The sequence below is a fragment of the Leucoraja erinacea genome, chromosome 7 (assembly GCF_028641065.1).
Source record: "Leucoraja erinacea ecotype New England chromosome 7, Leri_hhj_1, whole genome shotgun sequence".
In the NCBI taxonomy this organism is placed as follows: Eukaryota; Metazoa; Chordata; class Chondrichthyes; order Rajiformes; family Rajidae; genus Leucoraja; species Leucoraja erinaceus.
The window spans coordinates 33,521,689-33,640,470 of record NC_073383.1 but is presented as its reverse complement, the minus strand read 5'-3'; the positions used below and the strand labels follow the sequence as shown (position 1 = coordinate 33,640,470).

General features: G+C 43.5%; 3 protein-coding genes across 5 annotated transcripts; 1 reads left to right on the top strand and 2 right to left on the bottom strand.

Annotated features, from left to right (window-relative positions):
- The first annotated feature begins 481 nt into the window (after positions 1–481).
- On the top strand, positions 482–21,329 carry rpe (ribulose-5-phosphate-3-epimerase). Of its 2 annotated transcripts, none has more exons than XM_055638187.1 (7): positions 482–638; positions 3,779–3,858; positions 7,200–7,339; positions 11,689–11,823; positions 12,609–12,695; positions 16,359–16,520; positions 21,138–21,329. In XM_055638187.1, exons 1-6 carry the CDS (start codon positions 517–519, stop codon positions 16,479–16,481), a joined length of 687 nt encoding a protein of 228 aa, XP_055494162.1. In that variant the 5' UTR covers positions 482–516; the 3' UTR covers positions 16,482–16,520; positions 21,138–21,329. The 2 variants fall into 2 exon arrangements, with proteins under 2 accessions (XP_055494162.1, XP_055494161.1); XM_055638186.1 differs by having other exon boundaries at positions 21,135–21,329.
- An 8,267-nt stretch (positions 21,330–29,596) lies between these two features.
- Positions 29,597–74,208, bottom strand: acadl (acyl-CoA dehydrogenase long chain). Its single transcript, XM_055638184.1, is given in 12 exon segments — positions 29,597–32,370; positions 33,363–33,449; positions 35,731–35,804; positions 35,806–35,859; positions 37,827–37,940; positions 39,697–39,798; positions 50,242–50,406; positions 54,150–54,216; positions 55,596–55,760; positions 61,316–61,453; positions 61,880–62,056; positions 73,576–74,208. Coding segments are annotated over 12 exon segments (1,284 nt in total). The 5' UTR covers positions 73,626–74,208; the 3' UTR covers positions 29,597–32,279.
- Positions 74,209–80,639: 6,431 nt separating this feature from the next.
- LOC129698855 (myosin light chain 3, skeletal muscle isoform-like) lies at positions 80,640–103,117 on the bottom strand. Of its 2 annotated transcripts, none has more exons than XM_055638181.1 (7): positions 102,923–103,117; positions 90,703–90,730; positions 87,432–87,575; positions 87,124–87,297; positions 83,588–83,665; positions 83,442–83,484; positions 80,640–80,923 (listed from the first exon to the last, which is right to left on the bottom strand). In XM_055638181.1, exons 1-6 carry the CDS (start codon positions 103,043–103,045, stop codon positions 83,456–83,458), a joined length of 576 nt encoding a protein of 191 aa, XP_055494156.1. In that variant the 5' UTR covers positions 103,046–103,117; the 3' UTR covers positions 80,640–80,923; positions 83,442–83,455. The 2 variants fall into 2 exon arrangements, with proteins under 2 accessions (XP_055494156.1, XP_055494158.1); XM_055638183.1 differs by lacking the exons at positions 90,703–90,730; positions 102,923–103,117 and adding exons at positions 90,852–90,876; positions 90,969–91,101.
- Positions 103,118–118,782: the final 15,665 nt, after the last annotated feature.

The window sequence follows — 118,782 nt, the reverse complement described above, 5'->3', positions numbered from 1 at the left end:
GTTCTCTTAATTTTTAAGAAAGTTATGGGCTTTTGACTGTCCTCGATAACAGCTTTTGTGTTAAGTCAATGGAAAAGCAATAGAGAACAAGATACTAATTTCCAAGAATGGCCATAACTTTTTTTAATACTGAAGGTATGAAAGTGAATTAGGTGTCAAATTAAACTTCTTTTTATGCTTTATCTGATGGGATAAATTGCAGACTTGATTTTTAGAATCTCAAAATGTTGTAACATTGCCACTAAATCTAACTGGTTGGTCTGGTCTCCACCCTATATCATTTGCATGGTCCGATCCTCCAGTATCTGCTGCAGTAATAGATTCTGGCAGCGGTGGCTCGCAATTAACCCAAAGCTTCCCAAAGATAGACAAAGTGCTGGAATAACGCAGCGGGTCAGACATGTTTCGGGTCTGGGTTGGGTGAAGAGCTGGAGGCGAGACAAGACCTGCAGCTGCTGCCCACAGCGCATGCGCGCGCCGCAGGGCAGGCCGGGAGTTGTAGTTCCCGTGGTCGCGATGGCGAACTGCTGCCGCATCGGGCCGTCTATCCTCAACAGCGACCTGTCGCGCCTGGGCGCCGAGTGCCGCCGCATGCTGGCGTGTGGAGCCGATTACCTGCATTTGGATGTGATGGACGGGTAAGGGGAGGCGTGCCACGGCACTGGGGCAGCGGTGAACCGGGGCCTGTGGCGAAGAGACGGCAAACATGGTGTGGTCTGGGGTGGGGGTGGAGGGGGTGAAGATGGGGGGGGGGGGGTGTCAAATACCAGGGGAACGACTCGAGCATTGGGACCGAGGATGGGGACTGGGTCGGGGTTAAAGGACGGGTTGGCATTCTTCTTCCATCCAAGTCTGTCTTGTGATTTGTGCTTCTCTTTCCTTCTAGTTTTTGCCCCTTGGGTATTGTTCATTTCAAGAATTCAAAAACGCCCCCATTCCTCACCTTGTGTTCCTGTCCTTTCCAGTTACTTTCCAAACTTAATATATATTCTCAAGAGTTACAGCCTTAGCACAGATCCCTGTGGCACCCCACTGGATATCGGTTGTCAACCTGAAATTGACCTCATTTCTTTTACCTGCTTCCTGCGGGTGAGCCAGTCCACTATACTTGCCAATGCATCACCTACAACAATGTTAAGGCCCTGTCCCACTTTCCCGAATTACTCACAAATTCTCCAGAGTTTTCCCCTTGATTCAAACTTGTAGAATGTCCGTAGGAGTCTGTAGATATTTCGTAGCGGCTCGTATTGCCAGCCATAGGTACTCGGGGCATCAGGTAAGTCGGGACGTTTTTTTCAGCATGTTGAAAAATGTCCACGAGTAAAAAAAAATAGCCCGACTACCCACGGCTGGTTTCTCCGAGTTTGAATCAAGGGGAAAACCCGGGAGAATTTGGGAGTAACTCGGGAAAGTGGGACAGAGGATTTACATAATATCTGGTGTGCCATGGTGAGAAGGAATGGGCGACATTTCCGTCATGTTCTCCTCTGTCAGAGTGAGGCCCAATGCAAATTAGAGGAATGGCACCTCATATTTTGCTGGGGCAGCTTACAATCCAGCGGGTATGCATAACGACTTCTCTAACTTCAAGTAACCCTTGCTTTCCCTCTCCCCCAGCCTAGTTCTCCAACCAGTCTGACTGTCCCCTTGATTACATTTTTATCTTTGTGTGCTTCGTTGTCACCTTCCCCCAGCTAACAACGATCTATTCTACATTTTCCTTGATTTCCATCCCCTTTGATGTCTCGTTTTCACACCTTATACTTTAAATCTGTGTCTCCCACTCCCCTGATTCAGTTTGAAGAACGAAAAGGTCACCAAACATCACCTCAATCCAAAACGTCACCCATTTCTTCTATCCAGAGATGCTGCTGTTACCCATGCTCCACAAATTCGCATTGCCCTTGATTGCCATCTCTGGGCCAACAAGCGTGCCCCCACTCCCACTCCCCTTCTTGGATCTCTTCCTTGAATCCTTCTTACCTAGGCACTTCTTTCTTCCTTTCCTGTAGTAATCCCATATCAATTCCCTTAATATCCAAATGTTTATTTGATGTTTGAGCTGCCACAGGCCTCTGGAGAAAAAAAACTTTGTGTGCCTTGAATCATTGATCCCCCGCTCTTGAGACTGACTCCAGGTTCATGCCACCTACATTGTTATCCGAATCATTAATATACATAATAAACAAGGGATCCAGCACTGATCCTAGCGGCACAACACTGGTGACAGGCTTCCACTAACACCATCTACCTCCGATCAGCAAACCATTTTTGTATCCAATTTCCTCACTCACCCTGGATCCCTTGTGTCCTCGCCTTCTAGATCCACGAGCTATAGATTATTTACAAGTAACATGTGTTGACAGATATATACTTGCAATCCCAGTAAACCTGTGTTATGTGGTGATGGAATACCACACCGTTTTGGACCTTATTCTTGCAGTGAATGATCTATAGCCACTCGGAACCCTGTGATACAATGACAAGTCAATTTTATTTCTATAGCACATTTAGGACCTCAAGAAAAATCAATTTTGCAGTGAATTGATATTTTGTGGCTGGAGGGAAATTTACACTGGCTTCCATTCAGGGTTAGCATTAAGATTATTCTTCTTTTACCTGACAGACCCTGAACTTGGGTATAAGGAATGCAAATTTGATTGTTGTACAAGATTCAACACTTTTGTAGGAAGGAACTGCAGATGCTGGTTTCAATCAAAGAGTGACACAACATGCTGGAGTAACTCAGCGGGACAGGCAGCATCTGTGGGTCTCTTTTAGAAGGAATGGGTTTCTTCTTTCCAGACATGCTGCCTGTCCCACTGAGTTACTCCAGCATTTTGTGTCTATCTTCAAGATACAACACTTGTCAGGAGAAGAAAATTAAGCAGGATCATTGCAGACTTCATGAGAACAGAGACAACTGATAAAATGTGAACATGCAAGGCAGAAGTCAAGTCAAGTCAATTTTATTTCTATAGCACATTTAAAAACAACTCTTGTTGACCAAAGTGCTTTACATCAGTGCAAGTACTAACGTGCTACATACAGTGGTACATATATCTACCAATACATGCATAAATACATACATACAGCGCTCCCTCAGAGGACTTCAAGAAACGCTTGTGAGTGGAAATAAGTTTTAAGTCTAGACTTAAAGAAGTTGGTGGATTAATGTTGTGAATAAGTGTGTTAATAAGTGTGAAATTTTGGAGATACGGCATGAAGGGTCAATAATACAATTTTGGGGGGATGTTGTAAGTATAGAGGAAGGTGCGATGAACATTTGCCAACAGTTAACAGTAAGCTTTTACAATTCATTAGTAAGGTCTCAGTTGTTGTATTTTATTGCATTTTGGTTTTGTTGAATTCTGAATATTTCATTCCAAGTATATCAGGACGTAGGATGAAGAGATTTATTGAAATATTTAAGTTATGAGTGACCACAAACGCTTAAGGGGAGAGGTACATTTTTGGAGCGAGTATCAGATTGCTCAGAAAACGAGCTTTTGTGGATACATTTGTGGAATGAATTGGCAAAAAGATGGCAGCAAAAATGGGATTCTTGTAACCTCCACCATAAAAAAAGGAAGATAGGAAGTTTAATGCATTGTCTGAAAGGCAGTGGATAGGGATTTGTGAAAGGGATCATGCTTTTGGAGATCTGAATTGCAGAGTTGGGTTGAATTTTGATTCTGAATGGCTTCCATGTTAGTTGTAATGATTGCAGGTAATGTCATGATTCAAACATCTGAAGACTTTGTCCTCTCTCCTTCAGCCATTTTGTGCCTAACATCACCTTTGGTCATCCTGTGGTGGAATGTCTTCGGAAAGATCTTGGACAAGAGCCCTTCTTTGGTAAGATTTGCAACATCAGTGTCTTGTGCAACAAACAATTTGTTGGAGGAGATCAGAGGCCGAGTAGCACCTTCATCAGGGTTTTGACCCAAAATGTGGACCATTATTTTATATCCACAGATGTTGCTGAGTTCCTCCAGCAGATTGTTTGTCGCTCCAGCACCTGCAGTCTCTAGTGTCTCAATACAGATGTTGTAGTTGTGTACATGAAATTATTGAAATGGGGGCACAGATAAATGTGGATAATCAGCATTTACATTGCAAGCAGTAGATGTTGGAGCGTGGTTTGCATGCTGGCACCAGCCGATTTACTTGCATCTATTATAAACCATCGTATGATTTAATTTGCTTGGATAGCATTCAAAACAATTTTTTGCTGTATATCAATACATTTAACAATAATAAACCAAACAAAACCACTCTTAATCGCTCATGTTATATGTTGCAACCCTGTTTGTGTTGTGTTGTATGTGCTTGTATGCAGTCGCCTGGATTTTATCCTACTATTGAACATGAAACTAATATCTGAGCTGTGACATGCAGGACGCTGAGACCTGTATATTTTCTCTTTCTCACAAGGATTGATTTTACCTCTATCTTACGCATTTCCCCCATTCACAATTTATCCAGGTTTGGGTTAATCAGTATTTATAATGCAACTCCTTGGAAACATCAAATTAACCAGCATCTTCAGTTCTTTGTTTCTACAGCAGTAACGCTAAATATATTCTTCCACTGTAAACCATGAATTCAAAGAAATTATTTGATCTTTGGCAGTCATGTTCAAGCCTATGTTTGAAAACATCAACAATGACAATCTCTTAAATTCTAATGTCTTCGAATAAATGAAAAAGTAACAATAAAGCTCGAGATGCATGTTGCCTTTCATTCCAAGCATTATCAAATGCTTTAAGGAAGTAACTATATGAGGAAGATCAGTGGAACAGCTCATCTAAATATTGGGAATGGCTAAGACCTCATCTTGGGCTCTGTCACTCACAATTTCTCAGCTAATAACTCCATCCTCACGAGCAACAGTGGTCAAAATGGACCCAGACCATTTGCAACCTTGGTGTGATGGTTCGATGCCAGTCAGCCTGCTTCCCTTACCCCAGCCTGTGGGGCAGAAGTTCTAATGTGTGTTGAGACTTCTAGACTTGACAGTTCCAGTGCACTCCTGGTTCTCAAGTTCTATATTCTATAAACTTGAAGTTTAACAGAACTTTATTGCCAGTCTGCAACTTGCACCATGCTCCGTCGACTCATCAACCCACTGACCAACATCGTCCTAGTTAATGTCTCAATTGAAAAAAAAATCATCTTTCCCAGACAAGCTCTGATTTCAAGCACCTTTACCTTGTAATTTGCTCCAACCAGGTGAAAATCCCAGATACCCACAGTTTTGGCTTCTTGACTATTCCTGAATTTAATGGCTGCAACATTGGCAGCTGAGCTTCTGCTATCTAGATTCTAAGCTCTAAAGTTCTCTGTTGGGTGTGTTCTGCCTTTGAGACACTTTTTGGAATCTACTTCTTTGAGATTCAGGTTTTGGTAATCATCTTGTAAACCTTGCATTAGTTTGGTATGCTCCTGTGAAGTATTTGCAATCTACACATAACTAAAGCTCTGATCTTGTGCTCTTCTGGTTTGCTCGTTTTTTCTATTTGCGCAAAAACGGTACGTGATAGCGCTAGAATTTTCACCAGCTCACTTGCCATTCTCCTGTGCTGCGAGTGCACCAAGTTTCATTCTGATTGGTGGTATAATGTAAAAGTTAGCGATGTTTAAAAATCGTAAAAACTGTGCATGCGCAGATCGATTACTCCTGCCAGTTAGCACCGCGCGCGCGGACCGCTCTTCTGTCACTCCCCGGGACCGTCCGTCCCTTCTTGCGCCATCGCATCTTGACTGGAGCTGAGGGATGCTATTGGTGGTCGGCGGAGGTCTCCAACCGGACACAATTTTCGGAAGGACCAGAAATGGCCCCTTCCCCTCTGGTCCCCCTCGCTAGCTCCTGCCCCCCTCTCCCCCGTGATACTCCCCTCTCCCCCATGGCCCTTCCCCCATCTTTTCTCCAAGCTCTTCCCATCTCCCCCACACTCCCCTCTGGCCCACACGCCGGAGCGGCCGGAGCTGCTGGTGTTTCCAGGCCGATCCAAGGGTAGGGGAAAGGAGAGAGAGAGAGGTGAGGGAGGGAGTGGGGGAGGAGGGAGGGTGAAGAGGATGGGGAGAGAGTGCTAGGGATGAGGGGAAATGAGCTGCGCCTGTGCAGTGGGGGAATATTTGCATTGGGGGGACCAAGCCTCCTGTGTGACAGGGACCCAAGGTTAGTATTTTACTATGTTTAAGGTTTGATATGAATGGAAGTTGATGATAATTGTATTAGTTTTACCCCTGATTTATCTACTTAGCTTCTGGAAGTTGAAGCTAAAGCTGGATGGTGATTAGCATTTCATGCTTTCTGCTAGGGCAGAGTACTTGTCTCCCAAGTATGGCATTCCATTAAGGGTGAGCTGTTGTGTATAGGCATTTGGTGCCATATCAAAGCATGTTAGCATGTTTTAGTCTTGAAAATGGCAGGAATGTGACATAGGGTGTGGCAAATCAACAACGTGCGCCTTTATCTCTCACCAAAGCAATGATGGAGTAAGGTAAAGGTTCTTTAGCCAATCAAAATGTAACCCCCAGCCACTGGAAGTGGTGAGGCATCCCACAGCTGCTCACTTTATTGCTGCAATATTATGCAGTAGATTTTAATAAAGAGACCACCCTATCCTCACTATGCCACAAGTATGGTTCATCGATTTAACACTATTTTGAAGAATTGTTAAGATAACCTGGATATTTTTGGACAGCAGCTATAACTTGGATTAGCCATTTGTCCTGGATGGATTGTGAATGTTGTGTAAACACTCAGTAAATAAAATTTCCAATAAATCCCAAGATATTTTGAGAGAAGGAGATCATGACCTGAGAGGCAGTGCATTTAGTTTAGAATCAGAGGTTTCAAAGTATCATTGGTGGCTATACCTTTAGTTATCTAGATTTCATGTTTCGCAGTTAATCTCAAGGCCTCTAATTTCTTTTAAGATTCCCCTCAAAACCCAACTATCCCTGAGTATCTGTGGGGCTGTCCATGTTCGATAAATAAGTCCTATAGGGTTTTAGTTTGCTAATTGTCATGGTTGTAAATTTGTGAATGTAATTTGCAGAGCAGTTGTTCTCTTCATCTGCAGAACCTGGCTCTATTTCTGCAGTGAGTTTCATAGATCTAATTGTTATGAACACTGGTGAGAGGAACTTAAGAAGTATTGCCTTGTACTGTACTGTTTTCTTTACAGACATGCACATGATGGTCTCAAAGCCGGAGCAGTGGGTGAATCCTATGGCAGTAGCAGGAGCGAATCAGTACACATTCCACCTGGAGGCTACGAACAACCCTGGTTCTCTCATCAAAGACATAAGAGAAAATTGTATGAAGGTGAGATGAAAGAGTTGATGTGTTCGAATATGTATGTATCCGGTGTCCAGAGTGTTTTGTTGGGGTGGGAGATTGCAACCTTCATGTGGTCCGCCCTGTTTCGAAGAATGCAATCAACCCAACGTGCACAATCAAATAAGATCAAATAGAACAAGTTGTCCTGCAACTTTAGGCTGTGCATGCCATACGCAAGAAGAAGTGTTTTGTTTATGTGAATATTCAGTGTACAGAAGGAACAGCTGCATTATCTTTAACTGTGGAAAACCGTGAATAGAATCCTGGATTGTATCCTTCCAAATCTGGGTCATGTAACATGAGAGTATTTTAAACTGTGCCAGAGTATGGAATTATCTGTCTGACATTGTGAAAAAACGGGATCAGTCCCACTACAGATGGTATATGAGCAATACTAGTACAGTGCCAGGAAGTACAGTTGTCCACTGTATAACTGGGATACATTAAGTCTGTTATTGTATAAAACCGGTACTGTAAAGGAGGGATCAGGTCTGTCATTCAATAACACTGAGGTACAGTACAAGAGGGGACAAGTCTGAGAATGTGGCTGGGCTAGTGTGGGTCCCTGGTGATGCTGGCTGCCTTTTTGAGGCAGTGCCTCCTGTGGATATCTTCAATGGTGGGGAGGTCAGCACCCATGATTGATTGAGCACTGTTCACTATTTTCTGCAATCGTCTTTGTTCGTGAATGTTTGAGTTGCCGAACCAGGCTGTGATGTAACCAGTGAACATGTAGAGGTTCAAGAGAATATTAATGAACATAGCAAATCTCTTCAATTTTCTAATATTGAGGAAATTCGGTGAATTAGGACCGTCATTAGGTCATTAGTCATTAGGACCGAGGGATTTGTGCAGATGGACCATTACTATTTTACAATTCTGTTTTCTTCTTTCCATTAAAAGTAGAGAATTCCAGTGCATGATGGGTTATTTATTTCCTCTGTGAAAATTATTTAGTCAGCAAATCAGACATTTCTTTATTATTATTTACAATATATCATCTAGATCATTCATGACTATGATTTTTAAATCATTTTTGAGCTAATTTTAATATCTCTTGCAATGTTTTTCCTTTTTTTGCAGCTCTTTGTATCTTCCCCAGACCCCTGGATTTACTCAATTCTTGGTGCATAAACATTTTTCTTTAGTTTTATTTCTCTCTTCCTGACTGTTCTTTTTGGTAAGTGGCACTCTCAACGTTTTCATTGGTCCTAGTAATAGAACTTTTTTACTGCCTCCATTCTCCTCTGTAGTTGTGCCCGGTAATATTCTGTCTGGGTTTTGGTCAGCTGTTATTCACATCCATTCCAAAATCTCAAATATTACCAACTGTTACATTTCGAAAATATAACACCTAATTTCATCGCACTGTTACTGCTGGATGAATAGTCCCTGACAGTTGGACTAATTAATATATTTTCATTTGCTGTTTAAAATGTAGTATACCCTACCATCTTATTATATCTGAAAAACGATCCTACTTGTGCTCATGGAATTGAATGCATTTATACTTTGAGCTTTCCTTATATCTTTGAGTGAAAGGTTTCATTTGCTACCAGCCCTTTCAACTTGAATGGATAGATTCTTCCATTTGATCGCTGTTCTAAGGATGCCTGTGGACAATTCAGAATTAACACAATCAAGGAGTTCCGTTGATTGTTTTCCCTTCCTTTCATCCTGACCTATTAAAATTGCTGGAACTTTTAATTGGTTCATTTTCTGCATCCTCCCTCAAAATCTTATGACATGGAATATTTAATTCCATCATCTGCAGTGATTTGTTTGTGGATGTTCTGTTTGCCCCTCCCCTCTCCACATTCTCGGCATTTCTTCTAGGTCTGCTCGAGCAATTGTCCACCTTCCCTTTAAAAATCATTCATGGATTTGGCTTCTACCAGGTTTTGAGGTAGTCCACTCCATGTCCTGACAGATGAGTAAGACTTAAGTATTCCACCTCTAATTATTGATTATTAAATATTCTTGAAATATTCTCCTTCCTCAATCACTTGGGCAGAATATTACAAATTCCAAGACCTACTGGGTGAAAGAATTATTCCTCAGATGCCTCTGACTGCTTACGACCCGAAACGTCACCTATTAATTCTCTCCTGAGATGCTGCCTGTCCCGCTGAGTTACTCCAGCATTTTGTGTCTACCCTCTGTTTCTTGACACTTACCATTCAGAAAAGTTGTCTACTATGTACTCTATGCCCCTCACAATTTTGCGAATCTTCCATCGTCCTTCATCAACTGTGCTTCAAGGAAAACAAACCCAGCAACCGTCTCCTCGTAATTGAAATGCTTTGTACTTTTATCCAACTTGAAGTCCTGTCTGTCATTCTACAGCCTAACGCTTACTGTTATCTGCTATTATCTGCAGATGCAACTTGCACCTGGGTGTGTGATTTAGCACAGTGGTGGACATTTCTTCCATGTTCACACCATCCATTTTGACCATCTACACTAATCTGATTTACCATGTTCTTCTATGCTTTTGGGTAAAAGCATACCTCCAAATGCAGGGACATTTTCTTCCCAGCTGTCATTGGGCAATTGACCCATCCTATAAACAATTAGAGAGCAGTTCTGAGCTACCATCTACCTCTTTGGAAACCTTCGGACTATCTTTGATTGGACTTTACTGGGCTTTATCTGGCACTATATATTATTAACTTTATCCCATATCTGCACATTGTGGAATGCTCGATTGTAATCACAAATTGTCTTTCCGCTGCTGGATAGCACGTGACAATAAACTAAATGTAGCTAATATAAGTTTCCAGCTGTTCCACATCCTGCTGTATCCTTAACTCTTTGCTGTCTATGACTCCATCGCTTTGTGTGCTGTCTGCAAACCTACTAATTGAACCATCTACATTCTATTATAAACCACAAAGGTTCCAGCACTAATCCCTACTATACACCACTTGTTCAAGTCAAAAAAATACCCATCCGCCACTACCCTCTCCTATTACCAAACCATGTTTGGTTGCAGTTTGCAACACATCTTGGGTCCTTTGTGCCTTAATGTTCTGGACAAGCCTACCAGGTCGAACCTTGTTAATAGCTTTCCTGAAGTCCATGCAAACATGAGGAAAAGCACGATGAGATTTGTGAGAAATCATCTACCCTGAACAAAATCATGCTGGCTCTTTAGAATCAGTAAAATGGATGATGTCTGTGTTCCATCCACAGAGGCTGCCTTTAGCACTTTGTTTTCCTCCTAATCAGTATCTACCTTTCCAAGTGAACATAAATCCTGTCCCTCACAATCTTCTCCTACAACTTTTCTATCTCTAAAAGAGGCTCACTGCCCTATAGTTTCCATCTTATTCCTAAGGGGACAACATTATCTATTCTCCAGTCTGCTGCTACATGGTGTATAAAGATGCAACAAACTGTCAGGCTCTCTGTCAGAGAGATTTATCCACTCTAATTTGTGCCAATATTTCTACGATTTTCTTCTTCCTGATGTCAACATAATCCAGAATATCATTGCACCCCTTAATTCTCCAGCCTCCATATCGTCATGTCTGGTGAATATCGACGAGACTTGTTTGAACAATAACTATATTAGTTCAACTGCATCAAAAACATATGCAGCAACTTTTATCTGCAGCTTATCAATTTTATTATTTGCATGCACAGCTTTCCTCTAATTGAAAACCATAAAAATTCCAAATGCTTAAATCGGAAATTAAAAAGGAAAATACTGGAAACACTCAGTAGGTTGGACAATGTCATGGGAACTGAAACGGTTAACCTTTCATATCAAAGATCTTCATCAGAACTGGCAGAGAAACCAAGTCAGCATTAACTTGCACAGGAGGTGGATAGGGCAAAGTGGATATCTGATAAGGTGATGCCAGCGTTACTGAGGGGTAAAGTAGTGGAGCTTGTTGATTTATTAATACTGGTGGTTAGAGAGAAAAGTGAGAATTTGAATGAAGGAACATAAAAGTTACAAAATGCAGGGCTACAGGACATGGTTGAAGTAAAGTCTTCCATTGACTTTATATTTCACGTGAACAAAGAATTGGTTTCTATAAAAGCCCCTGGAATTTACTTCTATTTCCTACAGTTTTGTTGTTGAATGGTTCCTTTACTCCATAACTGTTAGACACGATCCTAAATTAAATCCTAGTTGTTTTGTGCTACAGGGGACCCACTCCATTGATGTGTAAGCTGTTTCTCAGTCCAAAGGTGAAGGACATTCTAACAAATTTTGATGCCTGGTTCTATATGCGTTCCACCTTTGATTACTGCATGGACACAGTAACAAAGGTAGTCACCAAGAACACATAATACAGTGACGTTGTATGGTTTCTCCTCAGGTGGGGTTGGCAATTAAACCAGGGACATCTGTAGAAGATTTGGCTCCATGGGCAAATCAGATTGATATGGCTCTGGTGATGACTGTGGAGCCAGGGTTTGGAGGACAGAGTTTCATGGCTGATATGATGACAAAGGTAAATCATCAGCTTTTTTTGCTTTATTTTAAGTTATTTTGTGACTTGCCATGCTGTTTTAAAAGTACAGTGTCCTCCATAATGTTTGGCGCAAAGACCCATCATTTATTGATTTGCCTCTGTACGACTCCACAATTTGAGATTTGTAATAGAACAAAGCACATGCGGCTAAAGTGCACGTTGTCAGATTTTAATAAAGGCCATTTTTATACATTTTGGTTTCACCATGTAGAAATGACAGCAGTAATACATAGTCCCCCCCCCCCCCCCCATTTCAGGGCACCATAACGTTTGAGACACATGGCTTCACAGGTGTTTGTAAGTGCACCGGATGTTTAGAATTATTGTTGTCACCTAGCCTCGCAGATTGTGATCGGTGGGTCTGAAAGTCAAGGATCAATACCATATGCCCCATCTGCGCTAGTCCCACCTGCTCATGTTTGGCCCATATCCCTCTAAACCTTTCCTAACCATGGCCCAAATGCCTCAATTGGTTGTTTGTGTACCTGCCTCAACAACCTCCCTGGCAGCTTGTTTCATATACTGCGTGGAAAAAGTTGCCCCTCGGATTCCTGTTAAATCTTTCTCCTCTCACCTTAAATCTATGTCCTCTCGCTCTTGATTCTCCTCTTCTGGGTAAAGTTCTGGCGTAACTTAATATATTAGCAATCTTATTGGCTATGGGTTATCTTAGAATGTTGTTTTTCCCTTACTCATCCATCTTTTGCTGATAATTTTTGTAAAAGCTTTGGAGCCATAAGCGACAATTTTTATGTTTGTTTCAGGTGCTTTGGTTGAGGACACAGTTTCCTTCCCTGGATATTGAAGTTGATGGAGGTGTAGGACCAGACACTATTCATAAATGTGCAGAGGTATTGTACCCTTAAAATATGAAATCCAGATGTATGATCACAGAATAAATGCCATTGTTTCCAAGTTCACATCATTCTTTGCAATGCCATATGTCATTCCTCTGGTCATTCTGTGGTTGGGAAATGGGCCTGAGTCACTCAACATGCATTTGAGCATCTATCTATACTCCTGAAAGTACTAGCTTTGCAGGTGGACAGTTGAGTGACAGCATCTGTCTGATACTTAACACTTTCACTTTTATTGTAGTAACCTAGAACGTGAATTCAGTACCCAGTGAATCACAGAGGAATTACACCAAAACACAATAGGAGCAGAGGTGGACGACCTGATCTTTTAATAGCCTCATTGTTAAATATGATCATGTTTGAATTATGCTGGCCTTGGCTCATCTTCTACACATCCATCTAGCCCTTTCTTTTATCAATTATTTATCCTCTACTTTCAATATATCTAATAATTCAGCTTCTGCCATGTGTTGGGCAGAGAATTCCAGATTTTCTCCACCCTCTGAGAAGAAATGTCTGTGTAGTTTGATTTTAAATGACCAGCCCCTCCCTCTTAGTTACAGTGCATTCAGAAAGTCTTATAAAGCCTCAGCATTACATCGTGCTTTTACAATGCATTCAGAAATGTTCCACGTTTTGTTACGTTACAGCCTTATTCTAAAATGGTTTAAGTTCATTTTTTTATCATCAATCTACACACAATACCCCATAATAAAAAAGCGAAAACAGGTGTTTAGAAATGTTTGCAAAGTAATTAAAAAGAAATAACTGAAATATCACATTTACATTTTATTCAGACCCTTTGTTGAGGCACCTTTGGCAGCGATTACAGCCTCAAGTCTTCTTGGGTATAACGCTACAAGCTTGGCACACCTGTATTTGGGTAATTTCTCCCATTCTTCTCTGCAGATCCTCTCAAGCTCTGTCAGGCTGGATGAGGAGCGTCGATGCACAGCTATTTTCAGGTCCCCCCAGAGATATTCAATCGGGTTCAAGTCCGGCCTCTGGCTGGGCTACTGAAAGATTTTCACAGACTTGTCACAAAGTAACTCCTGCGTTGTCTTGGCTGTGTGCTTAGGGTCATTGTCCTGTTGGAAGGTGAACTTCCGCCCCAGTCTGAGGTCCAGAATGTTCTGGAGCAGGTTTTCATCAAGGATCTCGCGGTACTTTGCCCCATTCATCTTTCTCTCGATCCTGATTAGTTTCCCAGTTCCTGCCGCTGAAAAACATCCCCACAGCATGATGCTGCCACCACCATGCTTCACTGTAGGTATGGTATTGGCCAGGTGTTGAGCGGTGCCTGGTTTCCTCCAATCGTGACACTTGGCATTCAGGCCAAAGAGTTCAATCTTCGTTTCATCAGACCAGAGAATCTTGTTTCTCATGCCTTTTGGCAAACTCCACACGGGCGGTCATGTGCCTTTTACTGAGGAGTGGCTTCCGTATGGCCACTCTACCATAAAGGCCTGATTGGTGGAGTGCCGCAGATATAGTTGTCCTTCTGGAACGTTCTCCCATCTCCACAGAGGAACTCTAGAGCTCTGTCAGAGTGATTGCCCAGTTTGGCCAGACGGCCAGCTCTATGAGGTGGTTCCAAAGTTCTTCCATTTAAGAATGACGGAGGCCACAGTGCTCGTCAGGACCTGCAATGCTTCAGAAATTGTTATATACCCTTCCCCAGATCTGTGTCCCGACACAATCCTGTCTCTGAGGTCTACGGACAATTCCTTCGTCTTCATGGCTTGGTTTTTGTTCTGACATGCACTGTCAACTGTCTGACCTTATATAGACAGGTGTGTGCCTTTCCAAATCATGTCCAATCAATTTAATTTACCACTGGTGGACTCCAATCAAGTTTCAGAAACCTCTCAAAGATAATCAATGGAAACAAGAAGAACCTAAGCTCAATATTGAGTGTCAAAGCAAAGGGTCTGAATACTTCTGTAAATGTGATATTTCTTTTTAATTACTTTGCATAAATTTCTAAACGCCTGTTTTTACATCTTCCTTCTGGGGTATTGTGTGTAGATTGAAGATTAAAAAAAATAAATTCATTTTAAAATAAGACTAACGTAACAAAATGTGAAAAAGTGATGGGGCCTGAATACTTTCTGAATGCACTGTACGTCCCCTTTATCGACTAATGAAAACATCCCACTACCTATCCTGTCAAGCTCCACTTGGGATCTTTGAATAAAGCCACCTCTCATTCTAAATTCCTAGAAATACAGGCTCAAACTCTGGTCAGATTCATTCAGCATGGAAACAGGCCCTTTGGCCCAACTCATCCATGCCGACCAAATTGCCCCATCTGAGCTATTCCCATTTACCTGCACTAGGCCCTTGTCCCTCAAAACATGTCCTACCCAACATTTCCTGTCCAAATGCTGTTATTGTACCTGCCTCATGTATGTCCCTTGGCAGCTTGTTCGCTATACCCACCAGTGTGAAAAAGTCTCCCCTCGTGTTTAGCTTAATTTAGAGATACAGCGTCGGCCCATTGAGTCCGCACCGACCAATAATCACCTGTTCACTATTTCAATGTTATCTTGGTTTTGCATCCTACACATTAGGGACAATTTACAGAAGCCCATCAACCTACAAACCTGCAAGTCTTTGAAATATGGGAGGAAACCTGAGCACCTGGAGAAAACCCATGCGGTCACAAGGAGAAGATATAAATTCTGTACAGACAGCACCTGTAGTTAGGATTGAACCTGGGTCTCTGGTGCTGTAAAACAGCTACTCTAGCGCTGCGGCACTGTGCCGCCCAAGAAGGGTTTTGGCCTTCATCCCAAGAACTATATCTGCAAACTATGTACTTGTATTCCTATATCCCTCTACTATACAACACTCATGGGCCCAACTGCCCAGCCAGAGCCATCAGCTCCGTTCCCATAGCAGACTTCTGCGGCAACAGCTGGAGCTCTGGCCTGGCCGGTGCCGGTAGATCTGTTCCCATAGTAGACTTCAGAAGCTTATTTTGTGGGCCGGTATCTAGGCTCCTTGGCTGCCTAGGCGGCCCATGCCGTTACTGGTGAACTCCTCTCAAGCCATGACTTCTAATGGTCCAGCAAAATGGATAATCCAGACAGGCTCGGGAACACTCTAGGACATCCTGTCCTTGCATTTTCACCTGATACTCGAACTTTGAATAAAGCCTGGGCTTCGATAACTATTCTCTCCATATTGTTGAACTAATGACCCTTCAACGTTTATTGCCATAATTGTTCATATTCATTAAACATGCCCAGACAGGGGTAAGGCCTCGCGGTGGTGATGCCTCATGGGTCGACCTGAGGTCGATGAGAGCGTGGAGGACCACCGTGAGGGGAGAGGGGAAGGACAATGGAGGACCCGGCTTGGGGGGGGGGGGGAGAGGGAGGGGGAGGGGAGAGGGAGAGGGGGGAGAGGGAGGAGGAGGGGGAGCCGGCTTGCTTTGTGTCAGCGCCGTAGTGGCTGCTATTTGTATACATTGTGTATGTAAGCAAAGAATCTCACTGTGCTTAGTCACATGTGACAATAAAGTATTCTTTCCTATTCCTAATATTCTGTTTCACTAGTAAATGAAATGCAGCTTCCCAGCGGTACTGCAGGGCAAGGCTTAGAGTGGAGAGTGATTCAGGGGCCTTCACATTTACTTGTGGTTTTTTTCAGGCTGGAGCAAACATGATTGTGTCTGGCAGTGCTGTCATGAAGAGTGATGATCCCAGAACGGTGATCAACCTGCTCCGAAATGCTTGTATGGAAGCTATTCAGAAGCGTAGTCTGGACAGGTGAAAGCTCAACAGCGCAACTACACCATGCCTGCTTCAAGTGGTGAGAATACGAACTTAAAACATTTTTTAGTATTGTTCAAACAACTTGAAAGAAATTTCACCCAAAATGATATGGTAGTCTGCAAATATTTACTAGTATTTTACTTTCTGTGGCTGACCATAGATTTTGCTGTTTTGAATAAATGTTATACTGCCATCATATTTCATAGAAATAAAGCATAGATGTAACCGCACAAGAACGGGCCTTTCATAGAAACATAGAAATTAGGTGCAGGAGTAGGCCATTCGGCCCTTCGAACCTGCACCGCCATTCAATATGATCATGGCTGATCATCCAACTCAGTATCCCGTACCTGCCTTCTCTCCATACCCCCTGATCCCCTTAGCCACATCTAACTCCCTCTTAAATATAGCCCACAATGTCTGAACCGAATATGATGCCAATACTATCACTTATCTACCTGTACATAACTCGTATCTCTCCATTCTCTGCATATCCATATGCATAGCAAAAGTCTTTTAAATGCAATTACTGTAACTGCTTCAACCACTACCCCCAGTAGTGTGTTCCAAACACTCACCACCCACTGTGTGTAAAAAATAAATTGCAGCATGAAAGTATGAATTATGTGAATTCATATTCTTAATTTGGTTGTGATACATTGATTTGTGACAGGAGTATGGAAATTATTTTTCTCATTTTCACATTTGCACTCTCTCACAATTTATCATTGTGTGGAAAATTATCAAAAGTTTGTTCATGTGTTACTTTTCATGGCAGAATGCAGAAAACTGTCATGTGTGAAGCTGGAGCTTTTGTTGATTACTATGGCAAGCTCTTTTAAACCTGGTGATGGGAATTAAGTGACATATTTATTTGGATTGTTAAGTATCCAGTCATATGGAGATGGGGAAATAGGTTACGGTATAGATCAGATGTAATGTGAATTGCTTACACCTATTCAAGTATAGTCTTAAAATTGAATGCTACTGTCATCTGGTTTTGTTATGGTACCAGCGAGGAAGTGAGAATTTATCATTAATTTTGTCTCTGGTCTATTCAAATAGGATGCCAATGGGTCAGATAGTACCTTAAGATTTCAGTGTCTGCAATTTCTGATGTTTCTTGTTTAAATAAACATGTCAGCTAACTATGTTGCTATGTTTGGAGAGATGTGGGGGAAACGCACAACTTAAAAAAAATTAAGTGGTTATAATAGCAGCCCCCTGCTGTTTGATATGCATCAGAATCTTTAGTCCTACCTACAAAAAATAACTGATGCTGTGAATGTTGCTCATGAATACATGTGTACAGTGTCACTCATGGTAGATACTAACATATTTCAGTAGAAAGTGGTACTAGGAATATTTGTCATTATATTTCTTGTAACACAAATTAGAAATTCCCCAACCACTCCCTTCTCTGTCGCACCTGTCATTTCTTCTTCTGCCCCATCTCATTGGGGAAAAAAGTATGGAAATGTGAAAACGCACACCTCTAGTTTGGGGGACAGTTTCTTCCCAGCTGATATCAGGCAACTGAACCATTCCTACCAACTAGTTCTGAGCTACTTTCTATCTCATTGGAGACCCTGGTACTGTCTTTGATCAGACCTTACTGGTTTTTATCTAGCACCAATTCCTGTTATGGTGTATTTGCACACTGTGGATGTCTCGATTGTAATCATATATTGTCTGTCCACTGACTGGTTAGCACGCAACAAAAGCTATTCACTGTACCTTGGTAAACATGACAATAAACTAAACTCTCAACTCAACTCAGACACCATTTTGCAAATTAAGATGAATACAACTTAGCCACATGCAACATAAAGTATGTTGTGAGTAGCCAAGTTTAGTTTAGAGATACAGTGCTGAAACAGGCTCTTTGGCCCACCTGCTCCCGAAAACCCCCCATAAAATCCATATAGACAGCATCTGTAGTCAGGATCGAACCTGGGTCTCCGGCGCTGTAAGGCAACAACTCTACCGCTGCACCACCTTGCTGCCCAAGTTAGAATTTCAGATGCTGACATGATTTGACAGCAAACATCAGTGCATATCTGCCGTGCTCAAGGTGCTGAATACTCGCCCCCATTTGGAAATCCTTTGTGCAGATGACAGACCAATGAGAGAGACATTTTACTAAAATAATTTTACTTCAAAAAAGTAAACAAGGCATTTGGGTGTGAAACAATTCTTAAACAATTTTGTTGTTGAATTATAAGGACCTCCGAGCCAGCTGCTAGTTAAATGATCTTAGTACAGAATATCCAGTGGATTTAGCAAAGCTTGTATTTGGACGTTGCACTGACACAATATTACCATGGCATCTGTTAATACATTCAATGCTTGTTTCCTGAAATGTAAACATTCATGGCTTTGCCGTGATACTTGGTAGCTCTGTAAATCTTCAATGACTTCAGCTTCAAAATATCTGCAGTTTACTGATTTTGATATATCAAATCAATAACATAGGATGTTTCTTGACGTGAATGGCTTCAATTTATTACCTGACGGAAAGAAAATGCAAAGCATTAGTTGTGTTTAATAATGACAGAATCAAACAGGATGTTTTACAACACATAATCCTCCAAAATTTCCCCCATCTCCAACGGGATCCCATCTCTAGCCACATTTTCCCATCTCCATCATTTTTCGCCTTCCGCAGAGACCGTTCCCTCCGCAACTACCTGGTTAACTCATCCCTTCCCACCCCCTCCCCAGGTACCTTCCCCTGTAACCGCAGAAGATGCAACACCTGTCGCTATACCTCCTCCCTCGACTCTGTCCAGGGACCCCGACAGTCCTTTCATGTTAGGCAGAGGTTCACCTGCACCTCCTACAATCTCATCTACTGTTTCCATTGTTCAAGATGTGGACTCTTGTACATCAGCGAGACCAAACGCACACTGGCTGATTGTTTCGCAAAATACCTTCATTCAGCCCGCGTGAACCAACTTGATCTCCCAGTTGCTGGACACTTTAATTCTCCTTCCCATTCGCACACAGACCTTTCTGTCCTCAGTCTCCTCCATGGTCAGAGTGAGGCAAAATGCAAATTGGAGGAACAGCATCTCATATTTCACTTGGGCAGCTTATATGGTATGAATATTGATTTCTCTCACTTCAGGTAGCCCCAGCATTCCCTCTATATCGTCCCCCACCCAAGTTGCACTAGCTTCTCTTTTTCATCCCACAAACAGCCCGTTTCCTTTATCATCGTTACTTTTTTGCATATCTTTCATTCATTGTTCTTTATCTCTCCACATCACCGTCTATATCTCTCGTTTCCCTGTAGGAAATAACTGCAGATGCTGGTTTAAATCGAAGGGTCTCCCATTCCTTCTCTCCAGAGATACTGAGTTACTCCAGCTTTTTGTGTCTATCCAACATTGTGTCCATGTTATTTAAGGAGTCTAGTTAATTGCAACGTCAAAAATTTCCCTCCGTTGTAAAGACCAATATACTAGGTTATTATCAATAGAAGTTGGCTCTGTTGTAATAGATTACTTAGTCTATTTTCAAACATCTGACGTATTGCCAATGTGTAATTTGAGCTATGTCCACAGTGAGGAATGCAGATGCAACAGAAAATCTCAATGTAAATAGAAATTTGGAGTATTGTGAGCAGTTTTGGGGCCCATATCAGAGGAAGAATTTGCTGGAATTGGAGAGGGTCCAGAAGAAGTTTACAAGAATGATCCCAGGAATGATTGGGTTTACAATCATTGAGCGTTTGAAGGCACTGGGCCTGTACTCACCAAAGTTTAGAAGGATGACATCCTCATTGAAACTTACCGAATAGTGAAAGACCTGGATAGAGTGAATATGGGGAGGATGTTTAGTGCGAGTGCCTAGGACCAGAGGCCATCGCCTCAGAATAAAATGACTTGCCTTTAGAAAGGAGATGGGAAGGAATTTCTTTAGTCAGAGGGTGGAGAATCTGTAGAATTCATTGCCACAGACGGCTGTGGAAGCCAAGTCAATGGATGTTTTGAAGGCGGAGAGACAGATTCTTGATTAGTACGGTTGACAGGGGTTATGGGGCGAAGGCAGGAGAATGGGGTTAAAAGGGAAAGATAGATCAGGGATGATTGAATGGCAGGGTAGACTTGATCTGCTCCTAGAATTTATGAACTGAGTTTCACTTATAAATAACCAAATGTTCAACATTTTGTGCTAGCATTAAGGACTGGTTTAAATGTTGGTATTTTTTAACAGGCATGTTTCCTTCACATTCTGAAAAGGGATAAAATACTCTCTTCACTTAACATCCATACCAATCTATTTTTCAGCAGAATATACTAAACAAAGAAACAGCCACATCATAATGTAGACAAATGGCACTCTCTTCGAAGCTGCCCGGCCATTCTCACTGAGTGCCACATCATAATAATGTTTTTGCACTATTCAGGCAGGAGCTGGAGGATCTCCCAAAGAGATTTAATCTTAATACAATTTCTTGTGCAACGTGTATCACAATGATGACAGTTTGGCTAGAAATCAGATATTCACAGGGAAAAGTAAAAATGTTGTAATATTACCTTATTATCATTCTTAAACTTTAATTCCAAATAAATCCAGGTTTATTGACACTGTTGCTTTGCACTGTTCTGTTCCCAGATTGAGAGTTAACATTTTGTTTCTCCAGCAGATGGCACTCTCTCCGAAGCTGCCCAGCCATTCTCACTGAGTGCGGAGTATAATCTTGTGAGAGGCATAAGACAACGTTTTTCATCTACAACTTCTTCCGGATGATTTAAGTGTTTTATATCTTCCTCGTTCAAAGGGAATGTACGACAATTCCATGGTAGTACAACCTGCAATAAAGTATAATATTTTTAAATGGGGGAAAAGATGTTTGATTTTTCCATGGCATGTTATCAATATTATGTTCACAAGGACCTACACATGTAAGCAAATACTGAAACTTTGCAGCATAATCCCTGTTTAGCTGAAATACCACAGGATTTACAGCAGCCACAGCCCTACCCTGTCTGAATCTGGACCACATTGGGGAAGGGGGGGGGGGGCTGGGAAAGAGTAGAGAGAGGGGACGGAATAGGTCCCTAGTGGTTACAGAGAGCCTTTCAAATTCCACACAAATACAATACAATACAGTCTATTGTCATTTGAACCTCAAATGAAGTTCAAACGAAATTTGGTTCCTGCAGTCATACAACAAGAAGAAACAATTAACAAGACACACAATTAACACAATTTACATAAACATCCATCACAGTGAATCGCCTCCTCACTATGATGGAAGGCAAAGTCATTGTCTCTCCCCCGTTTTCCATTCTTCTCCCGATGTTAAAGCCCCGGCGGGCGATGTAAGGCCTGCTCCGGGTCGTTTTCAACCCCACAATTCGGGCGGGAGCTACGTAAAGCAGTCTCCCACCAGGGACCCACGAGCTCCCGATGTCACCGTCCACCGGGCCTGCGGCTGGAGCCTCCGAAGCTCCAGAGTCGGGTCACAGCCGCTCTCCACACTCCGAAGCCGGCCAGCTCCACGATGGTAGGTCCGCAGGCTCCGCGACTGGAGCCCCCAGGTCGTTCCAGTTGGAGGCCGCTCCACGGTGCTAAGCCCCAACGACAACGGAGACCCGACAGGGAAACGGTCAGGTCACCTGTACAGGGAAGAGATTTAAAAGTTTTCCCCCCCACCCCACATATACACAGCTAAAAACAATATATAAACTGCAACCAAACTATACACGCAACAGGACAAAAATTAAAAAAAGACAGATGTACTGTAGAGGCTGCTGCCGCGAGGCGCCGCCATTTTGAACATAGTCCATGGTCCATAGTCCAATAGCACCATGATTAACATGTCTCCTCACAGCCTCATGATTCAGGTGTAAACACTACCTGCTGAGCCACACTATGCTGCCCCATCTAGATGCTCAAAGTCAAAATTATCTCCTTCACAAATGCAGTGATTACTATATCCTGGATGATTAAGCTATGTCATGATTACAACAGGGAAATAAACTGGAGTGGGAAGTATTTGCTCACCTGTGGTACTGCACAAACACCACCTTCCTGAGCAAAAGCTACTTACATTCTTCCATTTAAATTCTTGTAGTCTTTGGACCAATTAGCTTGGTTCCTTTTATTTTTCAGAGGGATAGTCAATGGGAATTAGTAGAGAAAATATGCCAGGAGATTGCTTTGGCAAGACTAATAAGGTTGGCTTGGTTGGGGATTTTAACTTTCCCAATATGGACTGGGACTATCTTAGTACCAAGGGCTTAGACAGCATAGAATTTGTAAAATATATTCAAGAAAGTTTCCTCAGGCCATATGTGGAGAACCTTACATAGGAGAGGACAACAAGCTATTTACAATATACATTAATGATTTAGATGAAGGGATTAAAAGTAACATTAGCAAATTTGCAGTGACACAAATCAGGGTGGCAGTGTGAACTGAGGAGGATGCAGGGTGGCTTGGACAGGTTGGGTGAGTGGGCCGATGTAGTTTAATGTGGATAAATGTGAGGTTATCCACTTTGATGGCAAAAACAGGAAGGCAGATTATTATCTGAATGGTGTCAAGTTGGGAAAAGGGGAAGTACAACGAGATCTGGGGGTCCTTGTTCATCAGTCACTGAAAGTAAGCATGCAGGTACAGCAGGCAGTGAAGAAAGCAAATGGCATATTGGTGGAGTCAGGGGATTTGGGGAGCAGGCAGGAATGGGGTATTGATTGTGCATGATCAGCCATGATCACAGTGAATGGCTGGCTCAAAGGGCTGACACCTGCACCTATTGTCTTCATGCTTCCTTACGTTTTCCTGCCTTGGCCTTCGCTCTAACAGGGACGTGCCAAGGCAGCTGACTCTTGTCAGCACACTTTTAAAAACATCCCACTTTCCTGATGCTTTGTTTCCTTCAGGCAATATTTATGTCACAAGCATTACATCAGTGAACTATGAGAATAACATTTTCTACAACCCAATGAACATTAATTCCTTTCATACCTTTGCATCAAACTCTCCCTCCATCAGTAAAACCCGAGTCTCTTTGTTTCGTGACAATTACGAAAACCAACGCATTAAGGTAGAAGGTTTTTCATTATTTGGAGGAGGTTGAAAGGGAGGGTTCAAATGCTTGTCGTTCTTCCTGAAGGATGGTAACCTAAAGGGAAATACTGAATTGCCAACACAGAATAGAGGATTTTAAAATTGGAAGGGAAACCTAGCAATTTTCAGCACATGTTACATGCCCAGATGTATTACTTGAAAATTGAGAACAAATCTCTGACAACTTACTTATTTAAGAGATAAACTCTCCCTTTTGTGGAGCAGAAATTAGTTTTATACATGAACTTGTTCCTGAAGTGCTCCAAAGTAATGAGGCTGGCAGGATACAGATTCACAAGAGCATGTGCGAGCACCATCTGGATTATTGATCCTTTTCATACTGAGTTAATTAAAAAAAGGGATTTACCCCCCACAATAATATTTTATAATCTACAATCATTCAAAACTAAACATATGCATGTTGGGAAACAATCTGCAGACCACAGCATCATAAAATCTGCAGCTCTGACGTGACAATACCTAGAGAGGATTTGGACAGGTGTTAATATGTGTTGAGTCACCTAAAAACATGTGACAATGTTTTTATAACTTGTCCACAAATTTACTGTCTTGAGGGTGAAGAGTAAATCTCCCCAAAGGACTTGGGAGTGCCGGTGGTGGACTGCGAAGGCATGCGAGGGGAGCTGGCCAAGGTAGACTGGAAAGGGATCCTAGCAGGAATGACGGTGGAACAGCAATGGCAAGAATTTCTGGGCATAATCTGGAAGAATTCCAGGGTTGTAAGCTAGTTGGGATAACAGTGTCTAAGCTCAGTTCTGGACTTCTCTATGCAATTCAGTTGCCCTTCAAACCGATACATATTTCAGACATTAATTCAATCCCACTGCTCTTTGATCAAGCACACTGACCTTGGCAGAAAAATTCACAAGAATCTACTGTTTTTGAGGAAATATATTTGACTGCACAAGACCAAAGGCAGTACAGACTCCTGATAACATTCTGCTCACTTACAAAATAACTATATTTTACAATTTACTCAGTAACAAAATATGTACAAAATACTTGTTGTTAAATGTTTTAATGAAGGAAGATCAAGGACTGCTCATGCAAATGAAATGCCTATGAAGTTCATGCAGCATAAAGCAGCAGTACAGCTACATTACTATGCATTTACTCACAAAAACAAACTATAAGTTTAATTGTCACTTACCAACTAAACCTAAAATGCCCTCATGTGTATGTCTTTTCCACAGAGCTGAGGGAGCCTTTAAATTATTCATTACTGGTGGAAAGGGCTGATTGACCCATTCATCCCCAGCCAATAAAGCTTAAGTGGACAGCAAGCACATCTATATAAAAAAAGTTGCATTGTTAACCCCACGTTACCACCAGCTGGGCATTTCACCACATTATTTGATTTGAGATCTTCACAAGTTTTAAGATAAAGTACATAATAGGCAAAATAATGCATAATTCAAGCAATTGGAAGAGTATAAAACAAAGTGCGGGAGGAGAGAGATGGGGTAGGGAGGGTGGGAGTGAGGGTAGATAGGGAGGGGGTAGAGAGGGATGGTAGATGTGGCAACTACCCTCCGTACCCCCTCCTTTCCCTCAATCACCCGTCTCCTCACCTCCCCAGGATCTTTCCCCTCTCCACACACCATCTCCCTCCTCCACCCCTCCCCAACACCCTCCTCATTTCCCTCATCCTCCTCCCATTCCCTGCCCCAGCACCTACCCAGGTCGCAGAGCAGCACCAGGGCACGGATCTCGGCCTGGTCCTCGTACTTGGCCCGGCCCTGGCAGTAGACTCCAGTCCAGGCCCCGACTTCATCTCCGAGCTCATCTCTGACCCTGGACCCAGGCTCGTCCTTGGTTCCAGCAGCAGCTTCTTTCTCGGGCCCTGTCACGGCCCCATCCCAAGCCCTGGACTCAGCCCTCACTCCAGCTCCAGCACCAGGCTCGGCTCCAGCCCGGGCTCAGCTCGGGGCATCACCCTCCTCACCAGGTACGAAGCAGGCGTCGGGCGCCAGCAGCCACCGCCACTTCTCGTTCACCGCGAGCGCTGAAGTGTCCCTCCCTCCCGGATTGTCCCGTCCTGCCTTGCGAGTGCATTGTGACGTCACTCTGATTTTTTTTTCCTCCCATAATCGGTGAGTTTTTGGGGTTATTTTTAAAATTTCAAGGATTAATAACTTCGGAAATATAGTTTGGAATGCGACGGGAAGATGTTTATCGCCACAACGGGAAAAACGTGAGAATGATGTGTGAAAATGGAAAGGCTGTGGAATAGCATTTGGAAGAAGATAGGAAAAACAGATTGACACATCGTGGGCACAAACATGACAAAGACTTTTAGTTATATAGATATGAATACAAAAAGCTGCAGTAACTCAACAGGACAGGCAGCATTTCTGGTAACGTTTTGGGTCGAGATCCTTCTTCAGACAGATGAAGTTTAATGTAAAAGATAAAGCGATGGACATTCTATAAAGATACAGAGGTCTTGTAGTGTGTGATGTGTTGCTGTACCCACATCATAGATCAGTTTTGCATTGTCCACGAGACGAATTTGAACGGACTCACTTGCATTGATGCTTCAGTCCAGTTTGGTTATGCATTCAGTGGCCTGAATTAGTAATTCAGAGAGTAATTGTAATCACAATATAGCACATGTTTGCATCATCCAATCTACCTCAATCTCAACGGAATGCGGGGGAGCTTTCTTTAACGAGATGTAAAGCAGGTACTAAAGATTCAGATCAATACATGAAAACATGTTTGTACATGTGTATGTACAAGGTGTATTTTTCAAACAGCGGTAACCATAAAAACAATACTAAACCCCAAGTAATAAATTAGTAGTACAGCAAATAAACTCTCTAAACAGTTTAGACAGCACGTTCCTTCACTGCACTCCCTCAATGGCCTCGACTGGACATACGAGTGCCGAGAGCCTTGTGGCAAGTTCACCTTCTGTTCGAGCCCTTCCATCACAAGGTCACTCTGCTGGAGTCTTGCTCTGTATTAGGCTATTCCACCGGTCTCTCTCTTTACAGGATTGCTCCAGGCCCTCGCGTGCACCCAGCAGCTCCATTGATCTATCTCCAGCCCTTCCCTCTCTCCAGTCGGGTGCAATGGTTCTTTCTCACTGCTAGCGATGGCCAGGTATCTGGCTGTGTTCAGGTTGCCGAGCTCACCACAGCAGCTCTCCTCGTTGCTGCGTGATTTTTACATTCTCTCTAAGATCTCTTGCTGCAATTGTTCTCCTTGGCCGGGTGCTCTACGTGACCTCCGACAGCCAGTGCTGCAGATTGTTATTTCATGCTTCCCATACACCCACATGACCTTCTAAACCTAAAGAGACCCTGCCGTTCCGGGTCCTGTATGATTAGCTGACAACTCCATTTTTGAGCCTTTCATCACACTTTCCATAATCATCTCACTGGCAGCTTAATGAGAATCATTTACACACATGCCAGTTAGCACCAAAACCCAGGCTATTGTGCCGCACTAATTTTCATCATTTGCTGACGGTGCTGACTGCAGAGTCACTGGTTACCAAAGATACTAAATTATCCTCTAGTATCTTTGCTGGTTACCCTCCAGTGCCTCAGACCTTGAGCCAAATATTCAAGTGAGCAAATGCTGGCTGGCTGTCTGCGCACAGGGTCAATGTAGAAGTGTCTGATCTTGTCCTTCAACACCAACACGTGCACTTCTGGCAGGGAGTTACCACTTATCAAAATGTAACAGGAATGTCTATGTCTGGCTGTTATTTCCCTTCCCAACAGCATGGTTTATAACTTCCAACAATAATTCAGGGTGAATGCAAGTCTAAACATTTTAAAGCATCCTACTTCCAAATAAAGACTTATCAAACATTATCTTCCTTCCATATAATCAATGGAAAAACCACTTCTAAAATGATGCACTTGAGGCAATTTGTTCTCCACAAAACAATTCATTAAACTGTCAAAGATACCTTCAAAAAAAATCTTTTTGACAATTAACTTAGCAGTTCCAAAGTCAAGGGATTCTGCTTCATTTCCGTGATCCATACCAGTGGTTTCTATGTAAAAACCCTGTAAATTACTTTAAATGAGTGCCAATCAATTATCCTTCAATGCTCAGCAAAGTAATGAAACTGCCAAAGTGACAGTTCTCTCAATGGCCACCAACCTAAAAGCAGAAAACTAGAAATCTAGAGTAGAAACAGAAAATGCTGGAAGTACTCAGCAGATCAGGCAGCATCTGTGGATTTAGAAACAATGTTATTGTTTCAGGTTATTGATCTTTGATCAGGGAATCGTCATTGATGCCTAGTTTGAGAATCACCAGAGCAAATTGGTTCCAAACCTCATCACAATCTTGGTCCAAGTATGCAGCAGAAAGCTGAATAATTCTCGTGGTGACAAGGCAGCATTGTAGCAAATGCATGGCCAGAGTTGGTAAATCAGAGAGCCACAATTTAAATCATGAATCCAGCTGTTAGAAGTTACAAATGTTGCAGTTGGAGAGGAAATATTAGCCACACATACCTGTTGATTCTTGATAGGTGTCAAAGGTAAAATACTCCTTGCATTAAGATGGTTGCAGTTATTGCTGGAGGAATGGAGTATGAAGTGGGGATGTAATGACAAACCTTTCCCTGAAAGTAGTAACACAGGTAGTCAGGATGGTGATGAAGGTATTTGGCAAGCTTGCCTTCATTGTTCAGGGTCCTGATTACATGAGTTGGGATGTCATGTCACAGTTGTACAAAATGTTGGTGAGACTGCACTTGGACTATTGTGGTCACCTAGTGATAGATGTTATTAAGCTAGAAAAGGTGCAGAAAATATTCACAAGGGGAAAAGCCTGGGAATTACAGGCCAGTAAGCCTAACATCTGTGGTCAGAAAGTTACGAGGGAATATTCTGAATGATAAAATATACATATATATGAAGATGGTCATCGAAAATTGTAGCAGGATTTTGATCAGTTGGCCAGGTGGGCTGAGGAATGGTTGATGGAATTTAATACAGAGAAATGTGAGGTGTTGCATTTTGGGAAGTCTAACAAGGGCAGGACCCATGAATAGTAGGGCTCTGGGGAGCGTTGCAGAGTAGAGGTACATAGTTCCTTTAAAGTGGCATCACAGATAGAAAGGGTGGTCAAAAAGGCTTTCGGCATATTTGCCTTCATCAGTCAGAGTGTTAAGTATAGAAATTGGGAGGTCATGTTACAGTTGTGTGAGGCCACATTTTGACTATTGTGATCAGTTTTGGTCACCGTGTTATAGATATGAAATTGTCAAACTGGAAAAGGTGCAGAGAAGATTTACAAGGATGTTGCCAGGACTCGAGAGTCTGAGCTATGGGGAGAGGTTCAGCAGGCAAGGACTTAATTCCTTGCAGCACAGGAGGATGAGTGGTGAACTTGTAGAGGTCTACAAAACCTTGAGAGGAATAGATCGGGTATATGCATCTCTTTTGTCCAAGGCAGGGGAATTGAGAATCAGGGGAGATAGATCTATGGCAAGGTCTCCAAACTATGGCCCTTGGGCCACATCCGGTCCGCCACGAGATTTTATCTGGCCTGCAGCAAGCTCTTAACATGTTCTGTGTGGCGGGCTATTAACGGGTTCTGTGGTAGCTGCTGCCGGAGCTCACTGGAGCGTCGTTCCGGCACCTCTGTAAAAAAAAAAGCAAAAAATAAACATAGTGGAATTTTAATTAGCGGGTGTGTGGTCGGGGTAACCTGGTTAAAAGAGGGGCAAGGGGAAGACCCATCACTAATGAGGTTCCCTGTAGGAGGGGAAGAGCACGAGGACCCAGCAGTCAGACCATGTACAATCTGCATCGTGGAGGTTGTGGGCCTGGTGCTGAGCCTGAAACTCTGGTGCGGTGACGACTCTGGCCCGCTGGTCTGGCGAGGGTCGGTGGGTCGGTGGAGTCGTTGGTGGAGTAGAGAAACGGGTTGGCTGCAGCAGTATCGGTGGCCCCGGGAAGACCGTGAAGGTCAGTGACAGCGGCCTGTGAGTGAGTGTGAGTGAGTGTGAGTGAGTGAGTGTGAGTGAGGGTGGGCGAGCGTGTGGGCGAGCAGGAGGGTGAGCGGGTGGATGGGTGAGTGGTTGAACTAGTTCTGTTTTGAATTTCTCCCATTTGTTTTACTTAAGTTCCTTATTGAGTTCATTAAATTTATAAAACTGACATTTCTTTATTTTTTACAAATATATAATGTGGCCCTCATGCTGAAAGGTTTGGAGGCCCCTGGTCTAAGGTGAGGGGGGTGGGGGAAGATTTCATGGGAACTGGAAAGGTAACTTTTTTTACACAAAGGGTGGTGGGTATATGAAATAAGCTGCCGGGGGAGGTAGTTGAGGCAGGCACTATCATAGCATTTCATTTAAGAGACAATTGGACAAGTACATGGAAAGGACAGGTTTAGAGGGTTATGGGCCAAGCAAAGACAGGAGGAATTAGTGTAAATGGGCATATTGATCGGTGTGTATGACTAAGTATGTAGCTGAGATTGAAGGCTTGAGTTATAGAGAGAGTGGATAGGGTGGGTTATTTTCTTTGGAATACAGCAGGCTGAGTAATAATCTCACAGAGGTTTATAAAACATTTTATAAGTTATATAAAGTATAAAAGCTTCCGACTACCAAGGTTAAACTGACTGGCCTGTAGTAGTTGGGTTTATCCTTATTCCATTTATTGAACAAAGGACTAACATTCACCACTGTCAAGTCCATTGGCTTATCCAAAGAATATATTTCCCATAAAATTCAATGATACATCCCATCCTGTCCTAGTGACTTACCTAATTAAATTCAGTCAACTTTTCTAATACATTCATGGTTTTAATTTTCAACATATCAAGAAATGTCAAGGAAATTGAAATGGGTAAAAGATTATCCATAAAATTCTCCTTGGATTAGTTCTCCAATTAAGTTATGTAATCAATCTTAATTTATATTAAGAATACTGCATAGACTTAAAATCTGAATGCCTTTTACTAATCAGGCCAACCATAGTTAAGGAACGAATGTACAACTTTTTCAATAAGTGTTTATTGAAATCAAAGCATATAGTTAACACTTTAAAAAGCAATTCAAATTGATTACCTGTTTTTTTTTTACAGCTGGAGATGTCCTTAAGGGTCGAGGTTGTGAGATTCTAACTTGTCAATAAGAAGAACCAGTGGATTCAGTCAATAAGATAGAATCTGGAAGGCCATTACACAAAATAGAATCCCATGAGGTTAAGTGTATTATGATTAGTGACTGGTTAAAAACAGCTGGAATGTATAATATAATTTTACCACTGGCTGACTTACTCAGCAATTTATGATGTTCATTAATGAAATGGACGAAGGGTTTCAGATGTACAAATTTCCGTATTTTAAGATGCAAAGCTTGGTAGGAAAGTAAGTGCGTGTCAAAATTGCAAGGAAATGCTAAGGTAATGGGGTCAGTACAACAGTATAGGGCTTTGGGGCACTGATGGGAAGGATGTGCTTGACAAAGTGACAGAGCCGCACATGTCCACTACAGTGATTCAAGCAATTAGGATATTGACATATCAAATGAGATTGAAAATTGTCGATCCTCACAGGAAGTTAGAAGAATGAAATGTAATTAACAACAATAATTTATAAAACATAGTTTTATACAGTGTATAATACTACATAAAACATAATATAGTATTATAACAATACCAGCCTCAGAATAAAAGCCTCAGAATAAACCTTTAGAATGGAGATGAGCAGGAATTTCTTTGGCCAGAGGGTGGTAAATCTGTAGAAGTGACGAGTATGGAGGCCAAGGCATTGGTTATATTTAAAGCAGTGATTGATAGGTTTTGATTAGTAAGGGCATCAAGGGTTATGGGGAGAAGGCAGGTGAATGGGGTTGTGTGGGCAAAATAGATCAGCCATGATCGAATGGTGAACAGACTCGATAGGAACAGAATTAGGCCATTCGGCCTATGTTTTATGGTCTAAAAAACACCTGAAGGATTTTCAGAGCAGATGCAGCATAATCTCGGGTGAAGAGGACAGTAATTTAAGATTATGATAAGGAAAATTCTAGTTATAGAATCACTGTACAGTTCTTGGAGAATTTTCAAATTACAACAATTTACAAAAATTTACACAAACAAATTATTTAAAATGATGATTGCACCATGAAATGTCCTTCTTTACTCAAACGCAAAGCATTTCTAAACCCAATTTATCAAGTTGTTTTTAAGAAAACAATCAGTTCTGAGAACTCTGTAGCAGTTTGATCAGAATAGTGTCCACTAGTGTCATTAAATGCACACAAAACTCAAAGAATTACAAAATTGAAGATAATTCAGTGGGAAATTGTTAAAAGTTCCAGAATATTTTAATTTTAATACATTTAGCTGCTTAGCAGTTCAATCAGAATGGTAAAACAAATGGGAACAACTCAGTGGGGCTCTTGAAACTATCAACAAGCCTGGTTGTTGCTAACAGTTTCACAAAGAGCAAATAAACAAAAAGTAAATGGGAAATACTGATTTTGCATTCAAACTTCAGTTGTTTTGTGCATATAAAAAGCAAAACAGGAATAAGCAAGCTATTGGGTTCAATATCCAAATTTCTCATCTCTGAATAAATCAGAAATAGATATAGATTTTGTTTTATTGAATAAAAGTAATATATAGGAACAAATATTTTTTTCAGAATCTGGAGGTCCTGTTGGCACAAATCAGCATTCAGCTCAAAACTGCACCAGGCATCAGTCATTTAAAATTCCTCGAGCAATAAGCTCTTTCATTATTTCATTTGTGCCACCATATATTGTGCTAACACGGGAATCAACAAAAGACCTGGAAATAAAAGGGCTGACATCAGTTTTAACATGTAAAATCATAAAGCAATGCAACTGTACACTTCTAAATTACTCTTGTGAGAAATTTAAAAAAAAATGCATAATCCCTCGGGCAATTTTATTTCCTTGACCCCTCCCTTCCTCTTGATTTAAAAATATATTATGGAAATATCAAGTGCTAAAGAGCAGGATGACTCAGAGTGATTGTAGACTTGTAAATACCTCAAAGCGGATACACAGAGCTGGTACACAGAGATCAGACAAAGCACATCCCTGTCTTACTTAAATCCACACATATATATTTTCCAGGAGTTGCAACTGGAATCACAAATGGGAAGTTTTTTACCACTGGAATGCTAGGGACACGAGCAGGTTTAGCTTGGTTTAAATCAGCAAAATAATTGAATGGATTTCGGGAGATTTGTTTTTATTAACAGGGCCTGTCAAAGTTGTTAAATCAGCATTAGCTTTACTACAATACATTACATTACTTTAACTATTTGGACTTTGGGATTGAGAAGAATTTTACTCAGTTTGGAATTTTTTTCACAAAATGTATTTGTTAAGTTCAATGGCAAGTGTTTTGTGTTATACATAACGCAACACAATTTGTAAAGCCAAGTAACGCTCAAGGTTCTCGAGCAGTCTTTCTGATAAACCCAACATGAAAGTATCTCTTAATTACCAGATAATATCATAGGAACATAGACATTTACAGCACAGGATTAAGTAATGAATAATGATGGCATGTGAAACATATAACTAATTGTATGAACATTAACTGTCATTCTGAAAATATGTATTCTATGCATTATCTACAGATAGGTGATGTTTAAGAAATAATTAAACATTATATGGAGCCAGATCCTCCAACAGTAGTTTTTGCTCCAGATTCCAGCATCTGCAACCTTTTGTGTCAACAGAATATTTCTTCTGCACAAACTTATCCCCTTAAATCAACTGCTGATAATCACATAAATGAGAACTTACTTAGCAATTGGGTATTCCCACATATATCCAGATCCACCGTGGAGTTGGAGACACTGGTTGGCTACAATATTCTGGAGCTCAGACATCCTTTATTAAAAAATATAAATGCATGCATTATTCTTAGTTTAGTTTAGTTTAGGGATACCGTGTCGAAACAGGCCCTTTGGCCCGCCGAGCCTGCACCTGGACATTAGGGCCAATTAACCTACAAAATTGCACGTGATTGGAATGTGGGAGGAAATTGGAGCAGGCGGAGAAAACCCACGCAGTCACAGGGAGAACGTACAAACTCCGTACAGACAGCACTCCTACTCAGGATCAAATTCTGGTCTCTACCGCTGTGTCACTGTTCCGCCCCTAAGTTGCAAATCCAAATCCAAAACCAGTTATACTACAATTATACCAAGACCAGCAAATCATTCTACAGCATCACCAAATGTCTCAATTTTGTCCATTTTCTCTTACCAGGCCCCAAACCCATCCTGTACTCTTGGCTAGACTTCATAGCTGAGAACATATACGGTGGCGAAATGAAAATGAAATGCCTTTATTTGACCTGAGAGTGAACTAACATTGTCTTCCATATATTCAACCAGAGAGAATACTTTAACTTAGCCATTACTCTTCACCTCTCCCTCAGTGTCAGCAAGACAGAAAGACAGATGAGGTTGTGATTGACTTCAGCAAGCAAGCAGTACACATGGGTCTGTATACATTGATGGCGCCAAAATGGAGATGGTTGAATGCTTCAAGTTCTTAGGAAAAATTTCTCCACCAATTTGTCCTGGACCAGCTACAACGAAGCTATGGCCAAGAAAGCACATCAATGCTTCTATTTCCTTAGAAAGCTTAGGAAGTTTGGCATGTTCCCAACAACCCTCACCAACGTCTATAGATGCACCGTATAAAGCACTTTACTGGGATGCATCACAGCTTGCTTTGGCAACAGCTCCATCCAAAACCGCAAGAAATTGCAGTTGTGGACGTAGTGCAAACCATCACACAAACCAACCTCCCTTCCACTGACTGTTAATACTTCACGCTGCCTCGGCAAGACCACCATCATAATCAAAGACCAGTCTCACCCTGGTCACTCGCTCTTCTCCCCTTCTCCCATCAGGCACGAGGTACAGATGTTTGAAAATGCATACCTCCAGATTCAGAGACACTTTCTTCTCAACTGAACGGTCCTCTCACCAGCTAGAGTGCAGTCCTGACCTCCCATCTAGCTCATTAGATACCACCTTTAAGCTACCACCTTTAATCAGACTTTACCTTGCACTAAATGTTGTGCCCTTGGACAGCTGATTGTAATTATCATAGTCTTTTCTTTGACTGAATAGCATGCAACAAAAGCCTTTCACTGTACCTCAGTCAGGTTTAGAAATACAGTGTGAAAACAGGCTCTTCAACCCACCAAGTCCATGCTGACCATGATCACCCATATACAATTCTATCCTGCACACTAGGGAACATTTAGAAGCCAATTAGCCTCCAAACCTGCATGTCTTTGAGATGTGGAAGGAATCCAGAGCACCCAAGGAAAACCTACGCGGTCACAGGAAGAACGTACAAACTCCGTACAGACAGTACCTGTAACCAGGATCAAACCTAGATCTCTGGTGCTAAAAGGCAGCAACACTACCGCTGCACCACTGTGCTGCCCTCTGTGGCAATAAAATAAACTAAGCAAACCAAACACAATCCTTCGCCCCACCCATCGCCAACCCCCACCACCAGAACTGTTGTACTGGAGAAGATACATAATATAACTGCACGAGGAACTAAGTTGACTGAAAACAACTAAAAATAAAAGAGAAGTATAACAGAGCTGTTGAGGAGGTAGTTGAGGCAGGTAATATCACAAAAGGACATTTGGACAGGTACATGGATAGGAAAGTTTTAGAAAGATATATGGGCTAAATGCAGGCACGTGGGCCTAGTGTAGATGGGGTATTTTGGCCGGCATTTGCAAGTTGGGCATAAGGGCCTGTTTCCATGCTATATGACTATGACTGTCAAAGGCTACAGGAGGATGCTTTGTGGCAAGGCCGAAACATTTCATGCAGTTCAGTGTTTAAGGCCTAATTGTTGCTCAGGGCATTACTGCTTAATTCCAGGACAGTCAGAATAATCAAGACCCGATTTGGCAAAGGCAAGAATGGAGGAAAGCGGGAGGTGAGTCATGAATACAAATGACAGGCCAACATCAGTAAAATGCATGCCTATGATAATTCAATAAAACTAAAAACTGATAAGAGCATACTGTGAACATTAAAAGGCAAACTAGAGCAAACTTCAACAATATTAATTATGTTTTACATTAAAGCAGACTATTGAAGCACAAAAAGTAATGTAGTATAAATACCAGTATTTGGCCATGGAAGCAGTAGCAGAATCTAGTCGCTGCTCCATATGCAACCCCAGGCAACTATCGACGAAATGCACGGCCCACACAAGCCTGGGTCTTTATTTCCGCCAATTTATGCTGCACAGTCTACAAGTGAAGGAACAGGAACATCCTGTCCATCTTACATATCATGATAAGATAGCAAAGTACCGTGAATATTCATGAGGTTGGATTTTAAATTTTATGAGGAATGAAAAATGTCTAAGTGTCACCAACTACTGATAAAAGTAGCAATATTGTGAATGGCCCCGACCTTTTCTACCCCAGAGATGCTGCCTGACCCACTGATTTACTCCAGCACATCATGTCTAATATTATATGCTTTACAGTTTATAGAATTGCTCATTGCAACACTTCATGTTAAGAATTCAAGGAACAAGAGACTTTGGAGTGCCTGATGCAGGGGAGTGCATAAAGTAGCAACCCCAATATTTAAATTCTAACAGGATATATAAACAATATTATAGAAGTATTTTGTCATGCTTTATTGCATTAGCTTGTTCCCTGCTGGGTCAAATGTATTATACTGCTGGAATTGTACAATAATCATCAATACTTCAAGACCTTCTTGAACGATTAAAGCTTGTAATGTTCGAGAATCAAGTTTGCGTCTGTCAGATCCTTTGCTTTAACATCTACATGGACTTTTCGGCCATAGTGTATGTTGTTTAAGAACAAGGTTGATGATGTTACCTTCTGCAATGAAATAGCCTTGAAATAAAGGCCAGGTTATTTGTAATTATTTCTTTTTGGAGACCTGCATGTCACCAGCACGTCATGTATTGCCCATTCTTCGCTGCCTTCAGGAAGGAGGCGATGGGCATCCTCCTTGATCTATCTCATCCCTTCTTCTGGAGGTTTCCCATGGTTCTGATGGGGGGGGGGGGGGGGGTGGAGGTCCAAGATTTTATGTGAGTCAGGATGATGATGGATCAATGACACATATCCAAGGTTGATGTGCAACGTGACGAGCGACCTATAGATGATCGTGTTCCCATGCACCAGCTGTCCTTGCGCTTCTTGGTGATAAAGGCTGCCCTAGGAAGTGCGGTGGCAGTGCCTAGGCAAGTAACTGCGGTGTTGTAGATGAGGCAGGCGCCCTGTAGCTAACTATATGTAGTGGTGGAGGGAATGAATGTTTTATGTGGTTGTAAAGGTGCCAATCAAGCGGATGCTTTGTCCTGGACAGTGTCAAACTCAAGTGTTATTAGAGCCGCATTGATCTAGTCAAGTGGAGGGTATTCCATTCCACCCCTGCCCTTGTATTTGATTGAAAGTCTTTGGAGTTTCAGGTGCTATTTGCCTCAGGTTAACCACCATTTTGTACATTCACCTTTGGCAGCGAGGCTTTGATGGCAAGGCCAGCGTTTATTGCCCATCCCTAATTTCCCTGAAGAAGATCAACATGAGGCTTCTCCCTGATCAGTCCTTCAAGTGAAGACATTCCCACTGTGCTTTTGGGGCAAGAAGTTCAATGATTTAGAAGGGCTAACTTTATATATTTCCATTTCAAGATAGAGTGTACCGTGGAGGGGAAGCTGCAGTTCCCATTTACCTGCTCCCCTCAGCAGAAGCGACGAGTGCAGCTAGGCATCATGTTCGGCACAAACATTGTAGGCTGAATTGTTCTATGTTCCATTTACTACTTTCTTTACTTTTCACATTGATAACTGCATGAGGTTTTATTATTGTGATTTTTGAACACAAATTGAACATTTTTCACAGAGAGCGGTGAATCTCTGGAATTCTCTGCCATAGAAGGTAGTTGAGGCCAGTTCATTGGCTATATTTAAGAGGGAGTTAGATGTGGCCCTTGTGGCTAAAGGGATCAGCGGGTATGGAGAGAAGGCAGGTACAGGATACTGAGTTGGATGATCAGCCATGATCATATTGAATGGCGGTGCAGGCTCGAATGACGGAATGGCCTACTCCTGCACCTATTTTCTATGTTTCTGTGATGGCAATCAGTTTGTTATATCCTATTCAGTTGGCTCATACAAGCTTTTCAAACAGTTCTAATTTTTTTTTTGCCGTGCCAAAGAATGTAAACTCACCTGTAAATCAGCAATTGTTTTTCCAAAGGCCTTCCTCTGTTTCACATACTTTCTTGTTTCTTCAAACATGAATTCACAGCTGGCAAGCGCCATGTCAGCGATGAGCAATCTTTCCTTTAATTACACAGGGTCAAATGTGTTTCAAACAGCGTCATTTTGTCATGATTATATTTGGTATTTTAATGCAGGTCACCTCCGGACACCAAGGCCTGACTGATGGACACTTCCTACGATAGTAAAAGACTCAAGGTGAAAACGAGACTAAAAGATGTCAGATAAGCAAAGGAGTGAAATGTAAAGCTGGAGGGAGAGATATGGGTGGAATGGGACAGGGGGTGGAGAAAGGGGGACAAAAGGAAATATGGGATGATGGGATTGGAAAGGAGTGTACGCGCAGAAAAGGGAGAAGGGTGACTGGGTGGTGGGGCCACGTTTACATCTGCGAGACCAAGCATAGACGAAGCGACAGTTTCACCAAACATTTGCACTCTGTCCATCAAAGCTAGCTGGAGCTCCCAGTTGCTAACCATTTTAACATTTCTTCCCATTTTAACAAAACTTGAAAAACTGCACCTCATATACCGCTTGCAAACTCCGTACAGACAGTATCCGAGGTCAGGATCGAACCCGGTTCTCTGGCCCCGTGAAGCAGCAACTCTACCACTGCACCACCCTGCTGAAGAGTGATCTTATAAAGGTGTATAACATAATGAGGGAAATAGATAGGGTGAATGCACAGGGTCATTTTCCCTGGGTAAGTGAGTTAAGAAGTAAAGGACATAGGTGTAAGGTATGAGAGGAAAGATTTAATATGAACCTGATGGGCAACATTTTCACACATGGATGGGTATATGGAATGTGTTGCCAAAAGTTGAGGCACGTACAATAACAACATTTAATAGACATTTGGACAGGTACATGGATAGGAAGGGTTTAGAGGGATATGGCCACACACAGGTAAATGGGACTAGGTTAGGGATAGGGCATCTTGGTCGGCATTGATGAGTTGGCATCTCCTGGTAGAGAGTGGCATTTACCCCAAAATGGTAATGCATCTAGCAGGTCTTAAACAAATATGGGAAGGTAACCTTGATAAGCCCGATTCTTTTTTCTACCTGTGTTCTAGGACCAAATGACTAAACCAAAATGGTAGTTTGGCTGATTTTTCCTTCCGCAACCCCAATCTAATGAACCTGGCAAAATTCTAATTTGTTATTTTACATGGGCAATCAAGGCCAGTAATAGCATGATGCAGCAATACCCAGTAGACCACTCATCCACATCAATGTGGTTCTGGAACTAAAGCTTACAATTTCTAGCTGGAAAAGTCTAGAAACTGGCTATTACGTGCAATGTAATGGGAAGGAACAGCAGAAGAAACTCAGGAGTTCTCACTACAGATCACTTTGTTCCCATACCAATTTAACAACAAAGTCAGCTCCGCCCCTAATGCTGGTGGGCAAAGGCATAACCCAGTGCACTACTCAAGTATACTTGAAGTGCACCATTTAATCACAAAATAACACAGATTCTGAAAATTGTCATTAAACATACTGGAAGCACTTTGTAGGTCACATTTTCCAAGTCACCCACTTGTCACCAATAGATCACCATGGCCCATCCTGCTGATTCTGTCCTGATCTTTCCCTAATTACATAGTTTTGTGCTGAACCAGTGGATCTCAATTAGCAAGAGATAAGGCAGCTGCATTATTCTAGGCTAGTGGTCTATAATATGGGCCTTTCAATGACTGAATTTTATGTTTCAACACATAAATGTGACAATAAGCAAAACCTGTCAACATGTACATTGGAATACTAAAAGGAGATAAATTGTCAAATCTGCAATAACATATATATTTAGATGTTACCTGTGGCAGATCATTCATTAAGTAGTAGAATCCTTTATTAGCTTTCCCCAGTAGAGCATTTGCAGGCAAGCGGACATCCTCAAAGAAGAGCTCAGCTGTGTCCTGATTTAGGAAGAACAAGGACAATTTCATGACACATCAAAGCAGCACAACTTTCAGCGCCTTTACCTTTTCCATACCGCAGTGACTATCAATAAAGGTCCATGCTGTTGGACAATATTCAACATTCGCAAAGAAGAGACAGAAATATTCAACATTCACAAAGAAGAGACAAAAAAACTCCAATGGAGAAACATTTGAGTAAACATTTAACAAGTAGTTATTTTATTACCTAACTATAATCAAATATTTTCAAAAATAATCAAAAATCAGACACTTCAACATACAAATTAACTGCAATCACAGCTCAGGTGAACAGGCAATTCCAAAGAAATTAATGATCTTCTGCATCTGAGTCACAAATGGGCGGCCCTTTGCCCTGAAAGAAACTATGTGTCTTTAGATTCATCAACGAAGGAAATAAGCAGGCATGATTACTTGGTATCACAAAATCATGGCTACAAGGTAACCAAAGCTGGATGTTCCAGGATATGGCATTCAGGAATGATGGGCAAAAAGGAAAAAGATGAAACAGCTAATGAGGGATGAGATCAGTACAGTGGTGAGAAAGGATCTTGGCTCTGGTAATCATCCACCATCTTTTAGGTAAAAAAAAAAAAAACTTGTTTCGCTCATCTTTGCCCCTCTCACCTTAAAGCCAGTCCCTCTAGCAGTTGATTTTTCCATCCTGAGAAAAGGGTTCTGACTGTCTACTCAATCGATGCCTCTCATAGTTTTAGTTTAGTTTAGTTTGATTTATTGTCATGTGAAGAGTTTTTTTTGTATACTTCTGTCAGGTCAAGTCAAGTCAAGTTTATCACCCCTCAACCTCTGAAGTTCCAGAGAAAACAATCCAAATCTATTCAACCTCTCCGAGTAACTAATAACTCTTAATCCACACATCATTCTAGTAAACCCCCTCTGCACCATTTCTGAAGCCTCCACATCATTCCTGTAATGGGGCGATCAGAAGTGCATGCAACACTGCAAATGTGGCCTAACCATAGTCCCATAAAGCTGCATCAATATTACTAACACTTATACTCAATTTCCTGACATAAAAGTAAACACACCATGTGCCTACTTTACCACACTATCTAATTGTATTTCCACTTTCAGAGAATTAGGAACTTCGAGCCCAAGATCACACAACATATCATTGCTGTAATTCCATTCATTGTATATTTTCTTTCCAAAGTGCAGCATCTCACACTTTCTTGGATTAAACTCGATCTCCTATTTATCTGCCCATTTTTGGAATTGATCTATAACCCACTGTATACATTAACAGCTTTCCTCACAGTCTCCAACTCCAGCAATCTTGGCATCATCAGCAAAATTATTAACCAACCCATCTACGTCTATGTCCAACTAATTTATATATATCACAAACAGCAGAGTCCTGGCATAGATCCCTGCAGAACTCCACTGGTCACAAACTTCCAGCCTGAATATTGTCCATCCACCACTACAATCAGTCTTCTATCAGTAAGCCAGTTCTGAATATATACGACTGTCACTGTTAATCCCGTGCATCTTAATCTACTGGATCATCTCACCAGGGTGGACTTTGTCAAATGCCTTACTAAAATCTATGTTGTCAACATCCGCTGTCCTACCTTTCGTGATCACCTTTGTCACCTCCTGAAAAAACACGATTGGTAAGACGTGCCCAGCCATGTACAAAGCCATGCTGACTGTCCCTAATTATCCCATTCTCTTCCAAATGGGGGTAATTCCTATACCAACCAATCCTCTCCAATAACCCCCACTACAGACCAGCCTATAATTCCCAATTCTTTCTATTTTCCTTCATAAATAAAAGAATAAAATTAGCAATTGTCCAGTCCTGTTGCTGGTGAAGATGCAAAGATCTTCGTCAAGACTTCTGCTATCTTCTCCCTTGCCTAGCTCGATAACCTGGGATAAATCCTATCAGATCCTGGAGATTTATCCACCTTAAAGCTCTTCAACAGCATCAACATTTCCTCTTTCTTAATCTCAAATTTCCCATTGCGCACTAGTATTCTGCACATCAACAGGGCAGAATTTGTTAAATGTGTTCAGGAACGTTTGAATTAGGGAAAGACCAACTTTGACAATATTGGACAGGAACTCACTCGAGTTGATTGGAGTAGATTGTTGGCAGGCAAAGGAACGCCTGGAAACTTTCCACAGGCAATATGTAGAGGGCCCTCAAAGGAAGCGGGCAAAGCTTGATCTACTCTTAGGAAATTGGGATGGACAAGTGACTGATGTATTCGTTGGTGAGAATTTTGGGACAAGCAACCAACTGGTCCATTAGCTTTAAAACAGCTGTGGATAAAGGCAGATAAATGCAAGTAAAAGTTCTGAATTGGGGAAAGGCCAACTTTTATGCTATTAGACAGGAACTCAATCAAATTGATTGGAGTAGGATGTTTGCAGACAAAGGAACGCCTGGAAAGTGGGATATTTTGTTTAAAGTGTGATAGAGTTCAGGCATGCATGTTCTTGTTAAGAGTGAAGGGCAAGGCATGTGGGTGCAAGGAAGCTTGGATGTTCAGAGTAATTGAAGCACTGGTCAGGAAAAAGAATGGGGCATTGGACAGGTTTAGGCAGCTGGGATTAAATTTATCTCTGGAAGCGTTTTGGGAATTGAGGTACATACTTAAGACAGAAATCTGCAGGGCAAAAAGGAGGCAGGAGATTGCACTAATATTAAGGAAAAACCAAATAAATGTTATCATTAAGGGAAAGAGAGTAACTAGAGAATTGGGCCCCTTAGAATCCAAAGCAGTAATTTCCGTGTGGTGCCAAAGGAGATGGGCGAGCGAGGTCCTTAGAAGTTAATAAGTAATAGGAGCAGAATTTTGTAATGCTTCCCATCAGGTCCACTCTACCATTCAACCATGGCTGATCTATTTGACACCCTTACTAATCAACAACCTGTCAATCTCCGCTTCAAAGATTTGGCCTCTACAGTTGTCTGTGGCAATAAATTCCACTGATTCGCCAGCCTCTGGCTAAAGAAATTCCTCCTCATCTCCTTTCTAAAGGCACATCCTTTTATTCTGAGACTATGTCTTCTGGAGGGAACATCCTCTTTGTCCAGGCCCTCCATTATTCGGTAAGTTTCAATGAGGTCTCCCATCATTCTAAACACCAGTGAGTGCAGGCCCAGGGCTATCAAACACTCATCATACCTTAACCCAATCATCCCCGGAATCATTCTCATAAACCTCCTCTGGACCCTTTCCAACGCCAACATGTCCCTTCTGTGCATCCATAGTGGATGCATTAGTGCTAACTTTTCAAAACTCTTTAGATTCTGAAGTAGTTCCTGAGGATTGGAGGGTAGCTAATGTAACCCCACTTATTAAAAATGGAGGGAGAGAGAAAATGGGGAATTACAGAACAGTTAGTCTAACATCGTAGTAGGGAAATTGCTAGAGTCAGTTATTAAAGATGGGATAGCAGCACATTTGGAAAGTTGTGAAATCATTGGACAAAGTCTGCATGGATTTATGAAAGGTAAATCATGTCCGACAAATCTTATAGAATTTTTCGAGGATGTAACTAGTAGAGTGGATAAGGGAGAACCAATGGATGTGTTATATCTGGACTTTCAGAAGGCTTTCGACAAGGTCCCACATAAGAGATTGGTATGCAAACTTAAACACATGGTATTGGGGGTTCAGTATTGATGTGAATAGAGAACTAGCTGGCAGACAGGAAGCAAACAGTAGGAGTAAACGGTTCTTTTCACAATGGCAGGCAGTGACTAGTGGGGTACTGCAAGGCTCGGTGCTGGGACCCCAGCTATTTACAATATATATTAATGATTTGGACGAGGGAATTGAATGCAACATCTCCAGGTTTGCGGATGACATGAAGCTGGGGGCAGTGTTAGCTGTGAGGAGGATGCTAGGAGACTGCAAGGTGACTTGGACAGGTTGGGTGAGTGGGCAAATGCATGGCAGATGCAGTATAATGTGGATCAAAGTGAGGTTATTCACTTTGGTGGCAAAAACAGGAAAGTAGACCATTTCTGAATGGTGGCGGATTAGGAAAAGGGGAGATGCAGCGAGACCTGGGTGTCATGGTACACCAGTCATTGAAAGTAGGCATGCAGGTGCAGCAGGCAGTGAAGAAAGCGAATGGTATGTTAGCATTCATAGCAAAGGGATTTGAGTATAGGAGCAGGGAGGTTCTACTGCAGTTGTACAGGGTCTCGGTGAGACCACACCTGGAGTATTGTGTACAGTTTTGGTCTCCTAATCTGAGGAAAGACATTCTTGCCATAGAGGGAGTACAGAGGTTCACCAGACTGATTCCTGGGATGTCCGGACTTTCATATGAAGAAAGACTGGATAGACTCGGCTTGTACTCGCTAGAATTTAGAAGATTGAGGGGGGATCTTATAGAAACTTACAAAATTCTTAAGGGGTTGGACAGGCTAGGAAGATTGCAGGAAGATTGTTCCCGATGTTGGGGAAGTCCAGAACAAGGGGTCACAGTTTAAGGATAAGGAGGAAGTCTTTTAGGACCGAGATGAGAAAAACATTTTTCACACAGAGAGTGGTGAATCTGTGGAATTCTCTGCCACAGAACGTAGTTGATGCCAGTTCATTGGCTATATTTAAGAGGGAGTTAGATGTGGCCCCTGTGGCTAAAGGGATCAGGGGGTATGGAGAGGGCAGGTACAGGATATTGAGTTGGATGATCAGCCATGATCATATTGAATGGCGGTGCAGGTTCGAAGGACCGAATGGCCTACTCCTGCACCTATTTTCTATGTTTCTATTACAGCGCTTAATTCTATTTTTCTTTATAGCGTTCGACCTTTGACAAATCCCTTGATTCTTTGCGTTTTTCGGAATGCCAAACTCCCTTATACTCTGTAGTGCATTATCATTCATGGTGTATGTCCTACTCCTGTGATTCCTCCAAAAAAGCCTCACCTTGCTCTTATCAGGATTAAAAACTGGATTCTAGAACATAGAAAAGTACAACACAGCACGTGCACTTTGTGCCTCAATTTGTGTACCAAACATGATGCCTAGCTGAACCAATCTCTTCTGCGTGCACATGATTCATATCCATCTATTCCCTGCATTTTCATGTGGCTATCCAAAAGCCACTATCGTATCTGCCTCCACTACCACCCCTGGCAATGAGTTCCAGGCCTCCATAGCCTCTATGTAAAAAACATGCCCCGCACATCTCCATTATACATCTCCCTCTCACTTTGTAACTATTCCCTCTAGTGTTTGACATTTCCACTCTGGGGAAAAAAAGGTTCTAATTTTCTATGCTACCTATGCCTCCTGTAATTTTATATACTAGTTTTATAATTTTATATCAAGTCTCCCCTCAACCGCTGACATTTCAGAGAAAACTATCCAAGTCTATCCAACTTCTCCCTGTAGCGGAAGCCCTCTAATCCAGGCAGCATTTCGGTAAACCACCTCTGCACCCTTCCAGATCTTTCCTGTAATGGGGCGATCAGAACTGCACGCAATATTCCAAATGTGTCCTAGCCAAAGTCCTATAGAGCTGCATCATAACTTCCTGACACTTGTACTCAATGCACCTAGCAATGAAGGCAAGCATACCTATATGCCTTCTTTACCATATGTATCTTATAGATAGATCCTTTATTGTCATTCAGACCTTTCGGTCTGAACGAAATTATGTTGCCTGCAGTCATACACAGAATCAATAATAACAAAACATACAATAAACACAAATTAAACATCCACCACAGTGAGTTCACCAAGCACATCCTCACTGTGATGGAGGCAAAGTCTTAGTCTCCGTCTCTTCCCTCCTTGTTCTCCCTCTGCGCTGAGGCGATCGATCCAGGCCGAAGATGCCGCTCTCCAGTCCAGCGGACCTCCGTGGTGATGTCGCCGCCGCCGAAAGCCGGAACGCCGTCTCCGCTCCGAGACGGCCCGCCACAGCATCAGCTCCGGGCTGCCGCCCCAGCTCCAGCTCCAGGTCCCGCAGTCTCCGCTCCAGGCCGCCGCCCCAGCTCCGGGTCCCGCAGTCTCCGCTCCGGGCCGCCGCCCCAGCTCCGCTCCAGGTCCCGCAGTCTCCGCTCCAGGCCGCCGCCCCCGCTCCAGGTCCCGCAGTCTCCACTCCAGGCCGCCACCCCCGCCCCAGGTCCGGTAGTCTCCGCCGCCGCCACCCCCGCTCCGGGTCCCGCAGGCCGTCACCCCCGCTCCGGTAGCCCGCTCCAGGCCGCCACCCCCGCTCCAGGTCCCACAGTCTCCGCTCCAGGGCGCCGCCCCAGCTGCAGGCCGCCGCCCCAGCTCCGGGTCACGCAGTCTCCACTCCGGTCCGATGTCCCAGCTCCGGGCCGCCGCCCCAGCTCCGGGTCCCGCAGTCTCCGCTCCGGGTCCCGCAGTCTCCGCTCCGAGCCCCGCTGCATCAGCTCGAAGGCCAGAAGGCCAGAACGCCGCACCAGCAAGTCGGGCCACCGCTGCCTTAGCCCCGAAGACAGCCAGCCTCTCGTTGGTGAGTCCTGGCTGGCTCTGCCTCCGGAGCCTCGGGGTCGGTCGCAGGTTGGAGGCCGCCAGCTCCGCCATTAGGCCTCAGCGCAGACGGAGGCAGAGAAGGGGGATACGACACGAAAAAGTCGCATTCCCCCGAAGGAAGAGACAGAGAACATGTTTCACCCCCCATCTAACACAACCCAACAAACTAAAACTTAACCAAAACAAGACAACAACAAAAAACAACAGAAAAAAGTAGACAGACGGACTGCAGGCGAGCCGCAGCTGTTAACAGCGCCGCCACTGCCGGATATTGTGGGATATTATCAGCCTCCACCGCCACAACTGACTGTACCCTATCAATGCATTTCATTGTTTTACATTATTTTATCAGGTCTCCCCTCAGCCTCCAATAGAGGAAAACAATCCAAGTCCGTCCAACCTCTCCTTGTAGGTAATATGCACCAATCCAGGCAATTTATAAACCACCTTTGCACGTTTTCTAAAGCTTCCACATCCTTCCTGTATTGGGGTGACCAGAATGACATGCAATATTCCAAACGCGGCCTAAACAAAGTCCCATAAAAATGTATCATTACTTCTTGATTCTTATAATCAACGCCCAGACCAACCAAGGCAAGCATACCAAATGCCTTCTTTACCACTCCCTACCTGTGTTGCCACTTTCAGGGAGCTATGGATTTGCTATAATTGTATATTTCCCCTTACATTCAACCTGCCAAAGTGCAACATCTCACACTTGCAGATTAAACTACATCTGCAATTTCTCCACCCATTTCTGTAACTGTTCTATATCCCACTGTATACTTTGACAGCAGTCCCCACTGTCCAAGTCCCCAGCAATCTTGGTGTCATTCTAAAATCTTACTAACCAACCCATCTATGTGGAACTCCATTGGTCACAGACCTCCAGCCTAAATATTGTCCTTCCTCCACAATCCTCTGTTCTCTACGAGTTCTGAATCCAGATCACCAAATCACCGTTAATCCCGTGCATTTTAATCTTCTGGATCAGCCTACCATGGCAGACTTTATCAAATGCCTTGCTAATATCCACACATCCAATGCCCTATTTGAGGTCAATCACCATCACCTCAAAAAAATTTGATGATGTTAGTAAAACGTGGCCTACTGGTACATAGCCATGCTGGCCGTCCCTAAATAACACATTATCTTCCCTGGGAATAAATCCTATCATGAACAGTCGTCTTCAATAGATTTCATAAAGCTCACGGGCCTATAATTATCTGGATTCTCTCAGTCCCTTTTTAAACAAAGGAACAACATTAGCTACTCTCCAGTCCTCTGGGACCTTACCTGTGGCTAGAAAATACACAAAAAATCTTTGCCAAGGCTCCTACAATCTCCCCTCTTGCCTCTCGCAATATCAGGCCCTGGGGATTATCACATACTCTTCAAGAGCCCCAACATCTCCTCCTCCTTAATCATAAACTTGTTTATTAGTATTCTCCACAATGGCCTCATGTCTTTCTCCTTGGTAAATATAAATGCAAAACACTCATTCAGTATCTCACTTCATCCCCAGACTCCAAGCACAAATTCTCTCCTTGAGCGGTCCTACCTTCTCCCTGGTTACTCTCCTATTTTAAAGTAGGTATAAAAAACTGGGATTTTCTTTAATCCAATCGGCAAAACCATTTTGAGGGCCCTTTGCCCACTGAGTTCTTTCCTCCTTGTTTATATTCCTCAAAAGCACAGTCTGATTTAATCTTCTTAAAAATTGCATGCACTTCTTTTTTTGTTTTGACAAAATTTACCACCTCTTTGGTCATCTAAGATTTCATTACTTTGCCATCCTTATCCCTCCATCTTAATACAACCATACAACCATACAACAATTACAGCACGGAAACAGGCCATCTCGGCCCTACAAGTCCATGCCGAACAAATTTTTTTCCCCTTAGTCCCACCTGCCTGCACTCGTACCATAACCCTCCATTCCCTTCTCATCCATATGCCTATCCAATTTATTTTTAAATGATACCAATGAACCTGCCTCCACCACTTCCACTGGGAGCTCATTCCACACCGCCACCACTCTCTGCGTAAAGAAGTTCCCCCTCATATTACCCCTAAACTTCTGTCCCTTAATTCTGAAGTCATGTCCTCTTGTTTGAATCTTCCCTATTCTCAAAGGGAAAAGCTTGTCAACATCAACTCAGTCTATCCCTCTCATCATTTTAAAGACCTCTATCAGGTCCCCCCTTAACCTTCTGCGCTCCAAAGAATAAAGCCCTAACTTGTTCAACCTTTCTCTGTAACTTAGTTGCTGAAACCCAGGCAACATTCTAGTAAATCTCCTCTGTACTCTCTCTATTTTGTTGACATCCTTCCTATAATTTGGCGACCAAAATTGTACACCATACTCCAGATTTGGCCTCACCAATGCCTTGTACAATTTTAACATTACATCCCAGCTTCTATACTCAATGCTCTGATTTATAAAGGCTAGCATACCAAAAGCTTTCTTTACCACCCTATCTATATGACATTCCACCTTCAAGGAACTATGCACGGTTATACCCAGATCCCTCTGTTCAACTGTATTCTTCAATTCCCTACCATTTACCATGTACGTCCTATTTTGATTTGTCCTGCCAAGGTGTAGCACCTCACATTTATCAGCATTAAACTCCATCTGCCATCTTTCAGCCCATTTTTCCAAATGGCCTAAATCACTCTGTAGACTTTGGAAATCCTCTTCATCATCCACAACACCCCCTATCTTGGTATCATCTGCATACTTACTAATCCAATTTACCACACCTTCATCCAGATCATTGATGTACATGACAAACAACAAAGGACCAAACACAGATCCCCGAGGCACCCCACTAGTCACCTGCCTCCAACCCGATAAACAGCCATCCACCATTACCCTCTGGCTTCTCCCATTCAGCCACTGTTGAATCCATCTTGCTATTCCTGCATTTATACCCAACAGTTGAACCTTCTTAACCAACCTTCCATGAGGAACCTTGTCAAAGGCCTTACTAAAGTCCATATAGACAACATCCACTGCTTTACCCTCGTCAATTTCCCTAGTAACCTCTTCAAAAAATTCAAGAAGATTAGTCAAACATGACCTTCCAGGCACAAATCCATGTTGACTGTTCCTAATCAGACCCTGTTTATCTAGATGCTTATATATATTGTCTCTAAGTATCTTTTCCATTAATTTGCCCACCACTGAAGTCAATAATTGCTAGGTTTACTCTTAGAACCCTTTTTAAACAATGGAACAACATGCGCAGTACGCCAATCCTCGGGGACTATTCCCGTTTCTAATGACATTTGAAATATTTCTGTCATAGCCCCGGCTATTTCTACACTAACTTCCCTCAATGTCCTAGGGAATATCCTGTCAGGACCTGGAGACTTATCCACTTTTATATTTTTCAAAAGTGTCAGTACTTCTTTTACTTTGAACCTCATAGTATCCATAGCTACTCTACTAGTTTCCCTTACCTCACATAATTCAATATCCTTCTCCTTGGTGAATACCGAAGAAAAAAAATTGTTCAATATCTCCACCATCTCTTTTGGCTCTGCAGATAGCTGTCCACTCTGTCTCTCCAATGGACCAATTTTATCCCTCCTTATCCTTTTGCTATTAATATAGCTGTAGAAACCCTTTGAATTGACTTTCACCTTACTTGCCAAAGCAACCTCATATCTTCTTTTAGCTTTTCTAATTTCTTTCTTAAGATTCTTATTCTTTCTTAAGATTCTTAATGGAATATGTCAATCTGGAACTTTTATCAACTGGCTTTTAAAATACTCCCAATCAGATATAAACTTACCCAATAACACCTGCTCCCAATGTATCTACTAGAGTTCTTGCTTAATAATGCTGAAGTCGAATAAAGTTAGAGAAAACTGCCATTTAAAAAATGTTCAAAAGTTTAAATAAAGACAGACTAACCTGTGCTTTCAAACCAATTTTCTCCAGCTTCTTTCCTTTGATGAATCCCTTCACACCATTATCCACAAGAAACAGGCTTATCCCATGGGCTCGAGAATGTGCCTGAGGATCTGTCACAGCTACAACAATGACCACATCACACATCCAGCCATTTGTTATAAAAACCTACAATAAAAGATTTGTTGTTAAATGGAGATACTCTAATGGGCCTGTCCCACGTAGGGGACTTTTTAGGCGACTGCAGGAGACTTTGCAGTTGCCACATGTTCACGAGTGGTTGCTGGGGAATCGCCTTCATGATCACGAGGAGTTCCCGCATTCTGGGAACTAGTGGGCACCGCAAATTTTTCAACATGTTGAAAAATTAGCACCGACTAGAATGAAGCCGCCATGGAGAGTAGTGAGAATTCTCGTGCCGTACGTGGGTCGCCAGGTCCTAATGCGTTGCCGGGAGGTCGGAGGTTCTCGTAGGTTGTAGCCGGTGTGGAGCCACTGAAGATGGGCAATGATCTCAATAGACAATAGGTGCAGGAGTAGGCCATTCGACTCTTCGAGCCAGCACCACCATTCAATATGATCATGGCTGATCATCCCCAATCAGTACCCCGTTCCTGCCTTCTCCCCATATCCCCTGACTGCTATCTTTAAGAGCCCTATCTAGCTCTCTCTTGAAAGAATCAATGAATATTTCTCCTCTGTTTTTACTGTGGAGAAAGACATGAAGATCAGAGTACAGGTGCACAACCTTTTATCCGAAGATCCAAATAACGAAAATCTCCGAATAGCGGACATTTTTTCGGTCCTTGAAGAAAGGTCCTTGAAAACGTTCACCGAAGGCGGCCCGCAGAGGTGACAGCGGAACCTCCGGTCGGTCCTCGAAGAAAGGGGAACTAAATCCCCATTCATAAAAGAGAAGGTGAGGGTATATTGCGCGGGAGGGTTAATAATTGACAATATGCTGCTGTCTGCCCGCTGAGTTAAAAAGTTCCCACGGTAGACTCACGATACACAGTGGGAACTTTTTAACTCAGCGGGCAGGCAGCAGCAGATTGTCGCTCCCTTCAGTTCACCCCACCTACACCCCTCTGCTTCCCGGCCATGTGTGTGACCCCTTCCCTCCCCTCTCCAGCTCCCCGCTCATTGCACCGGCGCGGGGGCTTTGCAGTGTCTTCAAGTCGGCGATGCTAGCAGCACAGTGCCAGTCACCGGAGACGTCAGGACCAACGGGACACCGACCCCCAGGCCCACTGCAAGCACGGAGATCCCAGAGACCCACAGCCAGCAGCAGCCCAGCCCCGTTCCAACTCCAGAGGAAAACTGCAAACTGGCCGGAGACGTCAGGACCACCAGAAGCCGTTCCCCGAGCTGCGCCCCCTCATCAGGACACTGATTACCAGGCCTGCTGCAAGCACAGAAATCCCAGATCAGCAACTCCAGCCCAGCCCCGTTCCAACTCCAGAGGAACACGCTCACCGTAGGGGCAGAAGCTGATGGTGTGCAAGGGCCGTCTTGTTCTTGGGGTCGCGCAGCTCGGGCTGTGGGCGAACTGCCACTTGTCGCCGTAGCGGCCCATCGGGGAGCGGATTCCTCTGGAGTTGGAGGGGGAGGGGGGTATTGTGCTGTTTGATCGCCCCCTACTATCCCAGGGACAGGAAGACAGGACGTTCACCGAGGGCGGCCCGCAGAGGTGACAGCGGAACCTCCGGTCGGTCCTCGAAAAAAGGGGAACTAAATCCCCATCCATAAAAGAGAAGGTGAGGGTATATTGCGCGGGATGGTTAATAATTGACAATATGCTGCTACCTGCCCGCTGAGTTAAAAAGTTCCCACGGTAGACACGATACACAGTTTTAACTCAGCGTGCAGGCAGCAGCAGATTGTCGCTCCCTTCAGTTTCACCCCACCTACACCCCTCTGCTTCCCGGCCATGTGTGTGACCCCTTCCCTCCCCTCTCCAGCTCCTTGCTCATTGCACCGGTGTGGGGGCTTTTGTACTGTCTTCACGTCGGCGATGGCAGCAGGTCAGTGCAGTCACCAGAGACGTCAGGACCAATTGGACGTCGACCACCAGGTCCACCGCAAGCACGGAGAACCCAGAGACCCACAGCCAACAGCAGCCCAGCCCAGCCCCGCTCCAACTACAGAGGAACCTGGGTTGCGGATGACGGGGCGCAGCTCGGGGCGTCGTAGGGGCCCATCGGGGAGCGGGTTCCTGTTGGTCCTGACGTCTCCGGCCACCTGCTATCCTCCGGGAACTGTACCGCCCTTGCAGGTGAGTGGGGTTGTTTGCAGTTGCAGAGGGAGGGGGCAAGGGCGGTACAGTTCCCAGTCTCAGCTCCAGTCCAGGGCGGTGGCCGGAGACGTCAGGACCAACGGGACAGCGACCCCCAGGCCCACTGCAAGCACGGAGATCCCAGAGACCCACAGCCAGCAGTAACTCCAGCCCAGCCCCGTTCCAACTCCAGAGGAACACGTAGGGGCAGAAGCTGATGGTGTGCAAGGTAGTCTTGTTCTTGGGGTGGCGCAGCTCGGGCTGTGGGCAAACTGCCACTTGTCGCCGTAGCGGCTCATCGGGAGAGGATTCCTCTGGAGTTGGAGGGGGGTATTGTGCTGTTTGATCGCCCCTGCTATCCCAGGGACAGGGAGACACAGCGGCTTTTTAGACTGGTGGGCAATCACTTCTAAAGTTCTGCCCACACAGTCAGTACACCTCTCCTACACTGCATTTCATACAAACATTTATTCTGCATGAAAAAACTACATTGAAGACTCAAACTCGCGACCGAGTAACTGCCAGGATCGAGGCGCAAACCCGCAACCTAGCTGGGGGATTCAAGAATCCCCCAGCTAGGCCGCCTAAGGGCATGTAGCCCCGCTAGGGTGACATGAGTGCGAGAGGTGATTCAATCCTGCGGGCACATTTACAAATTGAGGAATTCATTCAACACACTGCATTTCATACAGACATTTATTCTGCAAGAAAAAGCGACATTGAAGACTCAAACTCGCGATCGAGTAACTGCCGGGATCAAGGCGCAAACTCGCGACCTTGCGGATATGAGCCGAGCACTCTACCACTGAGCCAGCCATTAAAATCTACGCAAAAAAATTTCCATTCCGAAGACCAACAAATTCTGAATTACGAAAAGTGTCTGGTCCCAAGGCTTTCGGATAAAAGGTTGTGCACCTGTACTTGAGGCAGTCAATGGAAGTGTCTTGTGGACAGTCAGTATTATGGTCAAGGTGGTACTGAACGTACTAAAATGTATGAAGGTAGACCAATACCCTGGACCTGATCAAATAAATCCAGGGACACTATCAGAAGCTAGAGAAGAAATTGCAGCTGCCCTGCTGTGATATATACGGATCATCGTTAAATACGTGAGGTGCTGAAAGGAATGGAGGGTGACAAACATTGTGCCTCTATTTAAGAAGAGCTGTAAGGAAAAGCATGGGAACTAAAGGACAGCAAGGTAACCAAAAAGGTTGATGAGGGCAGAGCTGTAGACGTCAGTCAGTCACAATCAATAAAATTATTGAAGAGAAGGAAGAAAATGTCAGTGATAATAGAATCATAAACTATTGAGAGTGTGTTAAAGTAGGCATTGTAAAATGGGAATGTAAAAGAATGACCTACTTTTCTGTAGACAAATTAAAACTAAATTTGAAGTTGGTGTTTAATGTGGACATGAAGTGATCTGACGTGCTTATAATAACGTAAGTGGTCTGAAAGAGTTCGAAATGTCAGCAAATTCATTGTTAAACATCAGATCTTTTTTTGTGGCATCACTGCTCATCAACACCTGAAGTGCAAAATGTGTGTATCGCTGCACTTCATCATTATCAAGCAGAAAGTAAAAACCCATTGCATTATTTTTGCGTGCACTAAAAAAAGAAATCTTCCTTACTTTGCTGCCATTGAGGATCCAGTCACCATCAACATTTTTAGCATGTGTTCGTATTCCTTGTAAATCACTGAAAAGAGTCAAGTTTTAAAGTTAATGAACCATGTTATGGGGAGCCTTGTCTCTTATTTTTTAAATGCTTGTATTTGGCAGGCAAGTTACAGGTAGAAGAGTATTATTTCATTTGATGTTTTGGGCACATGAATCAGAGTTAGCTCATGTTTCTCTCTGGCTGCAAGGAAATCACTGTAGATATCCACCTAGCATTACATTTATTTCAAGGACATATCCCCACCCCCCCCTCCCCTTGCAACTTAAAACATGTTTAACAGATCAGATCAAAGCTCTGCAGTTCTCTCAGTCATGAATAGTAATGAATAATTAAATAATAATGGGAGATGAAATATGACAAAAGAAAGAGAAAAACAAGCATCTCCAAACAGATCAGCTGTAATTCACCCTCTCTCCTTCAGCACCACCTCCACGTGCCACTCTCTGTGGGTCTCTAGCCCTACCAAAGGACTCCATTTGTTCTCACCACACTCCACCAATCGCACCCTGCCACTTTCCCTGCAAAATCACTTTATATGTTTTTCTTAGATTTAACCTCTGTTTCTCTCTGTACAAATACTGTGTTACTATTTCTTTTTTTTAAATCTATTTTCCAGTATGTACAGTTATTGCATCTTGATTCAATTTTATTTGGGTGTTTGTCTCAAGAGGCTCCTGTGCAAAGTTGTAGCTGCTTGCGCTACCATTGAAATCATGCACGAAATAACAACTACTGGAAGTATCTTAATTTTTTAATCAAAGTTGTCAAACCTGAGCATCAACTAGTACCTGCACCATTTTCAGGCTGGTATTTGTAACAATCCTCTTTGTTAGACTGCAACTCTGGTGTCGCGTCACCAACGGTGAAAGCTCAATTCAGACAGATTAATTCAAACCCAAAGTAACATGTGACCAGATTGACACATGCAGCATATAGATGACCATTAGAAGTAACATGTGCCCAGAACACACTGCCCAGCCTTTATCAAGCTGTAACTGAACAGCAGCATTGAGTTTCCCCAAATGGAAAATGGAACTTCAACTTTTACCAACAGTTGCAAAGTTGAAGGGAATCAGACCAGGGTTGTTCCAAGGATTCCATGTTAGGTTAGCTGTCATTAGTCAACGTTCCTTCTCCTAACCTCAGTTCACCGCTCCTGTGGTTAAATTGTGTTGCACCTGAAAATGGATCATCTGTTGTGGGAGGGCTGTTAGAGTAGGGATCATTACCTCGGTGAAAGTCAGCTTCTTCAGGAGAAATTGGAAAGGAATGCAGTATTTATTATGAGGAAGAAACATATCTAATGAATGAGGGATAAAGATTATTTATTTCATTTTGGATTAGACTATAATGTGCTTAACATCAGAAAAACTAACCGCTAATTTAAAATTGTTTACCTGCCGGCACCAGGTTCCGTCATTGCAATGGCACCAATACATTTACCAGAAACCATCTGAGGAATATAGTGTTCAATTTGATCTTTAGAACCATAACGAGTGATATAGGGTATGACAATGTCTGAATGCAAGCTGAAACCAGGTCCACTGCAGTTTGCATACATCCTAGAAATGAATACAGTAATCAGTCAGAGTCACTCGCAGCACCCAAACCGACCCTTCAGCCCACAGAATCCACACCAACCATTAGGCACCCCATCCTACACCAATCCCATTTTATATTATTGTAACGTCTTGTACAACTGTAACAATGTTGAAACTCCTGTACTCAATACCCTGACTGATGAAGGCCAATGTATCAAGTGCCTTCTTTACAACCCTATCTACCTGTGACACCACTTTCTATTAACTATATACCTGCACTCCTAAATCAATCTGTTCTGCAACACTCCCCACGGGCCTACCATTCACTGTGAAGGTCATGCTTCCCAAAATGCAAAACCTCGCGCTTATCTGCATTAAACTCCATTATCCATCCTCCCCCCCCCGCCTCCCTCTCCTGTTGTTTAGTTTAGTTTAGTTTAGAGATGTAGCGTGGAAACAGGCCCTTCGGCCCACTAAATCTGCACTGACCAATATGTTATCCCAGTTTTGCATCCTACACACCAGAGGCAATGTGGGAGGAAACCAGAGCACCCGGAGAAAAACCACTCAGTCACAGGGAGTACAAACACCTTACAGACAGCACCTATAGTCTGGGAACTTGCCAGGCTTTGTCCCATCCCCACCTCTCTTTTCCAGCTTTTTCCCTCCCTTATGCAATCAGTCTTTGGATGGGTCCGACCCAAAATGTTGCCTAACCACTCCTTCCACCAATGATGCCTGACCCACTAAGTCTCTCCAGCACTTTGAATTTTGATTAAAATGTTTCCACTGTTTTTAAATGTTTTCTGTAGCCTTTGAGCACATCTGCATATTACAGCGAATGACTCTTTCCAAAGGGAATCGTACGTCAAGCATAAAGCTCCTGTCAATTACTGATTAACTCTAGTGTTGTGTTAGATTTTTCCTAATTTCCAATAAGACAGGCATCTTAGGGCAGCATAATGGCGCAGCGGTTGAATTGCTGCCTTATAGCACCAGAGACTCGGGTTCGATCCTTACTATGGGTGCTGTCTGTACAGAGTTGATATATTCTCCCTGTGACCGTGTGGGTTTTCTCCAAGTGCTCCAGTTTCCTCCCACACTCCAGAAACCGTAAAGGTTTGTAGATTGTTTTTTGTAAATTGTAAATTGCTCTTAGTATGTAGGATAGTGTTGGTACAGAATGATCACTGATTGGTGCAGACTCGGTGGGCCGAAGGGCCTGTTTATGCACTGCAACTCTAAAGTCTAAATAATTTATAGCAAGACTTCTCTTACAGTAGTGATAGAACTTTTGTTCATGGGTAACTTGGCACTGCTTCTCTATACCAATCTAAAATGCAAGTGAGATCATTTCAAAAACATTGCTTTATCTTTCTGCACATAGCATACTTGGGAATGACATTGGCCATGAGAACCACAATGTTTATTGCATTTGTGCAAGCTCTTTGTTAGAGAACTCCAGAGAGAACATTAAAAAAAAAAAATCACACTTTTCACACAAACAACACAATTTTTATAGATGCACCAGAGAAAGCAACCTAGCCTAAAGCTTTAAGGGCCTGTCCCACCAGCTTGCGATTGCATGCGTCTAGCGCGACCAAACGTGGTGACTTGAGGCGTACGGCCTCGCGGGGCCGGTCCCACTTCCAACCGCGGAGCCGACTGGAGTTGTGCGGGGCTGGTCCCGACATCATACTCACCAATCAGCTGGGCAGGAAGCGGGCCAACTGAATTTGGACGTCGCCTGGCGTCGGGCGTTTACGTCACCACGCAACGGCATGCCGGGCGGTGATGTCATCGCGCAATGCCACGCGCTAGGCGTATGCCGTCAAGACGCCGCGTACGGTGTCAAGACGCTGCGTTCGGCGTACAGACGCTGCGTACGCCCGTCGAGGCGGTGCGTACGGCCGCAATGCGGCTGCGGGCCGACAGGCCGTTGCCGCGTGGAATTTCTGGACAGTGTCAGTTTTTCGGAGTCCCGCGCGATGTCGGGACCAGCCCCGCACAACTCCATACGGCTCTGGCGATCGAAGAGGGACCGGCCCCGAGAGGCCGTACGGATCAAGCGACCACGTTAGGTCTTGCTTGACACATGCAGTCGCTGGTGGGACAGGCTCTTTACAATCCAGCAACTGCTCAGCCCAAGACCACAAGAAATTAGTTATTAACATATCCATCATGCAAACCAGTCTGCCCAACTCCCTTCTCCATCCCTCCCAACAAATTCCCCTCCACCCTCCCCTTTCCCTTTCATCTCCCCTACCCACTCCCCCCGTTACACTTCATGCTGCTTCAGGAAAGCAGTCAACATAATCAAGGGCCACTCAAACCCTGGTCATTCTTTCTTTTCCTTTCTCCCATTGATACAAAACGTGAAAGCACGTGTCACCAGATTAGAGAACATTTATTCCCTGCTGCTATCGTACTCTCATTTGATAAGAAAAAGTATATAAAATTATGAGGGATAGATCAAGTAGAAGATTTTTCCCCATGGTGGAAATGTCCAACACTAGAGGGCATAGCTATGAAGTGAGAGGGGTAGAGTTTAACAGCGATGTGCGTGACAAGTGTATTTACACAGAGAATGGTTGGGGTGCAGAATGCATTGCCAGGTGTGGTGGTGGAGGCAGATATGACAGTGGCATTTAAGAGGCTTTTAGATAGGCACATGAAAGCACAAGGGATAGAAGGTTGTGGATCATGTGCAGTCAGATGAGATTAGTTTAACTGGTCAGCATCATGTTCGATGCAAACACTATGGGCTGAAGATCTTGGTGTAATGCTGCACTGTTCTATGTTCTATGTTCTAAGGATGAATTTCTGATCTCTTAATCTACCTTGTTGCGGCACTTGATTTGTTTTCCCTGTACTTTCTCTACAGCCTTAACACTACATTCTGTATTCTGTTTCTTTTTCTCTCTTGCAGTACAATAAAGTACCTATGTATGATATGATTTGCCAGGGTAGCTCGTAAAACATTTTTTTCACTGTACCTCTGTACATGTGACAATAATAAACCAATACTAATCCAGGTAGATTACATTACCAATTTTCACACTGCTACCGAGACATCAATGGAAAGGAATGTAGTAAAAGCACATAAATGTTCATTGATAAATCACAGTAATAATCTCCCTTACAGATGCAAGCAGCGTCAAACAGCTTAGTTCCATAACGCAAATTGGTAAATCAGGCTAAATGTTTAGTATTATGTGGGCCAAATTGGTTATTACTCAATTTCAACATGAAACTAGATAACCACATGTTATTTTGGAAATTGACAAGAGAAAAATATCTAGTAAAGAACTGAGGATGCTGGTTTACTCTGCACCTCCATCCCCCACCAGGAAGGTCTTAAAGCCCTCTGTTTCTTCCTCAACCACAGAACCAGACAATTTCAATCTGCTAATACACTCCTCTGCCAGTAGAGCTGGTCCTTACCCTTAACAACTTCGACTCCTCCCACTTCCTCCAAATCCAAGGCATAGCTATGGGCACTCGCATGGGTCCCAGCTATGCCTGCTTCTTTGTTGGGTACGTCAAACAATCACTGTTCCAGGCGTACACTGGCCCTATCCCCGAACTCTACCTCCGCTACATTGATGACTGCATCGGTGCTGCCTCCTGCACCCATGCATAACTCACTGACTTCATCAACCTGTGTTTAAGAAGGAACTGCAGATGCTGGAGAATCGAAAAGGTACACAAAAAAGTTGGAGAAACTCAGTGGGTTTCGGAAGAAGGGTTTCGGCCCGAAACGTTGCCTATTTCCTTCGCTCCATAGATGCTGCTGCACCCGCTGAGTTTCTCCAGCTTTTTTGTGTGACTTCATCAACCTGATGATTAATTTCCATCCGGCACTCAAATTCACTTGGACCAACTCCGACATCTCCCTACCGTTTCTCGATCTCACCGTCTCCATCACAGGAGACAGACTATTGGCCAACAACTACTACAAACCTACTGACTCCCACAGCTATCTAGATTACATTTTTTTATCACCCTGCTTCCTGTAAAACCTTTATCCCCTACTCTCGATTCCTCTGTCTACTCCGCATTTGCACCTAGGAAGAGATTTTCCCCACACTAGATCATCGATGTCCTCATTCTTTAGGAAACGGGGGTTCCCCTTTTCCATTATAGATGAGGCCCTCACTAGGGTCTCCTCAATATACCACAGCTCCGCTCTTGCTTCACCTCCCCCCATTCCAACAAGGAAAGAGTTCTCACCTTCCATCTCAGCAGCCATCGCATACAGCATATAATCCTCCAACACTTTCGCCACCTCCAACAGGATCCCACTACTGTCCACATCCTCTCATCTCCACCCCTTTCTGCTTTCCGCAGAGACCTTTCCCTCTGCAACTCCCTGGTCAACTCGTCCCTTCCCACCTAAACCACCCCCTCCCCAGGTACTTTCCCCTGCAACCGCAGGAGATGCAACACCTGTCCATCGCCTCCATCCAAGGACCCCGACAGTCTTTTCAGGTGAGGCAGAGGTTCACGCATCTCCTCAAACCTCATCTACTGTATCCACTGTTCCAGGTGTCAACTTCTGTACATCGGCGAGACCAATCGCAGGCTTGGCGATCATTTCGCTGAACACCTCCGCTCAGCCCGTCTTAACCTACCTGATCTCCCGGTTGCTCAGCACTTTAACCCCCCCTCCCATTCCCAATCTGATTTTTCTGGCCTGGGCCTCCTCCATTGTCAGAGCGAGGCCCAGCGCAAATTGGAGGAACAGCACCTCATATTTCACTTGGATAGCTTACACCCCAGCGGTATGAACATTGACTTCTCTAACTTCAAATAGCCCTTGCTCTCCATCCCTCCCCCTTCCCAGTTCTTCCCAATGTCTTACTGTCTCCGCCTACATTCTATCTCTGTCCCACCCACTCCCCTGACATCAGTCTGAAGAAGGGTCTCGCCACGAAACGTCACCCATTCCTTCTCTCCAGAGATGTTGCCTGTCCCGCTGAGATACTCCAGCATTTTGTGTCCACCTTCAAAAGAAAAATATCTATCTTGGGAAAAGTAAATCAATGTTGGAAGAAAAATCTCTTTTCATGTAACCAATCTACAATGCAACATCCCCGCAGTAATCAAACACCATCGTCTCACAAGAGACTGCTAGTTTCACTTCAGGACACCATTGCAATTGACATGCAATTGTTTTGATTTATACTGGTGCAATGATACTTACTCAAACAATGTAAAATACAGCCTTTCGCATTTTTTACTTGTAGTAACAAAAGTAAACTCAATACTATTTTTTTTTTAAACTTATTTTCAAAATCCTGCAGGGAAAAATAATTCTGTTGTAGTAGGTCCAAAGCTCTCTAGCTGCTAAACCCCTTTTTCCGATTGACACAATTGTTTTTATTACATGATTGTCTATAACGCAAGGTTTCTTAGGAACACAACTATCGTGTTATAGCAGGACCATTATAGTCTAATTTGTCACACTATTTTACAAATGTTTTAGATCAGTGTGGACAGTAGGAAACATTTCTGTATTCTCACCCATTATTGCATGTGAAACTTCTCAGCGATGTCACATTTAACGTACTTACTGTTCCTCCCAAATGATAGCGGCAGAAAGCACATCACCACCTAGTCCGCCATGTTCTTCTGGTGTATTGACTCCCAAAAGACCCTGCTGTGCAGCTTTTTCCCAAACTTCTCGACTGACTTGACCATCTTTTTCCCACCTGAAACAACAGAAACTGTTCACCAGGGCATGTGATTCCTAGTGAGAGCAGCAAATCTCTAGGATGCTAATGTCACATTCATCTGACAGAGAACTGCTCCAACAATACTGTACATTACAGGGTGTGTGCTGTCATTAATAATGTATACAGCTGGCAGTGAAGAGCCAACAGTACCTCACACAGCTGGCAATGGGAAGTTAGTGCTGAACATCCATGAATCTCACACAGCCGGTGGTCAAAAAGCATCTATATCACATGCAGCATGCATTGAGCAGCCATCGACATGGCTGGCTTTGACACACCATCAACATTGCAAACATCTGGCAGCAAACACACAAAAATATAATGCGATCAATTATTAAATGTCTTGGAGAAAATATCAAACTATTTCTTCTCAGTCTACTTAATATTGAGAAAGCCACCTACTGTGCATGATATGGAATGACCTCTGCTTCAAAGAATTTCCTCACGCTTTGTCTGAATATATCATGTTCTTCAGAAAATATCCGTCGAGTGCCAATGTCCATTAGATTCTTGGCAGAGGTAGTTTCTGGACGAGAAATCTTGTGGGTTTCATGACTTTGTGTTATTGCACTATATAATCTAAAATAAGAAATTTGTATTAAACATTTATGCACCAAAATGAAAGTTAATACTTTCAAAAACCTTTTCATTAAATAGTATTTACTAACATTTCTCTGTACTGAACATAGAACTTGTGCATGGATTGGTGTGGATTCATTGAGCCAAAATGCCTGCTTCCATGCTGTATCTCTAAACTCTACGTCAGTGGTTCCCAACCTTTTTTTGGCCATGCCCCACCTAATCACCTCTAAAATCCTGATGCCCCCCCCCCCCCCCCCCCATGTGGTGATATATAATTCTTATCATTTAAAAAGTGAACTCCGTTCAGCTGAAGAAACTTAAAACGCCAATACCTTGGTTTAAACAAGCTTCAAAAGAACATGGCATCCATGAAAAAGAAAAATGAAATAAACAAAAGACAGTTAAAGTTCTGAGCAAGAAATTACTAAAAAAATCAGTCGCGCTCAATTGCCCCCCTTAAAAATCAAATTGCCCCCCTGTGGGGCGTACGCCCCACGTTGGGAACCACTGCTCTACGTTGATACAAGGGCAGACCTGGGAACTCAGCATTCTAGGTTAATGTTACAGGCACTGGAGCAAGAATCTTCCCTGTCCCGCCTGCAACTGGTCCAAAACGCCGCAGCGAGACTCCTGACGGGCACCCGAAAAAGGGACCACATCACCCCGATCCTAGCCTCTCTCCACTGGCTCCCTGTGCGGTTCCGTATACATTTCAAGGCCCTCCTTTATGTCTACAAAGCCCTAAATGGGCTTGCCTCCTCCTACATTAAAAGTCTTCTAACCCACCACTCCACCTCCAGGTCCCTCAGATCGGCACTTTGGCCAACGAGAGTTGTTTTTTAAATGTGCTATATAAATAAATGTGACTTGACTTGACATTGTTCCAGTCCTGGTGAATACAGTATGACTCTCATTAAACACTTGCTCTCTCACACTCTCTCACCTTCTCCATAATTAACTGGGGTCACTTCATGTGAAAGGATTAGATGAGGTGGAATTTTTAAAGTGTGTCCAAAATAGCTCTTTAAACTGGCGTACACATAATCCTAGCAAAGAAGGGAAATATTAGACCTAATCTTAGAGAAGATTGACAGTCAGGTGGTTGAAATGTCATTGGGTGATTTTTCTTTGGAATAAGTGGCCAAAGCTCTAAGTGTCAAGAATAGTTCTTAACACTGGTACCTTGCAAGAATACGTTCTCAGTCCCTTACTATACTCCCTATACACTCACAACTGTGCGGCCAAATTTGGCACAAACTTCATTTACAATTTTGGTTTCAGGACAACAACCTCTCCATCAATGTCAACAAGACAAAGGAGCTAGTTATCGATTTTGGGTAGCATGGTGGAGTATCAGCATCAATGTTACCAATGTGGAGATGGTTGAGAGCTTCAAGTTCCTTGGCATTAATATTACAAACAATCTGTCGTGGACCAACCACCTTGATGTGACAGCCAAGAGGACAGACCAATGTCTCTACTTCGGTAGGAGACTGAGGAAATCCACCATTTCTTCAATGACTTTAATAAACTTTGACAGTTACACCATAGAAAGCATACTTGCATCACAGCTTGGTTTGGGATGTGTGTAAGATATTGCAGAGAGTTATAGATATGGCCCAGTACATCACACAGACCTCACTCCCCACCATTGACTCAATTTAGACTTCACACTATCTTGGAAAAACACCCAACATTATCAAGGAACTGTCCCACCTTGGTCATTCCTTCTCCCCACACCTATCGGGGAAAAGGTACAAAAGCTTCAGAGCACGAACTACCGCAGTCGGGAACAATTTCCCCTCTGTTGTTAGACTTATGAACAATCTTTCCATTGTGAGGGTACTGTCTAATTCACTTACAGTCATAGAGTGATACAGTGTGGAAAACAAGCACTTCGGACCAACTTGCCCACACTGGCCAACATGTCCCAGCTCTACTAGTCCCACATGCTCTTGGTCTATATCCCTCCAAACGTGTCCTATCCATGTACCTGTCTAACTGGTTCTTAAAACGTTGGGATAGTCCCAGCCTCAATTACCTCATCTGGCAGCTTGTTCCATACACCCACCACCCTTTGTGTGAAAAAGTTACCCCCTCAGTCTACCATATCGCAGACTGTCTATGGAACTGGTGTGCTATGATGCCGAAAACAATGTTCAGCATTCCATATCTTGAAACGGGTTATTTGCAATTAAAACAGAGGTCTTTCGGTGGTGAGTTTTGCAAGCGAAACATTTGAAGAATTACTCAGTAATTAAGTTTTGCCCAGAGACGGTATTGTATAGTAATTGAGTTTGACTTGGATTATATTTATATATAGTATTATTTGATCTGATTGTATAACATGCAAAGCAAAGCATTTCACCATACCTTAGTGCACATGACAATAATAAACCTAAACCTGAATGTTTTGGGGAGGAAGGTGCATTTAAAAATACAGGCAACCCCCACATGAAGACAGACTTGCAGTTCTAGAAAATGGTCCAAATTACAATTTTCTGTATTGCAAATTGCAAATCTGCACATGCGCCAGGAATTGAATTTAAAAAAATGTTGTTTACTTATTTACTTTTTTCACATAAATCCCATGAGTTCATTGTATTCCATACGGTCTTCCCTGGATTACGAACACTCAATGTGTATACCCCCATACATATGAATGAGCATTTGGGAGACTGGCGGGATGGATTTGCTGTGGGTTGCAAGCATCTGCCGCTGGATGGGAACAGGGCATTTCTGTGTGCCTTCCCTCCAACCATAACCCCCCCACAAATTAGGACTAAAATGGTAATCTATCCAATGATGGCACAGGATGCAGAATACATATTTCTCATCTGCATTCACTAAAGAGAAGGACTGGATTGGAGGCCTGTGATCACTCAGTGATGTGCCCCAAGGATTAGTGCTGGGTCCCTGATGTTTGACAAATATATTCACAATTTGGATGAGAATGCTACTGATATGATTAGTAATGTTTGTGGGTGACACCAACATTGACAGTGAGGTGGCCAGCACAGGAGATTATCAAAGGTTACAACAGGCTTTAGATCAACTGGAGAAGTGGATCAAGAAATGGAAGATTAAATTTAATTCACCTTGTACTCAGGTAGACACAAGTTGGGCTGGACAAGTTGGGCCTAGGGCCTGTTTGTATTTCTTAAATCTATTACTTTACGATTCTTTGACATTGCAGTTGAGGAATTTTGAGAAGGGGTGGATGAAATTCTAGAATATTTTATCATTAAAAAGATAGTATGAGTCTTGGAGCGCTTAAAGATGAATAAATCCCCAGGGCCTCATGAAATGTATCACAAATTACAGTGAGAAGCAAGAGAGAAGATTGCTGGAGCCCTGGCATAAGAACACCAGATAATAGTGTTCCCATTATTGGTCACTGCTTCCAACCTGGTCTATTGTATTCATTTTTGCAGATATGGCCTCTACACCATTGGTTCTCAGGAGCACCTGCACTCTGTCCATAATGGCCACCTCAAACTTCTGGTTGCATGTCATGTTAACTCTCCTTCCCACTCCCTTACTGTCTTGTCTGTCCTTCTCTATTTCTGTGGAGATGCCAAAGCAAATTGAAAGTACAATATCTCACGAATGAATGAATGAATGCCATTTTATTGTCACTATACACATGTACAATGAGATTAAAATTCCACCTAGGCCAATTGCAACCCAATGGAACGCAAATGTTCTAATTTTAGGTCTTTCATGTATCACATTTGTTTCCCATCCCCCCACCACATTCGATTCCTCCTGTCCATCTTTCCCTTTCCTACTATCACCTATCAGCTTCCAACCCACACCCCTCTTCATACTGCTATACACTAGTATTCTCTCCTCTTTCTTCTTAGGTTTGATATAGGATCTCAATCATGTACATAGAAACATAGAAAATCGGTGCAGGAGTAGGCAATTCGACCCTTCGAGCCTGCACCGCCATTCAATATGATCATGGCTGATCATCCAACTCAGTATCCCGTACCTGCCTTCTCTCCATACCCTCTGATCCCTTTAGCCACAAGGGCCACATCTAACTCCCTCTTAAATATAGCCAATGAACTGGCCTCAACTACCCTCTGTGGCAGAGAGTTCCCAGAGATTCACCACCCTCTGTGTGAAAAAAGTTTTTCTCATCTCGGTTTTAAAGGATTTCCCCCTTATCCTTAAGCTGTGACCCCTTGTCCTGGACTTCTCCAACATCGGGAACAATCTTCCTGCATCTAGCCTGTCCAACCCCTTAAGAATTTTGTAAGTTTCTATAAGATCCCCTCTCAATCTCCTAAATTCTAGAGAGTATAAACCAAGTCTATCCAGTCTTTCTTCATAAGACAGTCCTGACATCCCAGGAATCAGTCTGGTGAACCTTCTCTGCACTCCCTCTATGGCAATAATGTCCTTCTTCAGATTTGGAGACCAAAACTGTACGCAATACTCCAGGTGTGGTATCACCAAGACCCTGTACAACTGCAGTAGAACCTCCCTGCTCCTATACTCAAATCCCTTTGCTATGAAAGCCAACATACCATTCGCTTTCTTCACTGCCTGCTGCACCTGCATGCCTACTTTCAATGACTGGTGTACCATGACACCCAGGTCTCGCTGCCTCCCCTTTTCCTCATCGGCCACCATTTAGATAAAAGCTTTCCTGTTTTTGCCACCAAAATGGATAACCTCACATTTATCCACATTATACTGCATCTGCCAAACATTTGCCCACTCACCCAGCCTATCCAAGTCACCTTGCAGTCTCCTAGCATCCTCCTCACAGCTAACACTGCCCCCAGCTTAGTGTCATCCGCAAACTTGGAGATATTGCCTTCAATTCCCTCATCCAGATCATTAATATATATTGTAAATAGCTGGGGTCCCAGCACCGAGCCTTGCAGTACCCCACTAGTCACAGCCCGCCATTGTGAAAAGGACCCGTTTACTCCTACTCTTTGCTTCCTGTTTGCCAGCCAGTTCTCTATCCACATCAATACTGAACCCCCAATGTGCCGTGTGCTTTAAGTTTGTATACTAATCTCTTATGTGGGACCTTGTCGAAAGCCCTCTGGAAGTCCAGATACACCACATCCACTGGTTCTCCCCTATCCACGCTACTAGTTACATCCTCGAAAAATTCTATAAGATTCGTCAGACATGATTTACCTTTCATAAATCCATGCTGACTTTGTCCAATGATTTCACCACTTTCCAAATGTGCTGCTATCCCATCTTTAATAACTGACTCTAGCAGTTTCCCCACTACCGATGTTAGACTAACTGGTCTGTAATTCCCCGTTTTCTCTCTCCCTCCCTTCTTAAAAAGTGGGGTTACGTCTGCTACCCGCGAATCCTCAGGAACTACTCCAGAATCTAAAGAGTTTTGAAAGATTTCAATATACTCATGGCTGATCATCCAAAATCAATACCCCGTTATGGCTTTTTCCCCCTATCCCTTGATTCCATTAGCACTAAGAGCTATCTAACTCTAACTCTCTGTTGAAAACATCCAGTCAATTGGCCTCCACTGCGTTCTGTGGCAGAGAATTCCACAGATTCACCACTCTCTGGGTGAAAACGTTTTTCCTCATCTCAGTCCTCAATGGCCTACCCCTTATTCTTAAACTGCGACTCCCCTAACATCGGGAACATTTTTCCAGCACCTAGCCTGTCCAATCCCATAAGAATTTTATGTTTCTATAAGATCCCCTCTCATCCTTCTAAATTTGTGAATACAAACCCAGTCGATCCACTCTTTCACCATATGTCCATATAGTAACATAGAAAATAGGTGCAGGAGTAGGCCATTCGGCCCTTCGAGCCTGCACCGCCATTCAATATGATCATGGCTGATCATCCAACTCAGTATCCTGTACCTACCTTCTCTCCATACCCCCTGATCCCTTTAGCCACATGGGCCACATCTAACTCCCTCTTAAATATAGCCAACGAACTGGCCTCAACTACCTTCTGTGGGAGAGAATTCCAGAGATTCACCACTCTCTGTTTGAAAAATGTTTTCCTCATCTCGGTCCTAAAAGATTTCCCCCTTATCCTTAAACTGTGACCCCTTGTTCTGGACTTCCCCAACATCGGAAACAATATTCCTGCATCTAGCCTGTCCAACCCCATAAGAATTTTGTAAGTTTCTATAGGATCCCCCCTAAATCTTCTAAATTCTAGCGAGATAAAAGCTTTTGCAGTCAGTTTTTATGTTCCCTGCCAGTTTTCTTTCATAATCTATTTTCCCTTTCCTAATTAAGCCCTTTGTCCTCCTCTGCTGGACTCTGAATTTCTCCCAGTCCTCTGGTAGGCTGCTTTTTCTGGCTAATTTGTACGCTTCATCTTTTGTTTTGATACTATCCCTGATTTCCTTTGTTATCCACGGATGCACTACCTTCCCTGATTTATTTTTTTGCCAAACTGGGATGAACAATTGTTGTAGTTCATCCATGCAGTCATTAAATGCATATCCACCGTCAACCCATTAAGAATCAATTGCCAGTCTATCTTGGCCAATTCACGTCTCATACCCTCAAAGTTACCTTTCTTTAAGTTCAGGACCCTTGTTTCTGACTTAACAATGTCACTCTCCATCCTAATGGAGAACTCAACCATATTATGGTCACTCTTGCCCAAGGGGCCACGCACAACGAGACTGCTAACTAACCCTTCCTCATTACTCAATACCCAATTACTCAATACCCAATCTAGAATAGCCTGCTCTCTCGTTTGTTCCTCTACATGTTGGTTTAGAAACCTATCCTGCATACATTCCAAGAAATCCTCTTCTTCAGCACCCTTGCCAATTTGATTCACTGATTCAATATGTACATCTTTTTGCTCCACCAATGCTGTCTGACCTGCAAAGTTCTTCCAGCATTCTACTTGCAGCATCTGCAATCTCTTTTATCGTCACAAGAAAATAGGAGCAGACCACTTTGCCCCATAAGATCACGGAGCTATTAAATATCATCATCGCTAGTCCATAAGAGCCTCAACACATCTTCTATGTTGATTCCCTATAATCATCAACTCCTCCATCTTTCAAATACATATCTATCTCCACCTTAACTTTAGACCTGGCCCGCACCACCCTCAGACTTTAAAAAGACCAGTCCTCATATTTTGTAGCTATGTCTCCTTATTCGCAACTCACCCACCAGTAGGAACATCTCAACGTCCACCATGGCAAACTCCCTTAGGATTTTATATGTTTGATGATGGTTAACCTTAATTTTTCTACTCCAAGCAATATAAACCCAAACTGTCTGCCATTTTATGACAGTACAGATATATTTAAATATTCCCTGGCCACTGACAAAATGTCAGATTACTGGAAGATAGCATTTGAGGTATCTTACTTAAGAGAACAGCAGGGATAAGACAAGTAAGTTTACAGATCTGTGATCCTATTGTCAGTGTTAGTGATGTTAGTAGGAACATTTCTGAGGATTAAGGCACATGAATTTACATTTGGAAAGGCAGGAAGTGATCATTGAGAGTCTGCAAAGAGGTGTTGGGATCCTCTTTGTGTTTTTTGAGGAAGTAACCCAAGTAGCACTGTAGTGCAGTTGGTTGAGCCATTGTCTTAATGCCAGAGACCCAGGTTTGATCTTGACCTCGTTTGCTGTCTGTGGAGTTTGCACGCAGTCCCTGTGACCACATGGGTTTTCGCTGGGTGCTCCGGTTTCCTCCCAGATCCCAAAGACAAGTGGGTTTGTCCTCTCGTAAATTGCTCCTCGTGTGCAGGGAATGCGAAAATAAGTTAACAACGAACTAGTGTGAACGGCAGCGTGGACTTGGTTGGCCAGAGGGCCTGTTTCCATGCTGTATCTCTCAACTAATATATTGATGAAAGCAGTGTCAATTATGTGGTTTCAATTAACTTCAGCAAGGCCTTTGACAAGGATCTACACACGGAAGGTTGGTTCAAAATGTTGCCCATGGAATCCACAGCAACTTGCTGAATTATTTCAAAAGCTGGTTTGTTCATAGCAGGCAGAGGATGATGGAGGAAGGGTTTTATTGTGGTTGGAAATTGTGACTAGTGTTGTGCAACAGAGATCAGGGTACCCTCATGATTTGTTAAATGCATTAACAATTTAGATATGAATGTGGGAGATACGATTATTTACAAATCTATAAAAAAGACCATTAGGGTTAAGCTAGGAATCCTCTTATCAGTAATAGGGTAATTATTTGAACAAATGTTAGAAGCAATGTTCACTTGGAAAGGCAGGAATTGATTAGGAGTCAACAAGTTTTTGAAGGAGAATTCCTGTCTCAAAATCTGTTGAAGCTTCTTGAGGAAGTAATTAAGAAAGTTGATGAAGACTGAGCAGTAGACACAGTTAACATAGACTTTAATAAGGCATTTCACAAAGTCCAACACAGTAGTGTAGTTCAGAAGGTTAGGGCACATGGGAGCCCAGGTATGTTGACACATTCAATCCAAAACTGGCGAGATGATGAAGGCATGGGAGTAGCAGTTATGGGGTGTACTTTTAATTTTAAGTCTGTAGCAAGTGATGTGCTGCGATCGTTGCTATATGTCATATAAATACATGACGGAGTAGAATGGTGGCTGATGCAATTTAATCAAAACAAGTGTGAGGTTATGTATTTTGGAACAGCGAGGTGTGGTTTGGCACCTCGCTGTTACCACCTCACTGCACCTTCAGCTCACGCCTACATTACTGCACCCACTTCACTACTCATACCCACCTTGCTGAACCCGCTGTTCACAACTACTCCTATTGCTCACACCTCACATCTGCTGCACATATTAACAACCTAACTGTACCCACCTCGCTATAAGGAGGTTTCACGGCAGTCGGGTCACGACCCATGACCCGTACTGTTGCTACGCTACTCCAAATGGATTACACGGGATGTACTGCAGGTAGGCACTTACCATTGTTTCCAGCGTCACGGGCCCATTAAAACCCGCTGAAATTGCATTGTAAATAATTATGGAAATCGGGATAAGCGTGTGAGACATTTAGCATACTTCAGAATTCTAAAAGTGAGGAGAAATGACGGTAGATAAAAACGAGAGCCGAAGGGGACAACAACAGTCAGAGTGCTTAGCGAACATTGGCCGTTTGCTCACTGCATTTCATCAACAGTAGTCCTCACTCAAAGGATGCTCCAAAAGACCAAAAACTCCCCTCACCTGCCAATTTATATGGACATCTTCAACCCACCCACTGCTCGACTTCCATCTAGACGACCAATTTGGAAGAACCCACCACCAGCTGATTTCACCATCCAATCAGCTTGGAAAAAGTAATAGGAGTCCAAGGACGTCCCAAATAAACATCTGGTGTCAGACCCCACCCTACCGGTCCCTGGCACCAATCTCCCAAGGAAGCAGTGGACGACGCTGAATAGATTCAGGACTGGACATGGCCCTTGCTTGGCCAGCCTTCACAAATGGGGCAGCCGTCCAACCCCACGGTGTACTTGTGGAGAGCAGCAAACAATGCAACACATCATTGAAGCATGCCCTCAACATAGACTCAAAGGAGGACTTGTCACCCTTCATACAGCAAATCAAGAGGCAACTGCTTGGCTAAAGGACTTTGCATTCGCTAAATAAATCAACAGTAAGGTATTATTTGGGTTTTTTCTTGATAGGCATCTAAAGTGTTTCAGAAGTGATAAATCTGGCTGTAATTTTTTTAAATCGCCCATGGTTCTCGTGGGTTGTTACATACAAAATGAAAACGCATCTGAAGAAAAATTTACAGCCAGATTTATCACTTCTGAGAATTTTTAGATACCAAAGGAATCAAGAAAAAACACAAATAATGCCTTACTTGATGAAATGCAGTGAGCAAACACGATAATTCCCAATATTTTCAATGTTTACCAAGCACTTTAGCTGCTGTAGTCCCTTCAGTTCTCGCTTCTCTATACCTTTATTTCGCTTCACTTTTGGAATTCTGAAGTTGGGTGCATGTCTCTCACACTTACCCTGACTTCCACAATTTCTTTCAGCGCAAAAATTCAACATTTTGGCGTTTTTTACCAGGGAGGAAAGTACGCGTTTCTAGCATTAATAACATATGCCGGAAGTGATGGATGTCTTCCAGTTGGATTTAGCGGCTCCGTGCGTCGAGCCCTATGACCCAGTGACCTTCCATGCAACCCCCCTATACCCTCTGCTCATACACATGTCACCGCGTCCACTTCCCACACCTACTTCACCACACCCATTGCTCGCACCCACCTCGCTACACCCCACTGCACCCACCACTCACAATGACCTCACTACTCACCCTCACTTATTTGCACCCACTGCTCACGTGCATCACACTGCAGCTGCTATTCACACACCTCACTACACCTGCTGTTCACACCCACCTCACTACACCATCCACCTCATTGCTCACAACCACCTCCCTAGATCCACTGCAGCTGCCCACGTCACTACACCTACTGCTCACACTCACCTATTGCACCCACTACTCATTTTAGTTTTAGTTTATTTTATTGTCGCATATACCAAGGAAAGCACAAATTATACAAAACTATTACAATCGAGCCATTACAGTGTATAGATACATAATAAGGGAATAACATTTAGTGCAAGATAAAGCCAGCAAATTCCAATCATGTACCCTGTTCCTGTGTCTCCCCATAGTGAGGGTCAATAGACAATAGGTGCAGTAGGCCATTATTACAGTAGGCCTATATTACATAATATCTTGAAGAACCCTATCTAGCTCTAGCTCTCTTTGAAAGCAAAGATACTAGAGGTGCAGTTGGTTGAGCCATTGTCTTAGTGCCAGAGACCCAGGTTTGATCTTGTCCTCGTTTGCTGTCTGTGGAGTTTGCACGCAGTCCCTGTGACCACATATCCTCTATAATCTTTGCTTGAAAGTATCCAGCGAACCTGCCTCCACCGCCTGAGGCAGAGAAGTCCATAGACTCACCACTCTCTGTGTGAAGAAGTGTTTCCTCGTCTCCGTTCTAAATGGCTTACCCCTTATTCTTAAACGGTTCCCCCCTGGACTCTCACTGCAGCTCACTACTCACAAGCATTCACTGAACCTATTGCTCCACACCGACCTCAGATACCCGCTGTTAAAACACACAATTGCACCCGTCGGACACATTCACTTCTCCGTACTCACTGCTCACAACCACCTCACTGCAGCCCAAATATACTCTAGTATCTTTACTACAACCTCTGCTCACATCCACCTCACTACAACATCTGCTTACATCCACCTCACTACAACCTCTGCTCACATCCACCTCGCTGCCATCCACCCTCCTCACTACAACATCTGCTCACATCCACCTCACTACAACATCTGCTCACATCCACCTCACTACAACATCTGCTCACACCCACCTCACTACAACCTCTGCTCACATCCACCTCACTACAACATCTGCTCACACCCACCTCACTACACGCCCCCACCTCGATTCCCGAGCCCCTTGTCTTCAGCCTGGGGTCGACCACAAGCGCCATGTGCCGGGCCGCCCTTGCCTCTCACCTGCGGCCTGCCCGCCAGCCGCATCGCCAGCCCGGTCGCAGCGCCGCCATCTCTCCGCCCGAAGCTGAATCTGAAGCTGAAGCCGGTGACAGGGTCACGGGCAAAGATCATAGAGCGAAGCGAGATACTCCACTATCTTTGCTCCACTCTATCATCTTTGGTCACGGGATCCGCTCCCAGGGGCGGGACAACCGCTCCCTCACTCTGCGAGAATATTGCAGCTTGTTTGGCATTATGTGCCTCGTCTCCGTGCTTATTATTAATGTTCCTCTGTAATTTGTTGTACAGTGTGTTGAATAAACGGCACAGGTGGTGGCGATGTGCCTCTCAGCGCCAAAGTCCTAGGTTCAATCCTGACCTCAGGCTCCGACTGTGAGGCCTTTATACCAAAAATTATAGAGCTCCTGTAGTATCTTTACTTTATCCATTCTCCTGCATGGATTTCACCAGGGTTCTCTAAACACTGCAACAGCAAGGATGATGTCAAGTGTGGTGTATTTAAGCTGGAAAGAATGTAGAGAAGATTTACAAAGATGTTGCCAGGACCTGCGGGCCTGAGCAAAAGTGAGAGGTTGGACAGGCTAGGTTTATATACCTAGGACCACAGGAGGATGAGAGCTGATCTTATAGAGAGGTTATAAGCAAAGATCCTAGATCTTTGGTTATAAGATCATAAGGGGAACAGATAGGGTGAATGCATGGAGTTTCTTACCCAGAGGGAATCAAGAACCAGAGGACATAATTTTAAGATGTGAGAAAAAAATTAATAGGAACCCGAGGGGGCAACTTTTTAACCCCAGAGGGTGGTGGGTATATGGAACGAGCTGCCAGCGGAAATACAGTAGTTGAGGCAGGTACTAAACATCTTTTAAAAGACATTTGGATAGGTATAAGGATAGGAAAGGTTTAGAGCAGTGGTTCCCATAATTTTAAGATGTGTATGAGAAAAAAATATTAATAGGAACCCGAGGGGGCAACTTTTTAACCCCAGAGGGTGGTGGGTATATGGAACGAGCTGCCAGCGGAAATACAGTAGTTGAGGCAGGTACTAAACATCTTTTAGAAGACATTTGGATAGGTATAAGGATAGGAAAGGTTTAGAGGGATATGGGCAAATGCAGGCAGGTGGGACTAATGCAGATGGGGCATGAGCATTAGGATGAAGGGCCTGTATCTGTGCTGCATGACTCTTATGTTTGGGTACAACGATAATTTTTAATGTAGTTTAGTTTACGATGTCCAAATTTTTTTAAATTATAAGGGAGATGAGTTGTTTATATTCTGTTTAACCCAATAGCTTACATTCTAGGGAAGTGTGATGGGAAAATGACCAATATAGGGAATTTAAGGATGTTAGTGAGGTAATAAATAGATATATCATAGTGTTTACGTTCCAGAGCACAGCTAGTTTAGTTAAAATAAACATTTCTGGTTGGAAACTAAGCTGAGGGTAATAAAACTGATCAGGAAGTGTTGATTTTTATTGCACCCATTATACGATTGGGTGAGTGGTTTCTAAATAGCAGGAAACATGAGGTTAAATATAACTCTGGGGAAAGACAAAGATGAAAGGTTACAGTGACATTAACCAATGAATAATTATTTCAAAAATGTTGCATCCACATGGAACCATTGTATTGTGAGAATATAATAATGCTGTTGGTGCTGTGAATCTTTGAAACATTTTGGTTTCCCTCACAGTGTTTTCCCAGTGTATAATGTTAAGGCATTGAATATAGGCAGAGCTACGGACTTACAGCGCCAGAGACCCGGGTTAGATCCCGAGTATGGGTGCTGTCTGTATGGAGTTTGTACGTTCTCCCCGTGACCGTGTGGGTTTTCTCCGGGGTGTTCGGTTTCCTCCCATGCTCCAAAGACATAGAGGTTTGTAGGTTAATTGGCTTGAAATAAGTGTTAATTGTCCCTAGTGTGTGTAGGATAGTGTAATGTACTGGGACCGCTGGTCAGTGCGGACTCGGTGGGCCGAAGGGCCTGTTTCCGCGTTGTATCTCTAAACTGCACAAAACTTGAGTGGCACAATGGTAGAGTTGCTGCCTGACAGCGTCAGAGATCTGGATTCAATCCTGACTACGGGTGCTGTCTGTATGGAGGGTGTATGCTTTCCCTGCAGCAGGAGCTGAATTGTATTTTGTACATGTCCCTTGCGTAAACTACAGATGAAAACAACTTTCTATATCTTCATATTTTGTGTATGTAAAATATCCCAGTTCAGCATTATGTGTCTGGAGTGCAGTAGTGGGGTGAGGGTGATCATCTCAGTTCCCACCGTCCAAAGAGCATCCACATTATTCTGTTCTGTCATCTCTACTGCAATTGCCATAACTAGTTGGTATATGTGCAGGTAATCTATTGGAAGAGCTTAAGATCTAATAACAAAATACTTGCATTTGAATTTTAAAATATTTGGTGAAAACTGACCCTGAATTACATCTAAATAATTGTGTATGGTCTTCTTATTAAAAAATTATATTGAAGTTAATGTGTACATTTTTAAACAATATGACGTGGTTTTTTTTGGTGTCGTTTGGTTTAGTTCAGTTTAGATTAGTTTAGGTTAATTTAGTTTATTGTCTCGTGTAACTTTTTGTTGTGTCCTATCCAATCAGCGGAAAAACTGTACGTGATTACAATCAAGCCGGCCACTGTGTACAGGTTAAAAGGAATACCGTTTAGCATAAGATAAAGTCCAATTAAACATAGTCCGAGGGTCTCCGATGAGGCAGATGGTAGGGCAAGGCCATTCTCTAATTGGTGATAGGACGGTTCAGTTGCCTAATAAAAGCTGGGAAGAAACTATCCCTGAATCTGGAGGTAAACGTTTTCAAACTTCTGTACCTCTTGCCTGATGGGAAAGGGGAGAAGAAGGAATGCTGGGGTGAGACTCGTCTTTGATTATGCTGGTGGCCTTACCGAGGCAGCATGAAGTGTCAACGGAGGCAATGGAAGGGAGGTTAGTTTGTGTGATAGCTGAGCTGCATGCACATTGCAGTCTTGGAGCAGTTCCCAAACCGTGCTGTGATGAATCCTGATCAAATGCTTTCTACAGAGCTTGCGTAAGCATTTAAACAGTGGATAAATTCAAATATTATTATTGACTTAGAAAGTTAATGCTTCACCTATATTAGTGAACAAAATCTAACCAATCTTAGCCTCAATATGCTGTTATAAATTTTACAAATTTCATTTTGTTTGGAAAAGTGCCCTGCTTAATGTCTTCCTTGGTGTTGTCTGGTATGATTTTATCATTCCCTTCCATTTGTAGCACAGTATGTGCCCAAATTGCGTAACTAACCAGCCAATGAGCCAACAAAACTCTACTCGGGGTGCACTATGCAAAACTATTATTTCCTTAAGGTTGACAGCTCCATTGTGTTCGGCAATTGTGCAAAAAGCTTAAAAGGAAACCAGATGTATCCTGCCCAACTAAGTCAACTAACTTAATTTAAAAGCATTGGACAATATAACATTTTGTGGAGGCAGTCATTGACCAGATTAAAAATTCCCACTTTTTGTGGGAAGGATATGCTCAGGCAATTTTCCACACTATCAGGATAAGACAATGTTGCACTTTAAATGGAACAACTTGGCTGCAGAAACATCTACATCAACATATAGACAGTTCCTACAGCCTTTTTGGTTCCAAAGCTCTGAGCTATTTCTTGATCACATATGTAGTGAATCAAGTCTCGATAATTTGGTTTTACCATTAGTTGTTTTAGGATGTGGATATCACTGATGAAATCAGGATTATTATCTCTCCCTGACTGGCCTTGAATGGTGGTGGTGAGTCCCATTCTTGAACCATTGCAGTTCTTCTGGTGAAGGTGCTCCCACAATTCTATTAGGAAGGGATGGCTAGGGCCTAGCCAAATGTATACAACAGTGGCTTGGTGGTAGAAGACACAGGATGGTAGTGGAGGGTTGTTTTTACAGATTGGAAGCTTGTGACCAGTGGTGTGCCATGGGGATTAGGACTGAATCCACTATTCTTTGTAATGTAATATTAATGATTTGGGTGAGAATGTAACGCATGGTTAGTAAGTTTGCGGACGACAAGATTACAACAGAATCTAGATCAACTGGGAAAGTGAGCCAAGGAATGATAAATGAAATTTAACAAGTGTGGTATTGTATTTTGGGAAGTTAAACTAAGGCTCGACTTACACAGTAAATGCCAGGGTTGTCGAGAATATTGTTGAACAGAGAGATCTTGGGTAAAGTACATAGTTGAAAGTGGTGACATAGGTAAACAAGGTGGTGATGATAACATTTGACACGCATGTTTCATCGGTCAGGCATTTGAGCATAGGTCCAGGGAAAGTAATGACGGGCAAAATAAGGTAAATGGTCACAGTCATTAACCTAGCGGGTAGGAGTAAAACTAAAGGGTATGGATTTAAGGTGAGAGGACAAAAAATTGAAAAGGACCTATTGGGCAGTTTTTCAGACAAAGGACAGTGGGTATTATGGAATGACCTTGCAGAGGAAGTGACAGAGGCAGGTATGATTACTGCAATTGAAAGACATTTAAACAGATTCATGTTAGGAAATGGATGTGGGTCAAAAAGAGGCAAATGGGACTCACTCTCGTACAAAAATAGGTTGGTTTGGACGTGTTGTGCTGAAGGGCCTTTTTCCATGTTTTATAGCCCTGTGACTATGACAAAGGAGGATAGTCAATATATTTCATGTCAGGAAGCTCTGTGAATTGGGGAGAAACCTGCATCTATTGCTGTGCCCGGCACCTCCTGCCCTTGTCCCTCATGGCGCTAGAGGTAACAGGTTTGGGAAGTGCTGTTGCTTGATGCATTTTGTGAATTATGCACACAGGGTGGTGGTAGAGGTACCAATCAAATGTGCTGGATCGTATTAAGGTTTTTGAGTGTCATTCAAGCTGCAGTCATTACACTCTTGACTTGTGGCTTATGGACAGTAGAAAGGCCTTAGGGTGTCAGGAGTGAGTCTCTTGCCGCGGGATACCCAGCCTCTGACGTGCTCTGGTAGCACAAACTCATTGTGCTTCTTTGATCTGGCATAGCAAAGCAGCAGGAAGTCTTCACTACAACGGCGTCCTCTCACAAGAGGGTTGATTGCTGGAGGCAAATCATCTCATCCCTGGGCCATTTCTGCATGAGTTTCTCCTGGCTATGCTCCGACCTCAAGCACGGAAATAATGATCTTCCCCAAAATAGTAATATATGTGGGTTTTACTGATGAGTCCATTATTCAGTTCCATCTCCATAACAAATGAAGCCAAGATGTAGCAACATCTGAATAACATTCAGTAGCAGGTAATATTCACCTCTGGACAGTGTCCGAATGCAACAGGAGGGACTCAAACCACCTCTCCTATCCATCTCAACAGCATTACTATTGCCAAAATCACAGGTTTGAACCTGACTATAGCTGTTGTCTGGACAGAGTTTATACGATCTCCCTGTGATCGAGTGGTTTTTCTCCAGGTGCTCCGATTTCCTCCCACATTCCAAATACGTGCAGGTTTGTATGTAAATTGTTCTTAGTGTGTAGGATAGAACTAGTGTACAGGTAATTGTTGGTTTGTGTGAACTTGTTGGGCCAAAGGCCCCTTTTCCCCTTTTCTCTAAACTAAATCCGGTATCCTGGAGATCACTCGAGCCACACATGATGGAACAAGTTCTTCAATCCAACTCAACCATGCCCACCAACACCTGTTTGGCCTATATCTCTCCCAAAACTTTCCTATTCATAAAAGAGCAAGAATACAACTATTTCCACACAACATGCTGTTTTTAAAGCAGGTCAAAAGTCGAGTACCATGTCATTAATGATTTACCTCCTGACTTTTGAATGAATTAAAAACAAAAATATTGGTGGACACAATTGCAGTTGTATGCGATGAGTGAGGATTGAGGTCAAATGTGTAAACAGGTTAGAATTAGGAATTGATCAATTTTGAGCAAAAAGAGGATTTGGTGACAAAGTGCATTTGGGCACACACATGGCACTGGAGTGGTTTTATGAACTTAAGACAGTATTAAGATAGGAGAAACTCAAAATTCAAGAATCACAAATGTGGGGTGGGTGTGAGGGGGGAGGTGGTGACAGCTTTGATTCAACAGGGCCACAGACTGTGGGTGGATAATGCTCGGAACTAAGAACTAATTAAGTTGAGTTCTAGTGCCAGTTTGATGGGTGACATCCAAATACAAATTTGGCTGAAGTTTGACACAAAAAGCTGAAGTAACTCAGCGGGCCAGGCAGCATCTCTGGAGAGAAGGAATGGGTGACGTTTCGGGTCGAGACCCTTCTTCAGACTGAAGTTACCAGCTCTCATTTGTCTTTTTCATAGACCAGGCCAGGATTGAAGGAGATAAAGGTAAACCTTGGCTTTCAGAAAAGGACCTTGCCTCTGGAGCCTCACACTAGATCATACAGTGCAGGGGACTCTGGCTGTAGGATCAGGGTGAGTGTGACTTTGAAGGATTAAGTTATTGAAAGCATATCAGGCAATACATATACTTCTCCATGTCACTGATAGTGAATCATTGTATTGCTATCTCTAATGGCTAGGAATCCAAGTATTACTATTGGTAACACACCTAAATTACCCCAGTAACTATCAATTATTTTTGGAGTCCACTATGGTCACTTACTTCTGCATCCCTGACCACCTTCCCTCTCTTATGCCCCTGAGCTTCCACTTCCTCTATGCTCACCAAATAGTTGCTGCCAGGAAACCATGGCAAAGACTGTCTGATGCCAAGCAACACCAATGTTGGATGAATGCTGTCATACTACCTGATGTCATATGATCAAGTAAGCCAATTAGAAAACATTTTTTTCTAGATAACTTGAAGCTTTTGCAATTTAACTGAGAACAACATTGAAGGTTCTCAAAATAGCAGAGCTGGACTAAGTGTCAGGAAAAATGGCAGCACACTATCCAGTGCTAGATAGTTGAAAAGTTAATGCTGTCAACGTTAAACACTTTATTGTTTTTTTTAGTATTTATGAACGAAGACTGCCCCATGTAGAGATATAACATGGAAGATACAGGCAGAGACTGACCACGAGCCTTTATTGGATGCTGACTTCCCTGCGCACTTTTCAACCACATCAAACATCGTGGACAAACTAAGCAGTTTTATCCATCCGGTTTGGTACCAAAAATATCTTCTTTTCTTTTTTCCCCTTTTTGTTGGTTGAAACATAGTTCATTGGATATGTAAAAAAAGCAGTTCTTGTGCAGCCTGAAAGTAGACCAATTGCACAGTTGGGACAGTTCCATGTTGTGATATCTTGGCTGCGTCAGGTGTTCAGTGACTTAGAACCATGTGCATCAATTCTGGAAACCAATACCAATGCAAAGAACATGAACAAAGTGTAACATTCTTGCAGTACAAAACGTATTTTAAAAAAAAAACAATTTCTAAAAGCATTGATTTCCAAGTTTTTAAACACTCACAACCCCTACCTTAATCATCTAGCCCTCTTACACCACCTCCCTGCCACCCACCCACCCCATCCCCTCTCCGATAGCTGGAACTCCTTCAATGCACTATGCATCATCTACAGGATGCGCTGTAACAATTCGTCAAACACCTTATGTAATATACACCTGTCATATTTCAGGAAGTCATAAGACTTTGTTTGGGAAAGACTTTAGTTGGAGAGCTTCCACGTCTTTCCTGCAACGGAGCGACCAGTACTGCATGCAATATTCCAAATGGAGAGGGCGCAGAGGAGCTTTACCAGAATGCTGCCTGGTGAAGTTTCAGCTATAGGGAGAAGTTGGATAAACTTGGATTGTTTTCTCTGCAATGTCAGAAGTTCAGGGGAGACGTTAGAAGTATAGATAGTCAGAGCCTTTTTCCCCAGGGTGGAAATGTCCAACTCTCAAGGGAATAGCTATAAATTGATGGGGAAAAAGTCCAAGGGAGAAATGCAGGCTATTTTACACAAAGGGTGGTGGAGGCCTGGAATACATTGACAGGGCTGGTGTTGGAGGTAGATAGGATTGTAGTGTATAAGATGCTTTTGGATAGGCACATGGAAATGCAAGGAATAGAGGGATACAGATCATGTGCAAGCAGATGAGGTCAGTTCAGCGAGGCATCATATTCGGCCCAAACATTGTGGGCAGAAGGGCCCGTTTCTCTGCTGTACTGTTCTATGTTCTAAACACAAAGCCCACTGTCGAAAATGGACAACAAGCGTTTGGAAACACCACAAGTTCCAGATTTTTCTCCAGTGCAGCACACAATCTGGCTGTACATGGGAACAAAAATGAAAAGAAGCATGCGCAGGCCATCTGGTGGTAAAACTTTGAGATGAGAAAAACATTTTTCACAGAGAGTGGTGAATCTCTGGAATTCTCTGCCACAGAAGGTAGTTGAGGCCAGCACATTGGGTATATTTAAGAGGGAGTTAGATGTGGCCCTTGTGGCTAAAGGTATCAGGGGGTATGGAGAGAAGGCAGGTACAGGATACCGAGTTGGATGATGAGCCATGGCGGTGCAGGCTCGAAGGGCCGAATGGCCTACTCCTGCACCTATTTCTATGTTTCTATGTTTAAAGAAGGAATATGGTATGCTTGCCTTCATTGGTCAAGGCATTGAGTATGTATCAAGCATTGAGTATGTTGCAGCTTTATCAGACTTTGGTTATGCTGCATTTAAAGTATTGCTTGCAGTTCTGGTTGTCCCATTGTGATAAGGAGATGGAAATTTTGGGGAGGGTGCAGAAGAGGTTTACCAGAATGGTGCCTGGATTTGAGGGTATTGTGTACAAGGAGAGGTTGGACAAACTTGGATTGTTTGCTCTGCAGTGTCGGGGGCTAAGGGAAGACCTGATGGAAGTACATAAAATTATGAGGCGTAGACGGAATAATCTTTTTTCAGAGTGGAAATGTCAAAGTGTAGAGGGCATAGTTTTAAGGTGAAAGGGACACATTTTAAAGGAGATATGCAGGGCAAGTTTATTTTTTACATAGTGCATTGAACATGCTGCCAGGGGCGATGGTCTAGGCGGATATGGCAAGTGCATTTAAGAAGCGTTTAGCTAAGCACATGGATTGACAGGGAATTAAGGATCACATGCAGGCAGAGGAGATTAACTCGGCATCATGTTTGGCACAGACATTGTGGGCTGAACGACCTATTCCTTAACTGTACTGTTCTATGTTCGATCATTCAAGCTATGATTTTAATATGTACTGTAAGTCCATCACAATTATTGGCTCAAAATTCAGGATAACCCAGTGTCCTCTACTGTCATGACGGACATGGGGACCAAGTTCAACATATGGACTGTACCAGCTAACATCCTCAAAGAGAGACAATAAATACCAGTTTTGCCAGTGACGCCCATATCCTATAATGAGCAAGAATATTGGATCATTCCTTTAACCTTACACATATGCTTTCATTTGAAATAAATTGTTTGACATCGACTTAAAATCAGGATTGTTACTTTTTACCCAGTTCAAACATTAGGTGATGGAAAGGGAAATGTTAAGGTGCTGCTGTAACCTTCAGGCATTACCTGCTCATGAGGATCTTGCAAACCACTATGTTCTGTCTGCATAGAGATGCTGTAATTCCTGCCTGGTTTTGGTCTGGAAAAAAACCCCACCCCCCAAGGACATCCTGAACACACTTTGTACTCCACCTGGAGCTACATATCTCCCATTCTGTGCTTTCTCTTTCTTAAATGTCTTGATAGTAAACTGCTGAGACACAGCTGATAGCTGTTCTGTGCAGCCACTGGGCTATTAGCCAGCAAGTGGAAGTCACAAATTAGGAACTGTACACAACGTGAAACAGAGCACGATGCCAAAAGACATCTGAAGGAAGTAAGCATACCTTGGAGATCCATTTTAAACAGACATGATGTGTTTGACAAAAGCTGAGAAAGAAAAATAGAATAAATGAGTAAGATGTCGCATGAGAAAATAAAAGGAAATTCCAAACAATTGAAAGAAAATGACCACGTTCATTCAAACAAATACCTTCATAGTTGATGCAGCCATTGGCATCTTCTTGGCCTTTCAGCAGTTCTTCCACCTGTTCTTCTGTCAGCTTCTCACCTGATGCACACAACAAAAATTGCTGCATCATTCCCTCCATTACAATGGACAATCTCTCCCCGTACCCAATTTACTAGTGCACAGTAACAGCTTCGTACAGCAACAAGAGCCAGAAAACAGGAATAGGCAACATTTGCCACAAAAGAAACCTGGACAAACAAACATCTAAGAGGGCAAACAGGTCACTCCAGCAAAAACCTCTGGATAATTTAGCGAGGATTTTGAATACCCAATGAATAGGATTTCTGAGAGAATGACTGCAGCTACATAATGGGCCATCAATATCTAGAAAGTGAACTAATTCCAGGTGTGATGCTAGAACAATATCCTATGCTGTCATCAGCAGTACTCCCCATTGTTCACACACCCATTCACTGCTTCATCACCACCTTGTGCTTTCCGACTTATCCCATTGCATGGTTGCCCCACTGTCACCAGCCATTCTGACTCTCTACCCTTGCCCACACTGTCCTCATGTTCACATTATATTTCTTCCAAGCGAAACATTGATCCATTAATATTGTCAGACAAACAATATTAACGATCTGGATGAAACTGTGAGCAGTTTGATTAATAAGACACCAAAATTGGCTGTATTGTGTACAGTTAAGAAAGTAATCTAAGGTTACAACAGGATCTAAATCAACTGGGATAGTGGTGAAGGAATGGCAGATGGAATTTAACTTCGACAAGCATGTTCTGCATTTTGAGGAATTAATCCAGGGCAAGGCATTGAATGACAGAACCTGGGGAGTGTTGTCCAACAGACAGACATAGGAACAGAAGTGCACACTTCCCTGAAAGTGGCAACACAGGTAGACAGGGTGATGAAGAAAGTGTGCAACATTCTGGCATTCATCAGTGAGGCACAGTGCAGATGTTGGAATGTCATGTTATAGTTGTACAAAGCAGTGGTTAGGCTGCATTTGGAGTACTACGTGCAGTTTTTATAACCATGTTACAGGAAAGATGTGATTAAGCTAGGGAGGGTGCCGAAAAGATTCACAAGAATGTTGCCTGGATTGGAGGATTGTATGGATGAGTTATAAAGAGAGATTGGATAGGCTGGAGTGAAGAAGGCTAAGAAGTGACATGATGGAGGTATATAAAATATGAGAGCCCTACATCAGTTTTTTGCTAGAGTCTGTTTCCCATTGCATGGATGCCTAAAACTAGAGGGCATGGGTTTAAGGCGAGAAGAAAAAGGTTTAATGTGAATCTGAGGGTTAGTTTTTTTCGCACAAAGAGTAGTTTGTAGTCAGGAATGAAAGGTCAGGAGCAATGATAGAAGCAAGAACAGTAATGACATTTAAGAGGCATCTGAATGGTACTTGAGGGGTATTGTTCAGATGCCTCTGAAGTAAAATTGATGAACTCACTTTCTTCCACATTGAACATATTGTTCCATGATGTTCCATGTTGATGCCTATGCACTCCTTGCTTCTATATGCACTCCTCTTGCCTTGCAACCTCATCACTATTCGCATTCCCACTTAATTTTGTGCGATTCACAAAACATGAAAGCATTACATTTGTCCCAGATTATTTTTAGCTGTGCTCAACAATATCATACAAGTCACAATGGCAAACCAAAAAAAGATTAATTTATTCACTCTCTGTTATATATCCGTTAACCAGCTCTCAATCTTTATTGGTGGTACAAAGAACTGCAGATGCAGGTTTACAAAAAAAAAGACTAAATGCTGGAGTAACTCAGCTGGTCAGGCAACATTTCTGGAAAATATGAATTGGAGATGTTTCCGGTCAGGGATCTTCAGACAATATGGTGGGGGGAAGGGGGGGGGGGGTTGTTGGGGAGATAACATAAAGTGTGAGATAAGGATAAAAGACATGCAAATTGTGCAGCCAGAGGAAGGAATATAGATGGACGGGGAAGGGGAGAAATGGGTGTGTGTCCAGGTGAGGCACAGGAAAGAAAGGGAGAAGTAAGGAATTTTTTTTTTTTTTAATTTAAATCTCAATCTATGTTATTACATTACTCCAATTCCATGTGTTCACTTTGTTCACTGAACCCCTTTGGGACCTAATCAAAGGACTTCTGAAAATCAAAATATACCACATTCTTTTTCCTTCATCCAATTTACTAGAAACATCCTTAAAGAACTCAGATTTGTTAAACATGATTTATCTTTCATTAATTTATATTAACTCTGCTCGGTCATATATTTTTTAAGTGTCTTGAAGTCCATATTATAGATTCCACAATTTCCCAATGACTAATGTCCACTGTCAGTCTATTGGATTGATAATCCCCATTTCCTCTCACCTTCCTTAAACAGGAGCTATCCTCAAATCCATGGAGACAATTCCAGAATCTGTAGAATCTTGGAACGCTAACCAGCATATCCACTTTCCCCACAGTCACTTCCTTCAAAACTCTGCAATGTGGATTACTGGTTCCTTGGGACTAATTTCCAGCATAATTCATCTATGTAGAAGTATTCCTTTACACTCAAGTCTCCAGCCAGCCTGTTCCGATGTGTATTAAAATTCCGTACACTCGTTCAAGTAATGACTTGGCCACGATTCATTCCCCGAGCATCACCTAACAAGCACTTGCTCAATGGTGGGACTTTGCTATCAGGTAACTGGGCAATTCCTCTGCTATTAGGCAATGTACTCTCGTGGGGTCATATAGATGCATATTAACACATTAGGAAAACCAGTTCTGGATTTAGCCCAAGTGTCTTAATGCAAAATACATTGGCAGCACAACTGTGTTCAAACTGTTACAGAAAAGACAAGTGCCAGACTCTCCATGTAGATTTTTTTTTAATTCTTCTTCTATGCTCTCAAATTTACTTTGCTTGAATGGCCTCATTTTTACGTTAATTACAGTCATACTTTAACATTGTAGATGTCATGGAGCATAGGGTATGCAACATGGAAACAGGCCCTTTGGCTCAGCTCATCACATGACTAAGTGGCCTGTTCGACACAGTCCCACATCCTTGCCATTGGCCCGTATGCATCCAGAACCTTTGTATCTATGCACTGGTCCAAGTGTCTTTTAATCGTTGATATTGTATCTGCCTCTACCACTTCCTCTGGCAGGTTGTTCCATGTACTCAGCCCTACCCTCTGTGAGAAAAAGTTGCCTTTCGGGTCTCTTTTCAATATTCTCCCTCTCACCTTAAGCCTATGTAGTCTAGTTCTAGACTCTCCTTTCCTGGGGAACAGACTGTGGATATTCACTTTATTTATGCTCCTCATTATTTCATCAAATTCCATGTCACCCCACACCCTCCTATGCTCCTGGGAGTAAAAAAGCCAGCCTCTCCTTCTACCTTAAACATCCCAGACCCAGTAACCTTATAAATCTTCTTTGGACCCTTTCCAGTTTAATCACATTCTTCCAATAACAGGGTGACCAAAACTGCACACATTCTCCAAATTTGGCCTTATCTACATCATGTCCCTATGTGCCCCTGTCTTACCTAGTGTGGCCAGAACGTGGCGGAGTTCAGCGCCCATCACTGTGCCATTGCCTTCCTTGTCAAACACGCGCAGACCCTCAACAAAGTCCTCGTAGGATCCCTGATCCTTGTTGTTAGCCATGGTCTGGAGCATGGGAAGAAACTGGTCAAAATCAATGGCTTTGTTGGCCATTTCTAAAGAAAGGAACATAAAAATAAAAGATGACAAATTATCAGGCCATGGTCCTCAGGATATATGATTTTTGTAGAATCGGAATTACGCAACACAGGAGTGTACTTGAGACATCCATTCTGTACACGATACCTACCCTCCGCACTGGGGTTACTCAGGATCTTCTTCACTTCAGCGTTAGTTGGATTCTGGCCGAGAGCCCTCATGACATCTGAAACCTGGACCAAGGTGATCTTGGAATTGCCAGTCCTGTCAAACAGGAGGAAAGCCTCCTTGAAGTCTAAGGGGTAGAGAACATGACAATATATACAATGGGATGGATAAGATTGGAAAGAATAAATTAAACTCTGACCACATTAAAATCACCAGTCCAGTGCCACCCTACACAATATAAATACAGACTAAGAATGCTAAAAAAAGGCAGAAAACCCACTGAAGCAGACGGAATGAGTGTGAATGTTTAGTACATTTGTAATGGCATTTATACGTACATTAGTAAACATGCTCGCATTCATTTGTGAATCAAATTTGAAGGACAAGTTTATATTCAGTGACCTTTTTTGGTGGGGTTTAAGCAACCAGCATGTAGTGGAAAATTCTACCACCATCTCATGGCAAATGATGGATCTCCCAAGGAAATACAAGTATTTTGCGGCAAAGCTACTGGACACTTATAGCACTGGCCGACTGAAACTGACCTCCACTATTTGAGGTACCTGCTCCATTGACTGCAGTGTTGTCAAATATTCTGACATTTCATTTCTTACTGAGATATCAGAGCATATCTGATCTTATCAGAGCAGTCTGATTTCACCATTTATTTTCCTGTAATTCATTCTTTCACATGTGCTGAACCCCAACACTCCTAACAGCCACCTACATTCGCTGTGATTTACAGTAACTATTTAACCTACCAACCCACATCTCTTTGGGATATGGGAGAAAGTCTGATGACAAGAGGAAATCTAAGTAGTCTCAGGGAGAATGTGCACAGGCAATACCTGCATCAGGATTGAACCCAGGTCACTGAGATGATGAAGCAGAAGCATTCACTGCGTGTCAATATGCAATTTGGAGAAAAGAGAGAAAAAGGAGAGTGGAAACAAGCCCTTTATCCCACTCAAATCCATGCTGACCATGGATCATTCGTTCACACTAGTTCCATATTATCCCACTTTCGCACCCTACACACTGGGGCAAATTTTATAGAAGCAGGATCTGTAATCAGGATGGAACCCGGGTCTCTGGTGCTATGAGGCAGCAGCTCTATCGCTGCACCACTGGGCTGCCCCAGCGTTCCAGTATTTTCTATTTTATTTTTAATTTGGTTTTCAGTTATAATTCTGCCTGAATCAGGAACAGCAACATCACTATACTCACCATAACTATAACTATATCAAACTGATGGAGTAGAGGGATGGGGTGAGGGGAAGAGGTGGAACAAGAGCTGGCATAAAGTGAAAGATCCATAGGAGACGCAGTGGGATTAGTATAGGGGGGTTGCACGTAAGGTCACTGGGTCATAGGGCCTGACGCACGGAGCGCTCAATCCATCTGGAGGACATCCGTATACGTTATTAATGCAAGAAATGCGTACTTTCCTACCTGTTAAAAACTGCCAAAATGTAGAATTTTTGCGCTGAAAAAAAATTGTGGAAGTCGGGGTAAGTGTGAGAGACATGTACCCAACTTCAGTATTCGAAAAGTGAAGCGAAATAAAGGTAAAGAGAAGCGAGAGCTGAAGGGACAACAGCAGCTAAAGTGCTTGGTAAACATTGGCTGTGCAATATTGGAATTGAAAATATTGGGAATTATCGCATTTGCTCACTGCATTTCATCAAGTAAGGCATTATTTGTGTTTTTCTTGATTCCTTTGGAATCTAAAAAGTCTCAGAAGTGATAAATCTGGCTGTAAAATTTTCTTCAGATGCGTTTTCATTTTGTATGTAACAACCCACGAGAACCATGGGTGATCTAAAAAAAATTACAGCCAGATTTATCACTTCTGAAACTTTTTAGATGCCAAAGGAATCAAGAAAAACACAAATAATGCCTTACTTGATGAAATGCAGTGAGCAAACGGCTAATGTTCGCCAAGCACTCTGTCTGTTGTTGTCCCTTCAGCTCTCGCTTCTATCTACCGTCATTTCTCCTCACTTTTGGAATTCTGAAGTAGGATAAATGTCTCACACGCTTATCCCGATTGCCATAATTATTTACAGCGCAAAAAATGACAATTTCAGCGGGTTTTAACGGGCCCGCTACGCTGGAAACAATGGTAAGTGCCTACCTGCAGTTCATCGCGTGTACTCCACTTGGCGTAGCGTAGCAACAGTACGGGTCATGGGTCGTGACCCGACTGCCGTGAAACCTCCCTATTGATTTATTTTTGACTGGTGTACCAAGATATCATGAAAAGCTTTTGTTTGTGTGCTACCCAATCAAATTAGGCAGAAACTATACACAAATATAATTAAGCCAAACGTAACTACAACGGGTATCAAGAAGTGAACTCGGAATATAGAATATATCAGAGTTCATAATTAAAGTTCCTCAGCATTGTAGTGTAACACTTCCAGTGTCTGCAGGTTGGAAAACGAGGATTCTACACTAGCTGATGACGGAGGGCAAGAAGCTGTTCCTCAGTCTGGTGGTATGTACTTTGTATCTGCTGCTGGATGGGATTGGCAAAGGAGGGAGTGACTGGTGGGAAAGGTACTTGATTATGTTGGCTGCTTTCAATCCCGAGGCAGCGTGAAGTGTAGATAGTCATTGGTGAGAGAGGTTCTCATAGAACTGCTATGGAAGAGAGGAGGTGATCTTCATCAAAGTGGGCATTACTTTGCGATTTCACAGTGGAGCAGTGAAAGATTGCTCAAGGATTCTGCACCTGAGTCTTGCGTCTCCTCAATGAAAGACGTCTTTCACTGCACCCCCCTCTGTGGCTCTTTTGTTCTCGGCCCGCCCCTTCCCCTCGCCGTTTTCTGCTTGCTTTCTCCCAAGAGTTTGATGAAGAGCCTCAACTCGAAACGCGGTCTGTCCATTCCCCTCCACGGGTGCTGTGTGACCCGCAGAGTTCCTCCAGCACTTTAGCTTTGCTGGAGATTCCAGCGTCTCCCCACTCTCACACACAAACGCTCCCGGCCAAATACTGAGCCCGTCCACAGGCGCCAGCGCCCTCCCAAAGGCTGAGAGGAAACACCCATCATTACATCTTCCCCACGGCCACAGCACCGCACCCCGTCGCCCCCACTCCTATCCCCAGCACCGCACCCCGTCGCCCCCACTCCCAGACCCGGGCTCTCAGCCGTCTCCTGCACCGGGTTGTGAGCGGAGCGGGATCCGCAGGTGGCCGAGGGAGGGTGGGGGGTGGGAGAGGGGGCATTGCTGGGGAAACCGCTTCTCACCTTCCTGCTGATCCGCACTGAACTCGATCTGTAAAAGAGAAAGAGGAGGAGGATTGGAGAGGTGGAGAGGGCGCCCGGGCCGGGGGCAGCAGCGAGCAGGAACAAGGCTCCATGCGGCTGCCTCGGCCCGGGACCCCGGTGTCACTTACCAGTAATCTCGTCTGCTGAGAACGACTGCAAAAGAAGAAGAAGAAATCAGAGGTTGGACACATTGCAAATGCAGCGGGAGGGGAAGCGACTATGCGGCGGTCAGCAACGCGACCCACCATGGCTGGAGATCGGCAAGGGGCGCTGAGCTCTTCCCACGGATGGAACTGCAGCAGCCCGGCTCCCGGCTTCTTATTGCCGGCGCTCAGTGACGGGGCAGCGGATCAGGTGTCACCGCGGAACGGCCCACCCCTCTCTGTCAGAGTTCTTTAACTTTCTTAGGGCAGGAGCAGGACGCTTGAAATACCCGGCTAGGCTATTTTGGGAGCACGGAGTCTGTGGCATGTCAGCACTTTCCAGGGTCCGCCCCTGCCCGCCTCCATTAGTCTGCGAGCGCTCGCTGGTCCAAGTGGGTCCCTGCTATAAAAGGAACCTTGGTATTTTTATGGGCAGTTATTGATGTCAGGGGAATAAGATTGGTGCAATGCAGGAACACGATATTATTGGGTGGTAACGTGGTCTCCGAGGAGGCTTCAATGGGATAAGTGCAAGCTGTGATCAGGCGAGGTAATGACCGATGGAATCTAACGATGTGAAAAAAAAAGAAAAAGATCTGCAGTATCAACTCAGACCCACCGCCTCTCCCCTCCCCTCCACATCGAGGAGACGAGCGCTGGTATTAACCAAAGGGTGGGACGTCTAGGGTTGAAACATTGATGAGGTGTTCAAGTCGAGTTTGTATCAACAGAAACATGGCTGAGAGAAGGGCAGGACTGGCAGCTCAATATTTCAGGGTATAGATGTGAAAGGCATTGGGGGTATACAGTGGAGGAGGTTGTCTTTTTGACCAAGAAGGACATAACTACAATGCTCAGAAAGAACATTCTTGGGGGATCATCCAATGAGGCTAAGTAGACACAATTTAAAAATAGGAAGTGGATGTTCACTTGGATGGGGTTGTTTTATAGGCCTCTCATTAGTCACAATGAATTAGAGGAGCAGATATGAAGGGAGATTACACATAGCTGCAAAAGATAAAGGTACTGTAGAAATTGTAGGTTTCAACTACCATTTTACCACATTTTAAAGGGGCTGAATGGGATGGAGGTTAAATGCATTCAAGAAAGCTTCCTTAATCATAGCATAGTGGACCCAATTAAAGAAGGTGCAACACTGGACCGACCCCTTATAGTGAATGAGTTAGGACAAATGACTGAAGAGCAGATGAGGGAGCACTTTGGGACCATAATTCCATTAGTTTAACCTAGTTATGGAGAAGGATAGGACTGGCCCACAGTTGTGTCAAGGCTGATTTTAGGCACAGGTGAAGCTCTGGAAGACTGGGTGGTGGCTGTTGTTGTGTTAATATTCAAGATGGGTGCGAGGACAAGCCAGGCAAGTACAGGCTGGTGAATCTGATGTCAGTGGTGGATATGTTGTTGGAGAGGATTCTTTTAGGGACATGATCTATCAGCAATTGGATAGGCACAGACTGATGGAGGATAATCAGCATGACTTTGAATGTTGGAAATCATGCCTCAAAAATCTATGGAGTGTTTTTTAAAGAGGTCGCCAAGAAGATTGATGAGGACAGGACAGTGGAAGTTGTGGACTTTGGCAAGGTATTTTGACAAGGTCCTGCATAGTAAGCCTGTCTGGAAGGTTAGATCACATGGAATCCAAGGTGAGCTAGCCAACTGGATTCAAAATTGGCTTGGAAGAAGGAGTCAGGGTGAAATTGTGGAAGATTGTTTTCTGACTGGATGCCTATGATCAGTAGTGTGCCACAGAGATCAGTAGTGGTCACCTGCTGTTTGTTAACTACATTTTCATTTTGGATGTTGTCTACATGGATTTTGGTCCGGTATTTAATAAAGTCCCTCATGGTAGGCTGATACAAAAGATTAAGATGCATGGGATTAACTGTGACCTAGTTGTATGGATTCATAATGGGCTTACTGATAGACGACAGAGAGTATTGGTAAAAGGGTGATATTCAGGCTAGAGGTCTGTCACCAGTGGAGCTCAGCAGTGATCTGTGCTGGGACCTCTATTGTTGGTGATATACATAAATGACTTGGGTGTACGTGTAGATGGGTAGGGTTGTAAGTTTGCAGGTGACACCAAGATTGCTGGAGTTGCGGAATGTGAGGAAGCCTGTCAAAGTACATAGCAGGATATACATCAGCTACAGAAATAGGTGAAGAAATGGCAGATGAGTTTAATCCAAGCAAGCGTGAGGCATTGCATTTTGGGAGGATAAATGTGAGGTGAAAATATATAATTAATGGCAAGACCCTCAACAGCATTCATGTGCAGAAGACTTTTGGGGTCCGTCTATAACTCTTTTCAATTTCAAACACGTAGATTGAGTGGTAAAGAAAGACATATTGAATGCTTGCTTTCATATGTTGGGGTGCCTGATAGAAATATGTAAAATTAGAAGAGGCATGGATAGGGTAGATGGTCAGGATGGTCATATCAAATACTAGAGGGCATGGCTTTTAAATGAGAGGGGCAAAGTTTAAAGGAGATGTGCGAAACAAGGTTTTTTACACAGACGGTGGTGAATACCAGTAATGTGCTGCCAGGGGTAGTGGTGGAGACAGATACAACAGTGGCGTTTAACAGGCATTTGGATAGGTACGTGGCTATGCAGGGAATTCAGGGATATGGATCATGTGCAAGAAGATAAGAGTAGTTTATCTTGGCATCATATTCACCACAGACATTTTGGGCCAAAGGACTTGTACCTGTGCTGTGCTGTACTATTCTATGTTTTATGTCAATGCAGTTAACACCGTTAGTAAATATGGAACGTTACAACAAAAATGGTAATCATGATCAGGATAACAGCCATCTAAGTTTACAACAGGATCTAAGTTGGCTGGGAAAATGGACCAAGGAATGACAAATTAAATTTAACTCTGCTAAATATGAGGTGTTGCAGAGCAGAGTTCCACAGTTAATGGTAGAACTGGAGTCAGGTTGACATAGTGGTGAAGAAGGCATTTGGCACGCTTAACTTCATTGGGAAGATTATTGAGTACAAATTTTATTGGTACATCATGATGCTGGTATAGAAGTAATTGGTGAGATCACACTTGGAGTTCTCTGTGCAGTTCAAGTAGCACAGCTACAGGAAGGATGTCATTAAGTTGGAGAAGGTGTCATATAGATTCACCAGACCATTACCCGGGCTTGCGGGCTTTAGTTATAGGGAGAGGATGGATAGGCGAGGACATTTTTCTTTGCAGTTTGGATACTGAGGAGTGACCTTATTGAGGTGCAGAGGATCACGAGGGGTATGGACAAACTGAACACTCACAATCTTTTTCCCAGGGTAGATGATTCTAAAACTAGAGGGCATAGGATTAAGGTGAGAGGAGAGAGATATAAGAGGGACCTCTGGGGCAACTTTTTCACACAGTGAGCTATTTGTATCTGGATTGAACTGCCAGAGGAAGCCATAGAAGATGATGCAATTATGACTTTTAAAAAACATTTGTACAGATGGATGGATATGAAGGATTTTGGAGAGCTCTGGTCCAAATGCAGGCAAATATGTCTAGCCCAGTATGCCTACTTGGTTGGCATGGACAAGGTGAGCTGAATGGCCTGCATCCTTGCTGTAAAGATCTATGACTCAACCATGACATCCCAATTCTTATACTCAACATTTTTGTGCAAAAGCTAGGGAACGAGACAACATTCCAACTGTAGTGGTGAAGACCTGCACTTTGGAAATAGCTTCACTTCTTTCACACAGTACAGACTACAAATCTGACCTGCCAATGTTATTATTCTCAAAGTGATAGAATCTGTCTTCAATAGCGAGTCATAGTCATACAATATGGATTCAGACCATTCACCACATGATGTCCACACCAACCAGTGGGTACCCATCCTATCAATCCCATCCTGCAGATCCGGGCACATAACCATGTATGCATAGGCACATCTTTAATGTTGTCAGTAACTCTGCTTCCACCACTCTCTCTGGCAGTGTATTCCAGGACTTGTGCAAAATAGGTCTCCCTCAGATCCCTGTAAATCTATTCCACCTTACCCAATGTCTAAGTCCTCTTGTTTTATCTACTTTTGAGAGTTTTCTGCATTCTAGCCTATACCGACGTACTTTTTACATACCCCAACCATGTCTCTTCTTAATCTCCCGCCTTTTAAAGAAAACCAACCTCATAATTTAACGTTAGATCCCAGGCAACATCTTCTCTAGCGCTATCACATCTTTCTTACAGTGCGGTGAAGTATCAACAATCACTTCCTCAAAGATGCTCAGTTTGGAATGTGTCAGGAACACTCAGCTCAAGACCACACCACAACTTTAATCCAAACATAGCACAAGAGCTGAATTCTGCAGGTGAGGGGACTGACTGCCACCCATATCGTGGATGCATTTGACTGAGTGTGGCATCCTGAAGCTTAACACCATTTAGGTCAAAGCATCAACTGATTGTCACCTCATCCTAACATTAATTCATATTAATACAGCTTCTCATTACCACATGCTCAAGGGCATTTTCTGATCCTGGTGGAGATTCCAGACCCCCAGAAAGTAGTACAATTAACTTCCACCATTGACAGAAATATGTCAAGGGATCCTTGAGTGTCTACACACAAGCTTCAATAGCATTCAATAGTCCATGTAAATATTATAGATACACATATGATTTGTGGCACAGTAAGAGGGCATTTCCCCATGAGGATGATATGTAAGATACAAGCACTAATCCAATCTTCCCTCCCTCCCTTCATCGCCACTGAACAATGTATTCACTGTTCCTTTCCTCTAATGCCTTTGCCCAGTTTTCCTTTGAACACATTCAAGTTGCTCACTCAACTATTCCAGATTCTAATTGTGTGTCAAAGTGATGTTTCTGAATTCCTTGGAGCCTAAGTGATTGTAGATGCTGAAATCTGGAGCAAAGATTAAACCATTGGAAGAACAGTGCGTCAGGCAGCATCAGTGGAAGAAAAGGGATCATCGGAGTTACAGATTGAAACCCTGCACCAGTTAGAATTTAAGGTCTCAACCTGAAACATCAACCATTCCTTTGCCTTCACAGGTGCTGCTTGACCTGCTGAGTTCTTTCAGCAGTTTACTGAATTCCTTCTTGCATTCATTAATAGCCATTGTTTGTGTTACGCTAATTTTGAACCTACCCATAAATAGGACATCCTGTACATCTATCTAATCAATACTTCCTAATTTTACAGATATTCTTTAAGTGGCACCTCAGTCATTTATGATATGGTTAAAATTTCATAGGTGTAACTGATGGGTTCTGATACAACCTCTTAATTTTCTATTGTCCAGCACATCCATGTAGGTGGTCCAGGACAATGTGCTTTATTCTAACCATGGTCCAAGCAAAGTTCTATACAACCTTTACCTACCTTCCCCATCTGTCCCTCTTGGAGGCATCTCCATAACTCATTGGCTTATAAATCTTGGTCTTTCTGTCCTTGGCCTCCTCCATTTCTAGAGTGAGGCCACACACTAATTGGTGGAACAGCACCTTATATTCTGCGTGAATAGATAAAACCTAATAGAATGAACATTGAATTCTCCAATTTCGTTGGAGAATTCAACTTCAAACCCCCCTGCCCCACTATCTCCTACCTCATCAGTCATCCTGCTCCTTTCCCTTCCTTTGTACACTCATCTCCCACTCCTAAGCCCCATCTTTTCCCTTTTCAAGGTGGCACCGTGATGGCTGCCATTGTGTACTGCTTCTTGCTGTTTTGTCTGTGGTCTTTTGTGTCATCTGTGAATATCCCGCTAAGATCACTTTCATGAGAGAGGTGCTCATTGACATTAGATATTCGGTACATCCAAACATCATTCCGGATTTCTCTCACTCACTGGATTATTTTGACATTCTCGTCGGCGGGGCTGTGGTTGTGTTCAAGGTCTTGAGATGGAAGAGGACCTGTGGGGAGTGCTCTGGAGCACTCGCCCGACTCCAGCGATGAGGATTACGCACACCGCTCCCGAGCATATTCCTTACAAATCTACGTTCTCTCAACAACAAAGTGGACGAACTGCAACTCCTGTGCCAAACAAACAAGGACTTCTCTCGAGCCGCTGCCCTGTGCTTCACCGAGACCTGGCTGTGTGAGTTGACCCCAGACAATGCGTTGCAACTGGCTGGCTTTCAACTACATAGAGTGGACCATGAAGCATAGGCAGCGTGAAAATCAAGAGGTGGTGGAATTTGCTTCTATACTAAACAGGACTGGTGCAGCGACATCACAGAACTGTCTAACTTCTGTTAACCTAATCTGGAATCTTTTTTTATGAATTGCAAACCCTTTTATTCTCCGAGGGAATTTACCTCTTTTATTCTCACTGGAGTTTACATCCCCCCCTCAAGCCTGCATACGTGAGGCGCAAACGCAACTCGCTGACCGTGTAATGAGTAGAGAGTGACTTCCCGGACTCCATGGTCATTGTTTTGGGGTATTTTAACAAGGCTAACCTCAGCCGAGACCTTCCAAAATACATACATCACGTTACCTGCCCCACCAGAAGGGAGCGAACACTCGATCATTGTTATACTACAATCAGGAATACATATCGCTCTGTTCCCCGTCCAGCTCTGTGCTGAACAACTGGCACCAGTCTACACAGACAGTTTCAATCAGTCCCTGCAAACCTGCACTGTCCCGGCCTGCTTCAAAGTCTCCACTATTGTTCCCGTACCTAAAACACCAAGGATTACTGGTCTTAATGACTACAGGCCTGTCGCACTGATCTCTGTAGTCACAAAGGCTCTTGAAAGACATGCTGGCCCACTTGAAAAATATCACAAACCCCTTGCTGGACCCACTGCAGTTTGCATACCGGGCCAATAGATCTGTGGATGATGCAGTCAACCTAGGCCTGCACTTCATCCTCCAGCACCTAGACCGCCAGGATTTTGTTTGTGGATTTTAGCTCTGCATTCAACACCATTGTGCCAGAGCTACTACACTCCAAACCCTCCCAATTGGCTGTGCCTAAACCCCTCTGTCAGTGGATCATCAACTTCCTGACAGACAGGAAGCAGCATGTGAGGCTGGGAAAGCACATCTTGGACCCGCTGACCCTCAGCATAGGAGCATCGCAAGGCTGCGTACTCTCCTCTCTCCTTTACTCTCTCTACTCCAACAACTGTACCTCTGTCAAGCTTTTCAAGTTTGTGGACGACACAACCCTGATTGGACTGATCCAGGATGGGGAGGTATCTGCCTACAGACAGGAAGTGTCACAGCTGGCGTCCTGGCGTCATCACAACCTGGAGCTCAATGCTCTTAAGACAGTGGAATTGATGTAGATTTTAGGAGAGCTCCCCCTCCTTCCCCCCCCCCCCCCCCCCCCCCCCCCCCCCCCCCCCCCCCCCCCCCCCCCCCCCCCCCCTCACCATCAATAACACCATTGTCACATCTGTGGAGTCTTTTAAGTTCCTTGGAACCATAATCTCCAGGGACCTTAAATGGAGGGCCACCATCCACTCCGCAGTCAAAAAGGCCCAACAGAGGATGTACTTCCTGCAGCAGCTGAGGAAACACAATCTGCCACAGGCAATGATGGTCCAGATTTACACTACCATCGTAGAGTCTCTCCTCACCTTCTCCATCATGGCCTGGTTTGGCTCAGCCACCAAGCACGACATCCGGAGGCTGCAGCGCATCATTCGATCAGCCGAGAAGGTTGTTGGTTGCAACCTTCCCCCTATCGACAAACTGTACACTGCAAGAGCATGGAAGAGAGCGGGTAAGATCATCTCTGACCCCTCTCACCCTGGCAACAAACTCTTTGAAGTGCGGCCCTCCGGAAGGCAACGGTGGACTGTCAAGGCCACCACAACCAGACATAAAAACACGAGCAGTAGCTCTACTCAACAACCAAAATTCAGTAGCCTCCTTGTGCTCTGGTATTTTATTTAATTCTTCACATGTTTAAATTATAATGTTTTATTTTTAATTGTCTACTGTATATCGTGTTGTTACTTGCGAGCAAAGCACCAAGGCAAATTCCTTGTTTGTATACATATTTGGCTAATAACATTTTCTTCAATTCAATTCAATTCAATTTATCACCCTATTTTCCCTCCCCGCATCCCCTGTATTCCTCCCTCTGGCTTTATATTTCATTCACCCTTTTGTCTCCTTTTCACCTCTAGTCTATGTAACCTACACCACCCATCTGCCAATAAAACCCTCCTAACCTGTATCCATCCATCACTTGCCAGGCTTTGTCCCGCCCCCATCTCCATATGTTCCAGCTTTCTCCTCCTCTTCCCCTCCCTACTCCAATCAGTGGAAAGAAGGGTCCTAACCTGAAACATCATCTGTCAATTTCTTGGATTCACTGTGCTGGATTTCTGCAACACCTTGGTTAGTGGCGGAAGTGCTGTGTAAGTATTCATTTCATGGTTTGAGTTGAGGCCTCCATTTGTCGTGGAGAGTGACATAATGTCGTAAATTCCATATGGAAGTGGTTGGGAATTTTCAAAGAACACGCAAGGTGGTGGATGTACGGAACAAGCTGAAAGAGGACTATCCCATCATTTAACAGTTGGACAGGTACATGGATAGGACAGGTTTGGAGTGTTATGGACCAAGCGCAGGCAAATGGGACTAGGGTTGGCCGTTGTGGGCGAGTTGGGCCGAAGGGCCTGTTTCCACACTGTATTAATCTATGACTCTAAGGACCAGGAGGGCATTTCCACCAATTTGATTTTCTGACATTTTTCGTCCTTGGCACTGAGGAAACAGGGGTATTGGAATGGAACTGGCATCACCTGACAGCTGACACAGTTTACTGGGGTTACACACACGGTAATGCGTGGTGAAGGATGTGGACTAGGTTTACTTTGATTGGGACAGGTTGCTCAGAGGTTTGGCAAATAAAATGAATTGATTACCCTTGTATCCCACAATTCAGAACGCACAGAAATTATAGTTGTACTGTTTAAATTATAGAGTTCAGTACCGTTTCATTAGTAAAGGTTGTTAGGGAGAGAGAGACCTTGTTTCATTGTTGTTGCTTAAATTATTACAGATTAATTATTCATTCACCCAGCATTCATTTGACTCTGGGAAAAACTCTCTCTGCCTCAATGAAACACTCTCAGTGACCACTACCTCTTACAGGATTTTACATTGTCTGCAACTTGATAGGACATCGATGCATTTGCAATGTTCTGTTTCCTTCTTATCGTTCTCAAGAGACTGCAAAGAGGGAATGCACAGATAGATATTACTTTCATTAAGCATTCAGCAATACACCCAACACATGAAAGGGAGGATAAGGAACACCACATAAGTTATTGAAAACAATGAACCTTCCATTGAAGAAAGTGATTAACGACCTGATGCTGTCAGTTAGTAATTTCTGGGAGAAAGTGCAATATTGTGAAAATAATCACCGAAGCGCAAAGTATTGAAACCATTCCATTGGCATGCAGCAAACAACCTGGGGAATTTTAATATCACAATCATTTGTAATGAACATGCAAATCAAAAATAAACATATAAACCCAGTGAAGGAGTGGAACTCAGTGGGGATACGTAAAGGGATATTCTGTGACTATGTGGGAACAGAGTTAAGATGGAGGCAGCATATCCTCCCTCAGACCTTTTCTGTCCTATCTGTGGGACACAGTTCAATTTGAGCTGCCTGACTAGGGATTGGGACAAGGCCAGCCAGTATCTATGAGAACTCTGAACCTGCTAGCTATGTTGACGACTTAACACTCCAGGAGGACTAAAGACTGCAGATACTGGAGCAAAATAAACTGTTTAGGGGGTGTCAAGCAGCCTATGTGGAAGGAAAGGAATGTGTCAACGTTTCAGGTGGAGACTGCTTTGGGATTGGGGTGGGGAGTGGTGAAATGGGAAAGATGGCAGCATATAGAACGGGGCAGGGAAGGGGGTACAGTACAGGGGGTGGTGGGTGGAAGATGAGGAGAGGTATGTTGGTAAATGGAGCCAGGTGGGGGAGGGATAAAGAAGGTAAACAAAGGGAGAGAGAACCTGGATTCTTCCTTACAAATAACCCCATCCGGATCCTCCTTTTAGCTCTTAGAACCCCCATGACAGGCTTCAGCAGAGTCCTCAGAGTTTCCCTTACACAAATATCTTCAGAGATCCGACAGTCCTTTCATTTACCCATCAATGATCCCCTTCATTTACCCCCCAGGCTTTTATATTACCCCAATGCCATTATGTGTACCCATTCTGAATGGATTTAAGTAAGGAGGGGCCTTCTGGGAATGTGTATAAAGGGGCTCTGAGGAGGTGTGTCTCTGGAGTGATAGGTGTAATCCATTTTCTTGTGGGGAGAGGATAAATGGGCAACTGCTCTGCAGGCACAGGTTTAAGGTGATCTTATACACCTTGATGCCTTACATATAAGCCCTCCTACATATGCCTCATTAACCCCTAATTTGCAGCATGTAACACCATATATATGCTTCCAAGCCAACTAAAATATACCCTAAATATCCTTGGGTACACTTAATGTACTCCTATATAGTTTCCTTACATACTTCAAAACTAAATGCCCTTTAATATAAATCCAACAATCACCATGTATATATATCCACGGAGCTCCCTAAAAAGGATTTGAGGAGGAATTTCTTAGGTCAGAGGGTGGTGAACCTGTCGAATTCATTACTACAGACGGCTGTGGAAGCCAAGTTCATTAGACATTTTTATGGCGGAGATATATCTGGATCAGGTTCCAGATTAATAACGGTGTCAAAGATTATCGGGAGAAGGCAGGAGAATTGGGCTAGGAGAGGCTAGAACTGCCACGATTGAATGGCAGAGTAGACCCGATGGGCCGAATAGCCTAATTCTGCTTCTGTGATTTATGAATTTATGCAGTACCTTACTCGGATTCCTCATACATATACTCTCCTCAAAATCCCCTTACGTTCACCCTGCTCAGTATCACCTTACATATATATACCCGCTGAACCTCTTATCGTGTTCCCCTTCATTATGATCTGAGAAACTGTTGCCATTATTTCCGTCCGCGCCCTCGTACTGGATTTGTTGGGGAAGAGGACCGGGATTGGATGAAGTATGACGGGACTCAGTGCCATCCACAGCGTCTTATACCAGGGAACGTCTTCCAGCGAACACAGCAAGGATGGAAGTCTCTGCTCAGGTGCACCAGAAGATTAGTACCGGGAGAGAAGCCTCCCTGCCTGAGAGGTTGATGTAAGAACAGTACAGGGACCGGGTTCAATGTAAACTGAGGATGGGATTAACACGGTGTGTTAATTTCAATGCTCCCGTTGCTAATAGCACACGGGATGAAGAGTTAAGGTGGATCTTGTTCAGACCACGAGGAGAAATCCTGGATCACATTTAAATGTTCACCAGTCTTTTTTCCCGCGATTTGACATAATTCGGTCGGCGAAGATCTGGCGAGGATCCGTGCAGAGCCGCTGAACGAAGCTGCTCAGCTCAGTTCAGCAACAAGCGCAAGCCAGCCCATAACAGCTGATTAGGGGAAGGGATGGGAGTCCAGTGCATTACCAAGCAACATAGAACGAGTCTGTCCTTTTAAAGCAACGATGTCTTAATTGTAACCTTAGCTGGCACGCTATGGGTGTCGCTCCCATATTTGGCAATATTTCTGCAAGAGTTTTCAGTCTCCTGGCTCGCCCTGCGGGGGGCGGCAGCCAGGGCTGGTGACAATTTAGGCTGCAACCACTCCCAGGATCCGCGTGAAAAACTCATCATGCTGCAATTTCCCACCGCGAAGCGCTACAGCGTGTTTCTTCAAAAACAAACGTTTCAAACACATTAGACCGACATTCAGATTTATCAAAAGGCTTCGAAGAATTATCAAATGAGGGCACACAAGGAAGCAGCGAGACCGCCAGCAGCCGCGCTCATTAATCTCACGCCAGTTTCATTTGGTGCCCGTTAAAATTCTCAAAACATGCACCAGCGGAGATCTGGCACGACGGTCCTCTGGCGGGAGTTGGTCAGCGAGGTAACATGCAAAGCCAAGCCGCTTCATCACATCCCGGCAGACCATACCCACCTTGACTGAGGACAAGTCGATGGCCGGCTCCTTGGGTTTGACGGGCTCGGGGGGCGCTGCCGCTGCCGGGGCAGGAGCAGCAGCAGGAGCCGCGGGCTTCTTGGCGTCCTTCTTGGGTGCCATTTGGGATGTAGGTTGGGGCGGAGTGCGGACCGGAGTGTGGTGGCGGTGGCGAGAGGCTGTCGGCGTGGAGCGGGCACAATCTGCCTGACCGCTGGGCTATTTATGCCCCTTACCGATAAGACAAACTTGTCACATGCGTTGGATTGGACAGTGGACAGGAAGGGAGATAATCTACCCGGACTATAAATGGAACTAGGACTTCACCAAACCAGCAGGAATTCTTCAGACCAGCTCCCCTATTTTCGCACCAGCACTAAAAGGGTAGAAAGCCGCGGATTCCGCGACTCTTGACGTACTGACATGATGTTGGAACATTTTAACCGAATTCTCATCTGCTGAAGTTATACATTGCTGACATCACTGCCAGTGCATTTAGTTTCACCTGGCATTTGGGAATGAAGGGAATTCCTCGGGGTCGCAAGCACTCCATGGCCCCTTCTGCACAAAGTGCTGATTAAGCACAAGAGCGGTTTAAAAATAAAATGAAACCTATCCTGGAACAGAGCGTGCCAGTCTCCAAGGCCAGGCCGCCTCCCAACCCCCCCACCCGAGCTCCACAGACCCACCCCAACCCGGCAATGAACACAGCCCCAAAGCGCGGCTTCTCTTCACCCAGGACCCAGATATCACTGGACGACATCTGACTCCTTGTCCCCCTGTCCCGGGATAGACAACGCGCTGCACGCCCACCCTCACACCACCCCGGGCTCCAACTGGTCCGCAAATAACATTGAAACCTGGGGCAATTATGAAGGCGCTGCGTGGTTTCATCCTCCGACAGATGTGCAGAGTTTCAGATGAACACTCCCAGTCCCAGCACCCACTTCAAGGCCAACACCTGGGCAGATACGCAGCGCCTACTGCATGTCCCCAGCCTCTGGGCAGATACAGAGACCACTGCTTCTTGGCCCAGATGTGTAGTGCCTGACCGTTGGGCCTCCTCTGGCCACAATCCCTGCTGCATGGCCCGGCCGTTGGGCAAAAGGGGGAGCGCATCTTGTGGGCATATGGGCCCCACATCTGCCCTCTGCCCGACCTAGAACCCATGCAACCCGGGGCGCCCCAAATGCGACTTTTTATATATACCTCGCAAATGACAAATTGGTGTTAAAATTAGCAGAGGGGAGGCCGGTCGGACAGAGCCTTGCGCTGTCCCTGGAGGCGTGTTCAGCAGAGTGACAGTGTCCGTTAATCCCCGTCTAATCCGCACTGTGAGTCCGTTCTACAGGCCCGTGATCAGATACTCTCTCCGACATCTGGACTAGAGTTACCCGTGGGAATATATTTTTGACAAAGCAAAGCATCTTCCTCCACCCTGGTTAACGCACCTGGAGTTGGCAAAACGCCTTCAAGTTCTGGTGCAAACACATTGGGAGCAGATTACCCGGCGTCTCCCTGATGGTCCGCGCTCCTGGGCCACGCTGGACCAGGATAAATGGGAGGCTGCATTGACTGCCACCAGCCTCATCCACCCACCTACCTGCTACTTACACTGGGTGTTTAGGAATGTCATACCAAACCATCACCCAGCACCCGCTAGCAAATTAACTCTAAAATATTAAAAGCAAGTCAAAAGGATAACACACACGGTGAAAATAATAAAACATGTAAATTAGGGCAGGTGTTTCGGGTATTCTGAGATAGGAAATTCCTGGAGGTGAACTCCATGATGAATTCCATGGTGAGATGCATGGGCTGTGAAGATGCCCTTCACTTCTTTACTGAGCAGCTATGTTACAAAACTCCCCAGGTAGAGGCATAGTCTCCCACTGATTCACTGCAGACTTCAGAGGAAGAGTTGGCCTACAAACATAAATGGAACAACCTGAACCAAGACCAACGGAGCAGTCTAATTGATTGGTAGAGTACGCAGGGACACTTATGTATCAAACCAAAAGTTGTGCCTCAAGCCTTGCTCTATTGTAGCACCTAGTAAACCCCTCAGGGTCTAGCATGTTGTACATTCTCACTTCTACTAATCACCATGGTAGACAGTCAAGAAAGTTGTCAAGAAATACATCAAGATCTTGAACAGTCGGTTAAATGGGCCAAGGAATGTCAAATGCGGTTTAGTACATTTACTCAGGTGCATTTCAAATGCAATTATTCGGAAAGTATTGCATTTTAGTAATCATGGCAGGATTTTTACAGTGAGCAGTATGGCTGGGGAGTATTGTCGAACAGAGGGACAAAGGAGTACAGGTAGATAGTTCCCTGCAAATTGGGTCACAGATGCAGAGGGTGGTGAAGAACCATGGCAGGATTTTTACAGTGAGCAGTATGGCTGGGGAGTATTGTCGAACAGAGGGACAAAGGAGTACAGGTAGATAGTTCCCTGCAAATTGGGTCACAGGTGCAGAGGGTGGTGAAGAAGGTTTATGGCATGCTGGCCATCATCAGTCAGGGAATAGATAATAGACATTGGGACATAAGGTTGAAACTGTACAACAAAGGATGGAAGGATACCATTAAGATGGAAAGGGGTACAGAAAAAAATAACAGGATGTTGCTAGGACCTGAGGAACTGATATATAGAGAGGTTGAGCAGGCTACAAAATTATTGCTTGCGGTATAAGGTGATCGTATATTGGCGCATATAATTAGGAGGGGCATTGAGAGGAGAATTCACAGCCTTTTTCACAAGGTTAGGGTATCAAGAACTAGATGGCATAAGATTAACATGAGTGGGGAAAAATTTATTAGGATCTGAGACGCAAATTTTTGACATAGAGGGTGCTATGTACATAGAATGAGCTGCCAGAGGAAGTGGTTGAGGCACGTACAATAACATCATAAAAAACATATTTGGACAGCTACATGGATAGGAAAGGAATTAGAGGGACATGGGTCAAACACGGGCAAATAGAACTCATGTTGGTACATTTCTTGAGTTGGGCTGAAGGACCTATTTCCATGGTGTATGACTCTCTGGCTCAATGACATGTTTCAACAGTTCTCTGTCCTCTGACTCCATCCCTCAGTCCAATCTCATTCCATGTTTTCTATATAGTTTAACTAGCCTTTCTCTGACCATCTCTCTCTGCAAACAATCAGTCTTTAGTAGGAGCCTCAGTTTCATTCCCTCACATCCCCAGCTCTGTATTTTCATATTTAGCTCTACCAAGCTACATCACGTATGGTAGGCTGGGACCGTTGTGGTCCAAAGTGTGAAGAAACATTGGTTGGACTGCCGAGCAGTAGCAGTAACAGCTTGTCAGCAGGCTGAAGTGGGCAGCTCAGGTCAGATACTGAGGTGAGTTTGGCAATAGCTAAAGTGAAGTGAATGAGAAAACGAGAAAGCTGTTTTCGCACCAATATCTCACAAGGAAAAGAGTGAAATGAGAAAGGTGTCCAGGCAGTTTGAAAAATCTGAAAATCCGAAGCAGGAAAAATCTTTCATGGGGAGGGAAGATCTAACCTTCAATGTAACCTTCATGTTCCTCTTCCATTACTTACATAATTCAAATCATAGAGAAATACAGCACAGAGACCATTTGGTCCACCAGCCTACACTGACCATCCAACATCCATCTACACAAATCTTGCCCTATTCTCCTTACACTCCTCCCGGATGTTATCACTCACATTCACATTTGGTAAAATCAACGCAAATGCTGGAAATCTGAACTAAAAATGAAAAAATGCTGGAAAAGTTTTGCTCCCTTTGTGACTCCCTCATCCGGCCTTCTGTCCACATCAACCATTCCCTTATGGAACTTCTCCAAGCAAGCGCAGGAGATGCAACATATATTCTTTCACCTCTTTTCTTCCCATCATCCAGAGGTCTAAATAATCCATCCAGGTAAAGTAGTGATTCACTTCCTCCTCCAATCTAATGTACTACATTCAGTGTTCACAATGTGGTTCCCACTACATTGGAGTAACCAAGTGCAAATTGGGTGGATGCTTTGTAGAGCACCTGTGTTCAGTCCACAGGAATGAACCTGGCCTTCCAGTTGCCTATCACTTTAATTCATCATCCCACTCACACTCCAATCTTTCTTTCTTGTACTGTATAGCAAGCTTGAGGAACGACACCTCATCCTCCTTATGATACATTGTGACCTTCTGAATCAAAATTGAATGATCCAACATTAGGTAGTTCACTTTTTCTTTCTGTGTGTTTCAGAACCTTGTGTAATAACTTTGGCTCGTTTTGTCTTATTCTACTTGTATGGTCTGGCTCTCTGGATGCGTCCCACAGCCTTGTCATTAACAGCATGTTACACCGACAAAGAAACATAATATGCTTGTACCATCTCCGGATTAACCCATTTGCATTCATGCAATCAAAATAATCAATTTGTTTAACCATCTCTCCCCCAGTTTCTCAACTATTGCGAAAATAACTAGTTTTCTCTCTTTCCAAGTTCTAACATCAGCTCACAGACCTGAAATAGGAATTGTTTCTATTTCCACACATGCTGCCCGACTTGCTTAGTATGCCCACGCTTTTCTGTTTTTTATTTAAATTAACCTACCAACCTGTATGTCTTGAGGTCTGGGAGGAACCCGGAGAAGATGGGGTAACCCATGTGTTCCTTGAACTGCCGGAGTAGATTTTCAACTCTTTCGACTAATGTGTTCATTCCTCTTTTCTGATAACACTTGTATCTGCAGGAGACTTTCTTTCCTGAATCCTGTAGACCATCTGATAGTTGCAGTGATATTTAGTGTCAACATAGGGAAATTATTAAAGGCTCTGCCGTGGAAAGGCGATTGGGTTAGTCTTAAGGATTGAGCACTGCCATAAATTATGCAAAGCAAAGAGTGCTGGCTGACCTCAGAGAGTGAACTGAAACATTAAGACAGAAAATACAAGCTGAAATAATAGCTTGCTTTATTCTATCACATCCTAACAGTTCTCTTCTTTCCAGAAACTGTTACTACAAGTTCATAATTCCAAAATTTGCTGCATTTCTGTAAATCCTGCTGCTCAGTCAGGTCCGTGTCAGGTATCAGGGCAGTCATGACAGAAATACGAATCAGAAGTGTTGGGTAATATTTGCTGCCAGTGGTGGCATTACCGATACTGGGCCATCAGAGCACCTCCAGACTGATGTGTCTGGCACAGACATTTCATATGTGCAAGGTTGGAGCCCATTAAAATTTAAGACCTAAAATCATAAAAAGGCACCAGCTGTAGGAAGGGTAAACATGAGTCTAAATGTAGAACCTTCCACTTCCTTTGAGTATTCAACAGGATAGTGTTGCAGATTTACAACATGTTGCTATTCGACTAATTACCAGTTGCTGGCAGTTTGTTGCTTGCTCTTTCACACAGGCACTATTACTGCTAGCTAAACGTTTGCTAAGTCCGTATAACACAAGGTATTTATCACAATCAATTTCCTTTCTCAATATATCAGTGCTTTTCTGTTGAAGATGCTTTCAATATTGTATCTTTCAATACACAAGTATAATACAAACAAGGGAGCAGGAGTAGGCTACTTGGCCCCTCAAGACTGCCACAATTCAATAAGATCATAACTGAAGGTAGACACAAAATGCTGGAGTAACTTAGCGGGACAGGCAGCATCTCTGGAGAGAAGGAATGGGTGACATTTTCCATCTACTCATGGTCACCTTTCAATCCCTAGCTTATCAAGGGTGGCACAGTGGCACAGAGTTGTTGCCTTACAGTGCTTGCAGCACCAGAGACCCGCGTTTGATCCCAACTACAGGTGCTCTCCGTACAGAGTTTGTACCTTCTCCCCTTGACCGCATGGGTTTACCCTGAGATCTTCGGTTTCCTCCCACACTCCAAAGATGTACAGGTTTGTAGTTAATTGGCTTGGTATATGTGTAAATTGTCCCTAATGTGTGAAGGATAGTGTTAATGTCCTGGGATCACTAGTTGGTGCGGACTTGGTGGGCTGAAGGGCCTGTTTCTGTGCTGTATCTCTAAAACTAAAGCGTCTATTTCCTCAAAAAAAATCAAAATCTCAGCTTCCACTGCCCTTTGAGGAAGAGTTCTATAAATGAAAGATCCCCAAGGGAAATAATTTTGCTTAATTTCTCTCTTAAATGGGTGGTTCCTTATTTTTAAACCGTGATTGGCAGAGGGGAGGATCCCAGAGAAGAATGGAGGGAGATTGTTTGGGGAAAATGCAGGTAGCTGTGAAAATCATAGGGTATTAGCAAGATATTTCAATTTTCCTAAGATAGACACAAAAAGCTGGAGTAACTCAGGCAGGCAGCATCTCTGACTAGGTCTCCCATACAGTAAAGGTCTTGGATGGAATGGAATTTGGTAAATATTTTCAAGAAAGATTTCTTAATCCAAATATAGTGTACTATTGGACAGGGTGCAACACTGGACCTCCTCAGAGGACTTGAGGTAGTGATGTGACTATAGTATCACCCCTGACAGTGTTTTCCAAGCACTCATCACTTTCTGTGTAAAGAAATTTCCCCGCACATCTCCTTTAAATTTTGCTCCTCTCACCTTAAAGCTTTGCCCTCTAGTCTTTGAAATTTCCACTCTGGGAAAAAGGTTCTGATTGTCTACCCCACCTACACCTCCCATAATTTTATATCTATCTATCAGGTTTCCTCGCAATCTCCTATGCATCAGAGCGAACAATCCGCGTTTGTCCGACCTCTCATCATAGCTCAACCCCTCTAATCCAGGTAGCATTCTTGTAAACCTCACCTACTTTCTCTGTAAAGGCTCCAAATCCTTCCCGTAATGGGGCGACCAGAACTATAGCAATGTTCCAAATACGGCTGAATCAAAGTCCTATAAAGTTGCATGACTTTCTGACTCTCTTATCCAATACCCCAACCGATGAAGGCAAGCAAACCAAACGCATTCTTTGTCTACTTGTGTGTCAACTTTCAGGAAGCTATGCACTTGGACTCCAAAATCCCTTTGTACTTCAATGCTGTTAAGTCTTGCCATTAACTCTGTACTTTCCCCTTACATTTAATCTCCCAAAGTGTAACACCGCACACTTGATCGTATTAAACTCCATCTCCCATTTTTTCTCCCATTTCTGTAGTTAATATATATCTTGCAGTCCTGTGAAAGCCTTCCTTGCTGTCCGCAACTACAGCAATCTTGGTGTAATTTGAAATCTTACTAACCAATCCATTAGAACTAACCAATCCATTAGCAATGCATTCCGTTGTCTCTGTACTGTACACTGACAATGACAATTAAAATTGAATCTGAATCTGAAATAAAGAACTGCAGATGCTGATTAATACACAAAAGGATACAAGTGCTGGAGTAACTCTGCAGGTCGGCTGCATCTCTGGAGTTTGAAGAAGCCTGAAGGAGGGTCGCGACCTGAAACATCACCGGTCCAGTCTGAAGAGGGTCTTGACACAAAACATTACCTGTCCAGTCTGAAGAAGGGTCTCGTCCCAAAACGTCACCTGTCCATGTTTTCCAGAGATGCTGCCTGACCGACTTTGTGTGTCCTTTTCAATCTACATTTCTGTCCATGTCGTGTATATGTATCACAAACAACTGAGATCCCAGTACAGATCCCTGCAGAACTCTGCCGCTCACAAACCTTTAGCCAGAATAACATTGTTCCAACACAATTAACTGTCTTCTATTAATAAGCCAGTTCTTCATCCAAACAACAGTGTCACCATAAATCCAAAGCATCGTAATCTTCTGGAACAGCCTACCATGAGGGTTTTATTGAATGCCTTACCAAACAATAAGTAGATCACCACCACGCCCAGCATGTTCTTGCGGTGTATTAACCCCCAAAAGATCCTGCTCCCCTGCTTTTCCAAGATTTCTCAACTTAATTGACCATCTTTATCCAATCTCCCATCATTTTCTCCTAAATGAGGAACCCAGTTCCAAGTGAGATTGCCAAATGTATCTAATTATAATTGTTTCACGTGGACTTCTGGGTGGTTTGTGTGCATTTTTCACCATGTTATTATTCACATTGACACCAAAAATCTGCTTTGTTATTTCTGAAGAGATTTTAACAAGTTCAGATAGATGCAAGTCCCAACAATTGGTTGTCACAGTAATTCAATTATTTTACGGGCCTGTCCCACTTAGGCAACTTTTTAGGCGAGCGCAGGAGACTCTGCGCACACCTCATGATCGCCACATGGTCGCCACATGTTCGCTGGTGGTCTCTGGTGAGTCTCCTTCATGGTTGCGAGGAGTTCCCGCATTCTGGGAACTAGTCGCGGCCTCAGTATGGTCGCCGCAAATTTTTCAACATGTTGAAAATGTTTCTGCAAGCAAAAATTGGTCGCCATGGAGAAAATCAATAATCCTGTAGTAGTAGGTGCAGTTGTAGTGAGGTTGTAGGTAGTTGAGGCAGCCCTAGGTAGTTTTAGTTCATCTCCTTTGCTGACCGGGCATTTTCATTGGCTCATTGGGGAACAATAAACGTAAGCACGTGTTTTCAGAACCAAGGAAAACCGACCGGTAATGTTAAATGCCCGCTAAACTTCACAGCTGTGTATCTCTGGCTTATTAAAAGTCGTCTAGCTTCTTAAAAGTGTCTCCACTCCTTCTCCCCCCCCCCCTTCTCCCCCCTTCTGCCCCAACTCGCTCTTTTAAAGGACTTACCGTACACTGTGCTAGCCGTCTTAACCTTCCTGTTCATCGCGGTTTGTGTCTGTATCATCTTGGCGTTGCATCATGTGAATTTCAGACAGTGCTCCCCCGCTTTCCCTGGCCCCCGCTTTTGCAATGTGTTTGTGTGTGTGTGTGTGTGTGTGTTCCGCTCTGACGGTCGCCTCCAGTTCGCGGTTTTTCAGGCGAGTGCCGCGACCTTAAAGGTCGCAGGCAGTCCACTGAAAAGTCGCCTAAGTGGGACAGACCCTTTACTCTTAATATACGTGGAGAATCTTTTGTGATTTTCGTTTACTGTGCCTACCAGATCCATCTCATGCCCTCTTTTTGCTTTCTTAAATAAATATACTTCTAATTCTTATAAACTTTCGAGGGATCTGACTTCATATACCTGATGTATGCTTTTTCCTAACCATATAATAGAGTAATACAGCATCAAAATAGGCCTTTCTGCCAAACGTTTCAATACTGTCCAAGATGCCCCATCTAAGCTAGTCCCATTGGACCTCATTGACCGATATCCCACTAAACCTTTCCAGCCTCCAAGGAAAAGTCCTCGTTTGCCCAACTTCCCCCTCTACCTCAGGCACTCATGTCCTGGCAATATCTTTGTCTAAGCTTCAATATCTCTTGTCATCTGTAAACCTGCCACCCTAATCTTCTCACTAACAGGAACATGCTGTCCCCGAACCCTTGCTATCACATTTTTAAAAGGTTCTCATTTGCCAAACGTCCATTTACCTCAGCCATTTGGCTCTCAAAATGTCTCAAAATTTAGCCGTTACCATTGAGGACCCTAACTTGTGGTCTGCCTTTGAAGTGCTGCTTTTTAATCTTTTGTCTAACTTCCTATATGTCTTTGCAGATATGGCTAGTAGAATAGATGAGGAGGGAAACCAGAGTGTGTGATTTATTTCGATTTTCAGAAGGTCCAGCATGAAAGGTTGGTGTTCTGAAACTGGTGGTAATATACAATTATGGAATGAGAAATATATTGGGCAGGCTGGCTGCACTAGTGGGATACCACAAGGATCAGTACTGAGGCCTAGCATCCCACAAATGATAAATGACACATTTACAAGCAGATGATCCCACATGAGGTGGGTTGTCCATTATCCCTCCTTATACTTCAGGTAGTGCTTACAAGCCCAACCCCTTCCCGAAACAATTTCCTTTATCATTTCATTTATTTCCTGGCTAGCATTGTAGTTCTGACTCAAGAGAATTCAAGAGTTCAAGAGAGTTTTATTGTCATGTGCCCCTGATAGGACAATGAAATTCTTGCTTTGCTTTAGCACACCAGAACATAGTAGGCACAAATACTGAACAGATCAGTGTGTCCATATACCATTGCATAAATATATACACACATGAATAATTAAACTGATAATGTGCAAATAAACAGATTATTGGCTATTAATGTTTGGCTATTAATTAATAGGACGACAGATAGCACAATGGGCTAAGAGTTCGGCTGGCGACCGGAAGGTAGCCGGTTCAAATCCCGCTTGGAGTGCATACTGTCGTTGTGTCCTTGGGCAAGACACTTCACCCACCTTTGCCTGTAATGGAATGTTACGGCGGCAGGCGCGGGCACACCGCGACGCCCTGTGTCTCCCTTTCAAGGGAGATGCTAAAAATGCATTTTGTTGTCTCTGTACTGTACACTGACAATGACAATAAATTGAATCATTTCATTTTTTTTTTTTTAATGTTCAGAGTTTTGTCCGAGCCGAATTTAGTAGCCTGATGGCTGTGGGGAAGAAGCTGTTCCTGAACCTGGTCGTTGCAGTCTTCAGGCTCCAGTACCTTCTACCTGAAGGTAATGGGAGATGAGTTGGCCCGGATAGTGTGGGTCCTTGATGATGCTGCCAGACTTTTTGAGGCAGCGACTGTGATAGATCCCCTCGATGGATGGGAGTTCAGAGCCGATGATGGACTGGGCAGTGTTTACCACTTTTTGTAGTGTTTTCTGCTCTAGGGCGCTCAAGTTTCCGAACCAAGCCACGATGCAACCGGTCAGCATGCTCTCCACTGTGCACCTGTAGAAGTTAGAGAGAATCCTCCTCGACAAACCGACCCTCCGTAATCTTCTCAGGAAGTAGAGGTGCTGATGTGCTTTCTTTATGATTGCATCAGTGTTGTCGGACCAGGAAAGATCTTCAGAGATGTGCACGGCCAGGAATTTGAAGCTCTTGACCCTTTCCACTGTCGACCCGTTGATATAAATGGGACTGCGGGTCCCCATCCTACTCCTTCCAATGTCCACAATCAGTTCCTTGGTTTTGCTGGTGTTGAGGGCCAGGTTATTGTGCTGGCACCATTTGGTCAGTCGGTCGATCTCACTTCTGTACTCTGTCTCGTCCCCATCAGTGATACGTCCCACAACAGTGGTGTCGTCAGCGAACTTGATGATGGAGTTCTGCAGAGGGTCCAGGTTTTTGTTGAGGTAGGAGTTGATTTGCACCATGATCACCCTCTCAAAGCACTTCATCACCACAGACGTTAGTGCCACTGGTCGAGTCATTGAGGCACGTCACCTTGCTCTTCTTGGGCACCGGTATAATTGATGCCCTTCTAAAGCAGGTGGGAACCTCAGACCTCAGAAGTGAGAGGTTGAAAATGGCCGTAAGAACTCCAGCCAGTTGGTCCGCACAGGTTTTTAGAACACGACTGGGTATACCATCAGGTCCTGACGTTGGCCTCTGTGACTGTGACTGAAATACCATCACAGCGAATGGGGGCTCGAGAAGGCACATCAGTGTTCTCCCTATCAAAGCGTGTGTAAAACGTATTGAGCTCGTCAGGGAGTCATGTTTCGCCGACATTCGAGTTGCCTCCTGATCTTGCCTTGTAGCAGGTGATTGCATTCAAGTCAAAGAGGCGGAGCAGGTCAGAGGCAGAGTAGTCAACTGTGACTACCTAAAATGATTGGGAAAATCTGGAGGCTCAGTGGGGTGCTTCCATCCAAGTTGGTGGACATAAAGTGGCTTGTCAATTCAAATATTTTTGGATGAAGGCACCCCTTGCTTCTCCTTTCAGCATCTATATTTTATTTGTGTACAAGTAATTTACAACCTGAGACAGGCTTGCAAAAATTATAGAGGGCCACAGAGATCAATAGACCGGCTTTTGGAAAGTGGTTAGTGCTGCATATCCCCTAGACCAGGGGTCGGCAATCTACGGCTCCCGGGCCGAATGCGGCCTGCAACCCAAAATCATCCGGCCAGCAGGCGTATTATTTTTTCCTGTAGTGCTGCAGACTTCCTTCATTTCCGGTACCTCCCGGGCCTGAGGTGCCCAGGTGCGGTGACGCAAGGAGGCCTGCGCTGGCGGCCGCTAAGGCAGAGCCGGCGAGCGCCCAAGAGGCCTTGCACCTTCTGTTTTTCTGGGCTTTACTGTCGGGATCGGGGTTGTCAATAGGCCGGGGACGAGTGAGTATTTGTATTTGAGCCACCACCTTCAGGACAGAGCCAAGGCAATGGTCCGTAGGTACGCCATGTTGGTGAGCACCCGTAACTAGGGGCCAGTGCTCCGGGTGGCATCCTCGAAGGGGCGGGATCTATGTGAACACGTGATTTGATGTCTGACACCGGGGCGGGATCCATGTGAACACGTGGTAGATGTGGCCCGCCATCCGCTCACAGACGTGCGTCCTGGCCCCTATGCAGAACAAGGTTGCCGACCCCCACCCTAGCCAATATTTTGAGTGATCTGATTTGGACAGGGAGGGAGTGCCGTAAAGTTCATTATTGGTTGGTTGCACTTTTGCAGCAGCATTCATGTTAGACTTTTGCCAATCTAAAATTATAGTCATACAATATGGAAAAAACCCTATGACCTACTTAGTCCATGTCGACATTTCAACACAAATTTCATTCTGTCCCATTCCCATCAACTCTCTCCAGTCTCTACCACACACCTCAAAAGGGACAACTTACAATGGCCAATTAACCTACCAACCCGTAGGTCTTTAAACGTGAGAGGAAAGAGTCGCACCAAAGGATGGTAGCAAGACATACAAAGCTTGGAATGATGTGCAAACTTAACACATACAGCACCAGAGGTCAAAGTTGAACCCAGGCCATTGGAGCTTTGAGTCACTGTGTTGCATCATTTTACTTGTCCTATGAATTTATAACAATTAGTCACCTAGTACATTGTTTTTTTGTACAAAGAGTGCACTTGTTTCGCTGGTGTCTGGAATGGCGATGATGAACAAAGATGAGTGTTGGATGAGTGTTTCCATAAGATATAGAATGACTGTGTTAAAGTAGGTATGTTACAAAACTTACCTTCAGCTTTTCTTAAGAAATGGATAGATGTTTAGATCTAATAATTGAATTTTGTAATTAGCTACAATTATGTAACTAACTAATTATATGCTTTAATTTCAGGTCATCCAAGTAAGATTGTTTCATATTTGTTTCAGAATGCTTCAATCTACAATTACTGAACATTTCTTTCAGTTCTCTTAATTTTTAAGAAAGTTATGGGCTTTTGACTGTCCTCAATCATAGCTTTTGAGTTATATTCAATATTCAGAAGGGATAGAGAGAAAGGAAAAGGAGGTGGGGTAGCGTAACTGATTAGAGAGGGGATTAATGCAATGGAAAGGAAGGACATTAGTTTGGAGGATGTGGAATCGGTATGGGTAGAGCTGCGAAACACTAAGGGGCAGAAAACGCTGGTGGGTGTTGTGTACAGGCCACCTAACAGTAGTAGTGAAGTTGGAGATGGTATCAAACAGGAAATTAGAAATGCGTGCGACAAAGGCAAAACAGTTATATGGGTGACTTCAATCTACATATAGATTGGGTGAATCAAATTGGCAGGGGTGCTGAGGAAGAGGATTTCTTGGAATGTATGCGGGATAGTTATCTAAATCAACATGTAGAGGAACCAACGAGAGAGCAGGCTATTTTAGACTGGGTATTGAGTAATGAGGAAGGGTTAGTTAGCAATCTTGTTGTACGTGCCCCCTTGGGCAAGAGTGACCATAATATGGTTGAGTTCTTCATTAGGATGGAGAGTGACATTGTTAATTCAGAAACAATGGTTCTGAACTTAAAGAAAGGTAACTTTGAGGGTATGAGACGTGAATTGGTCAAGATTGACTGGCAATTAATTCTAAAAGGGTTGACGGTGGATATGCAATGGAAGACATTTAAAGACTGCATGGATGAACTACAAAAATTGTTCATCCCAGTTTGGCAAAAGAATAAATCAGGGAAGGTAGTGCATCCGTGGATAACAAGGGAAATCAGGGATAGTATCAAAGCGATGGATGATGCGTAAAAATTAGCCAGAAAAAGCAGCATACTGGAGGACTGGGAGAAATTCAGAGACCAGCAGAGGAGGACAAAGGGCTTAATTAGGAAAGGAAAAATAGATTATGAAAGAAAACTGGCAGGGAACATAAAAACTGACTGCAAAAGTTTTTATAGATATGTGAAAAGAAAGAGATTAGTTAAAACAAATGTTGGTCCCTTGCAGTCAGAAACAGGTGAGTTGATCATGGGGAACAAGGATATGGCGGACCAATTGAATAACTACTTTGGTTCCGTCTTCACTAAGGAAGACATAAATAATTTGCCGGAAATAGCAGGGGACCACGGGTCAAAGGAGTTGGAGGAATTGAGTGAAATCCAGGTTAGCCGGGAAGTGGTGTTGGGTAAATTGAATGGATTAAAGGCCGATAAATCCCCAGGGCCAGATAGGCTGCATCCCAGAGTACTTAAGGAAGTAGCTCCAGAAATAGTGGATGCATTAGTAATAATCTTTCAAAACTCTTCAGTAGTTCCTGAAGATTGGCGGGTAGCAAACGTAACCCCACTTTTTAAGAAGGGAGGGAGAGAGAAAATGGGGAATTACAGACCAGTTAGTCTAACATCGGTAGTGGGGAAACTGCTAGAGTCAGTTATTAAAGATGGGATAGCAGCACATTTGGAAAGTGGTGAAATCATTGGACAAAGTCAGCATGGATTTACGAAAGGTAAATCATGTCTGACGAATCTTATAGAATTTTTCGAGGATGTAACTAGTAGCGTGGATAGGGGAGAACCAGTGGATGTGGTGTATCTGGACTTCCAGAAGGCTTTCGACAAGGTCCCACATAAGAGATTAGTATACAAACTTAAAGTATACGGCATTGGGGGTTCAGTATTGATGTGGATAGAGAACTGGCTGGCAAACAGGAAGCAAAGAGTAGGAGTAAACGGGTCCTTTTCACAATGGCAGGCAGTGACTAGTGGGGTACTGCAAGGCTCAGTGCTGGGACCCCAGCTATTTACAATATATATTAATGATCTGGATGAGGGAATTGAAGGCAATATCTCCAAGTTTGCGGATGACACTAAGCTGGGGAGCAAGGTTAGCTGTGAGGAGGATGCTAGGAGACTGCAAGGTGACTTGGATAGGCTGGGTGAGTGGGCAAATGTTTGGCAGATACAGTATAATGTGGATAAATGTGAGGTTATCCATTTTGGTGGCAAAAACAGGAAAGCAGACTATTATCTAAATGGTGGTCGACTAGGAAAAGGGGAGATGCAGCAAGACCTGGGTGTCATGGTACACCAGTCATTGAAAGTAGGCATGCAGGTGCAGCAGGCAGTGAAGAAAGCGAATGGTATGTTAGCTTTCATAGCAAAAGGATTTGAGTATAGGAGCAGGGAGGTTCTACTGCAGTTGTACAGGGTCTTGGTGAGACCACACCTGGTGTATTGCGTACAGTTTTGGTCTCCAAATCTGAGGAAGGACATTATTGCCATAGAGGGAGTGCCAAGAAGGTTCACCAGACTGATTCCTGGGATGTCATGACTGTCTTATGAAGAAAGACTGGATAGACTTGGTTTATACTCTCTAGAATTTAGAAGATTGAGAGGGGATCTTATAGAAACTTATAAAATTCTTAAGGGGTTGGACAGGCTAGATGCAGGAAGATTGCTTCCGATGTTGGGGAAGTCCAGGACAAGGGTCACAGCTTAAGGATAAGGGGGAAATCCTTTAAAACCGAGATGAGAAGAACTTTTTTCACACAGAGAGTGGTGAATCTCTGGAACTCTCTGCCGCAGAGGGTAGTCGAGGCCAGTTCATTGGCTATATTTAAGAGGGAGTTAGATGTGGCCCTCGTGGCTAAGGGGATCAGAGGGTATGGAGAGAAGGCAGGTACGGG

Bases quoted from the DNA above. Each gene is read 5' to 3' on its own strand.
- rpe (XM_055638187.1), top strand. From the start codon at position 517: ATGGCGAACTGCTGCCGCATCGGGCCGTCTATCCTCAACAGCGACCTG. The intron at 7,340-11,688 runs GTGAGATGAAAG...GTTTCTCCTCAG, and splicing joins TAAGAGAAAATTGTATGAAG to GTGGGGTTGGCAATTAAACC. The intron at 11,824-12,608 runs GTAAATCATCAG...TGTTTGTTTCAG, and splicing joins TGGCTGATATGATGACAAAG to GTGCTTTGGTTGAGGACACA.
- LOC129698855 (XM_055638181.1), bottom strand. From the start codon at position 103,045: ATGGCACCCAAGAAGGACGCCAAGAAGCCCGCGGCTCCTGCTGCTGCT. The intron at 87,576-90,702 runs GTGAGAAGCGGT...TCTACCCCTTAG, and splicing joins CAGTGCGGATCAGCAGGAAG to ACTTCAAGGAGGCTTTCCTC. The intron at 83,666-87,123 runs GTAAGACAGGGG...TGTGTGCATCAG, and splicing joins CCACGTTCTGGCCACACTAG to GTGAGAAGCTGACAGAAGAA.